Below are 133,790 nucleotides of genomic sequence, written 5' to 3'. Positions count from 1 at the left end.
ACACACCACAGTGTAAGAAATCTTCAGTTTGTGTTCCAAGTTTCATACATAAAAACCCTTATCCTTCTACAAAATATTATACTCGTTCCAAAAATAGTAAATATAGCCACATCTGTGTGTGAAACACAACATTTCTAATATGATTAGATCAAATTTGCTCTGTCCTGAAAAAAGAGTGACACATCCAGTTGTATAAAACCTTTTTCTATAGACATTAGCACACACTCCAACAGGTTTTCATCCACTTGAACCCAAAAAGTCATTGCTCAGGACCCCAAACTTTCTAAATGTAATGCTTCCTTTGATGACAACAATGTTTTTCAGTTTCTGAAATGCAGTTGCAGAAAACCTGAGCTCTGCTATTTTCATCTGGAATGGCTTATTCTTTGTAGAAAGGTTTTTCTACTCATATATTATCCATCTGATCTGATAAACTTGGATAAAGAATCACAATCTAAGATTACAATATACAGGAGTGATTGTTAGTAAAAGTGGGTTTCTGCATAGCTGTGTAGATATTTCCTTAAACATCAGAAGTCATTTACAATGAATGATTTGATCAAAACTATCTGTGAAAAAATGTTACTGATAAACTTCAACAATAAAAGTAAATTTGACATTAAAATCAAGAACTTTTCTGACTGACCCCAAACTTTTGAGCAGTAGTGTGTATTGTATGCATGTATGTAACTGTGTCTGATCAGGATTTTGTCACCAGTTTATAACAAAGAGTGAATTTTTAAAGCGTATTTGTTAACAAATATTGAGTTGAGCTATTCCAACGCTAAAGGTAAACTCTCCCTAACAAGTCCACTTTATTGTGTGTTGATAAATTTTCTCTTATTAGTGGCTCATGGTTGCTTAAAGCCTATGTCTGCACTTGAGCACAGAGGCAGAGCATCATTCATCCTGCCAGCTGCCTATCCTGGTAGCATTTCAAGGACGACCGACTCCACTTTCTCTGCAGCAGAACAGCTCATAACTGTTTAACAGTCTCTCCCTGTCCTGATACTCTGATACCATCTGCTGTCATCAAAAACCATACAGCTCAAAAGTTTGAGGAGAATCGGAAACGTCTTGTTTTCTAAATACAGTCAAATTTGATTTGATGTTTAGTCGCTCCTAATTATGTCAAGAAATGTAAATGTTTAACAGTAACATTGATCATAAATCATGAATGAGTTTGTATGGAATATCTACACAGGTGCACAGAGGCCCATTTTCAGCAGTAATACCTCCTGTGTTACAGCGGTACATTATCTTATCTATTGTTACTTTCTCATGTGTACAGCCCAACTTCTCAGTCAAAAAACCTTTTTACAAAGATATTAGCACAGATTAAAACAACTACAGTGATGAAAGAAAGAATCAGTTTTGCATCAATAGTGTCTGAATCATCAGATTTTCTCTTGCTAATCTAACTGGACCCATCTGGATGTAGCGTTTCCAATGGGAGAAACGTTTCGTCACTCATCCAAGTGACTTCTTCAGTCACTCAGGCCGAAGAAGTCACTTGGATGACACTGAAAATGCTGCGTCCAGATAAACTCTGTGTATATAGTGTATTATCTTACTTATTTTATATTTGTTTGTATTTATTTGTATTTCTTGTATTTTCCTTCTGCTATGTGTACCTGAGCTGAGGTAACGCAAAATTTCACCGCTGTGGGATCAATAAAGTCTTATCCTTTCTTATCTTATCTTATCTTATCTTATCTTATCTTATCTTATCTTATCTTATCTTATCTTATCTTATCTTATCTTATCTTATCTTATCTTATCTTATCTTATCTTTTCTTATCTAACAGAATCAACCTTTTGGGATTTAGTTACCTGGATGATTGAGCATGCACCAATACATAACTGGACCCAGTTTGCACTTTTGTTCAAAGGGAGTTACACACCACAGTGTAAGAAATCTTCAGTTTGTGTTCCAAGTTTCATACATAAAAACCCTTATCCTTCTACAAAATATTATACTCGTTCCAAAAATAGTAAATATAGCCACATCTGTGTGTGAAACACAACATTTCTAATATGATTAGATCAAATTTGCTCTGTCCTGAAAAAAGAGTGACACATCCAGTTGTATAAAACCTTTTTCTATAGACATTAGCACACACTCCAACAGGTTTTCATCCACTTGAACCCAAAAAGTCATTGCTCAGGACCCCAAACTTTCTAAATGTAATGCTTCCTTTGATGACAACAATGTTTTTCAGTTTCTGAAATGCAATTGCAGAAAACCTGAGCTCTGCTATTTTCATCTGGAATGGCTTATTCTTTGTAGAAAGGTTTTTCTACTCATATATTATCCATCTGATCTGATAAACTTGGATAAAGAATCACAATCTAAGATTACAATATACAGGAGTGATTGTTAGTAAAAGTGGGTTTCTGCATAGCTGTGTAGATATTTCCTTAAACATCAGAAGTCATTTACAATGAATGATTTGATCAAAACTATCTGTGAAAAAATGTTACTGATAAACTTCAACAATAAAAGTAAATTTGACATTAAAATCAAGAACTTTTCTGACTGACCCCAAACTTTTGAGCAGTAGTGTGTATTGTATGCATGTATGTAACTGTGTCTGATCAGGATTTTGTCACCAGTTTATAACAAAGAGTGAATTTTTAAAGCGTATTTGTTAACAAATATTGAGTTGAGCTATTCCAACGCTAAAGGTAAACTCTCCCTAACAAGTCCACTTTATTGTGTGTTGATAAATTTTCTCTTATTAGTGGCTCATGGTTGCTTAAAGCCTATGTCTGCACTTGAGCACAGAGGCAGAGCATCATTCATCCTGCCAGCTGCCTATCCTGGTAGCATTTCAAGGACGACCGACTCCACTTTCTCTGCAGCAGAACAGCTCATAACTGTTTAACAGTCTCTCCCTGTCCTGATACTCTGATACCATCTGCTGTCATCAAAAACCATACAGCTCAAAAGTTTGAGGAGAATCGGAAACGTCTTGTTTTCTAAATACAGTCAAATTTGATTTGATGTTTAGTCGCTCCTAATTATGTCAAGAAATGTAAATGTTTAACAGTAACATTGATCATAAATGATGAATGAGTTTGTATGGAATATCTACACAGGTGCACAGAGGCCCATTTTCAGCAGTAATACCTCCTGTGTTACAGCGGTACATTATCTTATCTATTGTTACTTTCTCATGTGTACAGCCCAACTTCTCAGTCAAAAAACCTTTTTACAAAGATATTAGCACAGATTAAAACAACTACAGTGATGAAAGAAAGAATTAGTTTTGCATCAATAGTGTCTGAATCATCAGATTTTCTCTTGCTAATCTAACTGGACCCATCTGGATGTAGCGTTTCCAATGGGAGAAACGTTTCGTCACTCATCCAAGTGACTTCTTCAGTCACTCAGGCCGAAGAAGTCACTTGGATGACACTGAAAATGCTGCGTCCAGATAAACTCTGTGTATATAGTGTATTATCTTACTTATTTTATATTTGTTTGTATTTATTTGTATTTCTTGTATTTTCCTTCTGCTATGTGTACCTGAGCTGAGGTAACGCAAAATTTCACCGCTGTGGGATCAATAAAGTCTTATCCTTTCTTATCTTATCTTATCTTATCTTATCTTATCTTATCTTATCTTATCTTATCTTATCTTATCTTATCTTATCTTATCTTATCTTATCTTATCTTATCTTATCTTTTCTTATCTAACAGAATCAACCTTTTGGGATTTAGTTACCTGGATGATTGAGCATGCACCAATACATAACTGGACCCAGTTTGCACTTTTGTTCAAAGGGAGTTACACACCACAGTGTAAGAAATCTTCAGTTTGTGTTCCAAGTTTCATACATAAAAACCCTTATCCTTCTACAAAATATTATACTCGTTCCAAAAATAGTAAATATAGCCACATCTGTGTGTGAAACACAACATTTCTAATATGATTAGATCAAATTTGCTCTGTCCTGAAAAAAGAGTGACACATCCAGTTGTATAAAACCTTTTTCTATAGACATTAGCACACACTCCAACAGGTTTTCATCCACTTGAACCCAAAAAGTCATTGCTCAGGACCCCAAACTTTCTAAATGTAATACTTCCTTTGATGACAACAATGTTTTTCAGTTTCTGAAATGCAATTGCAGAAAACCTGAGCTCTGCTATTTTCATCTGGAATGGCTTATTCTTTGTAGAAAGGTTTTTCTACTCATATATTATCCATCTGATCTGATAAACTTGGATAAAGAATCACAATCTAAGATTACAATATACAGGAGTGATTGTTAGTAAAAGTGGGTTTCTGCATAGCTGTGTAGATATTTCCTTAAACATCAGAAGTCATTTACAATGAATGATTTGATCAAAACTATCTGTGAAAAAATGTTACTGATAAACTTCAACAATAAAAGTAAATTTGACATTAAAATCAAGAACTTTTCTGACTGACCCCAAACTTTTGAGCAGTAGTGTGTATTGTATGCATGTATGTAACTGTGTCTGATCAGGATTTTGTCACCAGTTTATAACAAAGAGTGAATTTTTAAAGCGTATTTGTTAACAAATATTGAGTTGAGCTATTCCAACGCTAAAGGTAAACTCTCCCTAACAAGTCCACTTTATTGTGTGTTGATAAATTTTCTCTTATTAGTGGCTCATGGTTGCTTAAAGCCTATGTCTGCACTTGAGCACAGAGGCAGAGCATCATTCATCCTGCCAGCTGCCTATCCTGGTAGCATTTCAAGGACGACCGACTCCACTTTCTCTGCAGCAGAACAGCTCATAACTGTTTAACAGTCTCTCCCTGTCCTGATACTCTGATACCATCTGCTGTCATCAAAAACCATACAGCTCAAAAGTTTGAGGAGAATCGGAAACGTCTTGTTTTCTAAATACAGTCAAATTTGATTTGATGTTTAGTCGCTCCTAATTATGTCAAGAAATGTAAATGTTTAACAGTAACATTGATCATAAATCATGAATGAGTTTGTATGGAATATCTACACAGGTGCACAGAGGCCCATTTTCAGCAGTAATACCTCCTGTGTTACAGCGGTACATTATCTTATCTATTGTTACTTTCTCATGTGTACAGCCCAACTTCTCAGTCAAAAAACCTTTTTACAAAGATATTAGCACAGATTAAAACAACTACAGTGATGAAAGAAAGAATCAGTTTTGCATCAATAGTGTCTGAATCATCAGATTTTCTCTTCCTAATCTAACTGGACCCATCTGGATGTAGCGTTTCCAATGGGAGAAACGTTTCGTCACTCATCCAAGTGACTTCTTCAGTCACTCAGGCCGAAGAAGTCACTTGGATGACACTGAAAACGCTGCGTCCAGATAAACTCTGTGTATATAGTGTATTATCTTACTTATTTTATATTTGTTTGTATTTATTTGTATTTCTTGTATTTTCCTTCTGCTATCTGTACCTGAGCTGAGGTAACGCAAAATTTCACCGCTGTGGTATCAATAAAGTCTTATCCTTTCTTATCTTATCTTATCTTATCTTATCTTATCTTATCTTATCTTATCTTATCTTATCTTATCTTTTCTTATCTAACAGAATCAACCTTTTGGGATTTAGTTACCTGGATGATTGAGCATGCACCAATACATAACTGGACCCAGTTTGCACTTTTGTTCAAAGGGAGTTACACACCACAGTGTAAGAAATCTTCAGTTTGTGTTCCAAGTTTCATACATAAAAACCCTTATCCTTCTACAAAATATTATACTCGTTCCAAAAATAGTAAATATAGCCACATCTGTGTGTGAAACACAACATTTCTAATATGATTAGATCAAATTTGCTCTGTCCTGAAAAAAGAGTGACACATCCAGTTGTATAAAACCTTTTTCTATAGACATTAGCACACACTCCAACAGGTTTTCATCCACTTGAACCCAAAAAGTCATTGCTCAGGACCCCAAACTTTCTAAATGTAATGCTTCCTTTGATGACAACAATGTTTTTCAGTTTCTGAAATGCAATTGCAGAAAACCTGAGCTCTGCTATTTTCATCTGGAATGGCTTATTCTTTGTAGAAAGGTTTTTCTACTCATATATTATCCATCTGATCTGATAAACTTGGATAAAGAATCACAATCTAAGATTACAATATACAGGAGTGATTGTTAGTAAAAGTGGGTTTCTGCATAGCTGTGTAGATATTTCCTTAAACATCAGAAGTCATTTACAATGAATGATTTGATCAAAACTATCTGTGAAAAAATGTTACTGATAAACTTCAACAATAAAAGTAAATTTGACATTAAAATCAAGAACTTTTCTGACTGACCCCAAACTTTTGAGCAGTAGTGTGTATTGTATGCATGTATGTAACTGTGTCTGATCAGGATTTTGTCACCAGTTTATAACAAAGAGTGAATTTTTAAAGCGTATTTGTTAACAAATATTGAGTTGAGCTATTCCAACGCTAAAGGTAAACTCTCCCTAACAAGTCCACTTTATTGTGTGTTGATAAATTTTCTCTTATTAGTGGCTCATGGTTGCTTAAAGCCTATGTCTGCACTTGAGCACAGAGGCAGAGCATCATTCATCCTGCCAGCTGCCTATCCTGGTAGCATTTCAAGGACGACCGACTCCACTTTCTCTGCAGCAGAACAGCTCATAACTGTTTAACAGTCTCTCCCTGTCCTGATACTCTGATACCATCTGCTGTCATCAAAAACCATACAGCTCAAAAGTTTGAGGAGAATCGGAAACGTCTTGTTTTCTAAATACAGTCAAATTTGATTTGATGTTTAGTCGCTCCTAATTATGTCAAGAAATGTAAATGTTTAACAGTAACATTGATCATAAATGATGAATGAGTTTGTATGGAATATCTACACAGGTGCACAGAGGCCCATTTTCAGCAGTAATACCTCCTGTGTTACAGCGGTACATTATCTTATCTATTGTTACTTTCTCATGTGTACAGCCCAACTTCTCAGTCAAAAAACCTTTTTACAAAGATATTAGCACAGATTAAAACAACTACAGTGATGAAAGAAAGAATCAGTTTTGCATCAATAGTGTCTGAATCATCAGATTTTCTCTTCCTAATCTAACTGGACCCATCTGGATGTAGCGTTTCCAATGGGAGAAACGTTTCGTCACTCATCCAAGTGACTTCTTCAGTCACTCAGGCCGAAGAAGTCACTTGGATGACACTGAAAACGCTGCGTCCAGATAAACTCTGTGTATATAGTGTATTATCTTACTTATTTTATATTTGTTTGTATTTATTTGTATTTCTTGTATTTTCCTTCTGCTATCTGTACCTGAGCTGAGGTAACGCAAAATTTCACCGCTGTGGTATCAATAAAGTCTTATCCTTTCTTATCTTATCTTATCTTATCTTATCTTATCTTATCTTATCTTATCTTATCTTATCTTATCTTATCTTTTCTTATCTAACAGAATCAACCTTTTGGGATTTAGTTACCTGGATGATTGAGCATGCACCAATACATAACTGGACCCAGTTTGCACTTTTGTTCAAAGGGAGTTACACACCACAGTGTAAGAAATCTTCAGTTTGTGTTCCAAGTTTCATACATAAAAACCCTTATCCTTCTACAAAATATTATACTCGTTCCAAAAATAGTAAATATAGCCACATCTGTGTGTGAAACACAACATTTCTAATATGATTAGATCAAATTTGCTCTGTCCTGAAAAAAGAGTGACACATCCAGTTGTATAAAACCTTTTTCTATAGACATTAGCACACACTCCAACAGGTTTTCATCCACTTGAACCCAAAAAGTCATTGCTCAGGACCCCAAACTTTCTAAATGTAATGCTTCCTTTGATGACAACAATGTTTTTCATTTTCTGAAATGCAATTGCAGAAAACCTGAGCTCTGCTATTTTCATCTGGAATGGCTTATTCTTTGTAGAAAGGTTTTTCTACTCATATATTATCCATCTGATCTGATAAACTTGGATAAAGAATCACAATCTAAGATTACAATATACAGGAGTGATTGTTAGTAAAAGTGGGTTTCTGCATAGCTGTGTAGATATTTCCTTAAACATCAGAAGTCATTTACAATGAATGATTTGATCAAAACTATCTGTGAAAAAATGTTACTGATAAACTTCAACAATAAAAGTAAATTTGACATTAAAATCAAGAACTTTTCTGACTGACCCCAAACTTTTGAGCAGTAGTGTGTATTGTATGCATGTATGTAACTGTGTCTGATCAGGATTTTGTCACCAGTTTATAACAAAGAGTGAATTTTTAAAGCGTATTTGTTAACAAATATTGAGTTGAGCTATTCCAACGCTAAAGGTAAACTCTCCCTAACAAGTCCACTTTATTGTGTGTTGATAAATTTTCTCTTATTAGTGGCTCATGGTTGCTTAAAGCCTATGTCTGCACTTGAGCACAGAGGCAGAGCATCATTCATCCTGCCAGCTGCCTATCCTGGTAGCATTTCAAGGACGACCGACTCCACTTTCTCTGCAGCAGAACAGCTCATAACTGTTTAACAGTCTCTCCCTGTCCTGATACTCTGATACCATCTGCTGTCATCAAAAACCATACAGCTCAAAAGTTTGAGGAGAATCGGAAACGTCTTGTTTTCTAAATACAGTCAAATTTGATTTGATGTTTAGTCGCTCCTAATTATGTCAAGAAATGTAAATGTTTAACAGTAACATTGATCATAAATCATGAATGAGTTTGTATGGAATATCTACACAGGTGCACAGAGGCCCATTTTCAGCAGTAATACCTCCTGTGTTACAGCGGTACATTATCTTATCTATTGTTACTTTCTCATGTGTACAGCCCAACTTCTCAGTCAAAAAACCTTTTTACAAAGATATTAGCACAGATTAAAACAACTACAGTGATGAAAGAAAGAATCAGTTTTGCATCAATAGTGTCTGAATCATCAGATTTTCTCTTCCTAATCTAACTGGACCCATCTGGATGTAGCGTTTCCAATGGGAGAAACGTTTCGTCACTCATCCAAGTGACTTCTTCAGTCACTCAGGCCGAAGAAGTCACTTGGATGACACTGAAAATGCTGCGTCCAGATAAACTCTGTGTATATAGTGTATTATCTTACTTATTTTATATTTGTTTGTATTTATTTGTATTTCTTGTATTTTCCTTCTGCTATCTGTACCTGAGCTGAGGTAACGCAAAATTTCACCGCTGTGGGATCAATAAAGTCTTATCTTATCTTATCTTATCTTATCTTATCTTATCTTATCTTATCTTATCTTATCTTATCTTTTCTTATCTAACAGAATCAACCTTTTGGGATTTAGTTACCTGGATGATTGAGCATGCACCAATACATAACTGGACCCAGTTTGCACTTTTGTTCAAAGGGAGTTACACACCACAGTGTAAGAAATCTTCAGTTTGTGTTCCAAGTTTCATACATAAAAACCCTTATCCTTCTACAAAATATTATACTCGTTCCAAAAATAGTAAATATAGCCACATCTGTGTGTGAAACACAACATTTCTAATATGATTAGATCAAATTTGCTCTGTCCTGAAAAAAGAGTGACACATCCAGTTGTATAAAACCTTTTTCTATAGACATTAGCACACACTCCAACAGGTTTTCATCCACTTGAACCCAAAAAGTCATTGCTCAGGACCCCAAACTTTCTAAATGTAATGCTTCCTTTGATGACAACAATGTTTTTCAGTTTCTGAAATGCAATTGCAGAAAACCTGAGCTCTGCTATTTTCATCTGGAATGGCTTATTCTTTGTAGAAAGGTTTTTCTACTCATATATTATCCATCTGATCTGATAAACTTGGATAAAGAATCACAATCTAAGATTACAATATACAGGAGTGATTGTTAGTAAAAGTGGGTTTCTGCATAGCTGTGTAGATATTTCCTTAAACATCAGAAGTCATTTACAATGAATGATTTGATCAAAACTATCTGTGAAAAAATGTTACTGATAAACTTCAACAATAAAAGTAAATTTGACATTAAAATCAAGAACTTTTCTGACTGACCCCAAACTTTTGAGCAGTAGTGTGTATTGTATGCATGTATGTAACTGTGTCTGATCAGGATTTTGTCACCAGTTTATAACAAAGAGTGAATTTTTAAAGCGTATTTGTTAACAAATATTGAGTTGAGCTATTCCAACGCTAAAGGTAAACTCTCCCTAACAAGTCCACTTTATTGTGTGTTGATAAATTTTCTCTTATTAGTGGCTCATGGTTGCTTAAAGCCTATGTCTGCACTTGAGCACAGAGGCAGAGCATCATTCATCCTGCCAGCTGCCTATCCTGGTAGCATTTCAAGGACGACCGACTCCACTTTCTCTGCAGCAGAACAGCTCATAACTGTTTAACAGTCTCTCCCTGTCCTGATACTCTGATACCATCTGCTGTCATCAAAAACCATACAGCTCAAAAGTTTGAGGAGAATCGGAAACGTCTTGTTTTCTAAATACAGTCAAATTTGATTTGATGTTTAGTCGCTCCTAATTATGTCAAGAAATGTAAATGTTTAACAGTAACATTGATCATAAATCATGAATGAGTTTGTATGGAATATCTACACAGGTGCACAGAGGCCCATTTTCAGCAGTAATACCTCCTGTGTTACAGCGGTACATTATCTTATCTATTGTTACTTTCTCATGTGTACAGCCCAACTTCTCAGTCAAAAAACCTTTTTACAAAGATATTAGCACAGATTAAAACAACTACAGTGATGAAAGAAAGAATCAGTTTTGCATCAATAGTGTCTGAATCATCAGATTTTCTCTTCCTAATCTAACTGGACCCATCTGGATGTAGCGTTTCCAATGGGAGAAACGTTTCGTCACTCATCCAAGTGACTTCTTCAGTCACTCAGGCCGAAGAAGTCACTTGGATGACACTGAAAATGCTGCGTCCAGATAAACTCTGTGTATATAGTGTATTATCTTACTTATTTTATATTTGTTTGTATTTATTTGTATTTCTTGTATTTTCCTTCTGCTATCTGTACCTGAGCTGAGGTAACGCAAAATTTCACCGCTGTGGGATCAATAAAGTCTTATCTTATCTTATCTTATCTTATCTTATCTTATCTTATCTTATCTTATCTTATCTTATCTTATCTTATCTTATCTTATCTTATCTTATCTTATCTTTTCTTATCTAACAGAATCAACCTTTTGGGATTTAGTTACCTGGATGATTGAGCATGCACCAATACATAACTGGACCCAGTTTGCACTTTTGTTCAAAGGGAGTTACACACCACAGTGTAAGAAATCTTCAGTTTGTGTTCCAAGTTTCATACATAAAAACCCTTATCCTTCTACAAAATATTATACTCGTTCCAAAAATAGTAAATATAGCCACATCTGTGTGTGAAACACAACATTTCGAATATGATTAGATCAAATTTGCTCTGTCCTGAAAAAAGAGTGACACATCCAGTTGTATAAAACCTTTTTCTATAGACATTAGCACACACTCCAACAGGTTTTCATCCACTTGAACCCAAAAAGTCATTGCTCAGGACCCCAAACTTTCTAAATGTAATGCTTCCTTTGATGACAACAATGTTTTTCAGTTTCTGAAATGCAATTGCAGAAAACCTGAGCTCTGCTATTTTCATCTGGAATGGCTTATTCTTTGTAGAAAGGTTTTTCTACTCATATATTATCCATCTGATCTGATAAACTTGGATAAAGAATCACAATCTAAGATTACAATATACAGGAGTGATTGTTAGTAAAAGTGGGTTTCTGCATAGCTGTGTAGATATTTCCTTAAACATCAGAAGTCATTTACAATGAATGATTTGATCAAAACTATCTGTGAAAAAATGTTACTGATAAACTTCAACAATAAAAGTAAATTTGACATTAAAATCAAGAACTTTTCTGACTGACCCCAAACTTTTGAGCAGTAGTGTGTATTGTATGCATGTATGTAACTGTGTCTGATCAGGATTTTGTCACCAGTTTATAACAAAGAGTGAATTTTTAAAGCGTATTTGTTAACAAATATTGAGTTGAGCTATTCCAACGCTAAAGGTAAACTCTCCCTAACAAGTCCACTTTATTGTGTGTTGATAAATTTTCTCTTATTAGTGGCTCATGGTTGCTTAAAGCCTATGTCTGCACTTGAGCACAGAGGCAGAGCATCATTCATCCTGCCAGCTGCCTATCCTGGTAGCATTTCAAGGACGACCGACTCCACTTTCTCTGCAGCAGAACAGCTCATAACTGTTTAACAGTCTCTCCCTGTCCTGATACTCTGATACCATCTGCTGTCATCAAAAACCATACAGCTCAAAAGTTTGAGGAGAATCGGAAACGTCTTGTTTTCTAAATACAGTCAAATTTGATTTGATGTTTAGTCGCTCCTAATTATGTCAAGAAATGTAAATGTTTAACAGTAACATTGATCATAAATCATGAATGAGTTTGTATGGAATATCTACACAGGTGCACAGAGGCCCATTTTCAGCAGTAATACCTCCTGTGTTACAGCGGTACATTATCTTATCTATTGTTACTTTCTCATGTGTACAGCCCAACTTCTCAGTCAAAAAACCTTTTTACAAAGATATTAGCACAGATTAAAACAACTACAGTGATGAAAGAAAGAATCAGTTTTGCATCAATAGTGTCTGAATCATCAGATTTTCTCTTCCTAATCTAACTGGACCCATCTGGATGTAGCGTTTCCAATGGGAGAAACGTTTCGTCACTCATCCAAGTGACTTCTTCAGTCACTCAGGCCGAAGAAGTCACTTGGATGACACTGAAAATGCTGCGTCCAGATAAACTCTGTGTATATAGTGTATTATCTTACTTATTTTATATTTGTTTGTATTTATTTGTATTTCTTGTATTTTCCTTCTGCTATCTGTACCTGAGCTGAGGTAACGCAAAATTTCACCGCTGTGGGATCAATAAAGTCTTATCCTTTCTTATCTTATCTTATCTTATCTTATCTTATCTTATCTTATCTTATCTTATCTTATCTTATCTTATCTTATCTTATCTTATCTTATCTTATCTTATCTTTTCTTATCTAACAGAATCAACCTTTTGGGATTTAGTTACCTGGATGATTGAGCATGCACCAATACATAACTGGACCCAGTTTGCACTTTTGTTCAAAGGGAGTTACACACCACAGTGTAAGAAATCTTCAGTTTGTGTTCCAAGTTTCATACATAAAAACCCTTATCCTTCTACAAAATATTATACTCGTTCCAAAAATAGTAAATATAGCCACATCTGTGTGTGAAACACAACATTTCTAATATGATTAGATCAAATTTGCTCTGTCCTGAAAAAAGAGTGACACATCCAGTTGTATAAAACCTTTTTCTATAGACATTAGCACACACTCCAACAGGTTTTCATCCACTTGAACCCAAAAAGTCATTGCTCAGGACCCCAAACTTTCTAAATGTAATGCTTCCTTTGATGACAACAATGTTTTTCAGTTTCTGAAATGCAGTTGCAGAAAACCTGAGCTCTGCTATTTTCATCTGGAATGGCTTATTCTTTGTAGAAAGGTTTTTCTACTCATATATTATCCATCTGATCTGATAAACTTGGATAAAGAATCACAATCTAAGATTACAATATACAGGAGTGATTGTTAGTAAAAGTGGGTTTCTGCATAGCTGTGTAGATATTTCCTTAAACACCAGAAGTCATTTACAATGAATGATTTGATCAAAACTATCTGTGAAAAAATGTTACTGATAAACTTCAACAATAAAAGTAAATTTGACATTAAAATCAAGAACTTTTCTGACTGACCCCAAACTTTTGAGCAGTAGTGTGTATTGTATGCATGTATGTAACTGTGTCTGATCAGGATTTTGTCACCAGTTTATAACAAAGAGTGAATTTTTAAAGCGTATTTGTTAACAAATATTGAGTTGAGCTATTCCAACGCTAAAGGTAAACTCTCCCTAACAAGTCCACTTTATTGTGTGTTGATAAATTTTCTCTTATTAGTGGCTCATGGTTGCTTAAAGCCTATGTCTGCACTTGAGCACAGAGGCAGAGCATCATTCATCCTGCCAGCTGCCTATCCTGGTAGCATTTCAAGGACGACCGACTCCACTTTCTCTGCAGCAGAACAGCTCATGACTGTTTAACAGTCTCTCCCTGTCCTGATACTCTGATACCATCTGCTGTCATCAAAAACCATACAGCTCAAAAGTTTGAGGAGAATCGGAAACGTCTTGTTTTCTAAATACAGTCAAATTTGATTTGATGTTTAGTCGCTCCTAATTATGTCAAGAAATGTAAATGTTTAACAGTAACATTGATCATAAATCATGAATGAGTTTGTATGGAATATCTACACAGGTGCACAGAGGCCCATTTTCAGCAGTAATACCTCCTGTGTTACAGCGGTACATTATCTTATCTAATGTTACTTTCTCATGTGTACAGCCCAACTTCTCAGTCAAAAAACCTTTTTACAAAGATATTAGCACAGATTAAAACAACTACAGTGATGAAAGAAAGAATCAGTTTTGCATCAATAGTGTCTGAATCATCAGATTTTCTCTTCCTAATCTAACTGGACCCATCTGGATGTAGCGTTTCCAATGGGAGAAACGTTTCGTCACTCATCCAAGTGACTTCTTCAGTCACTCAGGCCGAAGAAGTCACTTGGATGACACTGAAAACGCTGCGTCCAGATAAACTCTGTGTATATAGTGTATTATCTTACTTATTTTATATTTGTTTGTATTTATTTGTATTTCTTGTATTTTCCTTCTGCTATCTGTACCTGAGCTGAGGTAACGCAAAATTTCACCGCTGTGGGATCAATAAAGTCTTATCCTTTCTTATCTTATCTTATCTTATCTTATCTTATCTTATCTTCTCTTATCTTATCTTATCTTATCTTATCTTATCTTATCTTATCTTATCTTATCTTTTCTTATCTAACAGAATCAACCTTTTGGGATTTAGTTACCTGGATGATTGAGCATGCACCAATACATAACTGGACCCAGTTTGCACTTTTGTTCAAAGGGAGTTACACACCACAGTGTAAGAAATCTTCAGTTTGTGTTCCAAGTTTCATACATAAAAACCCTTATCCTTCTACAAAATATTATACTCGTTCCAAAAATAGTAAATATAGCCACATCTGTGTGTGAAACACAACATTTCTAATATGATTAGATCAAATTTGCTCTGTCCTGAAAAAAGAGTGACACATCCAGTTGTATAAAACCTTTTTCTATAGACATTAGCACACACTCCAACAGGTTTTCATCCACTTGAACCCAAAAAGTCATTGCTCAGGACCCCAAACTTTCTAAATGTAATGCTTCCTTTGATGACAACAATGTTTTTCAGTTTCTGAAATGCAGTTGCAGAAAACCTGAGCTCTGCTATTTTCATCTGGAATGGCTTATTCTTTGTAGAAAGGTTTTTCTACTCATATATTATCCATCTGATCTGATAAACTTGGATAAAGAATCACAATCTAAGATTACAATATACAGGAGTGATTGTTAGTAAAAGTGGGTTTCTGCATAGCTGTGTAGATATTTCCTTAAACATCAGAAGTCATTTACAATGAATGATTTGATCAAAACTATCTGTGAAAAAATGTTACTGATAAACTTCAACAATAAAAGTAAATTTGACATTAAAATCAAGAACTTTTCTGACTGACCCCAAACTTTTGAGCAGTAGTGTGTATTGTATGCATGTATGTAACTGTGTCTGATCAGGATTTTGTCACCAGTTTATAACAAAGAGTGAATTTTTAAAGCGTATTTGTTAACAAATATTGAGTTGAGCTATTCCAACGCTAAAGGTAAACTCTCCCTAACAAGTCCACTTTATTGTGTGTTGATAAATTTTCTCTTATTAGTGGCTCATGGTTGCTTAAAGCCTATGTCTGCACTTGAGCACAGAGGCAGAGCATCATTCATCCTGCCAGCTGCCTATCCTGGTAGCATTTCAAGGACGACCGACTCCACTTTCTCTGCAGCAGAACAGCTCATGACTGTTTAACAGTCTCTCCCTGTCCTGATACTCTGATACCATCTGCTGTCATCAAAAACCATACAGCTCAAAAGTTTGAGGAGAATCGGAAACGTCTTGTTTTCTAAATACAGTCAAATTTGATTTGATGTTTAGTCGCTCCTAATTATGTCAAGAAATGTAAATGTTTAACAGTAACATTGATCATAAATCATGAATGAGTTTGTATGGAATATCTACACAGGTGCACAGAGGCCCATTTTCAGCAGTAATACCTCCTGTGTTACAGCGGTACATTATCTTATCTAATGTTACTTTCTCATGTGTACAGCCCAACTTCTCAGTCAAAAAACCTTTTTACAAAGATATTAGCACAGATTAAAACAACTACAGTGATGAAAGAAAGAATCAGTTTTGCATCAATAGTGTCTGAATCATCAGATTTTCTCTTCCTAATCTAACTGGACCCATCTGGATGTAGCGTTTCCAATGGGAGAAACGTTTCGTCACTCATCCAAGTGACTTCTTCAGTCACTCAGGCCGAAGAAGTCACTTGGATGACACTGAAAACGCTGCGTCCAGATAAACTCTGTGTATATAGTGTATTATCTTACTTATTTTATATTTGTTTGTATTTATTTGTATTTCTTGTATTTTCCTTCTGCTATCTGTACCTGAGCTGAGGTAACGCAAAATTTCACCGCTGTGGGATCAATAAAGTCTTATCTTATCTTATCTTATCTTATCTTATCTTATCTTATCTTATCTTATCTTTTCTTATCTAACAGAATCAACCTTTTGGGATTTAGTTACCTGGATGATTGAGCATGCACCAATACATAACTGGACCCAGTTTGCACTTTTGTTCAAAGGGAGTTACACACCACAGTGTAAGAAATCTTCATTTTGTGTTCCAAGTTTCATACATAAAAACCCTTATCCTTCTACAAAATATTATACTCGTTCCAAAAATAGTAAATATAGCCACATCTGTGTGTGAAACACAACATTTCTAATATGATTAGATCAAATTTGCTCTGTCCTGAAAAAAGAGTGACACATCCAGTTGTATAAAACCTTTTTCTATAGACATTAGCACACACTCCAACAGGTTTTCATCCACTTGAACCCAAAAAGTCATTGCTCAGGACCCCAAACTTTCTAAATGTAATGCTTCCTTTGATGACAACAATGTTTTTCAGTTTCTGAAATGCAGTTGCAGAAAACCTGAGCTCTGCTATTTTCATCTGGAATGGCTTATTCTTTGTAGAAAGGTTTTTCTACTCATATATTATCCATCTGATCTGATAAACTTGGATAAAGAATCACAATCTAAGATTACAATATACAGGAGTGATTGTTAGTAAAAGTGGGTTTCTGCATAGCTGTGTAGATATTTCCTTAAACACCAGAAGTCATTTACAATGAATGATTTGATCAAAACTATCTGTGAAAAAATGTTACTGATAAACTTGAACAATAAAAGTAAATTTGACATTAAAATCAAGAACTTTTCTGACTGACCCCAAACTTTTGAGCAGTAGTGTGTATTGTATGCATGTATGTAACTGTGTCTGATCAGGATTTTGTCACCAGTTTATAACAAAGAGTGAATTTTTAAAGCGTATTTGTTAACAAATATTGAGTTGAGCTATTCCAACGCTAAAGGTAAACTCTCCCTAACAAGTCCACTTTATTGTGTGTTGATAAATTTTCTCTTATTAGTGGCTCATGGTTGCTTAAAGCCTATGTCTGCACTTGAGCACAGAGGCAGAGCATCATTCATCCTGCCAGCTGCCTATCCTGGTAGCATTTCAAGGACGACCGACTCCACTTTCTCTGCAGCAGAACAGCTCATGACTGTTTAACAGTCTCTCCCTGTCCTGATACTCTGATACCATCTGCTGTCATCAAAAACCATACAGCTCAAAAGTTTGAGGAGAATCGGAAACGTCTTGTTTTCTAAATACAGTCAAATTTGATTTGATGTTTAGTCGCTCCTAATTATGTCAAGAAATGTAAATGTTTAACAGTAACATTGATCATAAATCATGAATGAGTTTGTATGGAATATCTACACAGGTGCACAGAGGCCCATTTTCAGCAGTAATACCTCCTGTGTTACAGCGGTACATTATCTTATCTAATGTTACTTTCTCATGTGTACAGCCCAACTTCTCAGTCAAAAAACCTTTTTACAAAGATATTAGCACAGATTAAAACAACTACAGTGATGAAAGAAAGAATCAGTTTTGCATCAATAGTGTCTGAATCATCAGATTTTCTCTTCCTAATCTAACTGGACCCATCTGGATGTAGCGTTTCCAATGGGAGAAACGTTTCGTCACTCATCCAAGTGACTTCTTCAGTCACTCAGGCCGAAGAAGTCACTTGGATGACACTGAAAACGCTGCATCCAGATAAACTCTGTGTATATAGTGTATTATCTTACTTATTTTATATTTGTTTGTATTTATTTGTATTTCTTGTATTTTCCTTCTGCTATCTGTACCTGAGCTGAGGTAACGCAAAATTTCACCGCTGTGGGATCAATAAAGTCTTATCTTATCTTATCTTATCTTATCTTATCTTATCTTATCTTATCTTATCTTATCTTATCTTATCTAACAGAATCAACCTTTTGGGATTTAGTTACCTGGATGATTGAGCATGCACCAATACATAACTGGACCCAGTTTGCACTTTTGTTCAAAGGGAGTTACACACCACAGTGTAAGAAATCTTCAGTTTGTGTTCCAAGTTTCATACATAAAAACCCTTATCCTTCTACAAAATATTATACTCGTTCCAAAAATAGTAAATATAGCCACATCTGTGTGTGAAACACAACATTTCTAATATGATTAGATCAAATTTGCTCTGTCCTGAAAAAAGAGTGACACATCCAGTTGTATAAAACCTTTTTCTATAGACATTAGCACACACTCCAACAGGTTTTCATCCACTTGAACCCAAAAAGTCATTGCTCAGGACCCCAAACTTTCTAAATGTAATGCTTCCTTTGATGACAACAATGTTTTTCAGTTTCTGAAATGCAATTGCAGAAAACCTGAGCTCTGCTATTTTCATCTGGAATGGCTTATTCTTTGTAGAAAGGTTTTTCTACTCATATATTATCCATCTGATCTGATAAACTTGGATAAAGAATCACAATCTAAGATTACAATATACAGGAGTGATTGTTAGTAAAAATGGGTTTCTGCATAGCTGTGTAGATATTTCCTTAAACATCAGAAGTCATTTACAATGAATGATTTGATCAAAACTATCTGTGAAAAAATGTTACTGATAAACTTCAACAATAAAAGTAAATTTGACATTAAAATCAAGAACTTTTCTGACTGACCCCAAACTTTTGAGCAGTAGTGTGTATTGTATGCATGTATGTAACTGTGTCTGATCAGGATTTTGTCACCAGTTTATAACAAAGAGTGAATTTTTAAAGCGTATTTGTTAACAAATATTGAGTTGAGCTATTCCAACGCTAAAGGTAAACTCTCCCTAACAAGTCCACTTTATTGTGTGTTGATAAATTTTCTCTTATTAGTGGCTCATGGTTGCTTAAAGCCTATGTCTGCACTTGAGCACAGAGGCAGAGCATCATTCATCCTGCCAGCTGCCTATCCTGGTAGCATTTCAAGGACGACCGACTCCACTTTCTCTGCAGCAAGACAGCTCATAACTGTTCAACAGTCTCTCCCTGTCCTGATACTCTGATACCATCTGCTGTCATCAAAAACCATACAGCTCAAAAGTTTGAGGAGAATCGGAAACGTCTTGTTTTCTAAATACAGTCAAATTTGATTTGATGTTTAGTCGCTCCTAATTATGTCAAGAAATGTAAATGTTTAACAGTAACATTGATCATAAATCATGAATGAGTTTGAATGGAATATCTACACAGGTGCACAGAGGCCCATTTTCAGCAGTAATACCTCCTGTGTTACAGCGGTACATTATCTTATCTAATGTTACTTTCTCATGTGTACAGCCCAACTTCTCAGTCAAAAATTATCTTATCAGGACCCCAAACTTTCTAAATGTAAGGCTCCTTTTAATGAGAACAATGTTTTTCAGATTCTGAAATGTAATTGCATAAAACTTGAGCTATGCTATTTTCATCTGGAATGGCTTCAAGGGCCCGGCAACCTGTTGATTAATTTGCAATAGCACAGGTGTGTCTTCCATTTATAAAAGCTGACGTTTAAATCGACTAACAGATTACAGCATTAACAGTCCCATTAGTACTTACGGAAGCTGCGAAGTTATTAAACATTTGACACACTAAGTATTTGAGAAGAAACAAGAAACCTCTCTTCAAATTTCTGTAGTATTTGCCAAAAGCATTGTGCTGAGTAAGAAACAATCACTTTTCTTAACATTAATATTGGGATCATCCTATTTTAGGGCGTTAAAATAACTAAATGAATTCTTCTTTTTATCAGCACAATAGTTTTCAGGCTTGTCAATGCACTTACCGAAAAGATGTTTCTAATGACAGATTAGCCTTTTTCACAGCAGTGTGTTATGTGTTTGTGTACTCACGGTTTTTAAGCTGCCCTCTTGTACTCTTTCTTGATACACAGTTACCTCTGCTCCATCTTTCTGCCGTCTTCTCTCTCCTCATCATGACCCACCACATGTCCTGTCTTCTGATGCAGTGCCACCAGCTGCCTTTCTTCTGCTTCAAGTTGTATTAGCAAAAATCACAAAGGTGAAATAAATCAGGAAACTGTAAACAAAAGCCTAACACACTTTTTCACATATTAACAAAATGCACTGTGTGCAAACATTTTTTTTCTTTTACTTACCCACTAAAGTATCAACATCAACCCTTCAGTCAAAATACTAGCCTGAGTACCACAAAGGAAACCCTTTTAATTGCACTATGTAGACACATAACATGTACCAAGTGTTTTTAAAAAAAAAAGATTTACAAATTAAAGCTATCTAGTGTAAGAAAAAACAACTGATTTGAAAAAAAACTGACAAGTCTCTGAAAATATCTCAACTGTTTTTTAGTAACTAAAAGAAAAAATCACTTTACTGAAGAATTAATGTTGGGAAAGTAATTTTAGTCTTTATCTAGCATAATATAGGAAGATTAAACAGAAAAAAGATAGGTAAAAACAATTTTATGGTCTTACCTTTCCAAAGGTGGTTGAAGATCTGCGATCAGAATTCTGTGCTTCTGCAGATGCAATAAGCTTCAGCTCCATGGTGACGTCAATTTAAAGATAAACATCATCAACATAACTCTGTTGATGATGTTTATCTTTAAATAGACCCTCTCTGATCCTGCAAAGTAACCTCTTAGCCGCCATCACTGTAGTTCATTCTGCACTGGAGCAATGGTCACAGTGACTGATATATGTAGTTTCAGCACTTTTCATCCCATAGAAATCAGCTGATCTTCAATGTGCCTCTTTGACATATATTTATACCTTCACACTTTACAGGGTGCAGGAGCGGGCTGATTAAAGCTTTTATTCTCACCTCATTCTAAAAATAATATGTACAAGTGGACTCAAAAAAGCAATGTGATGAACAGCTGTCTGCACTGATTTTTACTGTTTAGTCGTATATATGTTTACATCGCGTGTGTGTGTGTGATGGCCTCAGGGTCTCTATCTCCACTTCCAGGTCTTTATTTGTTAATTGCCTCGTTGTGATTGGTTTTGTATATTATCACTGACAGCAAAGAATAAGTTTAGAAGAATCATTTTACAGGATGGTTGTTCACAGGCTGAAGAACAATGGTCACTACAACAATTCACTTCTCCAAAGGCTCGTGCCTCTCTGTTGCTGTACCCCAAGATTTGATTCAATGACCCAGTACAAGAAAACTTGAAAATCACTTTGATATCTCGCAAATTAACTCTACAAGATCAAAAAGGAGTCAGACAGGTTTCCTTTATTAAACGAATCATAAATGAAATCACATTTATATGAAATTCAAAGAAATATCCTTTACATACTGTCTGTCTCTCTGTGAAAGTCCATGTTGACATACACTACTTGAATGCATGCCTAAAGGTGCAAACATTAAACTAATGCAGATTACAGATATTCAGACAGCAGGCCAAACAAGAATGCTAATGACATTAAATTAAATATTAATAACTGATTTGATTAGCAAAAGGCTTAGAAACACATTAAAAGTTCAAAATTGCTATATTGTTCATGTATTTTGAAGCTGGAGCTGCACTCATTAATTAAAGCGCTGCAGCTGGGACAGGCAAACAGGAACTATGATACAGACTGGAACAACTTTAAAGAACAAATAAGACTAACAGGCAGCAGAACGAAATTGTGGAATGAAATAAATGGAATAAAAAACAAATGATCTGGGTGGACAAGATATCATAATGACCTGAAAATGGGGTCATCTTTTCCATTGGGTGTTTTCACCTCTTCCCCGCAGGTGCTACAAACATATCACTGCTCCTCTTTGTGAGCTCTCGTGTGTCTTTTCAAGTTTGAAATCTTTACTGAATTCTCTTCCACAGTTGCTGCATGAACAATGCTTCTCACCAGAGTGGACTCACTGATGTATTATCAGTTTAGCTTCACACCAAAAAGCTTTTCACTTTCCACAGCACATTTTGCAGGCTTTTCACTCGCATCAGCTTTACTCTGGCTCTCTGACACAGGAGCATTTTCCACTCTGCTGCTGTGACTTCTGTTTCCGTCACGTTTCCTTTTCTACAGCTCTGCTTTTAGAGATGATGCCGAGCCCACAGACTTTCTTTTTTTCTTTTTTCGGCTCTCTGGTTTGGGGGATTTTCCAGACAGGGTCCGGTTACAGTTTTGCTCTTCATCTCTGCGAACGCGTTCTTTGTAAGTAGGAGTCACCATAAAGGTAGAAGTCGGCTGCCACACTGCAAAGCGCTCTCCCTCCTGACTGGTGCAAAGTTCCTTCTGTTTCTTTTTAATTGGCGGCAGGTTTGTTTTCTGCTGGTACAGACTGGACCTCCTTTCATGGTTACAGAACTGTCGTCCATGTCGGCCTATCTTTTTCTTACAGACACGCTTTTGTGGGGGGTTGGAGGAGACAAATGGAGAAAAATCCCCCAAAAAGGTTATGGCAGAAAAACACACATCTGTGTGTATGAATGCATATTTTGGAAGCATACAAGGTCTTAAATAATCAGGCCCCATGTTATCTTAATGACCTTGTAGTACCATATCACCCCATTAGAGCACTTCGCACTCACTCTGCAGGCCTACTTGTTGTTCCTAGGGTATTTAAAAGTAGAATGGGAGGGAGAGCCTGTAGTTTTCAGGCCCCTCTTCTGTGGAACCAGCTTCCAGTTTGGATTAAGGAGACAGACACTATCTCTACTTTTAAGATTAGGCTTAAAACTTTCCTTTTTGCTAAAGCATACAGTTAGGGCAGGATCAGGTGACCCTGAATCCTCCCTTAGTTATGCTGCAACAGGCATAGGCTGCTGGGGGACTCCCATGATGCACTGAGTTTTTCCTTTTCAGTCACCTTTCTCACTCACTATGTGTTAATAGACTTCTCTGCATTGAATCGTACTTGTTATTAATCTGTGGCTCTCTTCCACAGCATGTCTTTATCCTGTCTTCCTTCTCTCACCCCAACCGGTTGCAGCAGATGGCCGCCCCTCCCTGAGACTGGTTCTGCCAATTTCTTCCTGTTAAAAGGGAGTTTTTCCTTCTGAGTGCTGCCAAAGTGCTTGCTCATCGGGGGTCATTTGATTGTTGGGTTTTTCTCTGTATGTATTATTGTAGGGCCTGCCTAACAATATAAAGCGCCTTGAGGCGACTGTTGTTGTGATTTGGCGCTGTATAAATAAATTGAATTGAAATTGAATTGAAGCGTGAAAGAGCCATCCAGGAAGAAAACAGACCAGTACCTGATCTCACTATGACAGGTTATAGCAGTTTTTCCTCAGCAAATCCTGTTTCTTTAATAGTTTTTAGTGGAGGGGACAAATGCATGATGTCTAAACATTGTGGGGACATGCTCTCTCCATCTCACTGATAGCTTTATGCCTGTTTCTCTTCTAAATCAGGCTTTTCAGGGTATGGGGAAAATACCTTCTGGAAAATAAAGATGGTGGCTGTATCCCAATTCAGGGTGTGCAGCCTTAAAGGCCGCATTTTAAGGCCGATTACGTCACAGTGGCGCGCCGAAGGCTGTCCCAATTTGAAGGCTGCTCGAAATGCATCCCTCAAATGTGTCCTTCGTTTCCCTGAATTTTAAGGCTGTGGCAGTGTAGACTTTGTGGCCCAACATATCCCACAATTCATAGCGCGGCAGTCGGTGTGGATAATTTTGCCGCAAACGGCAGAAGCGGAGCGGCCGAAGAGTAAACTGTGAAAAGTAAGTACTAAATATTATGTCACTTATTTATGTGCAAATGTTTAATAATGAGGAACATTAAAACATTACTGTTGGCCACATGTCGGCAAAGTTATTTGCCATTAGCGATGTTTGTACGTTCAGCGTTTATTTGGTTTTAAAGCCTTTAAAATATAATAATACAATAGTCGACCTTAATCTTACAGAGAATGTGATGATTTTGTGGATAATTAAAGTCAGTCATATATCCACAATCACAACATGCTGAAAGTCAGTGAATGCCGCTCGGTTTGCAGTCCTGAATATCACGGCACAAGCAGGATCCACTGCACTGTTAATGTTAGCTATGTTATATTGCTGCCTCTGTTCGGTGGTGTCGAGCCAAACGGACTTTAACGTGTGTTTGAACGAGCTGACGGTTCACTCGTTAAGCTGAAAGAAAGATGCTTTAATCACAGGAGTCACACATAGAATAGAATAGAATAGAATAGAATTCAACTTTATTGTCATTGCACATGCACAGGTACAGGGCAACGAAATGCAGTTTGCATCCATCCAGAAGTGCTTTAGTGATATAGATATATTACAATATATATTAGCAATAATATAGATATGTGAGTATATTACAGAACATGTGTCCACTGTACCATCTGGGAACTCTTCTTGTTTAGCACTCGTAACTATTTATACCTAGAAAGGCTGAGGATGCCATTTTTACCCCATAGAAATGAAGTGTTGTAAAATAACATTTGGGGTATGCCAGATCTGGTATTTAAACTGTTGTAATTACTTACTGGCCTATAATCTGTGAAACGTATCTCAAAGAATATTATTTGTATGTACAATACTTGGTCTCACAGCAGGTCGTGACATAAGCTATGTATTTGTGTTTCTGGCCATGAATATCTCAACAGTATTTTGTCAACCCACGATTTTTGTATCAGTGTGCTCTCATGCTCTCGTGTCCTCTTTGAAAAGCAAAGGAAGTCTGCATCTAAAAGTCGAAGGAGTGGTGGAGGATTAAGTTGGCAGACTGTCACACCAGGTCATTTTTGTTGATAGAAAAATACGTTATTTGTTTAGGGGTACACATTAAAAAGTTCTTGATTATCTTGATTATTCCAAAAATATGGTTTCATCTAAAATATAACAATTTATGTTGATGGACACAAAAAAGATTTTGTTACGATTTCACAAATTTTCTAGAGACAGGGCTGAACAATACCAAATCATTTTGGGCCAGAAAGAATATCTCTGTTACAAACTCGCAGCCGCAGTCAGCTTTAAGGCAAAGTGACTTTTAAATACCTTCTTTATTAAGGTAAAAAATTTAACTGCCATTAAAAATGTCTTTTCAAGTGAGATCCAGCCATGAGGGTGGCAGAAACTGCAACAAATGTAGCATCAGAGTTTTATATAGATATTTTACATGGGACTGGATTGATTATAATACAGGTACAGTAACGCTGAGTCATAAATATGTTAACAGTGTAGCAGTGGTAGTGGTAATTATGCATTTTTACATTAAAAAAGTAAGTACTTCATATATTCCTTTATTAGCTGACAGTTCTTCATACCTACTATGTGTCCTCTTATCTCTGGTTTCTGGGTGACCTTCAGCAGTTGGTGAGTACTGATCTCCTTCTGATACTGGAGGATCCTTTTTTCAACTTCTGAGGAGATTTCCTCAGCAACAGCAGCTAGTCTCTCCGTGATAAACCGTCTTAAACTGAACTGAAATGAAGACATTTTTCCTTAAGCAACCAAATTATTTCTTCGTCTGGGCATCAGAGTCCACCCTCTTAACATAAAGCAAATTGGAAGCTATCATCCATTAAGCTAGCGGTTCCCGCCTTTTCAGGCTTACTTTCAGATCATTGGTCCGATCCTAGAGGCTGCCTTGATGTTACCAGGGGTGTTTCCTTGGTTTTTGAAATGTGGGGGGTAGGGCACAGGAGGGGCAGGGTGGGCCACAGGAAAGACAGTGTAGACATTAGCATGGGCCGGGGTTTTTCCATGGCTTTTGAAATAGGGTGGCACAGGGTCCAATAATATTTAATTTAACAAACGCACCCTTATTTTTGATTCATGACTGTTCACATGATTTATGCTTTTTTTCTTTTTTACTTGGAGATTATTTTAATTGCTTGCATGCTGCCAATAAGCACTAATTATAATAATACAGCATGCAATACTGAGAACCTTCACAGACATGCAATATTAGATTTATATTACAAAATTTGAAAAATAATAAATACTTATAAGTATATGTTATAGTTAACAAAGTGTAGTATTTGACTGCAAAATATAGTGGAGCCATAGCGAAATCCATCTTTCATACTGTAAGTGGATTCAGTGGTATTTTTATGGTACTAACCTTCTATATGGTCATGGCACATAGTTATGGCCTGCCCTGCAGTGCCTCTGATGCATGACTCCTGAGAAATGATAACAGGTCGGCTTAGTTGAGGCAGAGGCACAGTAGTGCAAGACTAATTGAGTAACTAATCCCTTTTGTTATTTTCATTTCAAGTATTTTTTCTTCGATAATACCAGGTTTGTAATGCCCAGTACACACTCCTCAAGCTGCCATTTTCTCTTTATTTAGTTTATTTTTAATCTTATTTGTCTTATTTATTGTCAGTGTCAATATTATTATAATTATTGTTGATTGTTATTATTTACAGCTCCTCTCTGACTGCTCGTGGCTTTTTGATAGCCTGAGGTAAATTCCTTTTTTTTGTGTTTAGACACTTGACAATAAAGTTTATTCAGGTAATAAGTCTGTAGTGCACGTTGTTTTAGACACACACCTTATTTTTGCTCCAGGGCCTATATTATTTAGTTTTTCTAACTGAGAAATATATAACATCAGCATATAAAATGGTACTTGTCTTTTCTCAGACTTAGATATCTAATGTTGTGAAAGTTATCATCAGTAAAATCCCAGCATTCCCATCTAAACGTTGCCATCTCATCTGCACAAAGCTTGTAGCGTATCTTTGTATTCATGCCTTGCAGTTTGTGAGAACAATGCACAGTCACTTTATTAAGTATAACTTATTATTACTTGATTTGACCCCCTTTTGTCTTCCCTTAACTCTTCATAGGAGAGAATCAACAAGCTTGAGCTTGAAACTTTCCTCAGACATTTAAGTCCACATTGATATGATAGTGTCACACATTTTCTGCAGATGTTGTGAATCTGCTGTTCTCCCCTATCTCAAAAGCACTTTGTTGGATTGAAATCTGATGATTTGAAGTATATGAACTTGTCATATTCAAGAAACCAGTTTTAAAATGATCTGAGCTTTGCGACAGCAGCAATACTCAGGCAGGCTCTGGCATTTAAGCAATATTCAGGTGATACAATGGGGCCTATAGTGTGTCGAGAAAACATTTGTCACACCATTACACCAGCACCACCAGCCTGAACCGTTGATTCAAGCCAGGACAAGTCCATGCTTTTATGCTGTTTATACCAAATTCTGACCTTAGTATTCGATTGTAGCAGCAGAAATCGAGAGTAACATTTTTTCATCTTCTATTGTCCAGTTTTGTTGAGCCCCTGTGAACTGTAACCTCACTTTCCTGTTATGATCCAACAGGTGTGGCACCCAGTCTCGTCTTGTGCTGCTGTAGCCCATCTGCTTCAAGCTTTTGAAGTGTTGTAGATTAGGAGATGCTCTTCTGCACCCCTTGGCTAGGGTGAGTTGTTATTTGAGGTACTTTTGCTGTAATATCAGCCCAAAGCAGTCTGGCCATTCTCCTCTGACTCCTTGTATGAACAAAGCATTGTCACCCAGAGGAGTCCTGCTCTTTGGAAACACAGGGAACATTCAAACTCCACACAGATGTGCCCAGGGAGAGAAGAGAATCAAACCCAATATTTCATCCATGAAACCTTAATTTAACTTTTACTTTATTAAAGACATTATTGTTAAATGACTTTAAGGCATCTAAATGGTAAATATCTTTAACAAGTCCTCACTTGGACACCATTCACCAGTCGTTTCAACTAATTTCACATAGAAATGAGAAACATGGAGTGCAACTGAAACTTTAATCAATGATATAATTATCTCTTTCAGAACATAGGCAGTAGCTGCTTGTAGAGCTGGGCGATAGAACGATAACGATATGTATCGCGATATAACTTTTACTCGATAGAGAAATTAAGCTATCGCGATAGACCTCGCCGCTCTTGTCCTCTTAAAAAAAAAAAAAAAAAAAAAGGTCAGCCAATCCAAATTAAGTAGCGCAGAGCCGAACCAATCACAGCCGCAGCGTCACGTCGCGTGACTTGTTACATACAGCACAAGTGCCAAGCCGCACGTGTGTTTGTTTGGGAAGCAGCCAGCGGGTAATGGAGCCAGCGCGTAATGGAGGAAATGAGTGTGCCGACTAGAAAAATCAACCGAGCGTGACCGAAGAGAAAACAGATGATGGTTCCAATGCCGGAGAGATTGTCAAACGGAAGAGCCATAGAAGTTCCGTAGTGTGAAGGTATTTCGGCTATTTCAAGTCTGACAAAAAACAGAGTAGCGCGCACTGTAAATTGTGCCGAAAGCAAGTCTGGAAATACAATAAACTGGTGCATGCGTCACACTGTGCGCCACGTTATTGTTTCGGTGAAATGAATTTCTACAATACTGTTACTGTTAATTCTACTCTCTGCAGTGTTTAAATGCTTACATATACACACAGTTACTGTCCCTCCACACATACGATTCTGTTCTGCTTCTATGCCCCAGCTTTGTTTACTTTTTCCCACCGAGGCTTCTAGACTTCTTATTGGCCAACATTTCTGCACGGTTAGGAATCTAGCGCCACCTGCTGCTTTGGCATGTTCATAGCAGCGTTTTCCTTCATTTCTGCCTTTATGTGTGGACGGGATTATTTTTAAAACGAAAACGGAAAATCTCCGTTTTCAAAAATACCCGTGTACGTGTGGACGTAGCCTCAGTCTCTGACTGGAAGCGCTAATTCGTCATTCGGCTTTTGTCAGACTAAAGTAACTGTTAAAACTGTTTGAAAAGCTCAGCTATACAACAAGGAGAGATTGAGAATTTCCTTTTAGTTCTCAGTTTATTTGATATTGACAAAAGTTAGTCAGTTTTGTCTGTTCTTCTGTAAAACAAACTAAGATTTATTTTTAGAATTAATATTTTGTTTCTAAGTGGAATTGACAATTTAGTCTGTTTCGTTTGTTCTATTTTGAAACTTAAACGCTTTAGCGGCTGCCTTTTGTGTAGTTTGCAATATTTGCCTTTATCTATCTGAAAAAGTCTCATGTTCCTTAAGTACATCTACCCTGTTGAACTTATTATGGGAAATAAATATTTAAATAAAAACAAGCTGCTGATTATTTCACATTTTACTTGTGAGCAACGGCACATTTAAATCTTACAAATATAGTTATTTGGCTTATATCGTGATAGATATCGTTATCGCCTGAAATGAAAAAAACATATCGTGATATGAAAAAATCTCATATCGCCCAGCTCCAGCTGCTTGTGTGTGCTTTATTGATCTTTACCTTTATTAAACACAATACAAAAACCCATATAAAAAATTACATTCTTTATAACCACAAAATATAAGTTTATCTTTATTTAACAAAATCAGAAGTTCAATAATACATTTACCATCAGGGGAAAGAGTTCACAGAAGAATTGAGGCACAATTTTGATGAAGACTTAAGAAGCCAGTCAGCAGCTTTGAGCAGCGAGGCAGTAGAAACCGGATGCAATTCAAACTACTTTCATGGCATCATATTTCAGTTTATTCATGTACAGAGTCTGATAGTCCACCTCCCAGAACACTGATTTCATATGGTGCTAGAGACTGTGTACAAACATCTACGTCACCAAATGAAATCAGTTTCTGAGTGCAGTTCTTTACTCAACAAGTCTTCTGATTGACACTGTTAATAGGTTTAATACAGAAAAGGACATTCTTGTATATTCATGGCCTGGCAAGCTTCCTTTAGCAAAGTGGATGCAGGTGTAGCTCAAAGGCTGCTGCTGTTTGAGGACGGAAGCTGGCTGTATTTGTTCAGTTGCTAATTTCCCAGATGAACACCAGAGGGTGTGGTTACACAGCCGGCTAGAGCCATGACAGAAGTGGTGCAAGGAATTTAGCTCGGATCTGAAGGGATGTTTTTGGAGAAACTACCTCAGCAAAGCTGGTTGGAAACTCCTGGGTGCCTCCTGGTGTTCCACCTACCTGATTGTGCAGACCTCTGCTGCAAACGACAAAAAAATCTGAATCAGGCTGCTGACCAACGTCACACTGTGCATCATGAAATGCATGAAAATAAAGAATGATAACACAGGCGATATTTACACATCAGTAATGCTATTTCTGAACATTAAATCTGGCTTTTTAGGACATTTCTGATTATAATCTAGACCATAGGTGTCAAACTCTGGCCCGCGGGCCAGGTTTGGCCCGCAGCCTAATTACATTTGGCCCGCGAAGCCATACCAAATTATTATTAGAGCTGGCCTGCTGGTATTATACAGCTAATATATATATTGTTTAGTATTAAGCTTTGCTTGTTCCATAATCAGTTTTTCAGCAAAACTTGTTTGAGTCCAAAAGAAAAGATTAATTCTTAAATCTGGAGGAAGATTTTTTTCTTCCATAAATATTAATGTTAGCCCGCGACCTTGTTCCAGTTTTGAATTTTGGCCCACTGTGTATTTGAGTTTGACACCCCTGATCTAGACAGTGGTTCTTGAACTAAGACGTAGGATGTAAACTTTTTTGATTTCTTAAGAGGGCAATCAAGAATTTTTTTTTGAAAACCACTGTATTAGTCGATGCTCCTGTTACACAGGAACAAAGCTTCAAATAATGAGGCGAGTGTTTATACAAATAAAACCTCTGAGCCAAAAGCGCAGACTGCTGGAAACAGAAGAACAGAAAAAGATTATTTTGAACTGCCTATTTTGAAAGTCATGCAAAGTTCCTCTAGTAGAGATTATAAATTAGAAATGAGTGTAACAGACTCCTTTTAAAATGAAGCCAAAACATACACTGGGTTTGTGTGAAGCTTAAAAATAATCACCTCTCAATTGAACAAGTGAAGTATCTCATTTGTATGTAAACCAAAGAGTAGACTAACTAGAAATGCACTTGGAAAGTACAGTGCTATGTGAAATGCCCTCATAGCTCACAGTGTTAAAGAAAGATATCTACACCCACATCCACACCAACAACGGTTCCTTTTCACACCTGTTCCATCTCTTTACATGATTTTGTGAAATTTGCCCAACAACAAATGATGCTGAAAACATGTTGGATCTCCCTGATGGAGGTTTTATGGTGGAGTTTGTACCAAATTTCACTTTTACTGTCTATGCTCAGGCTGATAATGCAAAGGCATTCTTTTTAACAGCCAGCAGGGGGCGACTCCTGTGGCTATAGAACGAACAGTAAATCCAAATGTTCTCAATTGCTAATTTCAAGTTTTACTGAACCCAGCATTGGAAAATTACGATCCCAATTTGAGTCAAAAAGATAGTAAAGCAGTGTGTGCTGTTACTGACAACCATATGGTTTCTCAGAGAGTTCGCATCTAGTTTCAAAACACCAAGATAGTAACTGCTTTACAACAGGCCTCCATTAAACAGTGGGTGGTGTCATGGTGACTGAGTTTTGAATCTCTGTATGAGTAGGAAAGTGCAAACCTTGCTGATTCTCCTGGTTTCTGTATGGTAAGCTGTGCTAAACCAAACTATCCCCTATAGATTCATCTTTACAGTGAAGAGAGGTGAAGGCCAATCAATGTTCTGGTTTGTCTTTCAGAAACAAAATTGACAAATGCAAAATGTGTAACTATTTCTTTAAATGTGGGATGCGATTAAGTAATTACACAGAAGCAGGTTGGGTAACATTCACAGGGCAGGGATAGAACAATAGGATAGAGACAATCCTCTATTCAGCTTTCTTATAGGGTTAAAGCGTCAAGACTTTGTTTTCAGTATCTGAACCAAGTACAATAAACAGCTGAAATTAAGTGTGCACCATAAAGGTATGCAGCAGGTCTAGCAGGTCTTATAATAATGTTTCAACCACAGAAGCTATGAAGCTCTGAGTCATGTTCGTTGTCAGATGGCTTCATTTGAACGTCAGTTTAAATGGGGTGAAGTTCATCACACCTCGCCAAATCCCACTGAACATATGGAGCAACAAGCAGAGACACAAAGCTGGAGAGTAAAATAATGCTTGATTTCAATGAAGGGAAAGATTAGTCTCTGTGCAATCTTCCCACATCATGAAAATTTTTTTTTCATGGATGAATAAAGACAAAGGAAATGAATTCACCAATGTGTCACCAAACTGTGGTGGTGACTGAGGATCCAAAGAAACAGTAGTCATCAGTGCATCTTTCATTTCCCCAGTCCTTTTACCTGATATCATCTGCTGTCTCAGAATATAAAGCAAGAATGAGTCATTTTGACATCACTCTAAAATGCAGAGAATAAGTCAGGGGAGACTCTGCTTGATTCAGGGAGGAAGAAGGATGTGAAGGGGTCATTCTACTAAGTGCTTCCTGAAGGTGCTGTGGCTTCAGGTGAAATATCCTCAGCACCCTTAAGCGAGTTCAGTTAAAGGGCAAGCAATTATCCTTACTAGTGGAAGGCATAACCCCAGAAACATCTGCAGTTATGTGCTGGTGAGGCACGGGGATGAGGGACGGAGGTGACATAAACACGGAGGATCTAATATTTCAGTTCCTGAAATAGCATCTGATGAATTTGACAATTCCGAAGTTCAGAGTGACGTAAATCAAACTGAAAGTTGATTTAAATCAGTCTTTTAAAGTATTTATTTCACATTAAGGTACTCTGTTTTAAAGGAAGACAGTTGAAAAATTCCTGTTGAATCATTGTTTTTGCTCAGATGTTATCAAACGTACGCCAACAGGGGTTTAACATTAAACCCAACCCTGTTTCCAGGAATGGATAACTCACTGGTTGCTGCAGCTTAACCTTTACCAGATTGGGTTGAGAATGCTATTGATCTTCGCATCTAACTCTAGGCAAGTCAGTGAGTAAACACAAATTCCAACATGTCAGATTATTACTCCAAGACAATGAGAAAGAAGTATGATAGGAACCCAAGGGGTCTTTTAGGATTCAGAAAACTGGTAAGGAAAACCATCCCTGACTGCTTAAAAATACAACAATGAAGACTAGTTCATCCACTTCCTGGCCCAGTTACAACCTGTGAATACTTAACTCTTTCGTGGATGAAATATGCATGGTTATTTTGTGTTATATATGTATAAACTCAATTATTAAAGATCATCTTGATCATCTTGATCATCAAGATCAACTCTTCATCTTTTTTAAAATGTCTACGCACTGTTACGTTGGTTGCTTATAATAAATAGCAGTTTATAATAATTACTTCATTGTCTTCCTTCTCTCACCCCAACCAGTCGCAGCAGATGGCCGCGCCCCTCCCTGAGCCTGGTTCTGCTGGAGGTTTCTTCCTGTTAAAAGGGAGTTTTTCCTTCCCACTGTCGCCAAAGTGCTTGCTCATAGCCGGTCATTTGATTGTTTATTGGTTGATTATTCTCTGTATGTATTATTGTAGGGTCCACCTTACAATATAAAGCTGTTGTTGTGATTTGGTGCTATATAAATAAAATTGAATTGAATTGTATGTAGGGGTAATTGGTGGGGGTCAAAAGATCAGGCTTTAGACTGTTACAGAGTGAAGATACTGCTAATATGAAGACCTTGAGGGTCACAAAAGCCCCACCCAGCAGCTGTTAAAATCTTCTGTTTACAGGGGGCCAACCAATCAGAGGAAAGGTGGAGGAAGGAGAAAAGCTCTGGCTTGTTTCAGACAGAGGCTCATTATCAGATATTTTAAGATTAGATTTAATGTAATCTTACATTAAGATTAGCAAAACATGAGCATCAGGCTGATCAGAACTTTTTGCCGTCTGAGGACCGAGGGTGATGTCAATCAAACCCTGTTTAGAGGGCACAGTACTAACCACTGATGTGACATAGCTGTGAGTTTTCTGATACTGTTTGAAGCGATCAAATGAATGACCTGTTAACAAATGCTGACGTGACACGTGAAAGGGTTAAACTTAGAAGTGTGTCATGCGTCAAGAGAAAAACCCTACATCCTGGACTTAAAGCAATCAACCTTGTGACAGATGAGTCAGAAGAAAAAAAATCCTGGGCTTTTTTTTAAACACATTGATGGTGATCATTGATTATGCATGCATATATATGAGCCTCAGCATGACAAAGAGTGCAAAGGAATAACACAGAAACACAGCTATTACTACTATCATTTGCTATAGGTAGGATGACTAACAGGGGGATTTTAAAGACTTGCTACTGTGCTGCTAATTATTCTGGACCTTTATTTCTTTGCCTGAGATCCGGGACTGCACAGACAAAAGAAGGCTTCATTGCACACCGGACTTAAATGACAGAATGAGGTTTGCAGGGAGTGTTCTGTAGCTAAATATATACCTCCGCCAATGTAGGACAGAATCCAGGTGTGGTCACCTGATGTTCAAAAGCGTAATATCTAGCTACGAAAGCAGGAGAAAGTTTAGAGCAGACAATCATCCAGAATAATTCAGCGTCAAGGTTGGATGTTGAGCCGTTTTCTTGCGAGAAATGATGGAGCAACAGACAGAAAGAGTTTCTCAGAAGTGGCTCAGAGGCAGAGGACCTTATGATACTCACTGCCTTTGCGTTTACTAGACAGAAACCAAAGATAGAAATTTTACACAATTCCCAAATTCTGGGCTGGTTCTCATCCCAGAGAAAGTGCAGATAAATTGTCAACTATTGCCCTAATGGACCTAATGGATTAAAGCTTGGAAAAATAAAAAGTGAAAGATTGTGGCTTACTGTGCTTTAAAAGTTGAGTGAAAATGAAACTGCTAAGTCATTTTCTGTAACAACCAGAACCATTACGCAAAATAACACAGTAACAAGACATAAGGTCAGCATGTTAAAATGATATCTGTGTCTTCATAACACGCAAATTAAAATAAATATATGAATAAAAAGAACAAATACATAAGCACAGGAATAAACACAAACACATACCGAGCCGCCAGTCACCTGCGACACAGTGAATGACTTCCTCCTTGAAGACGTTTTCATACCCGCTTCTCCGGTTCAAAGCCACTCCTGTCCCGTACTGAGGCGTCCTGTATTATATTGTACTGTAGGTTCTGAGCTCCTCAGGGCTGTCTTCTCTCTACGTAAGTGTGTGAGAGAGCTTGATGAGCGACAGAGGAGTTATGAGATGGAGATGCCGCTGTGAGCTCAGCCCTCCTTCCTTTCTCTCTTTTTACAGTCAGTATGAGCTGTTCATCCACTCTGCTGCCAGAGTCATTATTGTAACTGTGAGTCAACGCGGGCTCCACACAAACACAGGCACACACACACACACACACACACACACACACACACACACACACACACACACACACACACACACACACGAAGGCAAGCTGCACTTTATTCATATTTATATTTACAGTCATTTATGAAAGACGTAAACAGGGAGAATAGAAATGTCTTGAAACCTTTACAAACGTGTTCCCACATGATAAAAACCCTCATAAAAAATCGACAGCAGCTGCTACCAAAGAGCTCACACACATTACACAAACATTACACACCCAGCATGACAAAGCATCCTTGGACTAGCCAGCACCAACAAGCGATTACTCTATGTGCGCACTTCATCCACATAAATCCATAGATTGATCTCCTCCATGGTTGTTTGGGGCCAAATGTAGAATGCTGTGAAAATACCACACATTGAGTAATTTTTTTCCCTTCCAGTGTAGGCCTCCACTGGATTCCTGACCTGCAAATTGGCAAATTAAATTGTGTGCGGTGAAAAACAGAGGAACACAGCCCCGTTAAACTAACCACAACATAAAGTATCCTATCATTAACAGAAAAAACAGGCTTGAGCTTCCTCTGTGACAAGAACCACACAAGCTGGGAAATTCCCTGGCCGAGGGGGGAAGGGGAAAGGATGAAATAGGATCCATATGGAGGTGACAGGTGAGAGGGCACGACTCACAGACCGGGAATCTCACTCTGCATTCCTCTGGCTTGACGGGAAACAGGATAATTGCTCTTCCGGCGTAGTAAACTCATGCGCATGCATATTGGAACACCAGACCACATGACCAAGCTTCCTTTTCCCAGTATCCATTCCTCCGTTGTGAGTCAGCTGACCACAACATGACTCGTTCATCTCCTCCTTTGATCTTTCCATCCTGAAGATGCCAACGGAAGTGGCTGAAAGGTCTGAGTCACATTCACTTCTCACCCTGATTTCACTGTAAAACCCTCCTCTTCCCCCTCACTCACTACAACAACATCCACATTTTGATCCAGCTGTCATCAATCCAGCATCCACCTACACAATATAAGCACTTGTTTTTACTCACTCTGCCTTTTACCTCCCACCTCATTCACTTTCCTCCATCCGTCTATCCTGAGATGAATAAACAGCCCCAGCATTTCAAGGAATATCTCCTGCTCTCAATCCAACCTCCTGACCAACGTAGATCCCTAATCCTCACCAGCCGCCTCACCGGAGAAAAGCTCTGCTATAAAGACAGCGAGACTGAAAATATCTCTCCTCTCCTCGCTCTGATGCACTCTCCGTTTCTCTTCCTTCTTCTCTCTCTCTCTCGCTCTCTCTCTCTCACTCTGTTTACAACTGAAGAGCAGCTTTAGAGACATGAGGCATAGTGAAACTGGTTCCCTGTAGATTATGAAGTCATGATGACCGGGGCATGCTGATCCAGTCATTACACCTTATGTTATGGGTTTATCCAAATAAACTGACTTCTCTGAAAATCAGTTGCATTTATATTTGTTTAGGAAACAAGAACAAGAAGTGAAATTGAAGCAGGAGAGTGACATTTTTAGAAATGCACTCACTGGTATTCCTCGCTCAATTTAACCCCTTAATTCCATGTTTTCTAACAGCTCCGGAGACCTGATGCCAAAATTTGGATTAACTTTGGGCGTGTTGTCATGTGCAAAGATGGAGAGGAGAAAGCAAAACAAGACCGCTGATCACTGAAGAAAGTCCCACAAAATTACCTTCTGGTCAGCTGGGCCTCCTGGGCCTGCTTGGGTTCTCTCAGTGTACTCCAGCTTCCTCCCACAGTTCAAAGAAGTGTATGTCAGATTGACTGGTGATTCAGACCTATCCATAGTAGCCTAGTGCCATCTGGAATAACACCTACTAGGTTAAATAGGAGGATGGATGACACATTTCTTGTGTTTGTTGTAAAGTAAACTCTTTTTTGTTTCATTTTTCTGGAGCAGGAAGCTATAAACATGTAGTGGTTCCATGGTTTTGTAATGAGTCAGTCATAGTTGCTACATTTCACGCCCTCTGTGTTTCCCTGTCTCTGTCATCATGTTTAGTATTAGTATGTGGCTTGGCGTTAGCTATTTGTCTGTTGGTTACTTCCTGTTTTATTCTGAAGGCAAGTTTTCTCTTGTGTCTTGTTTTGGTTTCCTGTTTTTGTTTTCCGTGCCCTTATTACTTGCTGTGTTTTCTTACTACCTCTGCCTAATCACAGGTCACCAGTATGTGTGTTTGTGTGTGTGTGTGTAGTCCTGCTTGTCTGCTTCCTGTGTGTCTACTGCTTGATACTCAAGAATGGTTTTGTTTTTAGACTTTGTATTTCTTGGAATTCCTGTAAGTGTCATGGTCCCTGGGTCACTGACACAGAAACTCTTTTTTGTTTCATTTTTCTGGAGCAGGAAGCTATAAACATGTAGTGGTTCCATGGTTTTGTAATGAGTCAGTCATAGTTGCTACATAGTTGCTAGACAAAACTACGATTGTCTAGTTTTGACTGTCTTTGTATTACAGTTCTGTCTTGAGTATTGTTGACATTCTGTTTTTTTGTTCTGGTGTTATGGTTATGTTACAGTTATCTGTGCATTAAGTTAATGGGAGGTTGTTTGTGCTGTTTGTGCCCCATTCTGTCCCCTCAGGCTTATGTCCACATTCTTCTGTTTCTGTGTCTATCTTGTATCTCTTAGTCTTGCTCTCAGTAATCATTACTTCCTGTTTTATTTGGATAGTCTATTCTCAGTTCTGTTCAGTTTGTTCAATTTGACCCGTTCATTCAGTGAAACAGATCTTGCGGGGGCTACACAGTTGCTTCTACAGAGTGGCACTTGCTCCTATGTACTTCCACCTGATTAATTCTAAGTTTATAAGATTTCATTAGTTTCTTGGATGTCATAATCACACACTAGTCAATGTATATTTATGAGTACAATATAATTTGTTTTCTATTAAATAACCTCAAAAAAATGACTGACAGTATCTTGAAGAAACATAGCAAAAATTAAACCTTTGCTGACACTCAATAATGTGGAAATTCTACTAAACACTAGATTGAATTTTCTCTAATTATTTTAACTCACATGTCACGTCAATCTCCCAATCCTCCTTACTCTACACTCTGTTCCACTATAATTTAGAATACATTTTTAAAATGGTATCAATAATGTATAAAGCCCTACATGGGCAGGCTCCTGCTTATATATAGCAGAGCTACTGAGACCTTATAACTGCAGCCAACTCACACATTATCTTCGAAATGTTCCATGCTCTTATTTAAAAACCAGAGGTGATGTTGTTGCTGCTTTGGAGCAGCCTTCCTCGGCCTATCTTTGCTAAATCTATGGTTTGTTTAACAGTAAATGTCTCCTGACAACACTTTATAATAGGCTAGCTTTTCCTTAATCTTTCTTTCATTATTTGTGGCCTTTTGTTCTTCTGATGTTTATATTGGAGTGCTTGTGCAGGAATGAATGAAAGACTGTGTGTTTAGACTCAGTTTACATGTATGAATATGTACAATTATGCTTAATGTGTTTTCATCCAAACATTGAAGCACTTTGTAACTGTATGTTTTAAAATGTGCTTTACAAGCCTATTATTATTATTATTATTATTATTAAATTGGCAGCTGCCACATGAAAAATAAACGGCAGCACTTAGCATTAACATAATTAACTGGAATTAATATCTGTATTTTACAGCTTTGTGTGATTTTTGACAGTATCCATCTCTTATAATCTCTTGTTTTAGTTGCAAGTGTTGCATTTTACTGTTATAATTTTAACCAGCTCATTACTGGTTAAATGCAAAGAAAGCAGCTTCCTTTAATAGTCGAGTATTAAGCAGCTAAGAATTCAAACAATTCAGACCTTCAGAAACAGGTTAGTATTCAAACACATGTAAAAGAAGGAGCGTACCTAGTGGGTGTGTTAAAAAACAAACAAACATTTATATGTCAGTGTAATCCGTTATTGCTGCCCCCAAGTGGCTGAAAATTTGTGCTGAAAATTCAAAGTGAGCTGTGGCTGCTGGTGAAGGTGGCGTGGGTGTGGAAAGGATAAACGGGGGTGAAAAGGACAGCGTCATTGAACAATGACAGGATGGATGAATATGGGGTGTCAGCACAGGCAGAGGTGAAGATGGGTTGTTGACATGTTCTTTCCTCTCCACATGTCCTTTGAAGAGAAATGGATGAATACATTAAAAGAATAGTTGAGTAACAGGCACCGATATGGGGTTACTGTATGTCTCTGTGCACTGAAAATGGATTTGTATTATATATGAACAGACATCAAACACAATTTAAGGCCAGTGGCCAAGGTAACAAGAGTAAAAAAAAACCCCAACATATAAAAACCCAGAGTTACGCAACTATGCTTATCGAGTAGTATAAAGGGTTCAGACATCCTTGGTAACAATCACTATCAAAGAAAATTACAGGATTACATAACTCACCTCCATCAAAACTCACATGTAATATTCCCTAGGGATCGTAAATGGATATATTTACTTATACTTATGTTTTACATTAAAAGTAAATTGACATTCATGCAGACCTTCAGTTCTGTAGCATCTTTTTAATTTCAGCCACACGCACAACTCTCATGACAGCAGCAAAAGAGACGACCAATATTAAATTTTTTTAAACATGTTTTCAATGATAAGTTGTGATGTGAGGCTGATGAAGACAATATGTCAGCCAGTTGCTACGTCTTCACGTAGGTGTAATATGAGGTATTATTTGGTAACACTGAGTGGGTGATTGGGTTACAGAGGTGGGCTTTTCTATGCGGAATGAGATACTGCCTGGGCACACACACACATTTGCACACACAAACCTCATTTTTCTTCTCTTTATTTTATTGCAGCCAGCTCCCTAACAACCTGACTCACCTCCCTAGTTCCAAAGGCCCCATGTCCTTCAGAGAAATCCACATGTATTCATCATTTCGCAGGAAGATGAAAGATTTCAAAGCCAGAGATTTCTTGTGTGAAAGGTGCTTTTATTCAAGTCTTAATATAAAAAACATGCAATTAGATATTTCTTTTTGAAGACACTACAAAACCAACATTAGTTAAAAAAAACTGCCTTTTCCAAACCAGTTCTGACACTATAAGAGTTGCATTTAAATTTTAATGTACAGCAATACTATGGTACAGCTTTCCTAAATGCCCATGGAAGTATTACTATTACCAGCAAGACATTATTGACTGATTTTTAAACATTTATATTTATAAACAACTATATCAATTTACTGAAAGAATTTTGTTCAGTAGAATAAAAATATATGCTACTTTCTTAAACACCTTGATATTTTTCTCTGTTATTCAGATAGAAAAACAATTAAATCCGCTCCATCGCTTCACATTGAATGAATGAAAAACATCAGATCAACTCTGATTATCTTCAGTTTAACATTGAGTTGTCATAGCAACAGTTCCTGGCACTGCATCTTTTATCAAGTATTTAAATGCTCAGTTGAACCTTTATTAGTTGCAAACTGCAGTGTTTCTACAGTTTGACGAATGTGGCTTGTAGCATTTGAGCTTGTGACACTGAACCAAACCAAAATGATGAATCACAAATTATATGAGTGACACCTTTTAGCAATTTTATCCATCCTTAATAAAAAGAGAGTTTGCAGCCATGATTGCAGGTAGGGATGAATACTGACAAAGGTCATTCCAGAAGTGGAGGACAATTTAGGCTCCAACAACAGCAAAATAAATAAATAAACAAATACATATATATGCATACATAAAATGGACTTAAGAAATGTGTATAATTGAACGAAATAAAAACACATAAGTGGATTTATACTTTTATGTTTTATCTTGTCTTATAGCAGCGGCCCCCAACCCCCAGGCCACGGACCGGTACCAGGCTGTGAGAGTTGAGGTTCGGGTGTGAAATTGATGGTTTTCAGGATTTTTATTGTTATTTTTTTAATCGTTTTTATCGTTAACTCTGTTTCCCTGGGACTTTTCCAGTGTATTATGAAAAAAATCTTCTTTTCTTTTTGTTACTGGTACTGGTTTTATTTTGTTGTATTTATCTGCGACACCTTAAAGGCTGGTCCATGAAAATATTGTCAGACATAATCTGGTTATCAAGAAGTTGGGACAAGAGAAAAATACCAAATTCACAGGAAGGGAAGAACCTGTCCTACAATTTTGAAAGATCCCAAGAAGCTTGAATAGCTACTGATGTGATTATTGATCTTCTCTTTATCCATCTCCTTGGAGATTTCTGATTGAATTTCTGTGTGTGTGAGGGAGCTTTACTCTAGAGGTTTTATTATCTCTGAATCTGATGAGTTAAATGAGTTAAATAGTTAGTCAGTTAATCTTTCATGAGATCTTTTTTTTTTTAGTTGAGTGAATAAACATTTTACTAGGTGAAAAACAAAAAATGTACATCCAGACCAGTGTTAGTAGTCACAGATGTACAGTAGCGACTGAAATGCAGTTACATAATGTTTAACACACAAGCACACACTGCACTAGTGCATAAACGCAACAAGCCACAGACAAATGTTAGTAAGTTGGCCACCGCTTCCTCTGTGGCCAATGAGAGAAGCTGACGTCAGATCTGCTGAGGAGACCACAGCTTCACTTTGAAAGACAGTGAGGGGGATGAGACGTTAAGAGTTACTTTCAAAACACATTTGCAGCATTTTCAGAACTGAAAATGAAGCATTCTTTGGTTGTTAAGCATAAAAAACAAACAATACAGAATGTAGTCACAAACTTCCTCATCCTATCCAGTCTTTGCATGTAAACTCTTCGCTTGACAAGTCTCTGCAACCGCGCAGAAACCAAGCACGCGTGCAAACAGCCACTTCCTCCTCAGATGAAGCAGAACACGGTGTACCTTAGATCACACAAGAAACATCTTAGCAGACACGAACACCAGGCCTTGATTTAGATGCTTTGCGGTTTTAACCAAAATTAGGATCCAAGTAACACAAAACTGGAAACTGATGACGCAGAGGCTTTTCTAAATGTAACTAACCATGTCTTTGAAGTAGCTTACTGATACGCTTTTAAGTATTTCCCTTTTTATCTAGTTTTATATTGAATTATTATTGCTCATTAATGTAAAATTTGTAGTTGACTGAAGAGGAGCTATTTTGTATTTGACTACAATGGTTTGTTAAATTAGATGCATTTATATATGTTCTCTAAACCAGTATCAAAACAGCTGCTGTGAAAACACCAAAATCAGTCGCTTCAGCTGTACAGGTATCAATTTTTAGATCATTTAGTGTATGACCAAATATATATTTCCAGTTCTTCATATACTTTGTGTGCAAAGTAATTAAAGCAACTTCATCTCTCTCCTGTTTTTATACTGCTGGGTCAGTCTCAGGAGTTTGGAAAGAAATTACTGGACTTCTTTAAGTTTGGAGATGGTGGAGAGTCCCAGGGACTTAATCCATAGTGGGATTAAGTATTGATCATGAGCCAAGGTGTGGAATCAGAATCAGAATCAGAATCAGAAAGGGGTTTATTGCCAAATGTTGAGCAGGTTTACAACATTAGGAAATTGCTGCGGTGCTTCAGTGCAAACATAGTGTCATAAATAGCACTTAAATAGACATGAAAAAATAAAAGTAGGGATAAGAATTAAAAGTGCTACGTAGAAAGATATGTGCATGAGATATACATGAGATATATACATGAGAATAAGAATTAAGAGTGCTACGTAGAAGATATATACATGAGTGCAGGTGGTGATCAGTGCCAAACATGGAATGATGCAGTGAACACAGCGTAGGGTCATGTGTTAGTGGCGGGTACAGTCATATGGTTATTGTTCATGTGTCACAGCAGAGGGGAAGAAACTGTTCTTATGGCGAGAGGTTCTGGTGCGAATGGACCGGAGCCTCCTGCCTGAGGGGAGCAGGTCAAACAGACTGTGTCCAGGGTGAGAAGGGTCAGCTGAGATTCGAGCTGCACGCCGCAATGTCCTGGAGGTGTACAGGTCCTGCAGAGATGGGAGTCTGCAGCCAATCACCTTCTCAGCAGAGCGCACAACACGCTGCAGTCTCTGTTTGTCCCTGATAGTGGCTCCAGCGTACCACACGGTGATGGAGGAGGTGAGGATGGACTCGATGATTGCAGTGTAGAACTGCATCATCGTCCGTGTTGGCAGGTTGAATTTCTTCAGCTGCCTCAGGAAGTACATCCTCTGCTGGGCTTTCTTGATGACGGAGGTGATGGTGGGCTCCCACTTCAGGTCCTGGGTGATGGTGGTACCCAGGAAGTGGAATGAGTCCACAGAGGTGATGGGGGTGTCAGTCAGGATGATGGGGGGGAGTGGGGCTGTGTGCTTCCTGAAGTCCACAATAATCTCCACTGTCTTCTGGGCATTCAGCACCAGGTTGTTGTGGCTGCACCAGGACACCAGACGTTCAACCTCCCTCCTGTAGGCAGACTCATCCCCGTCCGAGATGAGCCCAATGACGGTGGTGTCATCTGCAAACTTGATTAGCTTGACAGACTGGTGGGTGGAGGTGCAGCAGTTGGTGTACATGGAGAAGAGCAGAGGAGAAAGAACACAGCCCTGAGGGGAGCCGGTGCTGATGGTCCGGGAGTCCGAGACATTCTTTCCCAGCCTCACATGCTGCTTCCTGTCCGTCAGGAAGTCAGTGATCCACCGGCAGATGGGATCAGGCACATTCATCTGGGAAAGCTTGCCTCGGAGATGGTCTGGAAGGATGGTGTTGAAGGCAGAGCTGAAGTCCACAAACAGGATCCTGGCGTAGGTTCCTGGGGAGTCCAGATGCTGCAGGATGAAGTGTAGGGCCATGTTGATGGCGTCGTCTACAGACCTGTTGGCTCTATATGCAAACTGCAGGGGGTCCAGGAGGGGGGCCGTGAGGGTCCTGAGATGGGAGAGAACTAGGCGCTCAAATGACTTCATGACCCACACCAAAAAGGTGTGGGTCATTATTAGCAGAGGTTTTGGGCGTAACCATCGTGATACCTTGCCTCACCCTATCATGTGACCCATTGAGATCACGTGAGTCGAGGTTGAAGCGTCTGGGAAGGGATCTCAAAACTGCACCGCAGATCACAGACAATTGGTGTTGTAAGCCACCTCTTTTGTTCAAAGATCATTCACTCCTCTTTCAAACCATCTGTCTTCTCTGTCCAAAAAGTGAGCACTGGCATCCTCGAAATAATGACCTTTGACCTTTAGATGCAGATGTCCAGCTGAGTCATGTCCAGTCGAGGTGGCTCTTCTACGTTGTGCTATGCATTTATGGAGTGAGTGGTTGGTTTCTCTAGTGTAGAAGTCTGAGCACTCCTCGCTGCACTGCTTAGAGAAGTCCAGTCTCTTTCTTTCCAAGCTCATTAGACTACCATGATCAGGATGGGTGAGAACCTACACAGACATTTAGATGGGGTCAGGTTGACCTGTGAAGTTCAGAATAGGGAAGAACGGTGATACTTTGCATAAACAACATGAACAACATCCTTTACGCCTTGTATTTGTGCTTCAGGTGTAATGGTGGGGCAGATAGTGGCACACTTTGAGCATTGTTTAAACACCACAGCCACCACAGAGTATTTTTGTTGACCATGTCCATCTCAGTGGGGCCACAGTGTACCCATCTTCTGATGCCAGTTTCCAGCAGGATAATGCAACATGTCCCAAAGCTTAAATGATCTCAAACTGGTTTCTTGAACATAGTAATGGATTCACTGTATTTAAATAGCCTCCACAGTCACCAGATCTCAATCTAATAGAGCATCTTTGGGATGTGGAGGAACAGGAGATTCACATCATGGATGTTCAGCTGACATAGTTCAAAATCCCCTTCTTTTGCAAATACTTCTTACTTTAATAACTAACAGTATAATGTGATAAAAGCGAATAAATTGACTGACAATTTATTGATTGATTGATTGTATTGACGGGTGTGACTTCTTGAAACTGCACCAATTTTCTTGAAATGACCTCCAAGACAGAAACTTGAACCTATTTTCGTAATACTGATTTTTTTTATGCCATAAAAAGTAACTGTGCAGAAAGGAGACCATCTTCCATTTGTGGTAAAACGATGATCACATGTCCACTGTCACATATAAGCATTTCTACGTAGGTTGTTTATGCACCTGCACTTCTGCTGTCCAGTGCTCCGTCTTATTTGCGATGTTCAGGATGTTGTGTTTATGAGTTTTCTTTTTTTGCTTTGCATCCATAATTTTGCCACAAGTAATGAGCTATATCACAGAAAAACAGCCGCTTTACCTCCCTGAGAGCATCAACTGGATTTCATGAGCACAGTAATAAATTTTTATTAAATTGTGAACTCAAAATCAGCAGGGGGCAGCACATGCACAGACACAAACACACGCACGAATATTTTCTTTAACCGTGAACCATTATGTTCCACATCAAGGTTTACTGATGGATTTAATTTTTTCTTCGTTGTTACACTCTGCTCACTCAGTAGTTCCTTCATGCGTTCACACTCTGATAAACAGCTTTTATAACTTCAAGGCACGTGTGTAAAATGATTAATCAGGCTCTCAGTCTGCAAATGTTCTGCTTGTCTGTTGTGTTTTGCTTCATTTAAAAGAAAAAAGCAAGCACTTAAAAATTAATTTTGCCGTTGCATCGATATAATTGCTTTGATCCCATGATGAGCAGCAGACTAAAGTGTCCTTTTAGTTAACGTCTGCATGCGTCTGGCACTTCCTTGGGTACATAGAAAGGCTGCAGTAGTCTGCCAGGATGCGGTCCACATTAACCGCCTGTTCTCATCTTATTCTGTGAGAGGAGAGAGATGGTTTAAAATGATCAATAAAGATCCACAGCAAATAAGGTATGAAATCAAATAATGTGTTTAAGTCAAGTCGGGTCGTACTTTCTTGGCTTCGTCCACACACTGCATGTAGGCAGCGGCAATGCGCGAGCAGCACAGAGTCTTTCCCGTGTTCTCCTTGTAGCATTTTAATATCTGACTCTGCAAGTCTCCACACACTGGGTGGGTGTTAAAATGACTGAGAGAGAGATGAAGAAAATAATATTAAATAACATTTGCCTCATTCTTATGATTCAAACGACCGTGGCTCAGGGGGTTGGGAATCGCATCTGTAACCGGAAGGTCGCCGGTTCGATCCCTGGGCTCTCTGTCCTGGTCGTTGTGTCCTTGGGCAAGACACTTTACCCTACTTGCCTACTGGTGTTGGCCAGAGGGGCCGATGGCGCGATATGGCAGCCTCGCTTCTGTCAGTCTGCCCCAGGGCAGCTGTGGCTACAACTGTAGCTTGCCTCCACCAGTGTATGAATGTGAGAGTGAATGAATAGTGGTATTGTAAAGCGCTTTGGGTGCCTTGAAAAGCACTATATAAATCCAATCCATTCAAACTTAACTTACATCAAATAAAAGCTGTAATAAGGCTTACATGACACTACACATAAACAAATTAAAGTGTTCTGACTTACGTAAAACGGCTGAGAGTCTCTTCTTTGCCCTTCCGGAAGCTCTCGACAGAGACTTTGTAAAACTCTGCACACTGCCAAAGTGGTAAAAAACACACACATTACCCTCAACATAACATATCACAACTGCTTCAACAAAATCCCACAAAAGAAATTCAGGACGTGACAGCTCCTCAGTGGCCAAAATTTGCATTTAAAGACCCCGAAAACATGTTTTAGCTCAACTTCACGGTTCTATCACTGGTGTCAGCTGTAAAAGGTGGTGCTACATGTGTGTAGGCTCTAATTAGGATCCAGACATGTTGGAATTAAAGCGTGATGACATTTGTTAAGGTGTTTGATCATGTACCTATGGCACTGTTAATAAAATGAAAACAAAGCGCAGCATACTGCTGTATCTTGGATTGGCACATGGGTGCATTTACAATGCAATTTGATACCTGAAGAAAGTAATTAACAGTTTCAAATAGTTCCAGATATACTGCTGAAAAATTAAAGGATCACTTAATAATTTTAACATCAAGCCCAGAAAGGATTGACGATTTGATAATTTTGGTTTCCACTAACTGGTGTTGTTTCATTTCTTTCTCCACAAATTATTCAGTGTGCAGTACTGTGCAAAAGTCTTTTTTGTTAGGAAAATGGGAAATAGCCAAAACGTGCAGATATACATGGAAAACAAAGTTGTATAATTCTAACAACTGTCCTCAAGGAATCGCTCTGTAAATTTCTTGAAAGACATTCAAAGCTCTTCTTTGGATCCTGGCCTCTTTTTATTCTGTTCTCTTTCAAGATGACCCCACACTGCTTTAATAATGTTCAGGTCTGGGCTCTTGGGGGGGGCAATCCATGAGCGCTAGTCATGGTTAGTCATTGCATGTTTTGTGCAGTGCCTTTGGGATCATTTTCATGCTGAAAAGTCACTTTCCAGATGATCCTAGATGGTGGATCAAAATCTGAACGTACTTTTCTGCGTTCATAATTCCATCAGTTTTGACAAAAATCCCCAACACCACTGACTGAAATGCAGCTCCAAGTGATGACAGAGCAGTCAGTCACTGTTGAACCTCTCTTCTGACCCCTGCTGTACAGATTGATAATCACTTGAAAACAAAAACGTCATTCAAATCTGGGTTCATCACTACATAAGACCTGCTGCTACTGATTTTCAGCCCATTATCTTGTGTAAAGATAATGGGCTGAAAGACATAAAGACCTGGATGGCCGCTAACTTTCTGCTTCTTAATTCAGATAAAACTGAGGTCATTGTACTCGGCCCTGAAAAGCTTAGAAATATGGTATCTAACCAGATTCTTACTCTGGATGACATTACCTTGGCCTCCAGTAACGCTGTGAGGAACCTTGGAGTCATTTTTGACCAGGATATGTCCTTCAATGCACATATTAAACAAATATGTAAGACTGCGTTCTTCCATTTGCGCAACATCTCTAAAATTAGAAATATCCTGTCTCAGAGTGACGCTGAAAAACTAGTTCATGCATTTATTACTTCCAGGCTGGACTACTGTAATTCATTATTATCAGGATGTCCAAAAAACTCCCTGAAAAGCCTTCAGCTAATCCAAAATGCTGCAGCAAGAGTCCTGACAGGGACTAGAAAGAGAGAGCATATTTCTCCTGTTTTGGCTTCCCTTCATTGGCTTCCTGTTAAATCCAGAATTGAATTCAAAATCCTGCTCCTCACATACAAGGTCTTAAATAATCAGGCCCCATCTTATCTTAATGACCTTGTAGTACCATATCACCCTATTAGAGCACTTCGCTCTGCAGGCCTACTTGTTGTTCCTAGAGTATTTAAAAGTAGAATGGGAGGGAGAGCCTTCAGTTTTCAGGCCCCTCTTCTGTGGAACCAGCTTCCAGTTTGGATTCGGGAGACAGACACTATCTCTACTTTTAAGATTAGGCTTAAAACTTTCCTTTTTGCTAAAGCATATAGTTAGGGCTGGACCAGGTGACCCTGAATCCTCCCTTAGTTATGCTGCAATAGACGTAGGCTGCCGGGGATTCCCATGATGCATTGAGTTTTTCCTTTCCAGTCACCTTTCTCACTCACTATGTGTTAATAGACCTCTCTGCATTGAATCATATCTGTTATTAACCTCTGTCTCTCTTCCACAGCATGTCTTTTATCCTGTCTTCCTTCCCTCACCCCAACCGGTCGCAGCAGATGGCCGCCCCTCCCTGAGCCTGGTTCTGCCGGAGGTTTCTTCCTGTTAAAAGGGAGTTTTTCCTTCCCACTTTAGTTGTTGGGTTTTCTCTGAATCTATTATTGTACGATCTACTGTACAATATAAAGCGCCTTGAGATGACTGTTGTTGTGATTTGGTGCTATATAAATAAAATTGAATTGAATTGAATTAATCCAGCTTATCTTTTTCTCCCTGTTTTCCTGCCTTAAAAATAGCTTCTTGACATCCACCAGAGAGACCATTTCTAACACGGCTTCAGTGAACAGCAGACAGCTGAAAGGCCAAATGAAACTCAGGTCCTGTGTCAGGTCTTTGCTGGATTTCCCCCCCCCATTTCTTAATTACATGACATTCAGATTTTGATCATTTGCTGTAGATACTTTTTCGGCCTACAACTCGCTCTTTTGTCCCTAATGTCTCTGGTTACCTTTAATACTTTGAAGGACACACTGAGATTACACAAGTTACAAGATAGTTTGGCTCCTTAGAAGCAAAATATAATAAAGGGTGACTCAAGACTTTTGCTCAGTACCATATGTCAGTAAAGATTTTCAAGTTGAACATTAAATTTATCAAGATCTGATGTCTGATTGTGTGTTGAGGGTTGCCTAAATTTTGGAGTAATATATACATCACATTAGATTAGATTACAACTGGAATTTTTCAAAACTAGTTAAAAAGCCAGTTAGGCATACACGTTGTCTTTTGTTTACAGTCTTCCCCCCGGCCACTCGACACATCTCTAGCAAAACATAGTCTCGCTTTAAACCTGTAAGAACTTTAAACATATAAGAATTACTTCAAGTCTCAAAAATGTTAACTAACCTTTGTATCGAGTTTTGCAAGATGTTCCTTGTAGAGAGCGTCTCGTTTCTTCAGCTCTTTCTCCTTCTCCTCCAGCTGATGAGCCTGCGATAATGTAACATTCATAGAAGATATCAGTACAGCTCTGAAAACGTCATATTGAAATTTTTTAGAGGCTGACACTCAATTTACATGCGGTTTTTTCAGGGTCAATTTTTCCTGTTTTTCAAAGTTACAGCTGCAACTCATGTCTGTGATTTGCAGCTGTTTGAGAGTGAGGCATGCATGCATGCATCTCTATCGTCCTACCTTCAGCTCCATCCACTGAAACAACAACGCGGCAAGAAAGAAAAAGAAGCACATTAAAAGGAGGAAAGAGTTTTGTATTTACAGCAGAGTTCCTCACATATTCAGAGTCAAGCGTGTCTTCCTTTGCTTACATAAAGCTGCACCATGAGCTTCTCATCTTCCGTCTTCATTCGCTCTTTCATGATAGTCTCTGTGAGCTTCTCCGTGCTCGCCGCCCTCTCAGCCTCCAGAATCTTCTTCACCTGCTCCTCCACCCGAGCCCGAGCTGCTGCCCTCGCCTCAGCTCGAACCTGCACCCTCATCTCCTCCAACCTTCACATGCACAAAGTGCATCTTTTAAAGAACTTAGAGTTGATTAATCGATAAGCTGATCAACTGAGAATGCATCAGCAGCAACTGCTCAAGTGTGCAGATATCCTGGGATAATTGTACTTAATTAATAAGAATATATTCTCTGACTGGGGAGGGGCTGTAGATCTAGTACACTCTGCTTCTGTATGTGTAAGACACGGATTGATACAGTTCAAGGTGTTACACAGACTCCACTTGTCAAGGGAGAAACTGGCAAGAATGTACCAGGGGGCCGATCCGACCTGCCCCAGATGTAAACAGGTGCCAGCCAACTTATGCCACATGTTCTGGTCTTGTTCCAGGCTGAAAGACTTTTGGGCTAACATCTTTAGAACATTCTCATTCATTTATACTAAAGATATGGAACCAATGCCTCTGACAGCCATCTTTGGTGTGGCACCGAGGGAAACTCAACTAACAGCCTCTCAGAGGAAGGCAATAGCATTCACCTCATTGTTGGCTAGGAGATTGATTCTATTCAACTGGATAAAGGCAACACTGCCATCCCATAAACGCTGGGTGGAGGAGGTGATGGCACACCTCAAATTAGAACATCTCAGATTTACTATACAGGGCAACACCAAGAAATTCTTTAAGGTCTGGCAGCCTTTCATTTCCTATTTTGAAGATGAGTTTTCGTCTACTCCATAACTGGCAACTCCCCCCCCCCCCTTTTATTTATTTATTTATTTATCTTTTCTCTGTCTGGGTATAGTTTGTCTTACACTGTGTTGTAGGAATTGAGTTCGAGCTTTTCTGTATGAATGATATGCTTTCTGAAAACTCAATAAAAACACTGATTTAAAAAAATAAGAATATATTCTCTGATATTCAAAGTTTTGATTGCAGTTTAACTTTAAAATCTTTGTTATCGCTATTTAAATATTATATTTATTATTGATTTATGGCGTTTTTGCTTAAAAAATGAATAAATTTGAATGTTTTCCTATTAAATAGAATTAGTGACTAAATAATTAATGTGGCATCTTGAGCAGAAATGTGTGCATCGGTACGGATCGACTACAAACCTCTACAGTTGTGTTTTTATCTTATCAGAAGGGACAAATGAGACAGCAAGATTCAAAACTCAGTAAAACATTCAGTCTTGTGTCCTTACTGCCTCTGTAGCTCCTGCCTCTTCTGGTCGATCTCCTCCTTCAGACTTCTCTGCATCTCCTCTTTGAGCTTCTGCCTCAACTCGTCTTCCGACACTTGAGAAGAAACAAACAAAGCAATGATTGCAAACATGTTAAATCTACTGATTAAATTTGATCTCCTACTAAAAGCCTGAAACTCTTTCCAAATGAAAGCCTCAAACATAACTTGAACATCACTGCTTTAGAACGCTGAAATGAAACTTCTACCAGAAATAATGGTCTGAAATAATGGTTACACATTGGTAATAAGAAAAGCAACAAATGGTGTGTCCCTGTGTACTTATTTTTCTGATATGAGTGCTTGATCTTCTTCACAGAGTCAGTATAGTAAGAAGCAAGGAAACGGAGAACCTCACTGGGAGGCAAATCTGCTGAGGTGGTAGGTGGCGTGTTCTGGCACACGCTACAGTTCGGGTCAATTCCACTGAATGCTCTGCCTCAGAGATTTCCGGATGTTACACTGTAACTCTGTAATGTATTTTAGGCTTGGAAACTTCAAACTGCTGCTTTCAGCTCTTGTTAACTGAAATGATCCTGCAGACAATAGACGGAAATGCTCATTCTCAAATCTTAATCCCACCTTAGAGACAAGTGGTTTATTATTGTTATTATTACACTTTTTGGATGCTTCATCAGCTGTATCTCTCTCATTTCCTCAGAGTCATGTGATTTGGACTTTAATTCTGCATACTTGTGTATCTACAACGAGTCTTCAACCTCAGTCTGCGACTGGGGAGAGTGCCCGCCCTATGGAAGACATCCTGCATCGTCCCGGTCCCCAAAAAGAACCGGCCCAATGAGCTGAATGACTTCCGACCGGTGGCACTGACGTCACATCTTATGAAGACTCTAGAGCGGCTCTTCCTCAACCTCCTCCGACCACAGGTACAACATGCCCAGGACCCACTACAGTTTGCATACAAGGCGGGTGTCGGAGTGGAGGATGCCATCCTGTACCTCCTACACAGAGCCCACTCACACCTGGATGGGGGAAAAGGCACGGTCAGGATACTGTTTCTTGACTTTTCCAGTGCCTTTAATACCATCCGGCCCTGTATGCTTCAGGAAAAACTGAACAGGATGGAGGTGGACCCCTGCCTGGTGGCTTGGATCTCCGACTACCTCACCGACAGACCACAGTACGTCAGGCTGAAGGACATCACGTCTGACACTGTGGTCAGCAGCACAGGAGCACCACAGGGAACTGTGCTGTCCCCTCTTCTCTTCACCCTGTACACCTCTGACTTCGGCTACAACTCTGAATTATGCCATATTCAGAAGTTTGCAGATGACACGGCCATCATGGGGTGTATCTGGGATGATCAGGAAGAGGAGTACAGAAGTCTGGTGAGGAACTTTGTCGCATGGAGTCACACAAACCACCTGCAACTCAACACCTCAAAGACTAAGGAACTGGTTGTGGACTTCGGGAGGTCTAGAGCAGGTCCACTGCCGGTTCAGATAGAGGGGGAGGAGGTGGAGGTGGTCAACAAGTACAAGTACCTCGGGCTGTGGGTGGACAATAAACTGGACTGGTCATGCAACACAGAGCACCTGTATAAAAAAGCCCAAAGCCGACTGTACTTCCTCAGGAGGCTGAGGTCTTTTAACATCTGCAGGAAGCTCCTGAGGATGTTTTACCAGTCGGTGGTTGCTGGAGTACTTTTCTATGCTGTGGTGTGCTGGGGGAGCAGCACAGCAAAGAAGGACTCATCCAGGCTGGAGAAACTGATCAGGAGGGCTAGCTCTGTGGTCGGCATGAAGCTGGACACTCTGGTGACAGTGGCAGAGAAAAGGACATTAAAGAAACTGATGGACATTATGAACAATGCCAGGCATCCTCTGCACACGGCCATTAACAACCAGAAGAGTCTGTTCAGTGACAGGTTGCTTCTCCCAAAGACAAGAACTAACAGACTTAAAAACTCCTTTGTCCCACACGCCATCAGACTGTTTAACTCCTCTCTGGAGGGGAGAGGGAGGGAAAACAGGAGGACAAAGGAGGGAACAACTAAGCTGTAGTGCCTCTTCACCTCACTGTACAATACCTTTTGTGCAATACTTTTGTAAATAGTCAACAGTGCAATAGACTCAATACTTGAAATGTGCAATTCACTTGTATTTTTATTTTTTATTCCTATTTATTCTATTTATCCCCTTTGTATATTTTATTTATATTGTCTCTGTATTTATATGTGTGTGTGTGTGTGTGTGTGTGTGTGTGTGTGTGTGTGTGTGTGTGTGTGTGTGTGTGTGTGTGTGTGTGTGTATATATAATATTCTGTAACTCTGTAACTTCTGTCGGTGCTGTGCTTTTTTGGAAATCGAATTTCCCAGAGGAACCCACCCGAGGGATTAATAAAGTTCTATCTTATCTTATCTTATCTTATCTTATCTTATCTGACTGAGCAACATTATAAGGTTTGTCCTATTAACCTCCATGTCCTTAGCCACAGCATGCACTTCAAAGCATCACAAGAGCTAATTGGAAATGCCAAAAGATTAGGATGGTTCAGACTCACCTGTCACAGGTGGGGGTGGTGTTGTGACAACAGGTACTTCCTTCTCATCAAAAGGAGGCACAGATGGGTTCTTGGGGGACTCCTCGGTTGGTGGCGGTGGAGCTAGAGGTGGGTGAGTTGGGGCAACAGCTTGCTCCACACAGTGACAAGATGTTTCTTCAAAAGAGAGCATTGGAGGTGCTAGAGCGTCCTCTGGAGGAGGTGGAGATTGAGCACATGGAGGCTCTGGATCAATAGCTGGAACCACGACTGGTGCCTCCACTTGACACCGCTGGTCCACTTCCTCCACTGGTCCAGATGGAGTAGATTCAACCGTGGGTGGAAGTTGGACTGTTTCTACTGGTGGAGGTGATGGGGTAACAGATTCTAGAGGTTCAACAGATGGAGTGACAGTAGCGGGCTCAATAATAGTGGGGGGTGTTTGAGATGAAGGTTCAGGTGGAGCCAGAGATGCTTGAGATGACTCTACAGACGTGGGTAGGATTAAGGTTTCAGCAGAAGGTGGGACTTCAGCAGGGGGTGGAGGAAGGGGCTCTACAGGTGCTTTGACTCCTGGGGAAGGGGTGGATGGAGTTTGAGCTGCAGGCTCTGGAGGGGCTGGAGGAAAGGAGTGAAACTGCACAGGAGGAGGCGGGATGAGCTTAACAGCAGGAGCAGGTTCCACTGTTGGAACTGTGGCTCCCTGAGAAGGAGGAGAAAGAGAAGGAGGTGGTGCTGCGATAACTGTAGGTGGAGGAGGTGACAAGTGTTCCACAGAAGAGGTGGGATCTGGAGAAGCCACTGGTTTTGATGCATGAGCGAGATGCGGCGAGACGACCTCTGGCGACAGCTTCATCCGCTTGATGACTCGGTCTGACAGCTGATGAAAGAAGAATAATAATAACCATAAGCGCCACCTGCAGGCCACAAAGAGCAAATTCAAATGTTTCCCATGCTGGTGCTCTGCTCTCTATCACAGGTTCAAGTCTTGCGTAAGTAATGTGAAGTTTACGCATCACTGCCATTAAACACTGCAGCGTTATTTCATAAGACTCAGCGTGCCACTGAACAAGTGTCCAAAGGAATTTTATATCAAATACATCAGAAAATAGGTCTCCTTGTTTCTTGTAAATATAATTGAAAAGACCTTCAGACCTTTAATATTTTCTAAGAGAAATTCAGAATAAGAACAAATGAGAAATAATGTTATTTTATTTGTGCTTTTGTCTGTTGAACAGCCACCGGCAGTGACATAAATACACATTCAAAATCCAGAGAAGCGACTTTGGTACAGCCTTGCTGCCCTTTGAAAAAGTAACACTTACTGAGAAAGATGAAAGCATAAATGGTATATAACTTTATTTGTTTAAGAGTGAAGAACCTATCACTTTTATGCAACAATATATTTTCTTAAAAGAGTTCTTATCAAATACCATGACCAAGGCTACATCAGTGGAGAAGTTTAGTGACTTTTAAGAAAATAGAAAGCCCAGCAGTATTGCAGCATTGAAAACAAGCCAATCAATCCAATGATATGTCAAACAAAACAATAACTGACAGTTTTTAAATTGAAATTGTGCTGTTTTTAAAACACAATCTCAAACACCACTGGCTCAAATGATGCTCCAAACCATGACAGAGCCTCCGTCGTGCTTTTACACAGCGGAGGCTCTGTAGACACTTCTCTCCTGACCTCCTCCATAAATTCAAGATTTGAACCTACAACTTCAAATTTAGCTTCATCACTATATAAATTTAGTTGGCCTTGAATTTCAGCCACCCTTCCACTGAGACCATTTCTGATGAAGCTTTAGCAAAAAGTGTCCTATTATAATTATTATTAGGACTTAACTTTCAGATGCGTTTCATCTAATCTGCATAGTTTTTTTTAAGCCTGCTACTTCAAAATGAGAGAAAAAGGAAAGAAATGAGAGGTGGCTCAAGACTTTTGCACCTTGCTGTATTTAAGGACCCCAGTGCCTGTATTTAAATCATTCACATTTCTCGGGACTTTTTTGGTGTTATGCTGCCTCCCACTGACAGCACATAACACCAACTAGCAATATGCCTTCTGCATATTTGGATACACTTTAATACAGTCTGTAAATACGATCATTCTTGACAAAATCAGAGGCTTCAGAGAGGAGAATTATATATTTTAGGATAGTTTTTTATTGCGATCAATTCATGCAGTAAAATTTTATTCTTTGAAGCCAGGGATGTCAAACTCATTTTACCCTGTTGGTCACATCCAGCCCACTTTGATTTTAATTGGGGTGAAAATCCCCTCTGTCAGTGTAAAGAAATGTAACTGCACACTTAATCCCTGTGATATCTCAATGTAAGAAAAAGGAAGTATGTTTTTCTATGTGACAAAGGAACTGTGCTGTAGTTAATAAAAGAAATCTTTGAGCAGGACTATTCTGGCTTAAATTGTAACAAATAAAAGCATAAAATTACAGAAAGATGTTCTGGTAGGTCATTGCCCAGACCATCCGGTAATTATAAAGAATAATATTTTTGTTAATTCACAGAAAGTTTCCTATTTTATTTATTTGTTTATTTTACTTTAAAGTAGACAGATTAAAAAAGGAATTTCTGTAGTGGATAGTGAGAAAAATAGTAACTTTAGTGTTTTTCATTTAACTATTACTTCATAACTTTGGTGACAAATACAGAGTCAAATACTGAATAGCAGTTTCTATCCTGTTTTTCTTATATTACTCTTTTGTAATTATATTTAAACCTTTTCTCTTGACCCCGCAGGGACTTTCACTTAATTTGTTACAATGACAATAAAGATATTCTGATTCTGTGTAGTATGAATGGTGGCTGGGCTGTCTTTATTAGCAGAACAAGCTGTAAAATTTATGAAAATACAGTTCAAAGTCCAAAATAAAAAAAAAGAACAAACTCCAATCCTGTGGGCCAGACTGGCCGGATTCAGGCACGCGGGTCTAATATTTGACACCCCTGATACAAACCAAGGTAAAAGTGCTGTTGTTACACTGTAATGTCACCAATAGAGGTCGATAAAGGTCGCAGATTGAGAATGGCATTATTTACCTGAAATAAAGCTGATTTAATTATAGATATGATGCCGTAAAGAATTAACCCATAGTTTGGATATTACAGGAATTTAAAGACTTTGTGAAGCAGCACTTCCACACGTGTGGGGAATGTAAGGCGAGCATGCACTTTCTATTTTTAACCCCTACACCAGAGGGATGCCGCTGACTTTGTGCGGGGTGATTTTAGCAGACTTTAAAAAATGGAAAGAAAAACATTTTTCAACAAGGGCGTCTGAGACAGGAATGGTAAATGACCTGTATTTATATAGCGCTTTACTAGTCCCCAAGGACCCCAAAGCACTTTACATATCCAGTCATCCACCCATTCACACACTGGAATGACAGGAAATCACTGACTTGCACTGATGCGCTGTGCAGCCGTGCGCTATACTGATGGAAACAGCTCTAAACAAGCCTTCACTCACCCGAATGCCCTTCAGAAAAGTAATTCCTCCGCCTTCATCTTCCTCACAGAAGTGACTCGGGCTGTTTCCCCCCATCACTGCCCCTGCTGAAACTACAGCACCCACAGCGTGGACGAGTGCTTAGTGACATAAAACCCAAACAGCTGCCCTTCCCACCACCGACGGGGAATAACATGAGCAGCCATTGGATGGAGTTGAACACCACCCCCCTGGATTGGTCCATTGCGCATTAGTCAGTGAAACGTAAGAGAACAGAGTGTCCCAGCTTTAAACATTCATAAAACTCACTTAAAAAGGAAGCATGCACAGATAAAAAAAACAAAATAAAAACAGTCTCAGTCTTCAGCTATGTTCCCACTTTAATTTCAGTCACCAGGGAGTGTAAAGATTTATTGTTGACAAATACACCTGAGACAATATGACAAGGACACGGGGACTTTAATATGCACTGCATAACCTGTCCCCCTATCTAATCACGCAATCTGACTCCAGCAGCTCTTCACACATGAATCGGTGAAGTCCTTAAAATGAACACGAACCTGGAGCAGCTAGAGGCTAAAAAAACAAATATCCAAACAACATCATAGGCAAAAAAGAAAAGTGGCACTGAATTTGTGTCTGTGAACGCACCATAATGAGGTACTAATGTTAAAACACCTAACACCGAGAGTATTCGTATTTTTCCTATTGTTAGCAAATCCAAAATAAAGACCAAACTCAGAATCTGTGTAGCCAAAGTATTACAACACAACACTGACCGACACTGTTGCACTGGCTGACAAAGCTCTCACCAGACCCCCAATCACACACTTCGAACAGTACCTACAAAATAAAATATTAACTCGTCCTGATAAAAACAGTCTCCAGCTGTATTCAGAAATGATTTCGTTAAATGACACCGGCTGGAAAAGTGGGACTTTAGTGTGAAAATCTGACGTTTTGGCCACAGGGGGCAGTAAAACTGTCGACACAGCATATACATGCTGCAAACATATTTCTTTCCCCTTCAAATCTATCATTATAATTATAACAGATTAAACACTGAAAACATCTTTACCTAGAGTCTGTCAAGCGGAAACAAGAATGTTTATGGATTTTGTATGAAAAAAAAAAAAAGACAATTTAATCTGACTAATAATCACTCTTCAAGTTTGTGGTAAAATGCTTGACAGGAAGCTCACAGTAAGTCGTTTTTACAACTTTCTGCAATCAAGCACAAGAAAAACAAGTTCTGGGGTAAATGATGGCATGTATCTCTTTGGGCCTGAAGAGAGGGTGAAAACTCTCTGTGGGTTCATCACCATAATCAAGTAGTCACGTGATCAAGTAGTGTAAAAATATTGACTATAGCTGGTTTTAGAGATCTACATCTTCAGTCACAGCGAATGGGCTTGGTGCTTGGAGTCAGAGAGCACAGACAGACAAAACACAGATTCATTCACACGTGGAATTAAAATAAATAAATCCATCATGAATGAGATCTGGCTCAATTGACTCAAAAAGCTCCTAGCAATAAATCTGTGCTGATTTTTAATAATCTGCTGGATTTGATCTGTTCATGGGATTTGCTGACAACAATAAAAATGCAGAACACCACCATCCTTTAAACTGTTCAGGTGGTGTATGACTGAGCACCGTGTAATCAAGTATAAATCTAAATGACCCTAAAACTGTATAAAACTGCTGCGGGATAACAACATCACTCTACGTCCAACACGATAACTGATTTTCTGTCCACCGCCAGTCTCTGGTTCGTCACTCTGCCTTCTTCTCTTTGGCGTCGGGTCCCCGTAGAGCCGCCCGCACGCTGCTCCACACCTCCGTGTACAGAAGAGTACCGACGAAGACCACGGCCGTCCCCACCCAGTGCCAGGTGGTGAAGGGGTTTTGGAAATAAATGATGGAGAAGATGAGGCTGAGGAACTTCCTGAGCGTCACCACCAGCGTGACCGTCAGTGAGGCGCACTCGGTGGTCAGGATGAAAACACCACGGATGCAAACGTACCTGAAGAAACGGTTAAAGACTGCAACAAGACTTGAGACACAGAAGACAAAAACCTAATTTCTTCACGTGTTGCTAAGACGGTCTGTGTCAATTGACCTCGTAAGCTAAACCGCCATTTAATTAATGTTATTTTTCACGATCAGCATCACTGGACAGATCAGGCAGGGATTAATCAGTTAATATTGTGATCCCGTGTATAACAGAAATATTCAAACCTAGTTTTGGTAGTAATATAAAATTATTCTGGTAAATTATTGTAGTATTTATTTAAATTAACATTTTTCTATGAAGCCCATAGTGGATTATTAAGGTTTTATTTTACAGCTGATTTATAGTTTAGTTCCATTAATTAATATTAGTTTACAAATATTTAGGAAAACAACTTAAACTTTCATTTTTTTAAAGTAAAAAAATAAGGGCCACTCTTTAGTTTTCTCACTTATAATATTACTTTGTGTTACGAACTATTTTAGCAGTTGTTACAGCACGAATTTAGATTCTGGGTCATACTGTTTCTCTTACTGAGACAGCATTATAGTTTACATACATGCTACAAAGGCTGAATCCCCACGAATATTTTCTGAATTTCAAATGAATCAGTATATGTACAAGTAATCTCTGTGAACCATAAGCTCTGGTTTCAGACTGCTCTGAACACACGGCTTTGTATTGTCAAATAAAAAGGATATCACTACCAAAGTTATCTCAGACACGCTTTTGGTTCTAAGCTGAGAGGCCCAACCAGGAACCAGCATAAGAGTTAAGCATTAAAAACAGCGCATAAGCGGCTTTGCCCAAATAACTCTGTTTTATCATTATAAATAAAGGCAAAGTCAGTAATCAAAATTCAGCTGATGCTCAGAAACAATGAAATTTGATGAGTCAGCTACTTAGAGCAAGAGGTGATGTATAAAATTTCCATGATTAAAACCACGCTGCAGTTTTGACTTTTGGTATAAAAATCCAAGCACCTTCTTCCTTTACAGCAGTGCCTTTCATGCCTTTATTTAAACAAAACAAAAGAAAATCCAAACAAGCCTTCATCAGCACAGAGTTGTCAACCCACTCAGGGGAAACATGAGCTGGCCTCTCACAACGAGAGGTATTACTTCACTGATGTTGTCACAGAAACCGGGCTCAGTGCTGTGAACATGTCCGGATACTTGATCTGTGAGCTCGCCGAGAAGCGACGCTACCATCTGTGGGACTAAGACCTGCTGACTCTGTGAATCCCGCCCAGACGTGACTAAAACCACAGGGCTGCTGAAGCGAGGGCCACCTCAGATAGATCCTCTGCTGTGGTGTGAAGAGCTGTTTGTGACACCACAGTTTTTAAGTCCAGTAAGAGCGCGATACTTTCAAACTCAACGGCTGTTCATAATGTCAACAGTGGGCTGAATGTGTCTTTAGTGCAAGCTGAGACAAGATTGATCAAACTAAACCGATTTTTTTTTTTTAATATTAGCTTTAATAGCACACACATATGTGAAGTGCTCGACAGTTATCTCTGCCTAATTAGATGATTAAACTCTGCTTGGTATGTGGGTGTAAACATTTCTTTAAAACTGTGTGTGCTTAATGATATGAACATTGTTTTTTGCATCTGATGAAGGTCATTTGGATCTAAATTTGTGATTTAATAAAACAGCAATAAGCTGAGGTTACAGTTTCTATTTTTAGCTGCTGGGGGAAAAAAGCAAGTTATGAACTGTGATATTGTGTTTAGTAGGAAAAGAGAAAAACAGTACAAGCAAACTGCAAAAGTACTTGTTTTGGTAGGATACTGTGTGATGACATTGATCAGCAGGTAGATCCACATTATCGGCACGGTCAGTTCGACCCCAGGAATCAGCGTGGGAGCTGCAAAGAAAGTAATCATTGACACCTGTGATGAAACACGCACTCTGAAAAAGACTCCCAGAATGAATTGACGGCACTCACAGCTCTGACTGAAGAGGACACAGTGGTTGTAGATATTTGTAGAGAGAAGCAGGAAGCCCGGCAGAGGCAGGCAGTGCTGCAAAAAGATGCAAAGGAATCATGTTAAAGGATTGCACATTTTAAAACAGCTCCATGAAAACATTTGTGGAGTGAATTCCTGGGCTGTTGGTGCTGGAGGAAAACTCACATTGTAGAAGAGCGCCTCTTTGGAGTGTTTTCCATACTTCTTGTACAGTGTCTCCTGAAAAATGCCCATCCTCGCAGACATCAGCAGGGCAAAGGTCAACATGGCGATACCTGAATGCATCCGTACAACATGTATATGGATTATCAACATGTCATGATCAACATGACTTCCCACCCCTGCAAATGCCTCCAACACACAAAATGATTGGACAGAAACTTGTGACTTACTACTAAACATACACACCGATATTCACATATCTGCAAAAAGCCAGCATCAGCTGCCACTCACCTATAAGCCAATGCATAAAGGTGTAAAAGCCTTGGTCTTCTGAACCCTCATTTGACACATTCTGCAAAATCAGGAGTGCAGTTTATGAGAGCACACTTAAACAAATGCTAAAATGACTCACAGTCAAACTGCAGCAGTACCCAGTGTTCTGCAGAGGACTCACCACTTGTTTGGCAGACATGATGGTGCAGATGAAGATACCTGCAGAAACTAAGGCTATAGACAGATATTTGCTGGCCGAATATCTGCGGAGAGAGAAGAAAAATGTGGGTAGATTCACTACGACTCTTTTCAACTTTTATTTCGATTTGAAAGCTTCCTCTTTTCAATAGCTTCAACTACACAGCTGAAAAAAAGTGAATAAAATTTGCATTTTTAAGCCCGAGATGAGCGTTTTCATTGTCGCCACCTTGGTTGAAAACTTGGCTGGGACAAGGAAGGGAGGAAAGCTGACTCATTAACCAATGAGCGGATAATTCTCCGTTCCTAAACATAATGTAACCAAGATTTACAAAATAGAATGTATTTGTTACTGAATATAACCAAAACCGAGTGACCGAGAGGGGGAACACAGACAGCTTTTCCTCCCATAGACTTCTATAGTATGGAAGTATCTTTGCAACCTAAGCAAGCGTCATCTGGTGGCCTTCAGATATAATGCAGGTGTTTCCACAATAGCTTCCTTTGTCCAACCTGGCTGCTATGTCCATCTTTAAAACTATCAATGTATAAAATATAATGATGGGTACTGTAGACAGCACCACTACAAACTTTCAAGACAATGAAGATGAATGTGTAAATCAGACTGTCGTAGTAAACCTGCTCCAACAGGATCTGGTGAAGATGATTTTATTTCTATAAAACAGCCAAATTTGTGGAACACGGGATTGTCTTTATGAAATATGAATGAATCAGTTCAGATGCAGGGATTTTTGCAACTGTCTGTCCACGGAATAAAACCCTGATCATTATAATCTCTGTCAGCAAAAAATTGATCCTATTAGCATTTAATCAAAGTGTGTGGTCATTAAGTACACTCCATGAAGCGTTCTAGTTGCTAAATTTACAAAGTCAAAAACATAGTGGGGAAACGTTGTGTATGTTGTTGGGGGATGCTGGGTACCTTTTCTTCAGGATGATTATTCCCAGGATCATGTTAGCGATTAGTGATCCCTACAGAGAAACAAGAAAACAGTTCAGAGATCAGGTTTTGGTGAAGGAAGTGATGGTCAGTGATAACAGGAAACATTCAAGAGTCATAGTGTGAAACTTACTGATCTAAAGATCATGTGTAGAGGCATGGCGATGTTGAAGTTGAGAGCGTAGTTGTTGATCACACTGACAGTGAAGAACATGGTCACCATGATCACATAGTTACTGAAAAAAAATAAATAAATAATGGACAATGTGATTCAGTGTCAGCTTTAAAAAGTCACCAGCTGAAAAATATTCACGTCAATCTTTTTTGTTAATAAATTATTTAATTTTCACCTAATAGGTATTGCTGGTTTCTTGCGTCCAAAGTTTGTTTCAAAGATGAAACCTTCCAATGCGATGAAGACAAACTGAGCAAAGGTGACTATGTTGCCACATCCTGGAAAATCTCTATGAAAAAAAAAAAGAAAAAGAGCCAAGAGTTAATTAATAATGCATCATTTAATGCTAACGACAGACATTTCAAAAATGAATACACTGGAAAAAAAAAAAAAAAAAGAGCAATATATGTATAACTTTTTCTCTAATCTACATACCCACTTAGTATAATTGAATGGCATTATGTAACTGTAATGAAAATAAAAACTAGCTTCAGAATAAATGTGCTAAAAGAAAATAAAGATAGAAGTAAATCTTTAGTTTTAGTCTTTGGTAATGTGGCCCAATCTATGGATACTATACCATGAGCAGGCTTTTGCATGGCTGTTTCTAGACATAGGGATATCTAAATGAATATGAGCCAGGTGCCTGCACAAGTGCTGTGATTATTTATTCAGAAATTCTTAAATTTACAGTCAGATTTACACCCAGCCTCACCTGTATGGACGCACAACTTTCACAGGTAAGGAAGGGGGGATAAAAACAAACAACTAAAACAAGGTGCTGACAGACACCCCAAATATGGGTGTGTATAGTATTGACACTGTGCATACACATAGTCACCTGACACTTTATTTGGAATACCTGCTCAGCTCTTGTTAAATAAATTATCTCATCAGCCAATCATAGGCACCTTGTTAAATCTGTTGCCAGGGAGAATTAAACAGTTCTGAAGGCAAAAGGTCCAAACTTGGACCAAATAAGTGTGCAGTAAAAGTATTTCCATAGAATCTCACTAACTACAGGAAACCACTCTCTTACTTTCACTTCAGTAACACTGACCAACAGCTGATAACACAGAAACACCGAATAACCACAGAAGCACAAAGTACATGTCAAAAGACTGAACTCCTTCCAGCATAAACTCGTAATGCAAGTGATTATGACACACAGTGATACTGCTCTGCTACATATACTGCACGCAGCGTAGCCAGTTTTCTCGTTAACACCATCCATTAACTACGTGAGGTCAGGAGTAACTTAAAAAACGTCTTGATCAAGTATGATTTAAGAAGCAAAAACCGTTGAAAACGAGTTAAAATTATTCAGGAGGAGAAGGGTAGCTTAGTAACACTCAGACACTTAGACAAACATGCAAACGAGACTTCACTTCCTGTATGAATTCAGTGAAAACACCTGTGCAACGAGGAATCTAAAAACAAACTGTTCACACAAACGTTTGTGAAGTAAAGTCTTCATGAGGCATTGGTGTAGACACGGTGTAAGTTTCTCACTGACCTCACAAGCAGCTCCAGAAACACCACATTGCTACAACAGCCGACAAAAACAAGAACAACGGCAAACACGGGCCCCATGGTGTTCACGGCGGGAAAAACTCGGTGGAAGATGTGTCACTTAATCAAACGGGACAATGAACGGAGCATGTTTGCATTACGGCAGCGGTTTGTGTGTCCGACTTCTTGTGCTTTCACACAAACTCCGGTTTCAGCTGAACACGTCTGAATCCGAGATTTCGCTCTTCCTTGTTCCAGGTGCTTCATGGGAGTTGTAGTTTATTTAAAAAATAGGAAAAGGGGTTTCCCGTGTGCGTAATATTTATAGTTTCATGTAACACATTACGAGTTAAAAAACGTATTGTACAGGAAGCAACACTACATGTGAATATTAGAGAAAAATGTAACAAACGAATGAATAAATATGCGTTCAGCGTAATCACGGTCCAGCTCTGACGACACGCATGCGCAGCTCATTACAGACTGAAAAATAATGAGATATCACTCTGCCTCATTTTATAGGTACATGAAGCCACGCAAGGCTGTTGGAGCAGGGGAGCTGCTCACTATGAACTATGATCGTGCAAATTTTGGTATCGATTTGATACCAAGTAAATACAGGAAGATTATTACTGATACTATTACTTTTAATCTATGAAGGGAGCTTATATAGGGAAGAGCAGGGTGCTGGGATTTATGACATGAATCATCATCCATTTGCAAATTTTGAAAAGATTTAAATCACTGTGGTTTTACTTTCCATAATAAAAAGTCAACACAATCAGCGTTTCATGGATTTTAACAATGACCTTTTTGGAGAGCTGGAATGTAAATATGCCTGTCTCTGACGGACTTTGTTTTTAAATATGTTATAGACTATAGATAAAATAGATATGACAGTCAAGCCAAAAAAGGTTCAGACATTTTTCTTTTTCCAAATGTTTTAATTAAAATATATATATATAACACAATTCAATGATCTACATACTAAATTTGAGGGATAAAAATAAAGTACTGATTATTTCGCGCTAGCATCGATCCAATATCAATAACATTTACAATTTGAAACATCTAATAATTATCTGATATGACACCTTATATATTTTTGGACTACAGATGTCTTACAGTTAAATGATTACAACAGCCAAATAAATCAAATTAATAAGACCAAAGGATAACAAGTACTTTTTTTCTAAACGTGCACACACAGACAGCAAAATTGGCAGAGTGTGTTGGATCAGTGAGTGTCATCATAGACGATCTTTGCTGGCGTGCGCGTATACGTGGCTCCGGCTGACGTGGTTGCGTAATGAACCGCTACCTTTGCCTCCACTGCTGCTACTGCCGCTTGTAGCATCAACACTTTGGCTACGCTGCTTTCGTAAAGCTGCCAGTTTGAGTCGTTGCGACCTCTTGGTGATTGGACAGAGTCTTCAGCGGATACCAAAATGATTTCGCTCACGGATTCACAAAGTAAGAGCCGCTTCTGTTTCTATGCTGTTCTTTGTCTTTCTAGTGTTTCTGTGCGAAACCGGGTTTAGCTGAATGTACGAGGCCAGCAGCTCAAACACGATTGGCTGAGAGCAACGCTACGTCACCACGTGAAGTAGCTGTAAAGGGGAACTGTTTTTTTTTTCTTTTTCACTTGTTTCTTGTTTTAAAAAAAAAAAACGTATATCGAGCACGGCCGAAGTGTAAACCAACGAGGTTAGCGTATGTGCACGAGTCATTTAACTGCTTGGGTTTTTTTTGTTGTTTTTTTACACTTGGCTGTGTGATGTCAGCACAGAAGTCCCACCTACCTGCTGTTCAAACCTTCTGTCTGCAAAGGGCAGCCAATAATAAGAAAGCTTGCTTAAAGCTGGCTAATCCAGAGTCCCACTGTAAGAAAAACAAGGCTTATTTTGGACTGGATCATGCAAAGCTGCCTTGTAATAAAATGTGAAGCTGGAAATGAATATGAATACCCCCCTTAATGAATAGTCATTCTGCATTTCTTTAATAAAATTGAAATCCATGTAAACCAAAGTAGATCATGCGACTTATTAATAACTTCTTTCTTTTTCTTGATGTCTGCAGAGATTGGGATGGGACTGACGGGGTTTGGTGTGTTTTTCCTCTTCTTTGGGATGATGCTGTTTTTTGATAAAGCTCTCCTTGCCATTGGAAATGTGAGTTGATGGTTTTTGGGTTCATTGATATATCAGAGTAGTACCTGTATTGTTGATTGCCATTTGGCTGTTGGTCCATATGATCACATTTGCTGATGTGAGTGGAAGTTGATCTTTTCTTTGCTGCTCTAGAGCAGGGCAGTAAAAAGGAAACAGATGTTAAAAATGAATGTTTATATCAGGTAAATTATTAGATTAAAAATTGCTGTGAGCACAGAACCTACCTAGTAATTATAACACAGTGTGAAAGTCTATCCTATATAACCTAAAAGATCTTGGACCCGTGACATGTTGTTTCCTGTGCAGATTCTATTTGTCTCCGGACTGTCGTTCGTCATCGGCCTCGAGCGTACCTTCAGGTTTTTCTTCCAGAGGCACAAACTAAAAGCCACCAGCTTCTTCCTGGGAGGAGTGTTGGTGGTTCTGCTTGGCTGGCCGATTGTTGGGGTTGTTCTGGAGATCTACGGTTTCTTCCTCTTATTCAGGTCAGCTCAGTCAGAAAGGGCTGAACTCCTTTTCCTCTTCTTCCTCGTTTGGCTGCTCCCTATTAGGGGTTGCCACGGTGGATTATCTACCCGAATCTCTCCCTATACCTAACGTCCTTTGTCACCTCAATCCCTCTGCATGTCCTCCTTCACTATATCCATGAACCTCTTCTGCCGTCTTCCCTCTTTCCTCCTGCCTGGCACCTCCATATTCAACACTGTCCACTATCTCTCCTCTGCACATGTCCAAAACAATTTCCAAGTCTCACTTTATTCTTGCACTCGTTAACAGGGGATTCTTCCCGGTGGCAGTCGGATTCATCAGACGAGTGCCTGTGCTCGGATCTTTGCTCAGCTTACCGGGGATCAGTGCGGTAAGTGTCACTCTCAGGCACTTTAACCTTAATAAGGGTCACTAATCACAAATATTGTTTAGCTTTATAAGGCTTTCAATGACATTTGTCTGCAGGACTAACAGTAAATAAACACTGTCTGAATTTGATGAAACTTTGTGGAGAGGAAGATTCCACTAATCTTTGATGCAGTAATAATAAAAGTTGGTCATGGTGGAGAAGGTGCTCTCTGAGTGCACCTGCAGTTTTCTTTTATGCAAGCCTCTCTGGTTGCAGTAAGAAGTCAGATTCTATAGAAGTGCATGAGAAAATGGCTTCTGGCTCTCCTGCTTAGGTTATGGTCTCAGTTGCTACTTTCAGGTTTCATTAAATACAACATGATGTCCACTGTGTACATGAGATTCCAGCTGTAGTTGAAATAGCAGGGTACGCCACCTACATTGTGGCCGAGTCACTCAGACTCATGGTCTGATCCGCACCTTGCATCTATTTAAGCTCAAGGCCTGGAAGCAGAATTTTGCTAATCAAAGGGTGTCACGGTGGCCTCCTCCATCTTTTAAATACAGTCTTTGGCAGACATGGAAAAATCTGGTACTTGCAGCCCGTTGTCTAAAAAGTCATGCAAGTATAATTATACGAATACTAAACTATCTTGTTTTATTTGTGCTAAACAAAATTCAGTTTACCACCATATATGACTAAAATACATCATTTAAAGTCTTGCATTTGAGAAGCTGGAACCAGGGATTTGTTTTCTTTATTCGTATTTGAATAATGTTAAGTGCAAAGAATTGATTATCAAAATATTTGGGGATTAGTTCTCTAAGCTAAACATGAACTTTTTCCATTAGATGATACAAATGGCATTTACGGCAAAAAGCAGCTGAAAGTTTTTAAAGAAGCTGATATTACTTTGTTGATCTATGTGGGCTTTAAAGATTTTTAGAGTGAAATGGCTCCAAAAGCTGAGGAAGGTTTTTTAGATGAGAGGGCTCTGGTCTTTCTCTCATCTAGTCTAATAACAGGGTCCCTGTTGTCCTGAGCACGACCTCATGGGATTCCCCGCTCAGTCTCGTGTCTTTGAAGCCTTTTGTAGCTTCTTGGAAACCGTCAGCGTCCAGGATCAGTTAATTCTGCCGTGGTTGCTAATATTTTACAGCTGTTTACCAATATAAAAACCTCACTGCATTATCAACATCATCATCCTTGCATGTTCTGCTTCATACATGTTATTTTAAATCATCCTTCGCATAACAACTCGTAAATAATTCTGCCCTTTTTCATGTTTTATTTCAGCTGGTGGACAAAATTGGTGAGAGCAACACGATGGTATAACAAAGAGGACAGTTTCAGCGTTTCTTACCGCCTCATGGTGACTGTATATTTTGACCATTGCCATTCCAGAGCTGTGAATCCAAACATTACTCTGCACAAAAGACACACGCATCTGTGGATGTCTGACTGACTGTACATTTAATTCTATTAGAGGGAAACTGTTTCTGACTGCTACTGGAAAACATTACCAAGAGATCTTTTTTTAAGGCTGAAAGCAGTTTCTCTTTTATGTCATTCCACTCTGATATTTATGGACTGATAATCTGGGACCACTGGATTAACTCGGAGGACAGTGACAGCATCTGTGTGCCTGAACAGACACTGAGGGCCTTTTTTTTCCCTCCATGAAGAGTTAGTGGAATTTTATACTTTAAAAAAATGTGCAGTTGAGCTAAATGTGGCAGAAATGTAAAAACAGTTTATATTGTCCTGGATGGAGATGTTTAACTGTAACTTTTCTAAGCGCTTGAAATAAAGTGTGCATTTTATAAATTTTGTTTTGTAGCGTAAGTAATTTAGATGTCCCAGGTCTTACCTGCGTTTTGGGTAATAACAGTATGATTTGCTAAAAGAAGCCCAGCTCCATCTTCTATTCAGGGACTCTACTAGAAGAGCTTTACATGGTTCACCCATACTGGGCCTTGGTGAAGCTCCTCTAATGCACATGTCCTCTGAAACAAGCTGTTTTACCCTTTAATGCACAGGTGTTCAACTTCAGTCCTCGATGGCCGGTGTCCTGAAACTTTTCCATGTGTCCCTCTGCAGCACACCTGAATAAAATCAGTAGGTCATTAGACTTTATAGAACTTGACTGATGCTGAGGTGGCAATTCATCCATTTGATTCATGTTACAGCAGCTCATGACTAAATTAACATGGTACAATAAAAGTACTTTTAAAAGTAGTTTTATTTTCTTCCAAAAACTTATATTTACTTACATTTATTTAAACTTCAGTATGGTTAGGTGTTGCCACCTGAGCATGTAGTCAAGTCTTGCTAATGACCTACTAATTTTATTCAGGTTGTTGCAGCAGGGACATATTTAGAAGAAGGAAGAAGGCGGTTGGAGACTGTATGATCGTGTGTAGTAAACTAATCTCATTGTCTTGGTTGCTTCAGAGGCAGGGACCAAGTCTGCAACCACTTGTAGTCAGTTGCTGGATTCAAAGGTGGCAATACAACAGCATTAAATGGATTCAGTCTGCTATCAGTGTACGATTGAATGTGCTCAAGTTGGCATCCACATGCAATCTGTTTGTGATAATACGGTGGTTATACTCAATAATATATATAAGATTTACTAGCATAAATTTCCAAATTTGTTGCCATGTATATAAACAGAAGTCTAAACCATTTAGATTCAGAGTCCAGCTGAAAACTCATTGATTTGAAACAAATTCATCCAAAAACAGTGACGGTGTTGTTACAGGACAGGGATTTAACTATATAAGCAGCTGGAAACCAGTTGAGTCCTGTTACAGAGAGGCGTGTTGCAGATGAGTTGCGCTGATTGGCACAGACTGACTTGTTTAGATTGCAGTGTGTTGGCACTCTGCGTTTTTAATTGGTCGGCATTGTAAATATTCACCAATCTGCATGAGACTGATTGCAGTTAGTCCGAGTGGCCCGCAGGTTGCCTCCCAACAGGCGACCTGTGCGGTCACTTTGTGATTCAAAGTGGTCACTCACTGGTTGAGGGTGCTGTACGGTCAACTTCTGATGGAAAGGTTGGTCATCAAACTGGTGTTTACTCTGATGAGTCTTAAGCCAGCTTTATATGACAACGTCAACCACTGTGAAATGATAATACGTTCCCTTTAAGCATTCACATATCAGAGATTAGATTTATAATTCAAAACGAATTAACTGTTTATACACAGTGTGTACAGGTCATAAACACAGAGATTTATGTATGTGTGAAATTTCTAAAACAGTTGAAACAAAAATAACAAATAAATTCAAGGTCCTCATGTCATCCAATGTCCTTCATGCTTTCAGCTGATCCAGGCTTCTGCTCCTCATGTCGAACCCACATTCTCAAACTTTGATACAAATCCATCATCTTCAAGCAAATGCACTGCATTCATAATAAAAGTGGAAGAAAAACTAATGATGGGTTACTTAAATATTTTTGCTAGAGCCCTTGGTAGAACAAACACATTTAATTTAACTACACTTATATTTGCCTTTGAAATAAACACATTAATTGCCATGTTGTGATAGTAAAGGCCTAAATGTCTCTTAGAAAATGTTTGAGAGGTTAAAATGTATTAGTATGTGTATATTTTTAGCTCACCTGGCTGAAGGACCAATGCACTTAAGCCACGGCAAGACTTAAGTTCATCCATAGTTCACATTAATACAGTGCTGGTCTTATTTTAGCAAAGACCACCATTCACTTTAGTTTTATTACATAGCTGCAGTTCAAAACAACAGTTGCCCCAAGGCTTTATATTAAAGAGACAAAGACCCTGCAATATTACCAAGATACTTGAACAATCATATGACTCCGCCCCCTATGAGCAAGTAGTGCTCCTCACAATGATGACCGCAATTTGGGAGAAGACCTACTGAAGTCATGGACAAATCAGTTGTAGCCAATAAAATAGATTTGCAGATTACACAGGGCCCTTGAAGGACTAGAATTGTCTTATTCTGGCATCTGCACCTGCCACCTCATCACTGCTCACCGCATCAACTTCATTCATAAAATCTCACCGGCGTTGTCGTCCTGCAGTGACCCTGTGAAAATACTCTGCTGCTTGCAAGACTTAAAAGTTTGAGTGTCTCTCATGCGTCTGCGATTAATGTGCAGCGACATCTTTAACAGCACCGTCAGCTGAAGAAGTAGGTGTGAAGTGATTAAGACACCTGTCAGCGTCATCAGTTGTTTTTTTCTTACAAACGATGTGACTGCACTGACAGGGAAACATTAAACATTTAAACCAGCTGCAACCTGCAGGAGAGCACAACGCTTAAAGTAAAAGGTAAGATATCCCTCTTCTTAGTTATATATAATATTTTAATTTTCTTAAATGTGAAAAAATTAAGTAAATTAAACTTTTACTTTCTAAGTCTACCTTTTACTATTTATGAGCAAAATAAAATTTGTTTATAACACAATACAGCATAATAAATCATAAAGCTAATAAAGCACAGACAGAAAACATGTAACTATTGTCATTCAGTAGTAGTTAGTATAGTGAGGTGTTAGTACAATACAACAGCTCACAATTGTGTGTACAGGAGAAGTTTACTTGCTAAAAATACACGGGCAATTTCTTAAACCTGCTTACAGAGATTTATTTTTAGTGTGTTTACATTAGTAACATGTAACAAAGTCAGAATGCTATAAATTGAAGTAAAATAAAACACTATTAATGAAAATATGCTACAAATACTGTTATTATAAATACATTTTAACTGTATAATGTACACAAACCGCAACTTACTGGTGTCCAACTGTAAATTTACTTGAAGGTAGTGGCTGTAATTTAATTTAAAGTACATTTACTGTAATAAAAATGACAGAAAATGTAATTTACTGTAAAGTTACTGCAAACATTTTACTGTAAATTACTGGCATCTAGATGCCGATGAGGTGCTTTAAAATTTGTTTACAGCGAGTTTACATCTAAACACAGAGAAATAGATGTGTGCTGGATGACTGTAATTAAACGTATACTTCTCAGAAAAACATTTTTCCCCCTCTTGTTCTGTTGCAGAGTTCAACAATGTCTCTACTAGTCACGCTGCTTTTGCTGTCGCTGGTTTCTCAGTGTTGGACTGCTCCACAGGTTAGTCGGTATTTTTCTTTTGTCATGTTTAACCCTGATCAGCCTGAGCTGGAACAGAATTTTCTTTTCCCTTTTCAGAGGAGAAACTGGACTTCTCAGGCGATCCTATACCTGAAAGGAGCACGTAAGAACGCACTGACGGCAGCAAACAGTCACCCAGATTTTAGACGTCTATCAGATCGAAACAATATAGTGTGCTGATCTTTTACAGAGGGACGCCGCTCATTTTTGGAGCGTGCCAGAAGAGAGGAAGAAAGCACTTTTCACTCAGGTGTGTGAATACATGATGCAGCTCGAGTAGTGTAATCAGATAAACAAGTAAATATTCTGTGTAAGCTGACTAGTATTGTATTTGGCTCTTAGGAGCCTGTATTCATTTGTAAGAAATCATCCTTTGGAATAAGTTTGTACTTAATATTGTGGTAACTTTTTGTTTTAGTTTGTTTTTACTCACATTTATTGTATTTGTTAGTTTTTTAATGATTTACTTGATTTTATTCATTTTATTGATCTTGTTTGTTTTACACTAACTTGTAAAGCACTATGGTCGAGCTTGTTTGTTTTAAATGTACTCTAGAAATAAGGCTGATATTGTGATTTTGAACTGGTTACATTTTCTGAAACATTTACTAATGTTTCAGAAATCAGTCATTAATGAGAGCTTCTTCTTCTTCTTCTTCTGCTTTTTAATCCTAGGCAGTTTTAAGAGTTTGTTAAATTTTTTAGTTGCAGGTATTTTATTTCCATCAGAGTAAAAACTCCATGAATAAATTATTTTGCTATCATGTTTGAAGTGATGGCTTATTACCAGTTAGAAATCATAATAAATATTACATTTTGTTATGTTTACTTATTAATTTTGTGTTCCTTGTTTTAACCCTTTAAAGCCTGAACAATGAAATAATTACCAGAAAATTAATTTTTTAAAAAAAAACAAAGTGTATTGTGGAATTTATTTAGATTTTAGACAATCCCCACTGATGATGTAGAAGTCTCAAAAACTGTATGTGTCAAATATGATACACGAGGCGTTAAGAGGGTGAAGTGCCACATATGTGATTTCATCAGCCTGATCCTGGGTGTTTATTTCCGAGGGTTTCATACGGAAGATAAAAAAGAGGAAATCTTAGTCTCCTCTTCACACAGCTATATTTGTATTTTGTTGGTTGCACAGTTTTTTGTTTCTTTTCCAAATACTGCCATTTCTGCTCCGATTCTCTGCAGGGACTCACAAGCAGAACAGCGATGGCCGAGGCTCTTCTTTGCTTTTATCCATTTTACTGGAACTCCTACAGCGAGCTGTAGAAGAAGGTAAAACCTTGGAATTCATCACCACCAACACCCTGACTTACCAGATCCTCCTGAACTGCTTTAAGATTATTTATGGCTCTTTTTTTTAATCCTCAGATGCAGGCAATCCAGATAATCACCTGGACTATCAGGAGGTGAATAGAACCCACTTGTGAACATTCATCAGAGCCCAGTTCTATGTTTTTCTGTTTCTTATGTTGCTTGTTACATTTTATTGTTATTGTTGATGTTTGTCTGCGTGTCGCAAATTTGACTTAACTTATAATAAAATGCGCAAAATAAATGAAAATGTCCGTCTGCAAGATGTTAGAGTCTGATTTATGCGTGAGTTTATCTCTTCATTTGACTGTCATCATGTGCAGTTTGGTGGTGTGACGCATGGATGGATTTCCATTTACACTCATCCTTGTCAACTTATTAAAACAATTACGCCAGTCACTCATTCACACCATGAAGTGATTAACACCAGGATGACAAACTATCAGTCACTCATCATCGCGCCGTCTTCACAGCGGTCACTGAGAGAGCCGTGTCGGAGGTAGACGATCGGGATCAGACAGAGTTCATCGACTAATACATTCCAGTAAAATCACCATGAGCTTCCAGCAGGGTTTTAGGATTTATTTTATTGAACCATGTTGTTAGATCATAGGCCACATGTAACACTCTGCTCTTCACTTTCAGCAAAAGAGAAAGCCCATGTTCACAGATTTCTATCACGCTACATAAATAGCCAACACTGAAGAACTGAAACACTGCACTTATTGCTTTAGTCCCTGCTTCTTTTATTAGTTGCCAAAGCAACATGACACGTGGTCCCACAGTGCAACACAGCAAAGGACAAATGAGTCAGAGCATCTCACTCATTATTGGGGTCACCTTTTGGTCTCCAGCGAGCAGAAGTGCACAAACTGACCCCTACGGCTAAATCTGGCTGGATGAAACCCCTCCAAAAATCTGGGAATCTACATAGTGCAGTAGGCTGAAGGTGCAGAGGGGCAAAGCTTTCTGGTGTGACCGTGGAGTGATGCTGAAGGTCATGAGTAGTCAGGAAGGTGTAGCTATTAGCTCCCCCTGCGGGCAGGTTAGACATCCTGCAAGTCCTTCTGGATGTCCCAGAGTGTGTTAGCGCTGGCCTGCAGCTGGGCCACCTCTTCATCTGTCAGGGTCATGTTGATCACGCTAGCCACACCCCCGCTGTTCAGCACGCAGGGCAGACTCAGATAGACCTCGTCACTGATCCCGTACATGCCCTGTTAATGACAAAGCACACTGTCTTTATGTGGAAGGGCTTAGCGTCATAACAAAGACTTGCTATAGAGGTCTAAAGAGGGGAACTATAGGGAAAGCAATTGTTTTTTAAATATTAAAATATGACATTACTGTGTATAGAACAGGGGTGTCGAACTCCAGGCCTCGAGGGCTGGTGTCCTGCAGGTTTTAGATATCACCCTGGGTCAACACACCTGAATCACATGATTAGTTCATTACCAGGTCTCTGGAGAACTTCAAGACATGTTGAGTAGGTCATTTGGCATTTAAATCAGCTGTGTTGGCTCAAGGACCCATCTAAAACCTGCAGGACATCAGCCCTCGAGGCCTGCAGTTCGACACCGCTGATCTAGTGCATCTACACATCATGAAATATATTACATATGTACTCGCACAAGCTCAAAGGGGGTGGAGTTGAAATCTGAACACCCAACGTGGAGCTTGAGCCCACGACCCTGAGATCAACAGTCTTATGCTCTAGCCCAGGGGTGGGGAACTCTGGGCCTCAAGGACCGGTGTCCTGCATGTTTTAGACGTGTCCGTGATCCAACACAGCTGATTTAAATGGTTAAATTACCTCCTCAACATGTCCGGTAATGAGGCCTAGTAATGAACTTATCATTTGATTCATGTGTGTTGACCCAGGGTGATATCTAAAACCTGCAGGACACAGGCCCTTGAGGCCTGGAGTTCCCCACCCTTGCTCTGGTGACTGAGGTTGCCGGGCTTCAACTCTAGAGAACGTGTCGACTGAACCTGCAAATGTTCTGCGTTTTTCCTTGAAACTTGCCTTTTGGAATATATAATGATTATCCAAACAGATGATTACATCTGATGATTCTTTTTTGGCTTAGTGTTTCACTCTTACTATCAGAAAAGTGGCTTGGGAAAAAAAGAGCTTTATTTAACACAACTGGTAATTACACTCACACTTTATACATTTTGGATTCAAAATTCTAGTTAAAGTTATATTTTAAAGAATACTGGGAAATTCTTTAACGAGTACATGAACATGAGCGTCTGTTACCTCCACCATGGTGGAGACGGGATGAATCCTGTTCATGTTCCTTATGAGACTCTCTGTCAGGTCGGCTACGCTGAGACCGATGGCCCAGTTGGTGTAGCCTTTCAGTTTGATCACCTCATAGGCACTAAGAGATATAAAACAAACAAACAAACAAAAACATGTCTAAAGTGTCTAAAATCATGAAAATTCACCGAGATTGATTAAGACAGCGACAGGTAACAGCTAAGGTAGTGATAGGTGATACGTCTGTGTCGTGTCTAAACGGTCAGCCATTGTATTGTGACGTGGTGTTGACTCGGTAAAGATGAGATCTACACTCATCTACACAATATTTTAAACTCGCTGATGTTGATCCAGCATGAAAGAAAGAGAGACTTTTAGCCTGAAGAATTTCAGAATTGAAGAGAAAGTTTGCAGATGAGCTTCCATGTTGGCCTTAGTTTGAAATCTGACCCATGTCAGGGTTTCCGACCAATAAGGTGCAGCTCTTTGCTGACAGTGCACATGTCCAGCATTGACTGTGACTGTGTTATCAACTTGCCCATCAGTGAACAGAGATATCGGCTCACCACTAGCAGGTGAGTTTAAAAAGATCATACTTTAAAATATTGTATCCATAAACTAGATTTAAGCGACCTCCAGCCTACCTGTCCACCACCTTCTTGTGAGTCTCTTTCCAGTTCTCGTCGTCGCTGTCAGTGCCGATATCAGGGTTTAACGTCTGCAGGCTGACTCCAGCCACGTTTGTTCCACTCCACACAGGCACTGTAACACATCTGGAAACCATCAACCTTCATGCACGTACACACCATACACAGTTATTGCCTACAGCATCCTCACCACTTGTGTCTCCATGCTCTCCCAGGATCCATCCGTTGAAGCTGCTCGGGTGGATTCCCAGTTTGTCAGCCATCAGGAAACGGAAGCGTGCCGAGTCCAAGTTGGTGCCGCTGCCGATGACACGGTGCTTTGGAAGCCCGCTCAGTTTCCAGGTCACATAAGTCAGTATATCGACTGTCAGAGAGAGGGAGAGATTTATAGTGTTAAAAGGTGAATACTGCAAGATTTCATGTCTGAGGACGTAAATAAAGAAGAGCTATGTGGTTGGCTGAACCTGGATTGGAAACAACAATGATGACGCAGTCAGGGCTGTATCTGACAATCTGGGGGACGATGTGCTTAAAGATGTTGACGTTTCTCTGAACGAGGTTCAGCCTGCTCTCCCCCTCCTGCTGACGGACTCCAGCGGTCACCACGACGATGCGGGAGTTAGCTGTAACCGAATAGTCTGAAATACAAATTTTAAAAAACAGATCAGTTTGGGTTCACATTCTCCTTCAAACCTTTGCAAAGGTGGGAAATTAAATTTAAACAGCTCCATAGTGAGCTGCACCCTGTAAATACTTTTTAAAGAGTTTTAATTAAAACTAAGGCTGCTTTATGAGATTGAGCTCCTGTGTGTTTGCATGTGTGTGTGTATGTGTGTTTGTCTGCGATATGAACTCGCCTTTATCTGCAACTATTTTGGGGGTTTTGAGGAAGAGGCTGCCATGCTGCAGGTCCATCATCTCTCCTTTCAGCTTATCCTCCACCACATCCACCAGCGCCAGCTCATCAGCCAGCTCCTGCACATATCAGACAAGGTCAAACCGATCCATAGTACAGTTTGCTTGTTGCCATTAGAACTAGTTGAAAAAAAGAACATAATAGAGAGCTTCAAGTGAGTCTGTTTTAAGCCTAATGGCTTAAATAATTGTTTTATGATGTATGATTCAGTCCAACGGTGAAACGGGTTATCTAATTTAAGTGAATGAAAATAAAACCTGAACAGCTTTAGGAGAACTCCACTGTAATCCTTCCTTTTTGATTACAAATACATGTTTCCTTGTTAACAAGTGCAGTAAAGGGATAACGGTCAGATCAGACACCAAGAGATCAGTAATCTCGTGGCAATCTTGGAAGAGCCTGAGTATGATCCCATCTCGTGACCCCAGCAGGCAGCGTGGTAATCTGAGAGGCAGAACCAGTGAGACTCTTACCCTGAGTAGGATGCTGAGAGCGCAGGCCATGCCAACCTGGCCCACACCCACCACTGTAACTTTATTCCTCGGAGGCTCAGGTGGACCACTGAACAGCGGTGTGATCAGTTTCTGCAGGACTGAAGCCATTTTCAGTGCTGAGAAGTGTAAATGAAAGAAGAAAGGGATGAGCGTTTAGGGTCAGGTGAAGCAGCAAAGCATTTTACACAGACACGACAGTAGCCAATGGTCCTGCGTGCAGCCTCGCATGCACACAACTCATAAATAAGTCAGAGTGCAGAGGGATTTCTAACGCAAGCCTGACATACAGTGGCATAGAAGAAAACCACTTCTCAGACACTTCGATCATTTACAGCAGTTTTCTCTTTTTTGAAATGGAACTGAAGGCAAAGGAAGGAGGGCAGGAAAAAGAAAAGGCTTCAAGGACAACTAGAGAGTGCATTATTTCCCTTTCTAGCAGGTATGAAGAAGGCGATCTGCTCTCAGACAGAAACGTATTAGGTCCTGTCTCACGCGTTCTCTATTTGCAGAGAGTTCACCTTGAAATGACATATGGCCAGACACAAAAACACCAGCAATACTTGCATTGTCCGATGAAGCTCCGAGCTGCAAGGTATAAATACCACCATGTAATCAGCATGGCCACCTGGATGGATGACTAAGTCGTGTTCCTACAGAGCTCTGTCCCCCCTCCTGCATCCACAACACCTCCCTGAGTCACAGTTTTTGCAATGCAGTCGGTCCAGGCAAGTATCCGCTCAGCTGCAGCAGTCCCACAGAGCTCATGTGACTCAGGGTTAGATGGAGGAGCTGTCAGCTGCACAGAGCTCCGCTCCTCACCTCCCTCCCTCCTTCCCAAATGAGGAGGACGTAGCAGTATAATCGGATGCCAAACTTGATTGACTGACTGCAGACTGTTAAAGGAGTTACTGTAATCCCTTAACGCTGCTTCCATCTGCTACACCTCACCTCTAATGGGAGGTCTCAAAAGAACAGCTGATTTCTATTTAAAAGGCTTGATAATTTATTCTAAATGAATGAAGGGACCTGCTTTATGTCTCTCTAAGCACAGTTTAAAACACTGGCCTGTAATGAATCTGAAATGATGCTGTTGTTAAACAACCATCAGATACGTTTAGAAATAATTAGATTAAAACCATGCACTGCAAATTGCAAATAATGTAAAGCAAAGGGCACTTATGCTTGAAGAGACAGACATTAACATCCCTGTGCGTCTCTAATAGCAGGCATGAATGCTGAATATGCTGCTATTGAAAGTGCAATGCTGAAACGATCCATTCATTATCCAAGACCGAAGCTGGATTACCAGCTGACAGCACCATGCACTCCAGTCATGTAAATGTGAGCGGTTAATGAGATGGCTTAGCATCCAAGGTCATTGGGGAGGGAAGGAGGGAGGGAGGGTGACAGCAGTTTTCATAACTCTCAGTCAACTGCAGTAGAAGCATGGTTGGTACTCCAACACAGTGAGGTAGTCGGCTGCGACGTCTGAAAAAAGTTACATCTGCCTTGAACTTGAACCTAAACAGCCACTGCGGGGGAGGATGAGATATAATGAATACATGATGACAAAACAAAGCAACAGGAAAGCCTAAAGCCCCAAACTCAGCTATAAAATTAATGTAATGCAGAATTTTAACTTCTAGCTAATTGCCCTGCTTATACATAAACTTTTCATTTGTGGTTGTGAAAACAAATCCCTTAAAAAAAAAAATACTCTGACTGCCACTGTAAACACAAGCAGACCCTACGTATATGTAAACTTAAATGTGACTCACAGTTCTGCACACACTGAAATGGACCACCCTAAAGTGAGAATGAAGAGAGGACTGATGCAAGCAAAACAAAGCCAAAGGCATTCAGGTGTCACAAACTGCTACACATATTTCAACAACAGAAAGATAAAATTATACTATCTACACAACACGGAAATACCGCAGTTCACCTGTTTTGTTGAGCGTCCAGGTATAACTCCTTGGGCTACAGTGAGACTCTCCTCTGTTGTGCTGTACGGTGTGGCTACTCTTCTTCCTGTTGTGCTGTCAGCCTGCAGTCTGCCGGATTTAATGGGCTAAGCCTCTCCGTCCCCTGCAAAGACTCAATTTGGCACTCCATCGGCCACCACAGTCAGCTGGTACATCATTCACTGACACTTCATGCAAAATAACAAAACATGACTACGTATTCCAAAAACATAAACCAAAAATAGAGCTGTTATTGTTGCGGACATTATTGTCACATTTACTTTACATATTCAGTCGGTGAATGAATGCCACATGCCGGTGACTCCAGCAGATTTGGTCTTGTGGCGTTTGTCCTTCTAGCCGGTCTTGGGTTGGAATTAGCAAAGTTAATAATTAACAAACAAAAAGCCCTGCGTTTTAGTGTCAGTACAACACTCACGCACTCTGATGGGCCTGCCTTTTACCTCACTATGTAAATATACTTAATATAAATTAGGTAATTTTGCCTTTATTTCCTGACTTTCAATTATCTTTAAAAACAAACAAACAAACAAACAAACTTATTTCAGCTTGTATTTTTCTTTAAACTGTTCCAAGAAATAGATGTGTGATTCAGCTGCAGGTGTGGACTGACTGAGCATTTGGACGCTGAGTCCTTTTTTACACGCTGCTGGATCTGAGTGTCATGAGGACACTTTGTCAAACACAAGCACACACACCAGTAAACCAGCAGGGGGATACAGTCTCATGCAGAAAAGATTCATAAAACACTGTGTGCAGTTCATGAGGGAAGGCATGAAATGCAGCAAAGTGCAAACGCATTCTTTCATCGCCTTTAAAAAGCCACCAGTGCACGTGCTGTCCTGGAGGCAGCAGTCCAAGCAGAGGTTCCCTGGACCTCCCTCTCTCCAGCCACTTCCTACATATCTTCTGGGGGAATATTGGGAGGTACCTAAACCAGCTGAGATGCATAATCTCTCCAGCTTGTCTTGGGTCTTCACCCAGTACCACGTGCATGAAACACCTTACCTATGAGGCTTTCTGTAGGCATCTTAGTGAGGCCCCTGAACTCAACTCCATGACCTACTACTCTATTGTCATGGAGGTGTCTGTGTGACTGAGTGATCTTGTCCTGGACAATTTGCTGCTTGTAGCGTCTCTTAAGGCAAATTGGTCCTGGGTGAGGGGCCTGACTAAGACCTTGACTTATAGACCAATGGTGCAGGTTACCTTACCCTGGGTAGGGTTACTGGGGCCATCCTGGAGCCTGGTCTGGAAGAGGCCCGCTGTCAAACAAATTAAAGCTAGCTTCTGAGAGCAATGAACACCATTTTTACTTCAGAGATTGTAATTGTCTCCATGAGTTTACAGTGATGACAACAGAAGCTACCATATCTGATTTCTTATTTAATATCACAACAAATGTTCAATAAATGAAAAGCTATGGCGTTCAAAAAAGAAAAACAAAACATGCATAAAACACTTATTGGTCTCAAAGGATTCACAGACAGAAGAAAAAAAAATAATCTAGCAACAACCAAGTTTATTTTATGATACACTGCCTACATTATCATAAATAAACAGATTCAGAATCCTTACCCACATAACCCCTGCCGTTTCTGTCCGTTGTGGGAGAGCTGCCTGATGATCAAATCACTTGAGTTAACTCAGCAAGGTTCAGATTAAGATACAGTATTACTTGCATGTATTGCTTTACAATATGCTATAAAAAGTTGAACACGCCACTTTAGAAAAATATCAAAATAGAAACAATCCCGCCACCGAGAAATCTTCCAACATCCCCTCGAGTAAATGCATCCTTGCTTGTTACTCCAAGCGGATAAACAACCCCATTCGGAGAAACCTGGAGCGTCTTTACAATTTTGCCCAGGCGGAACTTGTGACAAAAATAAAATGAGGGTAACTGTTTGGAGAAAAAAAAAAAGAGGAGAGGAAAAATAAAAAATAAAAAAATAAAAGGATTTACTTTCCTCCTCTTGGAAACACCTGCAGCCTGTGAGGTGGGCTATGTGGGTGCACGCTAAACAGCCAGCCCTGCATAAAGGACCGAAGGATCAGAAATCTTATAAAAACAGGACAAAAGAAAAAGCACAACAGAGCACTACAACTCAACGCGTAGAAACTCACATGAACTGGACTGGCAGGGATGGACGAAACCAGTAACCTGTGATCGCTGAATTCTTTATTTTCCTTATAATTTTCTGTTTGCAAGTCTTAAACGAAAATGTCGATGCAAGAGGCAGAAAGCAGAGTAAACTTTATAACCTCAACCTGCCAAGTGTAAAAATCGCTACAATACACAAAGCTGAGAATTAAAATTTAAGCCATGATCACAAATCCCGTTATGAGAGATCTTAGCAGTGATCAGCTATTTAAAAAAAGATTTAAAAAAAAAAAAAAAAAGCTTCTAATTCATGCTTGAACGTGGGCCGATTTTCCTCATGCAGTGATGTGACCTGATTACACCACGCCTCCTCCCAACACAGACCACATGAAAAACGTTTGAGCTGAATCAACCTGAGCACCATAGAAATAAATCAAATATTCTACTTAACACTATAGCTGGAGAGAAAATGTTGAAATTGATACCAATGACGCACTGATTGTGAAAATTTGGCCTGACAGCGATGCTTACAGTGACAGTACGGCCTAAAGCTAATGCTGGCTTTTATTTATCTTGTTTTTATATTCCTCTTTTGTGGCAGGGAAACACATAAATCATCATCATATTAACTAAATATCATTTTATCAAACCATCTGTGAACATTTAGCACAAAACAGATGACACACAACAAATAACCCCCTCCCCCAATGCCAATGAAATGTCATCATATTTGCCAATAAGCTGATCAGTTAACAAGGCCAGTAACAACCAACACCATTCGATACATGAGTGCGTCCCTATTTGATAAAGAAACACGGGTGTAGACATTCTGGTGTTAGTATAAGCGCTGCTCTGTGCTTGGGGATAAAAAGAAAAAAGAAAATTATATATATGTAGATGTACGGGAGGGCACTAAGTGCTAATAGTGTCCAGGCACTTCACCGTCAGAAAACACCTGGCACACGGCGTCGGAAAAAAAAAAAAAAACTACAGTATGACCTTTAAAAACTACAACCATGCACGGATAAAAATGGCCTCTCCGTTCTGCACTCATTTCTACATATGAGGGTTATAATACACACAAAGACACAAACAATTCACAGATTAAAATCAACATTAAAATTAGTCTCTTCTGACTGCCACAAACAGTGTTATCCAGAAGCTACTGTTTGAATATACCTCCCTCTTGTGGCAGGAGGAAAGTCAGAGTCCAGAGAGGACAATTTTTAATCGTTCCAATTAAATCTGTCCACACATGGAGGAAAAGAGGTGAGCAAGGTTTACTGCTTGAGTTGTGGTGTGCTGTGGTGGGCGGCAGGGAGGTGCTGTGGATATGGCGAGGGGCTGCTGATGGTCTTTACTTGGGGATGCCCTCTGTGACACCGCTGCCGCTGATGCCCAGGTAGGTGGCGACTTTGTCCACGGCGCTTTGGACCGGGACGACGACGCTGTCAGAGAGGCCTTTGAGGGTATTGATCTGATCGGCGTCCAGGTTCTGGTAGACAAAGAACAGAGAAGCGCACACCACCACAAGGAGCAGGAGCTTGAGCAGCAGGGGCAGGAAGCTTCGTCGAACCGGTGCTGCGTTTGGGGAGACCGTGAAGCTCGGCCGGGACAGAGACTCAGAATACAAGTTGTATTCGGTGTGGACATCGGTCTTCACACGGGACTCATCCAGCCAGTACTCACTTGGTTTTAAAGGCCGACCAGCTGCCCCTCTGATTGGACGCCTGCAGGTCGCACTGATAAAAAAAAAAAAAAACCCCAAAAAACCCAAAACAAAAGCAGGAAAAATTTGATTAGACTGAAATTAAATAAATACATCTGTGCACTCAACAGTTTTCCCCACAGCTCGCGCTCACATATTACGATCTTTTCTGAGCAGATCAAAAGGATCTAGACCCAAATTTAAAGATTTTAAATATTTAACCTTGCCATTTAAAGAACTTCTTTTCTTTGCACAAAATAAAGCAACATTATCTTTTTGTGCTGTAATGTGAATTAATCTAGTTCCAAAAAAACAAAAAAAACCCCCCAAAAACTCTAGAGCAGGGGCATCTCAAACTCGCGGCCCACGTCACCCCTACTTGCATAATGCAATTTGGCCCTTGAAGTTATTTTTTGTTAGGGAGGATTTGTTTTTTTTTTATTGAGTGTTAAAATAAGTTCTTTAAAAAGCAAAAAACAAATATTCAATATGAAGGCCATATGAGCAGAGAGTACAAACATGTTGAGGGATTAGCTGTGTTAGTTCAGTGAGAGAGTATTTGTAAAGAAAACATTTTTTCACTAGCAATCAAAAACTAATGTGTACAGTTATGTCTGCATTTTACTTTTGCTAAATACGAACAAAACTGTAGCTGAAGCGCTGCCACGTATCTGGCCAGAAGGAGAATACCAATTTGTTTATTTAGTAGTTCAATAAAAGGCTGCTCTAGAGCATGAGGTGAATACTTCAAGTGTGAGCTGGGTTTTGAGAGGAACTGATTGAAGTTTTCTTCAATGGGAATTTTTATGAGTCTTTGTGACCAATATTGTCAGCACACAAAACAAAAATTCAGTATTTTCTTCAGTTGATTTTTTGTGTGTTCAGAAAAAAAACTTGTATAAGTTTTGGTATTTTATTAAAAGTGCTCCAAGTAGATGGAAAGAACTGCAAGTGATTTACAGCATTTCCCAGCCATTTTTAATGTCTTTGTTAGAGATGGACCGATCCGATATTACGTATCGGTCCGATACTGACCTAAATTACTGGTTAGCATTTTAAAAGAGATTGTTGTTTGTGTTCTTGCTTGGGTGGAGTGTGAGTGGGCCAATGTTTTGTTGCGTTCAAGACAGGCCTAGACCTAGAACGTAACATAAAGAACACGCCAGCGAAGACAGACGAAGGCTGAAGCGGTCATTCTTGTTTGGGTGGTGTGTGAGTGGGCCAACTTCTTGTTGCGTTCAATACTTGCCTAGACTAAGAACGTAACACTTTTAATAAATAATTATCTGAATCTTACACCCAAAGGTTTAATCTGATGTAAAATGTATAGAAGTCCATTACTGTATATAGTACCTATTAAGTCTAATATACCCTAGTAAGCTATAGTACTTTTTCCCTTTGGGAAGGTACCAGCTGTGCAGTCTGCAGTTCTGTTGAAGAAAGATGTTGAATCTATTTAAATATTGTAGAAAAATAATTGATTTCTGTGGATTTTTTTTTTTTTTTTCCCCCCACACTGCATCAAATTAAAGTTGATTATGTCGATTAAGCATCATGAGGTGGAGGGTGGGGGGGTTCCCTATTTTTTATTTTTTTTTGCTGGGAGTTTACAACCCTATTAGTTAAGTAGGTAAGTACTCCTTAAAATACCAGAATAGGAAAGATGGAGTAGGTTTAAGTTTATTAGATTGATCATTATTGCTGAACTATGAAATATTTTGGGTGCAGTGTATTTCTTGCATACAGGTATAACAATAGCTTTAGTGGGTTTTTAAAACTTGAGTTTGAACTTATACAAAATGCAGCAAGATATTAAAAAAAAAAAAAAAACAACAGTTTTATTGATTAAAAACACACTATATCGGATTCATATCGGTATCGGCCGATATCCAAATTTATGATATCGGTATTGGACATAAAAAAGTGGTATCGTGCCATCTCTAGTCTTTGTATGCTATGTTTAGCTTTTTTATGTAGTTTGGGTAAAGTGTCAAAGCCAAGCAGATTTTTAGTTTGAGCTAACAAATGTTGATCAGTTTTACTTACACACCTTGCAGATTACTGGCTTTGTGTTAGCATTACGTAGTAAACAGTAGGGCTGCTCGATTATGGCAAAAATGATAATCACGATTATTTTCACCGAAATTGAGATCTCGATTATTTGACGATATTTATTTAACCCTTTAAGACCTACCATAGAACCAAGTCCGCCAGAGCTTATATTATTTTTTTTGTACATGCTGTAGTGCCATTTGTGGGAGCATTTCAAGTTGCTATACATCAATACAACTGTTATAGCCCATATTTTAATAATATGTATGCATTAAGTCCATAGTAACTACATTAATTGCAAACAAGTGCAATAAACTACAAAAAAATTGAAAATCGTTTTTGTTTTGTTTACATATATTTCTACTTGGAGAAATTTAAGAGGTTTATCCCTCAAAACTTTAAATACAAAAAAGTTGCAAAAAATAGTTTACAACAACAGGAAATTTATTTTGAGTGTCTTCATAGTTTTATTTTGGAGATACAGCAATTTTTATATACTGCAGGAAAAACAAAAAAAACAATCCTATGATGCAAATTTGCAAAGAAAACAGCACGTGCATCAAAATAAACTATTTCCAGCTGTGCAATTCGAGTTCTAAGCATCCCAGAAACTATTCAGAAAAGTATAGAGTCAAACATGACTTATAAAAACACTAGTATAAGTATAGTATAGTATAGTTTTTTACTTAAGGCCTACAAGTAAAAAACTACATTTTCCGCAAAAATGACATCACTTCCGGTTTCGGGCAGGAAATGCGATAGTTCGAGTTGACGTCTTTTTCAAAGTGGGAAGTGTTAGGAACAGCTGATGGATCGGCAAAGCGTGTTTCTGGAATATTATGTTTTTGTTCCTGCAAGCGCTTTTTATGCAATTTTTGCAAAGCTTTATGTGGAAGGAAACCGTGACCGAGGACAAGCTGATGGCATAAGATGTAAGTACAACTCCTCCGGTTTCATATGCAAAACAAATTATTGCGCTAGCTTAGCGGTTCAGGTTCTACAGGGATTTAAAAATAGTTACGCAAAACAGAGTGTGCTGCTCTGACTTTGCAGACTTTGCACAGAAGCTCCTGGTCACCGGCTTTAAAGGGTTAACAATAACAATGTATTGAATAATGACTTTAAAAAATAATATAAAATAGTGTGCAAATACTGATAACAGTGCAAATGTTTGCAATATAAGAAATAAATGAAAAATGTAAACATCTATGTTTAGTCAACTTTGCAGTGTTGCTCTGTGGTGCAGCTACTACATCGTAGCAAAGTTTACACACTGTCTACTTGATCCACGTCTAACTCCGCCAACCCATAATGTTTCCACACCACTGAAGTTTTTTTTTTTAACCTCTTTTCAAACAACGGCAGTCACTCTCCTCTCCAAATAACTTCTGCTTAGCTTTCCGAGCTTCCCTCGGGTCCTCTTAATTGTTGTGACACGTGTTCGAAATGGAGAGCGGTGCGCTTGACTTACCACACGGAGCAGCGCGAGAGTAAAGCATGAGGGAGGGTCTAATAATCGGCTCAGTCATTTTTAATGATCGTTGAAAGCCCAGATCGTAATCGTGATTAAAATTCGATTAATTGAGCAGCCCTAGTAAACAGACATAGTCACAGCCTTCTGTGTATTCCAAATTATAACAACTAGAGCTGGGCGATATGAGATTTTTTCATATCACGATATGTTTTTTTCATTTCAGGCGATAACGATATCTATCACGATATAAGCCAAATAACTATATTTGTAAGATTTAAATGTGCCATTGCTCACAAGTAAAATGTGAAATAATCAGCAGCTTGTTTTTATTTAAATATTTATTTCCCATAATAAGTTCAACAGGGTAGATGTACTTAAGGAACATGAGACTTTTTCAGATAGATAAAGGCAAATATTGCAAACTACACAAAAGGCAGCCGCTAAAGCGTTTAAGTTTCAAAATAGAACAAACGAAACAGACTAAATTGTCAATTCCACTTAGAAACAAAATATTAATTCTAAAAATAAATCTTAGTTTGTTTTACAGAAGAACAGACAAAACTGACTAACTTTTGTCAATATCAAATAAACTGAGAACTAAAAGGAAATTCTCAATCTCTCCTTGTTGTATAGCTTAGCTTTTCAAACAGTTTTAACAGTTACTTTAGTCTGACAAAAGCCGAATGACGAATTAGCGCTTCCAGTCAGAGACTGAGGCTACGTCCACACGTACACGGGTATTTTTGAAAACGGAGATTTTCGGTTTTCGTTTTAAAAAATAATCCCGTCCACACGTAAAGGCAGAAATGAAGGAAAACGCTGCTATGAACATGCCAAAGCAGCAGGTGGCGCTAGATTCCTAACCGTGCAGAAATGTTGGCCAATCAGAAGTCTAGAAGCCTCGGTGGGAAAAAGTAAACAAAGCTGGGGCATAGAAGCAGAACCGAGTCGTATGTGTGGAGGGACAGTAACTGTGTGTATATGTAAGCATTTAAACACTGCAGAGAGTAGAATTAACAGTAACAGTATTGTAGAAATTCATTTCACCGAAACAATAACGTGGCGCACAGTGTGACGCATGCACCAGTTTATTGTATTTCCAGACTTGCTTTCGGCACAATTTACAGTGCACGCTACTCTGTTTTTTGTCAGACTTGAAATAGCCGAAATACCTTCACACTACGGAACTTCTATGGCTCTTCCGTTCGACAATCTCTCCGGCATTGGAACCATCATCTGTTTTCTCTTCGGTCACGCTCGGTTGATTTTTCTAGTCGGCACACTCATTTCCTCCATTACGCGCTGGCTCCATTACCCGCTGGCTGCTTCCCAAACAAACACACGTGCGGCTTGGCACTTGTGCTGTACGTAACAAGTCACGCGACGTGACGCTGCGGCTGTGATTGGTTCAGCTCTGCGCTACTGAATTTGGATCGGCTGACCTTTTTTTTTTTTTTTTTTTTTAAGAGGACAAGAGCGGCGAGGTCTATCGCGATAGCTTAATTTCTCTATCGAGTAAAAGTTATATCGCGATACATATCGTTATCGTTCTATCGCCCAGCTCTAATAACAACCCATGTTTAGTTTTTTTTTTGGCTACCAAGAACAATTACACTTGCTGGAGTCTGCACTGTAGCACTGTCAAAAGCCCTCCGACTCTCTAACACATCACAGTAGTCGTGTTCTTTAATATTTCCAAATATCCGGTTCGCATGTTCCATACAACTGTCTCAAAACAAATAAAGACAAATAACATAAAACATGATTATCAGGTGTTACCTGATGCCGGTTGGTGTGCTTATTTCATTGGCAAGGATATCTTCAACCACACTCTCAGTGGCCTTTTTAGGGGTCTCTTCAGGAATTTCCTCCACCACCTGTCAGTGTAACATAAAACATGTTCACGCAAACTGAAACTATGCTGTAATTATAGTGGGGAGCGATGAAGGGAGATGAGCAGGTTAGTGAGGTATGCAGAGCTTGAAGTCAACATCTTTAGTGTTATGATTTCAGTGTTATTCTAGTGGCACTCTTTTTACCTAACTAGATGCTGATACTAAATAAAACTAACCACAACTCCTGGCCTGAAGCTGGTGAAGTTTTAGTTTAAAATTGACTTTAACCTCCTAGGACCTGGTGTCCACATATGTGGACATCACATTTTGGATTATTTAGACCAAAATACTCAATTTTGCTCTACAAGGGCCTGATATCCACTTACGAGGACATTATACTGATACTGTTCTACTAAACAATTGAAACAAATATCCTCATGTGGCTCTTATTTTTCTTAAAAACAAAAATAAGGTTAAAAAAAAAAAAATCTGGTAATTCTTTCTTTTTACATTTATCAGGCCCCAATATGCCCAAATATTTTATAGTGTCACATTTTTACTGAATATTTCCTTTTGCTGAGGAAATGTGTTACACATTCACCCTTTTGAGCTGAACATTGGGAATACCACCACATCGCACCCTGCAGTTAAACTGAAGCTGTGCAAACTCTGCGTGCTGCAGAGTGACGAGAACGTGCATGCATTCAGTTGGTGATGCAGAAAAACATCATTAACTGAATCCAGAGTGGGTCAAGTGACACATGAACTTATCTTTATGCTTGGTCTGTTTTACTCTGTGGGAATTGTTGTGAATAAGATGGGTTAGAAAAATATTAGTCTATTTGTTGGCTTTTTAGTAATCTATAATATTAAATAACTAAATCCACTTAAGACACTTTGCACTCTGAGACTGCCAATTATTATTACTGATGCAGAGCTGGTAGAGTGAGCCTCACCTTTGTCTGCCGTTTGCTGCTGGTTCTGACAGTGACAGGAGCTTTTCCTCTGCTCCTCACAGACTTCTCTACCACAGGAACTGGCTCTGGTTCAGGGGCAGGGACCTCCTCTGTGTGAAGATTGAAATGAGGGAACATCAATATCATGATGTGTATTTGTAATACCCATGGGATATTACAAATATGTATAATGTGTAATACTCATGGGCCTATTGCAACCAATTTGAAAACTTTTTCCTCGATGAAACCCCCAACCAACCAACACCCCCCCAAGGGCTCACCGTCTTCTTTGTCGCTGTACTGGTCAGAGTTTGTGTTGCCGTTCTGATTACTGTCTGCCTTGGGGAGAGTTGTGACAGTAGGAGCTTCGGGTTCAGCTGGAGGCTGGTCCAAAAGCTTCTGCAGCCTCTTCTCATACACCTTACGGGTAGAGGCTGAAAGGACACAGAGGGATTAAAGGGGAAATAATTCATGCCTTTCATTAAACGTTTGCATAGTATTTGCCTTAGTTTTCTTTTCAGATTTACCGGTATCTTTGTATCATTTCATTTTCATTGTATGATTATGCAATGTTCTGCATAGTACAGATTTTTATAATTTTTTTGGACAATGGATTTGATTCTTATCATAAAACGTTTTGTGTTAGGTGTGCCTTGATGCATTGGTTAATCTGCCTGCATATTGTTTTTTTTCTATCATCTGGTTAAAATGCTCGCTGATTCACCGTACTGACTGGCTGTGGAGGCTCATCTGCACGTCTCCCTCTCCTCAAGCTTTTTTTCCTCAGTTGCTTTTTGCATTTTTCTTATTTATTATAAGTGGAGTGGGAGTTACCAGCAGTAACTAACAGTAGAAACAAACTTACTAAAAATGACTGTTTTCAGTTTTAGATTTGTTTAGTTCACTAATTTAGCCCAACTCTAATCTGTTTCTTTTCCCTGACCTCTCATCACCTTTGTATTTAATCATTGCAAGTAATTATGTTCATCTCACATAACTAATATATTAGGCTCCTTGTAGTCGTGGATTTAGCAACAATCCACGGCACAGTGTAACAAATGCACTGCCATTTTTATTTTTATAACTGGAAAACCCTTGACTAACTGTTTTGCTGTTACAAAAAATGGGTTTAAAAATATAATTTACCTTTAAAACAAACATATTCTCTTATGACAGCATAGGTCTTGACATTTATTGTTGGACTAGACTTGTTTTGACTACGGTGTTGTACATTTGTATAGTCTTGGGTTGGGTTGGAATTAGATCAAATCTTACACTAAAAAAAAAAAAAAAAAAAAAAAAAAGAAGCCAGATTTTCCTGTTTCGACTGTGATTAGTATAAAAATATCACGCTATTCGTATCATTGTTTGATTCAGTTTTTAAAGGATTTATTGCGATTGCTTTTTTTCTTTTTTAAAATTTTCCTTTTTAAAAATATTTTTAATTTTTCTGTTTGTATCTGTGCTCTTGCCATCTTGATAAATTACATTTGTTTTATTTTGCATGTGTAGGACATGAATGAATGAATCCAGGGAACTCACCAACAATGGGTCCTACGTCCACACCATGCTTTGCCAGCTGCTGTTTTAAGTCTTCATCAGTCAGATCTGTCACCTCCACTTCCTCCGCGCGAGGCTTGTCTGTCTTTCTGGTAGCTTTCTGTAAAAAAGGTGAAAAAAAAAAAAGAAGAAACATTAGTGTTGCAATTTTCGAAACATAAACCAGTCCAATCAGACGCGTGGAGACTACCATCAAACCACAGGTGGAAAAAAGTAAAAATAAAACCTAATTTTTAGCAATTAGAAACTTACCCTTCCGGAGCGACTTTTGTTTGACACCACCGGGGCAGGTAACTCTTCATCGCTGGAGAAGGTGTCTGCAGGTGGGGTCTTCTTGTTGTTCAGTACGGTCAGGTTCTTCAGATACAGCTGCACATACACTTCTTTTTTATGCTCTCCGCTCGGAAGGGGCACATTGTTTGCCGTAAGCTCGTTTTTCAGCTTGTCTTTCGTGAGAACTGACGGATCTTCGAGGAATTCTGCCATTCTAACTTTATTTTTATTGTTAAAAAATCTCTGAGCGATTTCCTTCGTGACTAACGGAAGCTAGTTCGCCGAGCCGCTACAAACAACACCGGGAACGTGACGGAATAGCGCTGTTGTCAAACAGAAGTGGCGCCTACCCGCTGCCAATTAAGCTAGCAGGACAGAAGCGGTTTATTAAGATAAACGCCCAATTCTTCTCGTTAGCCTATCGGTTCAACTATTTACAGATAGCTTTGATTTTTCGAAAACAGATAAGCGCGTTTGCTGTAAATGAAATCAGTGAAAAAAGCTAAATTAACTTAATGTAATTTGACTGAATTAGCTTAGCTTCAAACCGGTCCACTTGCTTCTGTCTGTCCGCGGTCGCAACAGGGCCAAACATCAAACAGCGCCGCTATTGGATGGAAGTCCTCAGTAAACTCTTCTCTGATTGGCTTGCTATGAATGGAACCTTGGCAGGCTGCCGCGACAAAGAAACCGAAGCTTTGTGGGTTTTGGAGAACAGCTTTACATTAAATCCCGTCGACGAAATTCGCATATTAGTTTCATTTTCAGGACTTTATTGATACTGGGATTTTATGAAGCGGCCAGATGCGAGTTTAAAACACTAATTTGATTCGCTGCAACAAGGAAAGAGATAACAATGTTACAATGGCAATAGCTGTTAAAAGCTTTCATACAGCTGCAGTTTCTATCCATCCCGTTTGCCACATGAATTTAGTCTAATCATTAGTAGTAAATAACTTGATTATCTGTAATAATATAGAGCCCCTACAGATTTTCATGCTACACATGGCAATGGGCGTATGTTCCACGATTTAGATGAAATCTGCCTCTGTAACAGAAGAGGGCAGCATAATGCCGCATAGTTTTTGAAAAGAAATCGGTTATCCAAGGCTTAATGCTGTTTATTATGAAGTCAGAAAGCAAGCAAACTTTATTAACGTTATAAATGCACAAATGCTGCTTTGCAGGGATAAGGCAAGCAGGTATAATTACTTGGCAACTTTCACAAGAATAATAAAAAAATATATTTAAAGAAAGAAAAAGAGCACTGAAAAAAAGCCAAGAATATGTTTTAAGACTTTTTTCCATGGATGTTTACCAAGGATCTGCATGATCATCAGATTTTAATCTATAAGCATGAATACTTTTGTAGACAGAAGGACAGCTTAAAAGATGAAAACATGCTTGCTATATTGCATTACAAGTTGCACATCTTTAGTTTTTTTTATAGAGTGCTGGACAAATGGGGTCATCTACTAATTGGAAGGTTGGTGGTTTGATACCTTGCTGCTCCTTTATGTATGCCAGAGTATCCTTCGGTAAGATACTAAATTTTAAGTTGCTCTCTGATGCATCCATCAAACGATGAATGTGTGTGAATGTTAGGTAGAAAAGACATATAAAAAGTGCTTTTATGAATGGGTGAATGAGGCATGTTGTATAAAGCACTGTGAGTGCTCAAGTAAAGTAGAAAAGCATTTACCACTTGCAGAAATGAGACACCGGAAGTTGGGATGGATGTTTATTCGGTGGGATGGTAATTGTGCTAAAGTGACATTTCATTTCGCTGCACTGAATTGCTGAACAAACACGTGATGTTGGTGGTAATTCAAGAGTCTGGGAGAAGACAAATGTTGCCCAAACAATCTGTCAATTATTTTTAATGACCCCTTAACAGAAAATCACTAGGTGCGGATCTACGCACTCCCTCACAGACACGGCAGTGTTCGACTGCCTCCTCTTTGTCTTGGTCTCTGAACACTCTCCTCCTCCTCCTCCCCTCAGTGTGGGGACAGTGGTTTGAGGTGGCACTGTGTGGCTCCCCACCTGTCCTTCAGACCTGCCCCTCTGGGGCTTTTCTGGGATGCTGCTGCAGAAACCAAGCAATTGATCCCCACCTCAGCTCCAAACCACACTAAAATACAGCACTTGAAGTATAGTTCAGCTTTTCCATAGCGGATTTGCCAATGGAGTGTAAGCGTAAAAAATGTTGAGCCCTTGAGAAACACCTCTTAAGCTTTCTTTGTATGTAATTTATACAGAAAATAAGACTTGGGCCAAGAATCACAGAGAGTGCCTCTTTAAGCATAACAGTCATGGCCTCTGAAAAATGATCAAAGACTACTCTTTAATCGTCAACGTTCACATTTTCAGAATGAATTCATTTGAAATGGCCCTGCTCCACCTAATGTCGAGCAGTCAGTTTATTTGATGGCATTTCTTGACAGATGATTGTTAAATAAACTGACAGAACAAATGTAACAACTGGCTGAAGGAAGACAAAAAAACAATTTAGGTGAAAGCAAGAGCCAGCGGGCGGCTACCCCGAGAGAGAGAGTTGAATTGGCAATTGAAATATTAAATGTTGTGTTGTGTTTGGAAAAGACGGCACCTCTCAAATGAACTTAAATGCCAACATCCATGTTCTAAAAGAGGATTTCTGATCATTTAGAAAAATGTTGAACGCAGGCTCCTCGCTTGAGTTTATCTTGGATTTTAAGCATCTCTACATCCAAAATGAGCCAACCACAGAAGTACCTTAGGAAAAGTCAACCTTTACCACCCAGTCAATGTCTGATCCAATTCCACTGACACAACAAAACACATACTTGTGAAATTAATCGGTCTTACAAAGCTTCAGCATACTGTATGACAACAGACCTGTCACTTCCCGGGCGTAGAACTGCTGCATGGTCTAAATTTACGCAACAGGCGTGCATTCATTCCCCCCCCCCCCCGTCTAACAAGATTCACAAATTTTTACATAATGTGAAACATTTTGCAGTATCACGAAAAGCTAAAAACGGTCAGTTTTGCTGCACTAATCTATCACAACAATCTCTAATCCTCCAAGGATGTTATTACTTGCTGCCAAACTAATTAAGATCAAATCCTGGGCAGTTTCCTGTGCAAAAAGGAGGGTAGGATGCGGGCAGCAGTGTATTTCACCAGGGTTTTGTGTGTCCTGGCTTAGGAACAGCCATCTAGTAATGCTCACACAGTATATTTTCATCTGTTGACAATCTAAACTCTACTTAACGGACACACACTTAGTTGTAGACATTTCTGTCAGAAGGAAAAATGAGACTGCCCTTCTGGCCCTTGCTGATGCCCATTTGGCGGCCTGCCTGTTTGTATCAGGCGTACTCCTCCGTGTATTTGCATTCCTATTATGATTTAGGCTTTTTCCCGTTTTATTTGGCTATTGAGAGCAGAGACAAACTTGCTCATGTCCTCGCTGAACTTAAGGCAAACATAACTGTGTGTGAAATTTCAAGTAGTCATTGAAGATTTTCTATTAAGTCCCCACCGAGGCACTCATGTAGCTCATCTGGTGGAAAATTTAGTACAAGCCATCCACTTGCCTAAATAAAGGTTCAGCTCTTATCAGTCGGAGCAGTTGCTTGTGACACTGTACTGCTTTAGAGCTTTAATTCACTTCACAGTTTTGCTCATTGTCAATAAGCACATACAAAGGTTCAAAATGTTATTTTTTTACAAAAGTAATTTATGAATGTTTCAGAGAGGTACTAAGAAATCAAACCAAACACCAAAGTCTTCCTTCTTGTTCTCTTTCAGTTTATTGATACAAAATTCTGGTGCACCTGATGCCCCATTTTTATTGAAATCAAATCAATTTTATTTATATAGTGCTTTAAAAAACAACAACAGTTGACCAAAGTACTGTGCAATAGAATAATCAGATAAAATTTAAAAGGAAAGTAAAATAAAAGATAAGAAAATAAGAATAAAATAATGACAGACTCATACAGAATTAAAAGCCAAGGAGTAAAAATGGATCTTAAAACGAGTTTTAAAAGTATCCAGTGTTGGAGAGGTCCTGATGTGTAAAGGCAGTTTATTCCACAGTTTCGGAGCAGTCACAGCAAAAGCCCGATTGACTGAAAAATGAGATGAAATACAAGTAGACAAGCATCAAATAAGAAAAGAAAACACATTTAACGCCCTATCCCTCTTATCACTGAGCAATCTGCTCAAATCCTGTAGTTCAGTAGTTCAGAGGTGTCAAACATAAGGCCCGGAGGGGCAGAATTGGCCCACCGAAGACTCCAATCCCGGAGGGCGTGTAGACTTCTGACTTATAGTTTTACAGTTTTTCCTACTGATAAGGTTTCCGAAGGTTGATTCTGTTCATCTGGACGTGACGTTTTCAGTGGGAGAAACGTTTCGTCACTCATCCAAGTGACTTCTTCAGTCTCAGCTGACTGCAGGTTTCCCCAACCTTATAAACAGTACGTTTGCATAAGGATTGAAACTAGCACCACTGAAGGAACAATGGGCTGGGAGGTCAGTTCCTTCATCATAATTATGCAAATTCTCATGACCATTGCTCAACAACCACTGATCAAAGGCCATGAGTACCATTCACAGAGAGTTGGGGAATGGCTGCAATCACAGCATTGCACTGATAAAGTTGTCCTCCATGACCATTTAAACGGCATTAAATGAACTAAGTAACATTTAAATGATAGAAAAGCTCCTGTATTTACTTACAATAGAAATTAAAAATAACATTTCCTGTCAATTAACAAAAAACTTGTCTGTAATTTTACACATCTATGTCAGATTCCCTCCATTAACCACAACAGCATTTCTCTGTAATGTAGAAAAACTGAGACGTGCTTTTGAAATTGTGCCTCTTTTCTTAATTATCTCAGGGATTCAATGTGTAATTAATCTTCTTTACACTGACAGCAAGTGGAGTTTCACTTTTCTGGAATGGCTTGAACTTGTTGTCAAAGAAAGCTGCATCTGGACCACAATGTAAAATGAGTAACATCCCTTCTGGAGTCCATCACTAAGGTTATGTTAGATTCTCTCCAGGTGATGGGTATCAGTCAGCGTTGTTATCCTTGATTAAAAGTCAGCACTTCCTTGATACTATTGTTTTAGCAGTACTAATGTTTCTTCAGATAATAACTTCAGGAACAAACAAAGGAGTGTGTGTGTACATTTGCAAAAGTGACAGAAAAAAAAATCCTACAAAATCCTAATGTTTCTCTGTATCTGCTGTCGTGAAGAGAAACTGTTTGAACAGTCTGCAAACTAGTTATCCAGATCAAAGTTGCTGTGCTGTTTTCACAGTTTGTCTCTGCTACTCTCAGTTGGCTAAATATATTACTAATGCAAGTTATAGGAGGGCAATCACTTTTGAGAGTCTCAGCAAGAATCCACTGCTATTTGATACCAAATGTCACAAAAGTTAATGTCAGACAAAAAAAAAAACACGTTGGAGACAGTTACCAGGTTACCAGTTATCAGGTCACTCGCAGCTTGTCTAAGGTTAGAGTGGAGTGAATTTTAAGAAACTAGAAGATTTTGCTTTTGAAATCAAGTCTTAAAATGATGTTGAAATAGGTTTTTTGTTTTTCATAATTATGTTCCAAACAGGTGTAACTTCTACAAAAATGGATGGATAGTAAGTGACCACCAATCCCACCCTAACCCTGAATGGACTGGTGGTGATGTTGGGTAAGCTTTTTTGTTTTACATGCCTAACATGGCTGAAGACAGTGGCTAGTGGCCCTTGAATAAAAAGAAAGGGCAACCTCACACAAGTGACTGCCAGAGCCTCAAGTTAACAGGAAAGAAATATTTCCGTGCTTAACTTGGCAAAAGTTCTACACAGACCTGCCTCTGCTTAGTTTTTCTGTCTACATGGCCGAACACAGGTACCAGACCAGCATGGGAAGAGCCAAAGACTTCTCGAAAGGCTCCTGTGATGTGTCGGTAGTGACACCCCAATGCCCTGCGACTGTTTCCTCTCTTTCGCAGAAACCTGGGCTCTGAGCTCACAGGTCTCCACAGTCAAGCTAGAAGGGCCCATTAAGTGGCCCTAATGAATGAGAAGTAGACAATCAACAGAGACTCAGCAGGACTCACAGTTGCCAAGTGCCAGATCTGTGAGCTCGCCAACAATGCAGTGCATTCATCATTTTATTGCAATCATTGGCAGAACTGAAGCTCAATTTTCAATTAAGTACCAAAAAAAAAAAAAAAAAGAGAATAAAGAAAAGGGAATGGATTTTATCAGAGCTGACAAACAGAGACCTCTTTGGGGATCTTCATGTGAGGTGCTTCCATAGACCGACGTGGCTTCTTGCAATTTCCTCGCCAGTTTTGGGAGTTTCTGGTGTCAAGTTATTTTAAGTAATAGATCTCAGCTCTGTATCTGCTGCAGCCAAGACAAATCTGGTACTTGCTGATACGTTCTTATCTTATTCAATTTTGGAAATGTAAAAACATTCAGGCCTCATTACCTGAATGAGCTGCTCTTCAGCTCATCCTACACCAGAACTATTTGGTCAGTAGACCCGAGGTGAATCATGTGAAAAAGGCACTTGTCTTCGTGTTTGCTGTTCTTCCAGGAGGTAGTCTTGATGGTTCAGATTATGTAGCAGCTCATAGTTTTGGGTAGTAAAACACCGCAAGCCTATCGATGCTCCGAAGCCTCACAGCGTGGCTTGTCCGTGCCAGCGGTAAAGGACAAATGTGCCAAAGTCTGCTGGGTTTGGCTCTTTTCTCACCCCCTGGCGTCCAACACCGATGTATCCAGCTGAGGTACAATAATTTGACACCTCTTAACCAGCTGGACCCTTTAGCGTGACAACCACTGCTTTGTTTTATATTCCTGTGTATTTTGAACGCAATAAAAAATTATAGTCAGCAACATCTAAACTGTGTTTTTATCCACTTTGGACTTCTGCCCCTCCCCACCCCCTTCAATCTCCTTTATCCCTCCCTTTCCTATGTGGGATTTAACGTACACTTTGTGGTAACCTTGCTAAGTTATCAGTTTTTTCTACGTCCTCTCATACTGAATAAAGGCTTGTTTCTGCACGCCTGCTTGTTAAGACTTCAAGGACAGCTCCCTCCATCTGGTATTAAGTATTCCTGGTGCCAGTGTCGGGTTAACTGACACTCCTGCACTTAAACTAATGGCAGCGAACAGTCATCTCCCGTGAGGTGCTCACCTTGGAAAAAATCACCCAGCTCTCTCATCCCCAATCATAGAGGTGCTCTTGCCACCCACTGAATGAAACCATGGGCATGAAAAGAGGGATTGTTTCACCATTCAGGCATATACGAGGGCAAATGAAAACATGTAATACGCATGTCCTGTCTTGGATTTGCTTTCCTCTCGAGCTCAATGAGACGTTGAGAAGTGAGAGCGGCGTGCAAACAGAAAAAGTCAAGAGTCAGCAAATCGTCATTAATAAAACATCTTCATTAGGACAGAAAACATGCAATCTTTTCTTTTTTTTTTCTCAGCAAATGAACCTAAAACTCAATTCTCATTCAAATGTATAAGAAATTTAGCTTTTAAAACATGTTTGTTACAGAATGGAGAAGAAGAAATGATAGTTAGGCACAAATACACACATAACATTTATTTATATATATATTGTTATTGTTGTTTTCTACAGCAACCATTCATCAAAACTGCTAGTGGAAGTTTGAAAAGGGAAGATATAATATTTGTTTTGTCCTCAGTGATCAGGTGCAATTTTTTTTTTAACGTTTTCATCTGATATCACCTCGTGAGTCTGGAATGAGCCGAGCGGTTCACATGCAATTACGCCGTATGTTGGTCAGCACATTAGAAGCGCACAGCTTACAGACTTGGTAGTCACATTTTGTATTGGTGAGAGAGTGAAATGATTAAAAAAAATTTCAATTTACTTCCAAGTAAAGAAAATAATTGCACTGGCAAAAGTGTTCACATGTGTTCGAGGTATTTTCCACAGCCTGCTCTTATCGCCTTCTTTCTGTTCAGCTGTGGAGCTGTATGCCATAACTGTCTCAAAATGTGTTTTTCCATGTTTTTATTAGACCACATCGTATTAGGCTGTGCTTTGAAGTTAGATTATGACTGTAAGCAAAATATGTCCTCCATGCCAAAGAGAAGCATCCCTCAGACCACAGGAGTGCAGCATCACTCACCTCTGAAGCCTCTTCTCAATGGAAACCTAAACAGCTTTTTAAGAATGAAGAGGTTTTTCAGTTTGTTGCTAAATATAGGCCAGTCCGGTGGGAGGTGACAGGTTCTACAGCCATTTTCAACAAAGATGAACCCCAGGTCCTGCCCAGAGCCCGGCGGGTGGCTACTGCCGGTGGTCCGCCTTTCTCTTATGCACCGGCTCTTAAGTAAACACTGCAATCCTGCGGTCAGCTACAGCATGGCAACGAGCAAAAGGACTCACTGTGTAGTTACACATAGCTATGGTGTGTTGTCTCCCTCTGGCTCACTCAAACTTGGCCTTGGGGTCGAGGGCCAGCGACAGACCTTGATGTGTGACTCCAGGAGCCTGCTGGGAACTCCTGGTGGAGGCAGTGTTGGGCTTGACCTCTCTGGACAGCTTTGATCAAACAGTTTCCATCTGCCAACGTCTAAATTAAGAACATTATCATGTTTATTGACATTGCCCTAGTTATCACTTTTTATGTGCAGGGTCATTAAAATTAATGAACACGGGTCCACGTTAATGAACCATGCGGCCACTATCAATCAACTCAGAAAAACATTTACTTTTTATTTATCAAAGCGAAATCATGCACGTATATATGTTCAAATTCAAATGCTTCCTGAGTTTACATAGTATTAATGGTAAAAGGTTGAATACAGTCCCAGCAAAATCCTAAACATTGTAATTCTACAATAAATACAGTGAGCTGATTACATTTTTACATTCAAAAGTTTAGTGTTTTCAGGAATAACAGCCAGGAATATCAGGTTCAATCAGGAAATATCTTAAAGCTGAATGTTTTTTATCAGAGGGGCAGGATAATATGCCATTAATCATCAGAATCATATCCAATAAAGCTCCAGATTAATCAACACAGAGAAAAACTGACAGTCCCGGTCCTTATCCGCTGAGGAAAATGAGGGGCAACAGGTAAGCCTTTATCCATTGAGCTCTGTTCTTGCATTGCTCTCCTATACATGGCGATCATTATTTAGGGAGTCTCAGCGGCTACCTGTAAGGACCACAGGGGTGGCAAATAGCAGGGTTGTGGCTTTCTGAGCTTCTTAGTGGTGCGAGCAGAAGGATTTACGGTAACTCTCAGACAAGCGTTCACAGCTTGGACTCTTGGCATGGATCTGATATTGTCTCTGGCTGAGCATCAAACCCACTGTACCTGAGGTCCAAAAGTACCTACACAAAACCCTAGGATGTTTGAATGATAAATCGCCGACATTTAGTGGCAGAACAAAAAATATTGGCCTTGCTGGGGATATCAATTTTAATTTTAATTTAGAGTGAGAGTGCCTACTGGGTGGTTTGATTGAGCAGAGATCGGCTTCTAGTCAAAAGTGACGTGCTCTTCTCGTTCAGACAAGGATATGAGTTTTCCTGCAAATTCAGCACAGGTGCATCACTAGAAAGCCACCCTGCAGTGTAAGAGCCGCCAGCGGGGGTGATATTGAATATCAGCTATGATTTAAAGTAAATTGACCAAGTTATCTTTAAGGTAATATCCAGTCCTTTTGGGACACACAATTTATTTCCTTATGTAACTGAACCTTTTTGCAGTCTCTGCTTTAGCCCACCATTGTAAGGCACTTCTGGTTCTGATAAAAGGGAAATCAGTTCTTGGGAGTGTTCGATGACAAAAACATATGGCCACAATAGCTCAAGAAGTTAATATAACTGACATGCCGAGTAGCGTTATGGATCGGCTGTGTAATCTGTTCTGTTATGCAGGATTAATGTCAAAACGGAGAATGTTTTTTAAATCACTGGTATCATTATCTTCTATGTTACATTCAGGTAAAATCATCATACACAAGGCTAATACTGTGCTTTATTAATGTGCTGCTTGCCGATGATGCCAAGAGGTGCTTTACACAGCCGCAGGACTGAATCTAAGGTCAAAGAGGACACACTGAGCCAAACACACCAACCGCCACCCTGGAGAAAAAAGCTATGGTGCTAATATTAGGGGGGGAGACTGATTACAGTGCTACTATTAGGTTCTGGCATCGATTTTGGACCAAAGTAGGAACGCCCTCAACACTTCTCTTTGGTGTTCATGCCCTTGGTCCTCAGTGGCACACTACATGATATTATGAGGAGCCAGACCAAACATGCCAAGCCAGACCACAGGGTTACTCACAGCCGTTGCACATTCTTTTGAGGGTGAAATGTGACCTGGTCCTATTTTTCAGCAGCTTGTCAGGCTCAGTGTGGTGCAGGGAGGTAAACTAGGAAGGAAAACTGTTGTCACCTTTCTATAGCTCTTACTTTTTTCAGTCTTACAAGATGGTAGCCTTGGGTGTCAAAGTGAGACCAGATGGGTGGGTTGGCCGACTGCCGGCAGTCACTATGGATATGGACAGAGTGGATGTGCTTCAGCAGCAGACAATAAATGGAAATTGGTTTATTGGTGAAACATTGCGAGTTGATGGACACGCTCTGGCTAGGTAATAAATGTTTTAACCACACACATTAAGATATACTTTAAGTATAATGCCATATGTGAGACTGAAATTGAAGTGACAACATAATGATTTGGGGCAAATTCAATAAAAATCCCTGCAGCAGCTTGAGGAAACTGCATGTCCAGCTGGGTGTAAGACGCTAAAAACATTCCCTTCCTAGATGATGTCTGCTCCATTTACAAGAACATGTTTTTCTGTTTCCTCCCTCAACAGCGTTGGAGAGAAGGCCCTTGTTGAGCAGCGTCATCAGAGGCTTGGGCTGGAAAACACTGTCAGGCATTCAATTTGTCTGAGCTTGTCATCAGACTAAGCTCATTTTGAAAAATGCTTGTTATGACTGCTGCTAACCATATCCACCAACTCTGCGCCTGGTAAGAGGGGGACAGAAGACAGGAAGTCTTTCAGTCAGTCTGGTTATACTGGTTCCCAGCAGACTATCAAATGAGTGAATGGCAAGACTTTAACTGATTGTTTTACCCAACTTAATTGCAAAAGACAGAAGCAGTAAAACAGCTTTCTGAACGAAAAAAGTGAGCTCACTGCTGTAAAAGCAGCTCTTCCCTTTGTTAATATGTTGGGAATAGTTATTCTTGGAATTAGGGGTCAAGACAGTAAAATCAATCTCAATATCCTGAGTTTTGCCAAAAACCTTCATAGTCACAAAAGCTTATACTTCCCTCCCTCCTACCAATGTCTTCTACCATCCAAATAGGTCACCTAGACCAGACCTCTGAAAATTGGCAACTGTTTCCATAAGTGGAAAAAATAGAGCCAGACAAAACTTTATAGGCAGTGCAAAGAACTGTGACATAATTTTCTAGATGCCAAGAAAAAATATTCCTCTGAAAAGGATTAAGAATTAGTTTTACTAGGTTTGGTAGCCAAACTATGGGCAGAAATCTGTGCCATCAGAAACTGAATTTGAATAAGTTCAATTTGAATTTGAATTGCTCAGATTGAATCTGAATTGTAACTTGAATAAATGCTTTTGAAAACTGAATTTGAATTAGCAGAGGTGGGACCAAGTCATTGTTTTGCAAGTCTCAAGTAAGTCTCAAGTCTTTATCCTCAAGTCTCAAGTCAAGTCTCAAGTAATGTCAGGCAAGTCAGAGTCGAGTCTCAAGTCACTGGTGTAAAAGTCCGAGTCAAGTCACAAGTCTGAAACTTTGAATTTCAAGTCCTTTCGAGTCTTTAAAAAAAAGAAAGAAAAAATAATGTTGCAGTTATGCTAAATGTAAATATTAGACCATGTAATTTTAAAATCTGTGTTTTTCTCAACACATGACAAAATAGTGAACTTAGAAAATATACACAAATTGTGAAATTGCACCTCTTTAAAATGCAGCTCAATTAAACCTAGCTCCAAGAATAATTTTCACCGACAGTTCTGAGATAAGCTGCATGTTATTCTTGGATGCGGTTGTAGGACCAGCTTTAAAATCGCATGACAAAAATATCATACACATTAAAAAAAACTGTATCACCAACGTAGCCTGGACAACATTTGCTAGTTAGATGAAGTCAGCTATCTCATCTTAGCATATTTATATGCATATTTATAATCATACGGTTCTTGGAGTGAGTGCATACACTCATGAAGTTTAGTAACTTCAGGTCACTGCAACAAGCCCAGGTACAGTTTACCGACGGATGGGTGCAGGACCTTGAAATGCACCGTGTAGAACGAAAGACCATCGTACGTATCATAAGTTTACCAGTCTCACAAATCGTCGTCATAAATACACATTCCTTAACCGTTTATTAATAGGACCTTTGAGCTCAACGGTAATTAATTAGTAGTGGAAATAATTTCTGGTACCCATCACAGAAATGTAGCAGTGACAATAATACTGTATGCTGTAATCGTACTGGGCAATTAGTGATACAAAACAACTGTTTTATCCTGTGAATAAAAGTATATGTTTTTGTCAATGTACCATAATAACAGAAGCGAAACGCAATATTGTGTCAGGACAATTCACTATTTATGCACAATAAATAAAGGAGCATAGCGCGACAATTTCTGTTCAGCGCCAGACTTGCTTGTAACCTATATCACTAATTATGTTATGAAAATGACGTATTAACTACTAAAAAACACTGACCTTCGTGTAAATGCTTGGAGCAGACTAACCTGTGAGCTGGAGTGTTCTGGGACGTTATATTTGATCTTTGAATGGCTGCAATCCAGGCCACCCGTCGCGTCTTTGTTACTTCGGAAACATGGCTTGAACAATTTCTCTTCAACGACGTAATCCGATAACAACCGATCTCTTTACCCGTCGGCTTCTCGTGGCTGTCATGCGACCGGCTATTGCAGTTAATAATACAACGGCTTCTTGACATTTTTGTGTTTCTTTTTATCGCTGTGTAACTGATTTTAATTGAAAGCCTGCGTGCGCTAGTACCGCTTGCCACGAGTTCCCAGAATCCTTTGCGGTTCTACCCGTGAATGACGTCACATTTTCAATCTCTATATAATATGCATGTTAAATTTTATATTTGGGGTAAAATATCAAGTCTTTTCAAGTAAACCGGTTCAAGTCCAATTCAAGTCCCAAGTCATTGGTGTAAAAGTCCAAGTCAAGTCACAAGTCTTAGAACATTTTTTCAAGTCAAGTCTAAAGTCATAAAATTAATGACTCGAGTCTGACTCGAGTCCAAGTCATGTGACTCGAGTCTACACCTCTGTGAATTAGTCTAATTTGAAATTGAATTTATGGTTTGAAAATGATCATCACTAAATTGAAATTGAATTTTATATTTTGAAAATGAATTGATTCTGCATTTTATCCTTTAAAAATTCAGCTCTCGAATAATTTCAGTTTCACTTCTCACCATTCAGTTTCAGTTCTACAATTCAATTTCAGTTCCAAAATTCAGTTTTTTGGAACTTACATCCGGTTCCGGTTCAAGCGCAGATTAATAGAACTACGTTTTACTAGCGGACCGAAAGTGTTACTGACGGGAATCTACAGCGTCTTGAGCTGAAGTAAGACTTCAGAAGCCAGCGGATAAACTCTCAGGTTAGTAATAAATGTATTACATGTATGAGAACAAGCGTCATGTTAACAAATGATAGCCGTAAGGTAACTTTTATGCTTATTGTAGCTGTTAGCTAAAAACGCTAATTTAGCGTAGTTTGCCCTGGATTCAGCTTTGACAAACAAATATGATCGACTGTTTCTAGTAGAATTCCAAAGTTGTCATCTTGTACCCTCTCAGAATGCTTGCAGAGACCCCTACAGTAGGGAAACATGCAAAACGGTGTCCAAACCTTTGTATTTTAGCTTTATTTATGTCTTACACAGCATCCCAACTCTGTAGCTAACTTAATAACTTTAGCTAAAGTGAATAGTTAGTCTAATTCATTAGTGCAGCATTACTGGATCATCTCTGTTTGAAGTGATATAATATGATATACAACTATCACTGTGTTTAACTACCATAATAATTCTTAGGGTACTGAGTGAATGCTTAATTAATTTTTTTTTTTTAAAGCATACTGCTCCATTAATATGTTTGACAGGCTGAAGTTGTCGGGTCACCTCCTAAATCGACCATCTTTTACAGGTGTTTTGTGCCAGAAATGGAGTGTCCACTGAAGACTGAAGATACTGAATCTCTACGCCTTGCCATTGATCCCTCTTGTGCCTTCATCTAGACAAGAGACATTAACTTAACCACTCTCATATGCTCTGTACCTACATCACCTTCCCTGACAGTCGTAGCTTGGCTCATCTGAGGGTGAAATTATAAGAATGTGTTATTTTGCAAAGTGCTCTCCAGGGTTCCTAAATAAAATATGGCGTTGAGGTCATTTCTTTTGAATTAATCCCTTCTTCTGAAATATAAGAACCTCTCCTGGTTTTAATGGCACTTTGGATTTCTTTACTTTCTGTTCCACTTCCAAACCCAAATAGATGCTGACACAGTAACATGGAAGAGGGAAAGACGTTGGAAAGGACTACTACAAATAAACCTAATGCCTAACAATGAAAAGTGTAAAATAAGAACAATAATAATAAAGATAAAAGATGAAGTAACACGTTTTTAGTATTTTATTTATTCCAAATGATCATCCAGATGTCTGTGACATGTGATGACAAACACCATAATGGAAGGCCTTAGTCATCACATGCTTAAACTCATATATTTTTGCATATGCTGAACAGGCAGTCAGACATGCTGTAACTGTGGGGTAGAAAACAGCATGAACACCATACGGCAGGGGTCTCAAACTCCAGTCCTCGAGGGCATGGAAAAGTTGCATGACACTTTGACCTTTTGAGGACTGGAGTTTGAGACCCCTGTCATACGGAATATGACAGGTGTGGTTGAACTGCATGAAGACTCTGAAGTTTCTCTTCTCTTCTGGCAGGACAGGAATGTGGCCCAGACCTGTGAGCCACTGTAAGGATGTACTTAGAGTAGAACTGGACTGTCACCGGCCTCAGGCTCTTCACCCTTTTCAAAGACAAAGCAGTCATTTAAATAAAATATTAGATATTGTTTACCTGTAAATGCACAAAGTAAATTTAGAAATGTTATTATTGTCAAGAGTGAACAAGCACTGATAGTGTAATCTACAGCTGTGGCCAAAGGTTTAGAGAATGAGAAGTGTTGTTTGCTTATTTACAAAGTTTGCTGTTTCAGTGATAGTTGTATATCATATTATATCACTTCAAACAGAGGTGATCCAGTAATGCTGCACTAATGAATTAGACTAACTATTCACTTTAGCTAAAGTTATTAAGTTAGCTAAAGAGTTGGGATGCTGTGTTATGCTGGGCTTACACTGTGCGATTTTTGGCCCATTTTGAGCCGATTTTTGAGTCGTGCGACCGTTTTGGCGATCGGCCCGATTTTGGCCTTCATCGTGCGTCGTGTAGTATACGTGGGGTAACGAGAAGCGATTAACACCTCACGACCAGCTCCCGATCATCAATCGCTTGGTCGTGAGGGTGTCGCCGCAGCTTCTCACACTGCGCACGCGCAAACACAAATGTCAGCGAAAAAGACGGCGCAGCACGGCAGTGCAGCGTGTGATCTGGACACACAAGCGATGGAGGCACAACTTGTAGAACTATGGCAAGCTCACCCGAACCTTTTCGACGTGGCCTCACAAAATTATCACGACCACAACAACCGTGAAAATAGTTGGATTTACATTGCTGCTCAATCACAGCTGCCTGATCAATGTTTTTCATTAGCAATTTAGCAAAGTTGATGGTGGTGGTGTGTCTGTGTGAGTGAAAGACAGAGAGAGAGAGCGAGCAACAGAATTTCTCTTATAACCTTCATTTTATGGACGCACAGTGTGAGCACTCGGGTCGCATCAGAGCATCGGGCCGTATAGTGTGAGACCCTGCATCGTGACCTACGAACTTCTAACCCCTGCGAGTCAATCGTACAGTTTGAGCAGAAGCTGAATCGCGCGACTGAAAAAATCGCACAGTGTCTGCCCAGCATAAGACATAAATAAAGCTAAAACACAAAGGTTTGGACACCGTTTTGCATGTTTCCCTACTGTAGGGGTCTCTGCAAGCATACAGAGGGGTACTCTGAGAGGGTCCAAGATGACAACTCTGGAATTCTACTAGAAACAGTCGATCATATTTGTTGTCAAATCTGAATTCAGGGCAAACTACCTAAATTAGCGCTTTTAGCTAACAGCTACAATAAGCATAAAAGTTACCTTACGGCTATCATTTGTTAACATGACGCTTGTTCTTATACATGTAATACATTTATTACCAACCTGAGAGTTTATCCGCTGGTCATTCGACATGACGAATGACTTCTGAAGTCTTAATTCAGCTCAAGACACTGTAGATTCCCGTCAGTAACACTTTCGGTCCGCTAGTAAAACGTAGTTCTATTAATCTGCGCTTGAACCGGAACCGGATGTAAGTTCCAAAAAACTGAATTTTGGAACTGAAATTGAATTGTAGAACTGAAACTGAATGGTGAGAAGTGAAACTGAAATTATTCGAGAGCTGAATTTTTAAAGGATAAAATGCAGAATCAATTCATTTTCAAAATATAAAATTCAATTTCAATTAGTGATGATCATTTTCAAACCATAAATTCAATTTCAAATTAGACTAATTCAAATTCAGTTTTCAAAAGCATTTATTCAAGTTACAATTCAGATTCAATCTGAGCAATTCAAATTCAAATTGAACTTATTCAAATTCAGTTTCTGATGGCACAGATTTCTGCCCATACCAAACTTACCTAATCATATCTTTTAGATTTTACCGTGTTAAATACAAAGTTTTTGGACTATAAAATCTGCATTATAGTCTACCATCATCCAACAATTTTAAACCTGTTGGTGTGCAAAAACCGTTTTAAACTGTGTTTAAACTGCTGAATTTGACTTTGTCAGTAATTTCAGACACGTTCTAAAGTGTTTTATATTAACTGTTTTCAATGTTGGTTTCAGTTGAACTTAAATAATAATGATGTGTGTACTTTATTGATCCTTGTAGGGAAATTACTTCTCTGCATTTAACCCATTCACTTAGTGAAGCAGTGGGCAGCCACCAATCCAGCGCCCGGGAAGCAGAGTGTAGGTTGCTCAGGGGTACCTCATGGCAGGTAGTCAGTGGATTCGAACCCCCGATCTTGCGAGCATGGTGACCACTCTACCTACTGAGCTATCCCTGCTCTAAAAGCCAGCAAAGGAAGCAGATTTGAAATTTCAGATAGCATAAAGGACGTGACACTATATACACTATAAGCAATGACGGTAACCTGTTACAGTACGATGCTCTAATTCAATGAGCTCTTTAGAATGACCCATTCTTTCACAAATGTTAAGAAATGAAGAAAAAAACTCAATAAACCTCCTCTGGCATTAACATCAGCTGTATGGGCTTCCATGCCCAAGCAGCTTCTGTAGCTCTAATATTTTGGTGGCCCGGTATATTTGTTCATATAGTGTATATTATACCTTTGCTACTAAAGAAAAAGAAAAGGTTTTTCTTTTGTTGTTCAGTAAAGCATATCTCTAGGTTGAAGAAGCCTGTGACTCTGAAGTTCAGACAGTAAAAGTAAATAATGCATAATGATACTTATGACAAATTCACTTTAGCACTTAATGTACTACTCTGCTGGTAAAATATTGCCCACTTACCTACAGGAACAAGAATCCCTGTGTTTTCATTTTAAACATGAAAGACTGCTGATCAGTCCATATGTTGCCTATGCTACCAGTTCCTCTTACTGTAGGTTTCCACCAGCCGCAAAACCTACACATTCCTCCTCTGAGCGCAGCCACAAAAGCAGGTCAGCTCCTCAATGACCAAAACGTTCTCCAAGAAACACAGCCAACTTTACCACTGAAATAGTTTTCAATAAATTTTAATTTCCGCAGCCACTTTTTCCCAGTCTTGAGAAGGTAATGAATTAGCAAACAAGAGCCTCAAAAGAATTCCCTCCCATTCCTCTTTACTCAATGAATTACCATCGACCACACAAAGAAAACAAAAGATGGTAAGTTTATTTTTCTGTGGTGGAGCCATTTCAACATAGCAATTATTCACTGACACCACCTTCAAAGGTACTTCAATCAAAGGTTTCAAGCACCAGTGATAGTGGGTAGCAACAGTGGGAACATTACAGCACTGTGTAATACACTGTCACATTATGATTAGTAGGGCATGGAAAGATATAGCTGTGTTTATCTGGTATATGGAATAAAAGTAACATGTATATTTAGCAAAGTTTAATGTTGCAAATCTGACTGGAATCACGTTAAAAGTATGACTTTAAGTCATTAATGAGTTGCTGTTTGTTTTGTAAAGTTACCCAAATCAGTTTACTCATACAGCACATGTAAAAACAGAGGGTGATTGAAGTACTACGTGGCATCGTATACAAGATAAGCTCAAAAGAAAGTCAAAGTGCTTCACAGTTGCAAAAGTTCAATATAATAAATTGAATAAATATTTTAAAGAGACTATTATGCTCATTTCCAGCCCCATATTTTTATTCTTGGATTCACAGTCAATTTAAAGTTATTTTAAATTACCTGGAGACACTTCCTTCAGCCTCAACATTACTGCCCCTGTTTTGCCTGAGAAGATTGGGACAATTACATTTTCTGATATTTTCACTCTCCTTAGCTTTGCAGTGTACATGCGTATACATGTGTATTTTTAGTTAGTGTGACCACTGCTAATTGAAATGCTGTCTATCTTGGCCAGGACACTGCTGCAACAGAGATTTTTAATCTCACAAGTCATATATTTCCTTGGTAACAGTTAAAAACAATTGAAAATAATCCTTATTTATCTTATAATTAGCATTTGTGCACCTCGGTTCATTGACAGTGTGAAATTAGCTGTATTCACACTTCTCGTTTAAGAGCATGAAATCATATCTTGGCATTTTTTGGCTGCAAGAAATCAGTAGTTATTTTCTGCGCCCCGGTGCTCTTTCAGTTCCCCAATGCAAACAAATACTGAGGTGCCACTGAGAGTTCAAAGTGATCTAAGTGATTTAAACTCCAATAACACGATCAATGTGGCTGTTTTGGGTATTTATGCAGACTGCATTGGTTCCACCTTGCCTTTAGGTCCTTAAAGTTAACTGTCTTCTGATTGGCTGCTAAAGAGGTGACCATATTTGGAATGTAGCTCTCACTGACATCACACAGATCTTAAAGAAGGAAAAAAAATCTCTGAAATTGAGTCTTTCGAGCAGTCTAAAGCCTAATTTTTTTTTTTTTAAGTGTACAGTTATCATCTGTACATACCCCAACGTCATTATTGGAAACCTGGGTCATGTTTCACCAGTATAAGACAGAAAATATGGAAAAACTTACAAGAAATATTAGAAAGTGAGAAAAGTTAAAAAGCAAAGAAGCATCTATAAATAACTGAGAATAAATAGGTTTGGTTTCTTCGGAGAGACAGGATGAACCGAAGCTGGCAAAGCGACAAAAAAGAAAATAGATGGTTGGAGGGAAAGCGATTAAAAGAAAGGAGTCAAATACCACACACAAAAAAGCTAGATTTGAAATATAAAATAAACAGTAACAGCAAGCTTGTGGGAGCTTTAACAGATCTGTTGCATTTTGTTGTTCTGGCAAAGACTGGCAGCTTGCAGCAAATGCGTGTGTGTTTGTTTGTGTGGGCTTGTAGTATGACTGTGGGTGCCTGTATGCGTGTGTATAAGTGGGCTGTGTGTGGCCAGACTCTCTGGGCTGATCTTGGCCTCCGGCTCTAGCTGGCGTTCAGCATGTCTGTAAAGAAACAGCTGGAGGCAAAGCCAACACCAGTCCTGCTCAGAAGCTCAGCTCTGCCAGCAGCGACAGATTCCAGAACTTTCCACGGTCCCGCGTCGCCATGCCAACAGGTCTTGGCATGCCACAGCTGTCCTGATCTGCACACCTGGCCCACCAAGAGTCCAGAATCACCTCTCCTGTCACTGTGTGATGAACAGGTCATTTACAACCCAAGTGTTTGTGTGTTTTTAAGAGTTATGGGCCCAGGTAAAGAAAACACCGTGGCAGTGGACCTCCTGTGTGTTGCCCTAATCAAACAGAGCTAAGAACCTTCGCACTGCAGAAAAGCAGGGCTTAAATTTGTGGAAAACCCACACAGAGGGATATTCAAAAAGAAACTACATTATGGAAATTGCGCTTAATAAAGATTTGTGCTGTTTGTCTTTGATAGGGCCACTGAATTTCGTGGTTTCAGGAGCAACTATCAAACATGAGGTTAAGAGGAATATTTGACTGCAACTTCAGCTACAGAGTGGGGTTGGCCAGTGTGTGTGTGTGTGTGTGTGTGTGTGTGTGTGTGTGTGTGTGGGCATTATAACTCAATCTTTTTAGTCTGGATGGCAATCTGGACACTTTATTAGGTACATCTTGCTAGTACTAAGTTCAGAACTGCTCAAATTCTTTGTGCCACAGAGTCAACGAGGTGCTGGAAACATTTCTCAGAGATCAGGTCATAAAGGGATGGACATAGTCCAAAACAACACTCAGGTAGGTTGTGGTGTTTAAGCGATTTTCATTTGGTACTAAGGAGCCCAAAGTGCGCAGAGGAACTAAACCCCAGTCCATTACACCACCAGCAGCAGCCTGAACCACTAATACAAAGCAAGATGGATTCATGCTGTCATGCTGTTTACTCTAAATCATGATCCTACCATCTGACCGTTGCAGCAGAAACTGAGACTGAAATTGAACCTGAGTGAAATGTAGCCTCAGCCTCCGGTTGCCACCAGTTGTCTTCTGCTGCAACAGCCGATCTTATACAAGGTTTGATGCGTTGTACATTCAGAGACGAGCTTCTGCACACCTTGGGTGTAACCAATGCTTTTTAAAATTAGTGTTGCCTTCCACCTCAAAGCAGTCAAGCCATTTTCCTCTTTTCCCCCTGGCATCAAAGGGGAACTGCCGTTCACTGGATATTTTCTCTTTTTCTGTTTAAACTCTAGAGATGTCATATGGGAAAATCCCAGCAGATCAGCAGTTGCATGCAGTCAAATCACCTTTCTTCACATCTGAACTTCAGCAGGTGTCCTCGATCATGTCTACACATCTATTGCTTTGAGGTGCTGCCATGTGATTGGCTGTTTAGAAATTTGCATTAACAAGCAATTGAACAGGTGTACCTAATGACTTCATCTTTAAAAGTAGCTGGATTCTGTTTCATGAGCTACTGACAATAAACGTATCAAATCTAATTTACAAATTTCTATCAACTCCTTCACAGGGTAAACTGTTCACTCATGTGGGGGATAGTTCTGTTTTTTTTAAAAGAACAATTTACAGCAGGTGTCAGTAAGAACGACCTCAAACGGCATCTCTTGCACTTGGTTTGGCATCAAAATCTTATTCCACGTCAAAGCATTTATGACATCATCTCCCAAACTTCTTTCCCATGTAGAAAGCTTTCTGTTGCTTTAGTGCTGGTTTTGTCCATTTGTTTCAGTTTTCAACACTGTATTTAGTTAAAAACAAAATCTTATGCCCAACAATATGATCACATCTTGACTTTTTGCCTGATACACAAAAAGTAATAATTGAATTCAGCATCTGTTGATTCTGAGGGATACAGGACAAAAGACCAGATGAGTTTCGGTTGATTGATCTGTATTTGATTAACTAAGTTATCCTGAATTGCATTGTGATAAACTCCTGGGATGAAAGAGCTATGAATAGTCAGTTTCCATTTAAGTTTAAGGATATTTTATTCCCCTCTTAGCCTGCGAGCACAAACATTGTTGCTGAAACATTGTTGGAGGTATCGAGACAGAATATGAACCCTGAAACTCTAACATAACACAACCAGATTCATAACAGCCAGCAATGTAGTAAGACATCAGACATGACAACTGTCAAAAGAAAATTAGATTCAACTTCAACTTTAAGAGTAATTCTGATTGCAGTTAAAAGCATTAACTCTGCAAACAGGACAATCTTCTGTTCAGCAAACTGCCTAGTCAAGTGATTCTCGACCGCATCTGCGCCTCTGAGTCAGTTGTGACTAGCCACTCTAATTCAATTAAGGAAAAAACATTTCAAAACTTGATATTTAAGGAGGAGAAATAAGAGGTTATGCACATCATAAAAATGCACATTTCACCTAGTGTATTTTGGCTCAACACTTTTACAAGAAGCCAACTGGAGTTTTGAAGTGGTCTGTGTACGAGTGGGATTATTTCTTGCTCTGTCTCTCTGGATATAGTCGCCACCCATGATATCTAAGTCTAAACCTAACACGCAAACACACTCTAACACATTAGGGGTGGAGTGGAGAGAGAGAGAAAACATGATTTGTGTATGGATGTCCAGCATGTGAACAGTTTGATTGATGGGCAGCTTAAGAACACAGAGTGATCCTTATTAGAGGCTGAAGACTGCCAGCTCTGAGGGATGCGTGGGCATGTCCTCCTTGGTAAATGATCAGGTGTTTGACTGTCTGGTAGGAAGGAAGTCCTTATTAATGTTGAGGGGAAGGCTGAGGCTCAGCAACCTCAGGCATGCCTGCCCACACACGCATATACACACAACACACACACTCCCATCCAAACAGCATAGGCAAACTCTCACTGCGGTTCATTACTGTACCGGAGAGCCGGTGTGCTCTTACAAGAAAAGTTCTGATTGGGAACAGATATCTACAGCTGTGGAGGTGTTAAAACAAATCCATTGACATCTTTTACTGTATTTTACCCCCCCGGGCCATGAGACTTTATTCCCATTTTTTAACCTAAATTTAAATATTATTTGGTCGCAAGATGCCAGGATAGCATGCTGGAAACCGAAAATGGGCATTTTTGCAGTGAGTTGCCTATTTAGACATCGAGCGATACTGAGAATACATCCACACAAATATTGCATATTTTCACCCAGATGAGCATCTCAGCACAGTTTTAACCAGCATAAAAAACATGCATTCTATTTAATGACCAGCAGGGGGCGACTTATCTGGCTCTCTTAGCCGTTCGCTGATACCTACTTGGCTCAGCTTGACTAGACTCAGTTTTAAGGGTTTTCCATTAGGTGGTAGTACCTTGTACCTTGTACGGGGTTCCAAGGAATTGGAAAATGTGAGGTCAGAGTGCCTGCCACAGATTGGCTAGTCAGTGACTCACTCGATGAGTCATGAGAGCATCTTCTTCACAAAAATCCAAACTGCCTTTTTTGAAATCTTTCAGCGAGGAAAAAGGCTGCACAAAGAGCAACACTGTGGTATCTGAGTCTGACCAAAAACCAGCAGGTATACCATTGCCTTGACGTCCTCCATTGTTGTGGTGTTTTTGTGTCGCATACAAATGACGTCACAGGATGTTCGGCCACATTGGAATAACGACCCCACACACGATAGTGATACTCATTTCTAGTCGGAAACATCTGAAACCGAGTCGAGTCGAACTGAGTTGGTACTAGTGGAAAAACACTGTCCTGAAGACTTCATGTACCCAGACTCCGAGTATAACATTAAATTATAGTCATTACTAGAGTCATTAGCACATGTCTTGTCAATCACGTCATTAGCCAGTGAGTGTCAGGTGAGGTGTCCTCAAAACCAATACCAACTGGGAAGGGATACTGACGCCAGCATCATCATTTCTGAAAATCAGTTCTTTTATAATGTTTTTGCCTGTACATAGTAAAACACAGCCAAAATTTCAAATTAAAATGCAGTCAAAAAACCCACTGGAACATATTGTGGATGCTAGGTGTAAATATTGTAATATTGTAACAAGTCAGACATTTTAAAGCAAAAACATGGGAGTACACTGCTCAATGATAAATGTAACCATAATCAGACAAGCTTATTTATTCATTGGCCAAGAAAGAAAAGAAATCACTGTCGTGGTAAATTCGAGCATCTCTAACCTTATCTTAGTGCTGGAAACAGAAGATATTCAGCTTGGGTTAGGGTTAGAACTAATAAATAGTCTGCTATGCTCACCGGCTAGCTTGCTAACTATATCTGCTGTTTAGTGCTGGTGAGGTTAAGTAGGTTTTGTGGAAAGTAAAGTGGTGAGACTGAATTTCGTGGCAAAACCAAAACAGTGAGCTAAAAAGTGGAAAAATACTCGGGTTATATTTCCCCGTGGACTCATTATAGGCGTTCCTTTACACATGGGACCCACTGTGTGCAGCTTTAAAATCTGTACCTTTAAACGCCCTTTTGGGCAGGCGTGGGAATCCCCCCCTTTCCCCTCACTGACGTGTACAGAAATGCCAGCAACCTGTGAAATGAACACATCACACCTACACAGCCACTTCACTCCCACCATTAACACTGAACTTTAAGCGTCTACAACAGCTCTTTTCCCCCTGTAATCCATCTGCACCACAAAGCTCGACTCTCCTTGGGGACAGTGTAACATAAACATGTTCAGCTTGCCTCAGTATTTCCAAAGCCACCCACACAAGCCATACCCCATCTGAGAGAAAGGGGATCTGGGTCTAAATCAGTGTTTCTTTATTTAAAATTCTCACAAAACAAACTTTTAAAAGCTAATTCCCTTTTGCTCATGCAGCCGAGAGGCAATGAAAGCCCGGCCTTATGTTACAGGGTTGTGAGACCGTGGGCAGTGCAAAACAAACAGTTGTGAGCGCTGCCTTCCTTCCTTTGCTTTACAAGGGGATGCAGATTGGAGAAATATGTTGGCTGTTGTGAGCAAATCCACTTCATGGACTTTGACTGTTGGAAAACCACAGTCGGACAGAAAACAAGCTGCCTGGCCAGAGCTCATGTTTGAATTAGACGCAGTGTTGATTTACCTCCTGCCCAGAGTATGTAATCAAATGTCTAATGGACTCACTGCTCATTAGTAAATTAACACTTTTGAACATTTACATCATCAAGGCCGAACACGTGTTTTCAATTTATGAAAGGGAAACTTATTTTTGAGTTTTTGCTAACAGGGTGGAGATATTTTTCTCTGTATGAAGCTTTCTGAAAAATACTGAACATGCCTCATCAACCGAAGGCCAACGAAATGCCACAACACTTCTAAACACATGCCTCATAAAGATTTAAAGAGACTGTAAATAGCTACTTTAAAGGGTTTATAAATGCGATATTGTGGTTTATGTTAAAATACTATCACGCCAAATTGCTCTCAAGACAATCACATTTAATACAACAACTAAATGGGCAGAATGCTGATGATTTTAGAAATGTATACAGAGTTTTAATTTCATATGTAAGCCACAGTAGCTTCATTTTACCTGCTTGACTTTGGTCTTCATTTAATTTTATTAGGCTATGAATCTGTTCATCTGCACAGCTCTACAGAGACATAAACACTACATCCATGAACAGCGTCCCCTCTCATTTAGTCATTTATTACTGCTGCTGTAATTTATTGTGTCTCAATACGTAGATGACCGAGCTCATGTAATTTTAAATGTTTGTCTGTCTGTGTTAGTTAAAAACCCCAGTAACAAAAGATGTGGTTGTCAGTAAAAGGACATGATGTCACTGTTCACCACATTTGACTACTTTAGGTTTATAAACAAACTTGAAAGTGTTTTCAACAAAACAACAAATCCCATAGTTGAATAAAGCAGAATTAATAGATACTCTTAGAGAGCTCTGCTGAAGGCCTAATACTGATATCTTTGATAGGACTGCAGCAACAATTCTTTTGCTTACTGATTGCAGCTGATTAGAGTATACACTAACTAATCACTTTGTTAGTGTCCAACTCCTTGTTACCACAAATGTGACTCTCTAGGGTTTACAGAGAATGGCAGAGGAAGGCAACAGTAACTCAAATAACCCTTTATTACAGCCAAGATATGCAGGAGAGCATCTCTACTAACATAACCTTGAAGCAGAAGGGTTACAGCAGCAGAAGACCACACTGGGTAAGAGTGACAACGCCTGTCTGCTAACTGGTTCGATGAATCTAGATTTCAGATATTAGGCTCCGAATGTGGGAGAAACAACTTGAGAACATGGATCAATCTTGCCTTGTGTCGCCTTAAACTGGTTCCTTGAACATGAAATCACCAGATCTTAACCCATTAGAGCACCTTTGGAGTGTGGTGGAAGAGAGACACCCATCATGGACGTGCAAGCAACAAATCTGTGACAATGGTGTGATGCTATCGTGTAAATATGGAGTAAAATCTCTGAGAAACCTTTCCAGCACCTTGTTGCTGCACAGAAAGATAATCTGAAAAGCATTTTTCTCCTCCCCTTCTTTGTATAACTTCCCTAGTGGCCATTTAGATCCAGCATAAGCTCATTTGATTTTTGACAACACTTCTTGGGAACTGTAACTTAGTCATTATGCATGTATTCAATCCCCTTAATTATCATCTTATTGGAAAGTTTTAAAGCATAATTTGCTCACTAATGTATTATGCCAAGTTTGAACTTTCCTATTCTCTTGTAATGTTGATATCCTCTCATGGACTCTGGGTTTTAAACAGTGTTCAGTGTTCTCTAGTTTTCTTAGAGAAGCAGAAAATTGAGAGGTGAAAACTGAAGCCTGGGAGTGCCGTGCCAGTCACTGTGCCCTGGTGAGAACGAAGCGGGTGGCCTCGCTCGACTCAGGATAAAGCTGTCCAGAGGCTGCCTTCAGCATCCGTGTCTGTCTGCCAAGCACTGCTAGCATGTCCCAGGGCAGGCTGGGAGGACAAGACCGTTCAACAAGGCCTCTACATTGAGTGCAGTCCATTTAAAATAACCTATAGATAAATAAATACAGGACCTAAGTTCACTGTACAGTAATTGGCCAGGAAACCAACAGAGACAAGCTCATTTACAGTAAATGCATCAGCTTTGAGTTGCTGAAGTGCACTTGGCTAAAACTGCATTATAACGATTTGGAAATTTCAAGTGAAGCATTTTTTTGACGTGTTTAAATATTCACAACGAAATGTCTCAGAAATATTACTCACTGGGAAAACAAAACAGCATTTGTGTGTCACGGCGCAAGTAAATATAGCACCATGTTAAATATAGAAACGTTATAGTGAGTCTTTCTAGATAATGGAAGAGCGACTAACACATCAAGAAAAAGACACATTTTAATAATAAATGATTTCATTTTTATTTTCAAAGACATGCAGAAATGTACAGATCTCTGTCTCTCTCGCTCTGTCTTAAGCACACACACTCACACACACACACATGCATCTGCGCACGACACACACAAAGTGGTTAGTCTGGCCTACCTTGTTGACCCACTGGCTTAGCTGTGGTTACACGCTGGACGCAAAGCACTCATTAATGATTTGAGCCTGCTCTTCGCTTGTGCAAACAAACAGACTCAGCCCATCATTACCGTAACACCATGTGTGTGTGGTCTTCTCCCTCAGACCTCTATTGATTCTTCAATTTTCACAGGGGCTGGGGCAACGCAAAACGGCGTGATTTGTCAAGTGAGTAAAGGACATGGCACATGCTGGCTTGTGGCATGTTATAAAACAGTTCACACACTGGCGGGCGCATTTTTCATCAGCCTCAAATATCGCACAGTAGTTGATGCAGCGGGTAGGGGCGCGTTCCACGGGCAATGCCCCAAGCCACAAAACGTAAAAACACCACAGTAGGTTTAACGTCGCGTGTAAAATGCAATTATAAACCAGGGTGCTTCTCCCTCTCCACCAGCTCCACTTTCTGCCCTCTGACAAAGCTATCTTTACACGGAGAGTCAGTGCAGAGCATATAACTGTAAGCACGGCTGTGTCTGTGATGCTTGGCACCTGGGCAGGAGTTTATGGTAATGTTTTGGGTGATAGGTCAGGGACAGGAGGGTGGTGGTGGTCACTGGTGGTGGCCCTGTGGGGCTTTAAGCCACGTCCAACTGCTCTGGTACCTGCCTCTGAGGTCAGATGAGAGGGGGGCATCAGACATTGAGCATATTGTGGTTTGGAGGTGGGTGAGTAAGGAGTAAGAAGCAAGAAGCCCCCCCTCTTCCCTAGAGCCTCAAGCACAGGGCTACTGCAGAGAGTCAGGCACCTCACCATTAACATCTGCCAAGAGAAAAATGCTAATGTGGTGGGCTCTGCATAAGGCCAGGTCAAAGACTCAAGCTCCGGACTTGTTTTTTTCCCTTTTTGGAATCAGTCTGAATCACATTTAAGTAAACCTTGATCAGGCACGGATTAATCATAAGATGAACAACATTTTAAGTTTTCACTAGAGACAAGCTTTAACACTGAATAGATGAGTGTAAGAACACTTCAGCAATGCCAGGCAGGAATCATTTAATCTTAAAAATACATTTTACAGGCAAAATGTCCAATGGCAGATTTCCTGTCTGAAAAATAATGATTTAATGCACCTATGCTGTAGACTGAGTCTGGACAGCATGCTTTTGTCCTGGCAGGACCTCCCCGACTCACTGTCTCCAGGAGCTTGACATTTATGGTTAACATTTTTTTAAAAAGGAGTTGTAAATAAGAAATCGGCCCCAAAGCATTACCTGAGAAGGATTATTATATATCGGGCAGCAGAAACAGACAAATCTTGCAGCTACTTGCAGATCAAATAAATGTCGGAGGAGGCCGTGTTTGGGTAACCCTGAACAGGAATTAGGTAATGTTCAGGATGTACGCCTCTTAAAGCGTGGAGCAGTGACCCTTCTGTGACATTCTGACTGAACAGGCCATTGTGCATTGTGGGTGAAAGTCTGTATTTGCAGCTGGAAAATAACCCAAAAGCTGTGAATTGATATATGTTATACAATGGAGATTGAGGTGTGAAATACAGTGTTAAACACCCTGAGCTACATTCACAGTATTGTTGGGATCCCGTTTTTTTCAGCGACTGACACAAAGAAATTACAGTAAACATCCATCCATCCATCTGATCACACCTAAAGTCAATTTAGAACCAGCAATTAACCTAACCTCCTGCATATCTTGAGGATGGATGGAGGATGGCAACAAATCCTGAATTTAAAACTTGGGGTGAATTCTGCAAGGCCAAAAACTATGACTATTCCAGCCATTTTCTCCAAAGAGGAACTCTGAACTCTATTACAGCCAAATGGAAAACCAACAAGCTGATCATGTCGTTGCACAATAGCTGCAGACCTTGATCATGTTGGCACATTATAATGAGAGATAAATTAAGCCATATCATTGTCAAACTTTACATGAATGTGGATTCGGGTGGGGGTGGTGGTGGTACAAAACCATTTTAAATGTTATTTTGAGTCAAAGTAACATACACAAGGGCTGGGTAATGGGAAGGGTTTATTTTTAAAAAAAATAGTTTTTACGTAAGTTGGAAAAAAATGTATCATATTTGAACCTCTTCAAAGATCAATAACACCACTTTCAAATTATATCATTAAGGCAGACAACAAACTATGAGCTTGTTTAAAATAAAACAAGTCATCCTCCAATCTGGTAAACAAGAACAACTTTAAGATCCCGATGTTGGCTATTTCCTGATATATCAGTATTGACATTTATAATGGCCAATTAATACAAATATTATAAGGCAAAGAAGAGATGCTGTGAGTGTTGATGTTCCGTAATTTTTCCATCAGGGGGCACTCTGTGTTTTCTCTGTTAGCACCACCTGTTTGAAACTCCACAAACACAACAACCAGCTCATCCGAGCAGAGCTGGCCAGTAAATGAGTAGACTTGTGACAATAAACGATTATTTTTTAAACTGCATTGCCTTGTGATCTTAGCAATGGCAAATATTAGGGAAATCTGTGTATGTTTTGTGTGTCTGAAGGAAAAAAAACATCGGCTGATTTTTAAATCACCAAATATCGGTATGAGTCGTAAAAATTCTATATTGTTCTCCTTTCTCCTTGTGTCCATGTGGAGCTGTCTGCGAAATGAGTGTACAGGGACCATCTACAAAGTGAGAGACTGAAAAATGACTTTGCCGGAAAAGATGTCATGTAGTTGGCACTCCCAGACTTCAGTTTTCACCTCTCATATTCTAAAACTTGGATCTTGTCCACACGTGCTTCTTCTTTGCATGATAGAGCTTTACTCTGCCTTTTTGTGAACATTGTCACGGTGAACTGAAAGTGTTCCTGAGCCCATGCAGTGATTTTCATGCCTGATTTTCCACCTTGTCCCTTCCACACAGAGATTTTTCCAGATTCTCAGTATCATTTGATGACATTATGTGCTGTAAATAATAGGGGTGCAACGATATTCGTATCGATATTGAACCGTTCGATACAGTGCTTTCGGTTCGGGATGCATATGTATCGAACAATACAACATTTGTAATTTATTTTATCAACTTTCCTTCTGACGATGCTGTCTGTGTTGAGCGCTCAGTGAATCTGCGTTCGACTACTCCGCCTAGGCTGCACTGTCGAGCGCAGATCCACTGAGCGCTCAACACAGACAGCATAGTCAGAAGGAAGAGCGCAGGGCAAGCTAGCAAGACAGAAGTTAAGCTCTCCTTGCAACATGGACCTCCCCCACCCTCATTCAGATCTGGCGTTTGGAATTATTTTGGTTTTCATGTGACGTATGACCCTGAAGGTAAGCGAGTCATGGACTAAAGTAAAACAGTATGTTGGATGTGCCATGCAATGCTCAATTACATGGGTGGGAACTAGTGTGTTAGCGCAGTTAGCTCGTTAACGTGTTGGCCGTCTAGCCCCATGCACGGGCGATCGGCGGTAGCTCGTTAACGGAGATTTGCCGTGTTGTGGCGTTAAGGTCATTTCAACGAGATTAACCTGAAAGCACTAGTGGGAACACAATGAATATGACTGCACATTTACGCCGACATCATCCTAGTGCAAAGACAAGTGGAAGCAGACAAAAAAAAGCAAGCATGCTACTAACTTTAGCCGAGTCATTTAGACAGCTGTTAGCACATGATTGTCCTTATGCTGCTGAGAATATAGCCCAGAAGAAGCGGATAGTATAGCTTTTATTTTGGAAAGAGACATTTCTCTGTAATAAACTCTCTTTTCCAAAGATGAGTGATTCCTCAATCAGATACAGGGCTTGCAATATCGCTAGCCCGACGTCCTGGGGCTAGCGATTTGTTTCAGTCGGGGTACCAAAATCTATCTCTTCCCTGCCCGTCGGGCTATTGTAGGAAGGAAAAATATATGTCAATGCTTTTGCATTCTTTCGGAAATGTAGCTGGGTAATTATGTCATTGGCATCGGTGAGCCACTGTCAATATGTGACATATTGAAGTCGCGTTTGAATTTGCGCTTGTTTTTTTGCTTTCACTTTGCAATCGTGCGAACTGTGTATAGAGAGCGACAGCACTGATCTGTGAGTGATGATAATTTGTGCACCAATTCCTCTGACATCGTCTTATTAATCGTTAGCTTACTATGCAAACATGACAAGTGAAATCTCCCGCAGCAAGCTTAAACATGTGAGAGGTTGATCGCGCAGAGAATCGCTGAGCTTATGTGAGTGCGTGTGTAAAAGCAGCAGGATATATATTTCAGTTCTGCTGAGCCAAATAAGACAGGTCAGGGTGAAGAAGTGACAGCCAAAGAAAAGCTTACCACAAAACGGAGAAGTTATGACAAATCAGACTATAAGGCAAAAAGAAAGTGCAGCTTTATGGTTTCATGGACAAAAGAATTTCTGTGGCTGCAATATGACGAGCTAAATAACCAGGGCTGCACATAAGTGGTCCGCAGGTGCGCATTCGCTGTCAAAATAAAAAACACCCACAAGGGTTAGGGTTAAATTTAAAAACTGTACTTTTGAGTTAAAATATATATTTATAATTTTAATAAATGACAAATTAAAAAGGCATGAACATTTTTTTGTATCGAAAAAATATCGAACCGTGACACCAAAGTATCGAACCGAACCGTGAATTTTGTGTATCGTTGCACCCCTAGTAAATAATTAGGTATTCAAAGTCTTTACTGTTGTATGTTGAGGAACATTATTTGTAGACGCAGTTTTTGTAGACTGGTAAACCACTGCCTGTCTTTACTGTTGAAAAACTAATGTGCACTCTTAATACTTTTCATACTCATGTTACTGACCTGTTCTCAGTTACTCTAATTGGCTGCAAAAATGTTCCCCCAGCTGTTTTATTTTTTTTGTAGTACAACTTATTTTCAAGACTTTTGTTGATCCTAACCCAACTTTCTGAGACATGGTGCTGCCATCAAATCCAAAATGACCTTATTTTTCTACATTTTGTTTCCTCTCAATTTAAACATTTGACCAAATGTTGGTTTTGAGATTAGAAAGTCATTGGGTTCCATTTTTATTTACATTTAACACAGTGTGCCAAATTTTTTCTGACATTCTAGAAGCTCAATAATACAGGTCAGGGCAGGGTGGGGGGATTTGGTCAATTTGATGCTTATATTATTAAAATCTCATGATCATACAGTGCAAAAACAATGCATTAAATGTGCCACATCCCTAGGACTTATAAACATGATAGTTACACTTCATATGCATTTTTAAAAGTTCCCCCATTTTAAGTGAGTTTGTTAAAAAAAAAAGTAAACTCAACTTAATACAGATTTCATTTTATTCACTAAAGTATGTGCTTGATATTCAAAACCTGCTCTTAAATAAGTGACGATTTAAGCATCAATAAACCACCAAACGCAAAGAAAACAGAGCGGATCAATTTAACATTTTGCCTCAGGAGTACTTGTGAATAAAAATGGGCCCCTGTAGCCGAGCTGATGAAAATAGCTGAAGGTAAAAAGGAATAAAGAGCATTCCTTGGATGACAGTTATGATTGTTAGGTGTGAATGATCTGCAGAAAACTCCTCCAACTTCCCACAATTCGACATTATGAAGCATGCCTCAGATGAACTAACTGAAATGGTCCATACAGAAATTCGCCGTTAAAAAACCATTAAGAGGGGAAAGTAACTCTGCAAAAGTCATTCTTCAAGTGAGGTTTTCCAGGATAACAAACCTGAAGTTCTCATGTGAACAAATGGTCAAACGATCAAAGTCCGGACTGCGTAATAAAGGAACCATTATCAAACACACATTAAAACTTAAAACTTTATTCATTGCAGGTGATTATTGTCACATATTTATATCAAACAAGCTTATACTAAACTACAGATGTTAAAAAGAAATTCTACTGCTTTTATTTTTGCTAAAATGTTTTAATCCCTCTTAAAGAACAAACAGCATTCAGAGTTAAAGACGAACTTTGAGATAGTTATAATATAATAAAGGATGTTGACTGCGATCATAGGGAACTGCTAAAATCAAAATCATACATCCACATGGTGACTCTGAATGCAACTCCACAACAAAAGCAGGAACTGTGACTGCATCTTGAGACAGGATTTATGACCTAATAGGGTGGGCCAGTGCAGGCAATGGGTAAAAAGCATCTAAAAATAGATGATGAACTCTGAATTTAAAGATGAAATGAAGGTGTTTCTGTGAATGCAATGTGTGTCAATGCCGGTTGGTTCCACATTTTTTGAAAGTAGAGTGGGCGGGTGTGTATATGTTCTGTATGTGCGAATGTAAAGTAGGGGCAAAGTGAAAAGGATGAAAAACCGACAGGAATACTGTTCTGTGTTGAGAGTGCAATTTAGCATGAATCAAAAGCAGCTTTCCTGGCTCCTATTCCATATGCTGCAGTCTGCCAGGAAATGGGATTTTTTTCATATTTCTTGTAGGTAAAGTCTTTGCAGAACGGAATCAGATGAGGTATTTTTTCCCTACCAAATGTTTAAGTGTTGGAAGTTTGGGGCAGACTCACTGGCAGGAGAAGAAAGCTAAAATTTGGGAGACAGCAGGGGGGTCCGCCATATATTTGTCCTAGCCCCAAACCCTTTCTGGACACCTTGCTGAACTGAATCATGACTGCTTGTAAAATACAGAGCCCTCTATTAAATAATTTACCACCAACTGGTCTCCAGACTGCCCTGAAGTGATTCTAGTAATCATCACTGCACACAGAAATTATTTATGGTTCCTTTTCATGAGGATAAATGCCAGTTATTCCATCCAGTAAAACAGCAAGCTACAGCAACTACATAAATGACTCAGGATTTTGAATAAACTGTATTTACTGCCTTAGAAATAATATATAAATATTAATAGATGAACAATTGTGGAGTCTGTTCATCGTGTACATTACATTGCATTTTTTTACATAATAAAAAAAAGACTTACATTTAGACTTACATAACCAGCATTTGAATAAGTGCTGGTTATTATTGTAATAAACTGCAGGCACAATGCTGGGTTTCAAAATCCAAATGAAAAGAAAGAAAACCAAATAGTGCGTGACAAAATTCATCAGTAAAGCAATTCAAATATCCCAGCAACCTAAACAATATTTAAGAAAGAAAAGACTAAATCTGGAGTTATGTACAAACTGTCTGACTGTTAGTCAGACAGCTGATGTTATAGGGAAGTCTTTTAAAAGGACCCAAAACACAGGAGACAGAGTAAGAAAACAGAAAGCAACCGTTTTCATTAGCCCAGGTCAAGACTCAGAGACACAAAGTCCAAAAAGCAAGAATATAGAGGGGACCAAACTAGACATAGCTGTAGACAATCAAGACAGTGAGGGAGGGGAGGAAGTAAACTCAACACAGGACACAACTAACTACCAAAGTAAACTTGAATCTAACTCAAAGGACAACTTTTATACACAGACACAGACTCGCTGAACAAAAAGAACACTGAGGAAACAAAGTACAAATAATAGACTTTATAAAACAGTAAGGAGAACACAAACTAAAAGGCTTAAAATACAGGTGTGCATAATATAAACAGGAAAGAACAAAATATGAATAGTAAACTAGATAAATGCTAACAGTATATAGATTTCTAAAATATGCCGATTCCAGATTCGATTAATAAATCAAGAGGCTTTATTTCACTCTGCAAGCAGACGACAAAAATTACATTATGACAAGGGGTCTAATAAAAAATTTAAATATGGATTTCCTATTTAACAACTTTTATTAATATTTATTTTCCATTAGTCTGATTTCAGCTTAGTGTGAGAGTCTTTATGCATACAGCAGTCATTTATGGTCATGGTAGTTTCTCACTTACATGCTTTTACTGCGAGTGCACCTCATCTTGTGGAGTTGAGCTCATAAGTAACCGGCAATAGGATATTAACTGAGGTGACAACAAAACATGGTCACATGTGTAATAAAATCTTCCTGACGAAATGTTACAAACGTAAGCATGGATGAAAGAAGCCAACAGGGAAAGCACCATCTGAACTAGTGAGCCATGCAAACTCCAGGTAAGTCAAAAATTTGCAATCAAACAAAAGTTGTTGGCATAGCAGTGCAAACTTTAAACTAGAGGACCCTTGGCTTTTAGCTTCCTCCATGCTATGTTAACTCTATTGCTAGCATCTAGTGATGTGCTTTGTCATAAACATACAGAAACATTAGTCTGCTGTCACAGATACCAGACAAAGCATGCATGATTAAAGATAAAAAACAAGTGACAAAGCTTGTAAAAACAGTAGAGTTCTATTTAGCTCAATACAAATAGCTGTGCCGCATTTAGGACTTTAGCGTGGCACTGGTAGCATGTTTGATAAAACATAAATATATCTGTTTTGTGAGATGTGCAATTATATAAAAATCATCAAATTAAGAAACTATTCCAAAAACTTCTTTGTTTGCATACTGGTCTAGTAAATTATAAATGAATGTAATTTTCACTTATTTTTTAGCCCAGCTTTTCAAATGGTGACAGGAGTTGTAGTTCAAATTAACACTGTAAAACCTGACCCATGAAATAATTGCTAGAAAATTCATATTATTTTGAAACTCTAATGTTACTGAAACTTGGGGCACTTGAAGATTGAATGTCAATTTGTATATTTGAGTTTTAATTTTTTATTATTTTTGCTACATCTGGTATTTCTGCACAATTTATTGCTCACAGTAGCACTGCAAGTGTCTGATTGTGTACATCAGGCTTTTCAGAAAAAACAAAAAACAAAGGTTCAAATATAAGCAATGCATTATATTTTAAAAAGACACTCCTTCTTGCTGCATGCACTTCCACACTTGGGACATGATGCACTGTCTGTCAATGTGAGACTAAAAATACATGCACTTTTAGTCACAGAGGCACCTCTTATGTGAGAGTGCCAAGCTTTAACAAGTGCATTTATTAAATCACTAGGCACTCGAGACTCGGTTCAGCACCTGAATATGCATAGTGAACCTCAGGTTGTATACAGCTGCCTTAATGCAAACCTCAGTAGTCTCATTATGAGCTGAATATGAAAGATACCTCAGAACCCACTGTAACCATTTGGTGGTGAGCTGGTTTGCAGAGGCAGAGTGGAGGTGAACTGAATGGTCTGCAGTGAGAGGCTGTGGGTTGGGTTTCTCTGAGGTTATGGTCATTCTCCCCTGGGAAAGTGGTTAGGCCTGGCTGTTTACTTTGGAGTAACCCTGCCCCTCCCCTTATACCATTCACTCTCTGCTTGGTAACTCGTGATTACCTACACTGGTGCACACCTGTCATTTCTGAGCACCCAATGAAAATATACTAGTAGACTGCATTTTGAAAGTATGGCGAAATTCCATAGAAATTCCTCTAAATATATGTTTATTCATTAGTTTTTTTTCAGTACGCTGTTTGTTGTATGACTGGACTTTGCATCAGTGCCACGTTCATGTCACAGCAGGTGTGAGTGAAGGGTTGGTGGGGAGTGAGAGTGAGGTGAGGGTTGGGAGGTTGGGCAGGGTGTTAGCACTGGACTTAATGGGTAGGGGCTGAGGTAGCGCATGCATCTTCATCCAAAGAGGAGTTTGACTTTCTCTCAGTGCCTGTTCTCACACGGACTCACACAGGCTCACACACAGAGCTCTCAGCTCGGCTCAGCAGCTCTGACTACCGCAGATGATGCTTCAGTGCGACTTCACATGAGATTACTGCAGGACTGAGCAGAGTTGTGGCTCTGCAGCTGATGGGCTTCTCTTCTTTCTATCTTTATCCCACTTTTATTTGGACACTGGGAAGTTATAAATAGCTTAACACACACTGTTGGGAGGCAAATTAATGGAGTCGACTCGGAGGGGATTTCCCTAGGCTACATTTACACCAATGGATCTGCTCACAAGTTCTGAATGGGCCAAACTGTGTTTGGCACATTAATTTTCACACATCTTTTTTGTGAAATCATTTTTGCAAGAACATCAACACTTAAGAGCTTACGGTTTTTTGGGGGGATTTTCACTGGAAACAAAGTAAGTTTAAATGTTTATATTTTTAGAGGACTGTTTAAAGGCTGTGTGTGTCATTTTTCAGATGAAACGAACTCTACTGAAAAAACAGACACAGTTTAGGATTAATTCATTACTCATTAGAGAGACTGATGATATTCATTGTGTTGCTTACGTTTTTGCCTCAGGGATGTGCTCTATAGTCGTGCTTCATCAGTGGAGTCTGGCTGTGTTCTTGCTGTGCTCTCCGGTGACTCTCGATGGGAGACCAGTTGATGCACTTAGTAGCAGAATGTGAGTTACCTTTGTGATACCTTTAAAAAAACGAATAAACAAATTCTATGCAAGATTTCGAAAAGCTAGCAATTTAAGAAAAAAATATTTGAGATTTTCTGCAGTTTGAATATTTTAAAGTAAGGCATGGGATGTTTTCTCTGTTTTAGGTCCATATCAAACTCAGATTAGTGACAGCTCTCACACTTGTTTATGCTGCCACCTACTGTATTGAGGTTTCATAAAGCTTGACCTAAAATTTATAATAGCCAACCACTTCTTCTATTAACTTAACACTGAGATGTCAAATAAAATTTAAAGTTGGAACAAAAAAAGTTCTTAAATGACTGACTGAGAATCAGACACTTTATTAATCCCAGAGGAAATGATATATTCCTCTGGGATTAATGTTCAGCAGTAATCTAAGAGATATCAGAGACTGAAACGGATTTCTAATAGTCCACCATGTGGCTTTTTTACTACCTTTGTTTTTGATACAATTTAATCTAACTTTGGCACTTTTTTTTTTTGCTGTAAGGAAGAGGTCAGTAGGCCACGCCCAGCTGATGCATGATAAGGGCCGCACCATACATGAGTACACGCGCCGCATGTGGCTACACGAGCTGCTGGAGGAGGTGCACACGGCTGATGATCGTGCTCCACCTGCACAAAGCAGAACCTCGAGCCAAAGCTTCAGTGGAAACCACCAGAAGCCCTCGGGGGCCACCAAAGATCTCTCTGACAGGTTCAGGCAGGACAGAGTGGGCCCTAACCTCCCTCAGGAGACCAACAAAGCTCAGGCTTATAAGGAGTCACTTAAAGTTGCCACCAAGAGGAAAAAAAAGGTGAGGCTGGGCCGGCGTAGAGAAAACGATAAGAAGAGGAGGCGAGCACGGTCTGTTCTAACAAAGGCGCCACCACGGATGGCTATCTAAAAGCAAAAAATTAAAAAAACAGTACCCTTTATGTACTGCACTAAGACACTGACGCAGGCTGACTGATGCCTGACAGACTAACGATGCCAGACTCAGTCACTTTATATCTTAACCCTGAGTTTGTGCTTGTATATTAATATTTGGCTTTGTTGTTTGTATTTTTGCTGTAAAACAATCTCACACTTCATTTTAGTTTCATGATAACACCTGCTTAGGTCCATATTTATTTGGAAAATCTTTACAACTCTGCAGCCCTGATATACTTCCAAGCAGTGATATGTTTTGTAGTTTCAGATGTATGCAAGAGCACGGGAGGAAGTATTTATTTCCTATACATGATAACTTCTACAAATAATGCGATGCTGGGCACCCTGCTTTTTGTTTGGCTCTGAGTGCTGACCGTTATGGACCTACACACAACAAACTGGTCAATGAATACATCAGTTCATAATTTATTGTACTTTAAAATGTATATTTATTTTGTGAATGTATTTCAGTGCTGCTGACTAAATCCCATAATGCACTTTAGCTATATCCTGTATATGTTCTTTTGTGGTTGAGATTATGGTTTAGTAATTTTTTTTTCTATGATGGTCCTGCTTTTCTTTCACACCTTAGATAACTCAGCGTACGCTTCATTAAACCCACTTCAATCACTTAACATTGGATTTTTCTTTTACATTAAGCCAGAATCATCTACTGGATAATGTTCTGCACGTGCACTGAGGGCATACTGTATAATTTTCCAGTTATTCAAACATTAAATATGTAGTCCTTAGAGCTATTTTTTTATTCTCTGTGTCTTTATTACCAGGATATATGCAGCTCAAATGGAAAATCTGGCATTAAGAAAGAGCCAAAATGATTTGCTGAGAAAAATTATTCAAACAATTTGATTAATTGGGACTCCTTCTAAAAATAAAGCATTTAATATTTTTAATATTTAATTTTTGACTGTGAGACCAAAATAAAGCAAAAACAAAAAAAAAGAGAAAAAGAAGCGTATAAAGGCACTGATAATTGTGAATTTGTTATTCAAATTATACAAATGTAGAAAATAAGAGAAAATTTAGAAATGGCAAATTACTAAGAGACTAATAATCCTCTAAAACCATGGTTCAAGTCACAGCTCAAGTCTTTAGAGAGGATGAATTAAGAAAAAACATGAAAAAAACATTTTATTTTTAGTTTTTTACCACAGACCTGATCATATGATTATCAGCAAAATATCCCCCTTTAACCAGGCATTGCCAGCTCCTCGTGGGTGTCACACTACAACATTATGATGCAGTGAACTGTGTCGGTCTGTATCACCTAGAAATCCTAAACTCAATGGCCAACTTGTTAGGTAGATATGTTGAGCTACTCACAAATGCAACTATCTAATAAACCAGTCACACCTTGTGTATTTAGCCATGGGCACGATGACCTGAATGACCTGCTAAAGCTCAAGTTTAAGAATGGGGAAGCAAGGTGATTTAAGTGACTCCGAACGTGGCATAGTTGTTGGTGCCAAATAGCCAGGTCTGAATATTTCAAAAACTGATGGTCTACTGGAATTTTCCAACACAAACATCTCTTGGGTTTACAAAGAATAGTCTAAAAAAGAGAAAATACTCACTGAGTGGCAGTTCTCTGGGTAAGAAATGCCTTTTTGATGCCAGAGATCAGAGAATGGTTAGATTGGAAATACACTCACACAGCACCACAAATCAACCTTTGATGAAGCCCACACCAAGTGCTGTGCTAAGAGCAAAAACCCAAGGATAGAAATTACACAACTTCACAAAAACTAGACAATAAAATAGTTGAAAAATGTTGCCTGGTCTGATGAGTCTAGGTTTCTGCTGCAGCATTTGGATGGTAGGACTAGAATCTGGCATTAACAACATGAGAGCATGGCTCCATCAATGGTATCAATGGTTCCAGCTGCTGGTGGTATAATGGTGTTAGGGATATCGTCTTGTCACACTTGAGCCCCTTAGAAATGAAGTGAGCATCACTTGTATCCCACAGCCTGAGTAATGTTACCCAGTAATCGCTTTTTCACAGTGTACCCGTCTTCTAATGGTTGTTCCCAGCAGGATAACTTGCTCAGATCATCTTAAACTGGTTTCTTGAATGTGATCATTAGTTCACTGCACTCACCAGCCTCCACAGTCACCAGATCTCTACCTGCTGGACCACCTTTGGCATGTGATGAAACAGGAGATTCACATCACCAATCTG

The 133,790-nt window shown here is 39.3% G+C and overlaps 7 protein-coding genes and 1 long non-coding RNA gene across 14 annotated transcripts; 3 read left to right on the top strand and 5 right to left on the bottom strand.

Annotated features, from left to right (window-relative positions):
* Positions 1 to 29,847: 29,847 nt before the first annotated feature.
* Positions 29,848 to 37,451, bottom strand: LOC145430158 (uncharacterized). The gene is made up of 2 exons (XR_013910595.1): positions 35,445 to 37,451; positions 29,848 to 30,589 (listed from the first exon to the last, which is right to left on the bottom strand). It is a non-coding gene; the product is annotated as an uncharacterized LOC145430158 (long non-coding RNA).
* Positions 37,452 to 46,037: 8,586 nt separating this feature from the next.
* On the bottom strand, positions 46,038 to 58,258 carry chchd3b (coiled-coil-helix-coiled-coil-helix domain containing 3b). Of its 3 annotated transcripts, XM_026175447.2 has the most exons (9): positions 58,032 to 58,256; positions 54,557 to 55,415; positions 51,995 to 52,088; positions 50,658 to 50,838; positions 50,527 to 50,541; positions 50,239 to 50,322; positions 47,207 to 47,277; positions 46,626 to 46,761; positions 46,038 to 46,528 (listed from the first exon to the last, which is right to left on the bottom strand). In XM_026175447.2, exons 1-9 carry the CDS (start codon positions 58,104 to 58,106, stop codon positions 46,505 to 46,507), a joined length of 1,539 nt encoding a protein of 512 aa, XP_026031232.2. In that variant the 5' UTR covers positions 58,107 to 58,256; the 3' UTR covers positions 46,038 to 46,504. The 3 variants fall into 3 exon arrangements, 2 of the variants coding, with proteins under 2 accessions (XP_026031232.2, XP_026031233.2); XM_026175448.2 differs by lacking the exon at positions 50,527 to 50,541 and having other exon boundaries at positions 58,032 to 58,255; XR_013910096.1 differs by lacking the exons at positions 46,038 to 46,528; positions 46,626 to 46,761; positions 50,527 to 50,541 and having other exon boundaries at positions 47,234 to 47,277; positions 50,624 to 50,838; positions 58,032 to 58,258.
* A 114-nt stretch (positions 58,259 to 58,372) lies between these two features.
* Positions 58,373 to 65,734, bottom strand: slc35b4 (solute carrier family 35 member B4). The gene is made up of 10 exons (XM_026175450.2): positions 65,285 to 65,734; positions 63,944 to 64,057; positions 63,727 to 63,829; positions 63,576 to 63,625; positions 62,616 to 62,697; positions 62,453 to 62,513; positions 62,165 to 62,274; positions 61,978 to 62,053; positions 61,821 to 61,896; positions 58,373 to 60,036 (listed from the first exon to the last, which is right to left on the bottom strand). The coding sequence occupies exons 1-10, from the start codon at positions 65,359 to 65,361 to the stop codon at positions 59,787 to 59,789; spliced, it is 999 nt and encodes a 332-aa protein (XP_026031235.2). The 5' UTR covers positions 65,362 to 65,734; the 3' UTR covers positions 58,373 to 59,786.
* Positions 65,735 to 66,583: 849 nt separating this feature from the next.
* Positions 66,584 to 70,116, top strand: golt1bb (golgi transport 1Bb). Of its 2 annotated transcripts, XM_026175452.2 has the most exons (6): positions 66,584 to 66,753; positions 67,360 to 67,451; positions 67,758 to 67,936; positions 68,229 to 68,310; positions 69,586 to 69,601; positions 69,694 to 70,116. In XM_026175452.2, exons 1-6 carry the CDS (start codon positions 66,729 to 66,731, stop codon positions 69,699 to 69,701), a joined length of 402 nt encoding a protein of 133 aa, XP_026031237.1. In that variant the 5' UTR covers positions 66,584 to 66,728; the 3' UTR covers positions 69,702 to 70,116. The 2 variants fall into 2 exon arrangements, with proteins under 2 accessions (XP_026031237.1, XP_026031236.1); XM_026175451.2 differs by having other exon boundaries at positions 66,586 to 66,753; positions 69,586 to 70,116.
* Positions 70,117 to 72,342: 2,226 nt separating this feature from the next.
* On the top strand, positions 72,343 to 75,049 carry LOC113026539 (spexin prohormone 1-like). 2 transcript variants are annotated; one of them, XM_026175446.2, is made up of 7 exons: positions 72,343 to 72,471; positions 72,550 to 72,611; positions 73,350 to 73,421; positions 73,500 to 73,545; positions 73,633 to 73,692; positions 74,646 to 74,732; positions 74,829 to 75,049. In XM_026175446.2, exons 3-7 carry the CDS (start codon positions 73,359 to 73,361, stop codon positions 74,885 to 74,887), a joined length of 315 nt encoding a protein of 104 aa, XP_026031231.1. In that variant the 5' UTR covers positions 72,343 to 72,471; positions 72,550 to 72,611; positions 73,350 to 73,358; the 3' UTR covers positions 74,888 to 75,049. The 2 variants fall into 2 exon arrangements, with proteins under 2 accessions (XP_026031231.1, XP_080159965.1); XM_080303839.1 differs by lacking the exon at positions 72,343 to 72,471 and having other exon boundaries at positions 72,472 to 72,611.
* Positions 75,050 to 75,338: 289 nt separating this feature from the next.
* Positions 75,339 to 81,175, bottom strand: ldhbb (lactate dehydrogenase Bb). 3 transcript variants are annotated; one of them, XM_026175443.2, is made up of 9 exons: positions 81,037 to 81,158; positions 80,870 to 80,897; positions 79,071 to 79,207; positions 78,539 to 78,656; positions 78,146 to 78,319; positions 77,872 to 78,045; positions 77,679 to 77,796; positions 77,032 to 77,155; positions 75,339 to 75,985 (listed from the first exon to the last, which is right to left on the bottom strand). In XM_026175443.2, the coding sequence occupies exons 3-9, from the start codon at positions 79,197 to 79,199 to the stop codon at positions 75,818 to 75,820; spliced, it is 1,005 nt and encodes a 334-aa protein (XP_026031228.1). In that variant the 5' UTR covers positions 79,200 to 79,207; positions 80,870 to 80,897; positions 81,037 to 81,158; the 3' UTR covers positions 75,339 to 75,817. The 3 variants fall into 3 exon arrangements, with proteins under 3 accessions (XP_026031228.1, XP_026031227.1, XP_080159964.1); XM_026175442.2 differs by lacking the exon at positions 80,870 to 80,897 and having other exon boundaries at positions 81,037 to 81,175; XM_080303838.1 differs by lacking the exons at positions 80,870 to 80,897; positions 81,037 to 81,158 and adding an exon at positions 79,656 to 79,891.
* Positions 81,176 to 83,241: 2,066 nt separating this feature from the next.
* On the bottom strand, positions 83,242 to 93,632 carry tmpob (thymopoietin b). The gene is made up of 6 exons (XM_075410377.2): positions 93,018 to 93,632; positions 92,748 to 92,865; positions 91,487 to 91,639; positions 91,206 to 91,315; positions 90,194 to 90,291; positions 83,242 to 84,922 (listed from the first exon to the last, which is right to left on the bottom strand). Exons 1-6 carry the CDS (start codon positions 93,249 to 93,251, stop codon positions 84,538 to 84,540), a joined length of 1,098 nt encoding a protein of 365 aa, XP_075266492.2. The 5' UTR covers positions 93,252 to 93,632; the 3' UTR covers positions 83,242 to 84,537.
* A 36,150-nt stretch (positions 93,633 to 129,782) lies between these two features.
* On the top strand, positions 129,783 to 132,345 carry pthlhb (parathyroid hormone-like hormone b). The gene is made up of 3 exons (XM_026177065.2): positions 129,783 to 130,377; positions 130,542 to 130,647; positions 131,165 to 132,345. The coding sequence occupies exons 2-3, from the start codon at positions 130,544 to 130,546 to the stop codon at positions 131,559 to 131,561; spliced, it is 501 nt and encodes a 166-aa protein (XP_026032850.1). The 5' UTR covers positions 129,783 to 130,377; positions 130,542 to 130,543; the 3' UTR covers positions 131,562 to 132,345.
* The last annotated feature ends 1,445 nt before the right edge of the window (positions 132,346 to 133,790 follow it).

This window comes from Astatotilapia calliptera, chromosome 7 (genome assembly GCF_964374335.1).
Source record: "Astatotilapia calliptera chromosome 7, fAstCal68.1, whole genome shotgun sequence".
Taxonomy (NCBI): Eukaryota; Metazoa; Chordata; class Actinopteri; order Cichliformes; family Cichlidae; genus Astatotilapia; species Astatotilapia calliptera.
The sequence above is the reverse complement of the archived record's forward strand: the minus strand, read 5'-3'. Positions and strand labels throughout refer to the sequence as shown.

What these genes read in the sequence shown, in the direction of transcription:
- chchd3b (XM_026175447.2), bottom strand. Translation starts at nt 58,106, where the DNA reads ATGGGGGGAAACAGCCCGAGTCACTTCTGTGAGGAAGATGAAGGCGGA. An exon ending in AGGCAGGAGCTACAGAGGCA is followed by an intron (nt 50,839 to 51,994) that starts GTAAGGACACAA and finishes GTGCATGTGAAG; the next exon opens with GTTGGAGGAGATGAGGGTGC. An exon ending in TTGCAAAACTCGATACAAAG is followed by an intron (nt 47,278 to 50,238) that starts GTTAGTTAACAT and finishes CCACTTTGGCAG; the next exon opens with TGTGCAGAGTTTTACAAAGT.
- slc35b4 (XM_026175450.2), bottom strand. Translation starts at nt 65,361, where the DNA reads ATGGGGCCCGTGTTTGCCGTTGTTCTTGTTTTTGTCGGCTGTTGTAGC. An exon ending in CTTTATGCATTGGCTTATAG is followed by an intron (nt 62,275 to 62,452) that starts GTGAGTGGCAGC and finishes GGATGCATTCAG; the next exon opens with GTATCGCCATGTTGACCTTT. An exon ending in TGTCCTCTTCAGTCAGAGCT is followed by an intron (nt 61,897 to 61,977) that starts GTGAGTGCCGTC and finishes CTTTCTTTGCAG; the next exon opens with CTCCCACGCTGATTCCTGGG.
- golt1bb (XM_026175451.2), top strand. Translation starts at nt 66,729, where the DNA reads ATGATTTCGCTCACGGATTCACAAA. An exon ending in GGTTTCTTCCTCTTATTCAG is followed by an intron (nt 67,937 to 68,228) that starts GTCAGCTCAGTC and finishes ACTCGTTAACAG; the next exon opens with GGGATTCTTCCCGGTGGCAG. An exon ending in GCTTACCGGGGATCAGTGCG is followed by an intron (nt 68,311 to 69,585) that starts GTAAGTGTCACT and finishes GTTTTATTTCAG; the next exon opens with CTGGTGGACAAAATTGGTGA.
- LOC113026539 (XM_026175446.2), top strand. Translation starts at nt 73,359, where the DNA reads ATGTCTCTACTAGTCACGCTGCTTTTGCTGTCGCTGGTTTCTCAGTGT. An exon ending in AGTGTTGGACTGCTCCACAG is followed by an intron (nt 73,422 to 73,499) that starts GTTAGTCGGTAT and finishes TTCCCTTTTCAG; the next exon opens with AGGAGAAACTGGACTTCTCA. An exon ending in CCTATACCTGAAAGGAGCAC is followed by an intron (nt 73,546 to 73,632) that starts GTAAGAACGCAC and finishes GATCTTTTACAG; the next exon opens with AGGGACGCCGCTCATTTTTG.
- ldhbb (XM_080303838.1), bottom strand. Translation starts at nt 79,710, where the DNA reads ATGCTGATTACATGGTGGTATTTATACCTTGCAGCTCGGAGCTTCATC. An exon ending in CAAAATAGTTGCAGATAAAG is followed by an intron (nt 78,320 to 78,538) that starts GCGAGTTCATAT and finishes TTTGTATTTCAG; the next exon opens with ACTATTCGGTTACAGCTAAC. An exon ending in CCGTCTCCACCATGGTGGAG is followed by an intron (nt 75,986 to 77,031) that starts GTAACAGACGCT and finishes TGTCATTAACAG; the next exon opens with GGCATGTACGGGATCAGTGA.
- tmpob (XM_075410377.2), bottom strand. Translation starts at nt 93,251, where the DNA reads ATGGCAGAATTCCTCGAAGATCCGTCAGTTCTCACGAAAGACAAGCTG. An exon ending in GGACGTAGGACCCATTGTTG is followed by an intron (nt 91,640 to 92,747) that starts GTGAGTTCCCTG and finishes GTGTCCTTTCAG; the next exon opens with CCTCTACCCGTAAGGTGTAT. An exon ending in GCAGCAAACGGCAGACAAAG is followed by an intron (nt 90,292 to 91,205) that starts GTGAGGCTCACT and finishes TTACACTGACAG; the next exon opens with GTGGTGGAGGAAATTCCTGA.
- pthlhb (XM_026177065.2), top strand. Translation starts at nt 130,544, where the DNA reads ATGTGCTCTATAGTCGTGCTTCATCAGTGGAGTCTGGCTGTGTTCTTG. An exon ending in GATGCACTTAGTAGCAGAAT is followed by an intron (nt 130,648 to 131,164) that starts GTGAGTTACCTT and finishes TTTTGCTGTAAG; the next exon opens with GAAGAGGTCAGTAGGCCACG.